The sequence below is a fragment of the Carassius carassius genome, chromosome 20 (genome assembly GCF_963082965.1).
Source record: "Carassius carassius chromosome 20, fCarCar2.1, whole genome shotgun sequence".
Classification (NCBI taxonomy): Eukaryota; Metazoa; Chordata; class Actinopteri; order Cypriniformes; family Cyprinidae; genus Carassius; species Carassius carassius.
Window position 1 is genome coordinate 5,767,058 of NC_081774.1, and position 144,179 is coordinate 5,911,236.

At 36.7% G+C, this 144,179-nt stretch overlaps 5 protein-coding genes and 1 pseudogene across 5 annotated transcripts; 3 read left to right on the forward strand and 3 right to left on the reverse strand.

Annotated features, from left to right (window-relative positions):
• Nucleotides 1-257: 257 nt before the first annotated feature.
• On the reverse strand, nucleotides 258-17,039 carry LOC132096137 (WD repeat-containing protein 47-like). The gene is made up of 15 exons (XM_059501338.1): nucleotides 16,845-17,039; nucleotides 15,408-15,574; nucleotides 14,305-14,388; nucleotides 13,960-14,044; nucleotides 12,168-12,958; nucleotides 10,922-11,039; nucleotides 9,889-10,070; nucleotides 6,550-6,792; nucleotides 6,282-6,342; nucleotides 5,373-5,530; nucleotides 4,763-4,932; nucleotides 4,237-4,407; nucleotides 4,007-4,138; nucleotides 2,657-2,875; nucleotides 258-1,572 (listed from the first exon to the last, which is right to left on the reverse strand). Exons 2-15 carry the CDS (start codon nucleotides 15,563-15,565, stop codon nucleotides 1,430-1,432), a joined length of 2,715 nt encoding a protein of 904 aa, XP_059357321.1. The 5' UTR covers nucleotides 15,566-15,574; nucleotides 16,845-17,039; the 3' UTR covers nucleotides 258-1,429.
• Nucleotides 17,040-17,900: 861 nt separating this feature from the next.
• Nucleotides 17,901-68,836, reverse strand: LOC132096155 (calmodulin-regulated spectrin-associated protein 2-like). The gene is made up of 19 exons (XM_059501368.1): nucleotides 68,687-68,836; nucleotides 63,704-63,963; nucleotides 52,955-53,116; nucleotides 37,019-37,096; nucleotides 32,883-33,024; nucleotides 31,197-31,336; nucleotides 28,940-29,030; nucleotides 28,766-28,850; nucleotides 28,634-28,659; nucleotides 28,330-28,399; nucleotides 27,994-28,242; nucleotides 25,371-27,189; nucleotides 23,500-23,636; nucleotides 22,659-22,876; nucleotides 22,236-22,332; nucleotides 21,968-22,033; nucleotides 20,699-20,796; nucleotides 19,730-19,848; nucleotides 17,901-19,444 (listed from the first exon to the last, which is right to left on the reverse strand). The coding sequence occupies exons 1-19, from the start codon at nucleotides 68,823-68,825 to the stop codon at nucleotides 19,148-19,150; spliced, it is 4,293 nt and encodes a 1,430-aa protein (XP_059357351.1). The 5' UTR covers nucleotides 68,826-68,836; the 3' UTR covers nucleotides 17,901-19,147.
• LOC132096132 (sterile alpha motif domain-containing protein 9) lies at nucleotides 42,722-48,658 on the forward strand. The gene is made up of 2 exons (XM_059501326.1): nucleotides 42,722-42,799; nucleotides 43,727-48,658. Exon 2 carries the CDS (start codon nucleotides 43,728-43,730, stop codon nucleotides 48,651-48,653), a length of 4,926 nt encoding a protein of 1,641 aa, XP_059357309.1. The 5' UTR covers nucleotides 42,722-42,799; nucleotide 43,727; the 3' UTR covers nucleotides 48,654-48,658.
• Nucleotides 68,837-115,730: 46,894 nt separating the features above from the next.
• ccl20a.3 (chemokine (C-C motif) ligand 20a, duplicate 3) lies at nucleotides 115,731-117,056 on the reverse strand. The gene is made up of 4 exons (XM_059501366.1): nucleotides 116,595-117,056; nucleotides 116,300-116,399; nucleotides 116,112-116,189; nucleotides 115,731-115,982 (listed from the first exon to the last, which is right to left on the reverse strand). The coding sequence occupies exons 1-4, from the start codon at nucleotides 116,674-116,676 to the stop codon at nucleotides 115,940-115,942; spliced, it is 303 nt and encodes a 100-aa protein (XP_059357349.1). The 5' UTR covers nucleotides 116,677-117,056; the 3' UTR covers nucleotides 115,731-115,939.
• A 2,890-nt stretch (nucleotides 117,057-119,946) lies between these two features.
• On the forward strand, nucleotides 119,947-121,333 carry ccl20a.4 (chemokine (C-C motif) ligand 20a, duplicate 4). The gene is made up of 4 exons (XM_059501365.1): nucleotides 119,947-120,244; nucleotides 120,714-120,822; nucleotides 120,905-120,982; nucleotides 121,240-121,333. Exons 1-4 carry the CDS (start codon nucleotides 120,169-120,171, stop codon nucleotides 121,280-121,282), a joined length of 306 nt encoding a protein of 101 aa, XP_059357348.1. The 5' UTR covers nucleotides 119,947-120,168; the 3' UTR covers nucleotides 121,283-121,333.
• An 18,425-nt stretch (nucleotides 121,334-139,758) lies between these two features.
• Nucleotides 139,759-144,179, forward strand: part of LOC132096966 (eukaryotic translation initiation factor 4E type 2-like) — a 6,936-nt pseudogene continuing 2,515 nt past the window's right edge.

Consider the following 144,179-nt stretch of genomic DNA (forward strand, 5'->3'; position numbering starts at 1 on the left):
GTCTGCATTTACAAATATAGAAATAACTTTGAATGTTACTTATTTAGAAACGTTGTATTTCGACCGTGTATTTTAGAAAACAGAGGCATTTTAGATAAACTTTTGTCAGCAGACCGTTTGAAAATGAAAACATCTGTTCAAAATTAAGCCAAAACGTTATTTGGACACATATTGTCCATAGTTAATGTGATGACCTATTAAGGTAAATCAGCAAGAAATTAGCAACTAGTGCTTAATACAAATTAATGGAGGCATAGCAGAGAATAGGGTTATTTATTCAGAAATAACAGCAGCAGACTTGTCCCATGAGCCTTTACTGTAGTCATTGATGTCCAAATATGATTTAGAAAAGATTACAGGAATGACACAATATTTCACTACATGAGTTCAAATGAGAGCTGCTTCAGCATATAAATGTGTCCACATGTTAGTTTGGCTTTGTTTTAAAATTAATTGTAAAAACTTAAGATTAAATAATAAAATCTACATCATTGGAAAATATACAACATAAACTATACAAAAACCAAAAGTGCTATCGAAACAAAAACAGGAAGTGGATGTTAAAAAACACAAAAAGTGCAAGATCATAGTATCAAACTATTTCACCCGTTTAACAAACCTGTGTGCCAACATCCAAAACATTTCATTTGAAGTTTTTAGTGCTATATACTGACATTTACAGGACACAGATTCCCTTCATCTACATTTTAAAAAAATCAATACTTTAACCATGCCATCAATTCAGAGGCACTCACAAGGGCTGCAGACTGTTTCAAGCAAAAAAAAAGAGTAAAATTCAAACATTAACCACTATAAATGAGACTAACTTGACAGCATTTTTAAAGGCAGTTTACATTAAGGTTGCTTTTGATATTTACACGAGCAGCTGAATTTCGAAACAGTATTTGCAGCAGGTCATAATAATGTTCACTTTTTTAGACAAGCATTGGACTGCATGTACATCTTTCACTCAGTCAGGTTGCATTCATACAGTTTGCAGTGATACATCAAAAATTACTCAGATAATGAATACTGCATCTGTTTCAAGAGGCTAGATTCAAACAGGCAAGTACAGATGTGTGGAGATTAGACACACAGAGAGGAAGGCCACAGTCTAGATCAGATGACACCACTGAGTCTGTGTGGAGCGACGGTTCTGTGAATGGGGAACACATACATAAGCTAGCACACTACAACAAAGCATCGCATCCCAATATGGCTCAGGGCCATTAGACACACTGGCAATCAATCAGATAATATGTACATAAAAAAGGTTTGCACTTATCTCAGCCGTTCACTGATAAAGAACTCAACTTCCAGGAACACAAAATAAATACACACTTATAACAAACGGACTCAAAACAGAAGCACAGCGCACACACATACTGTATATACATGTGCTGTTTGCCTCTAGTGGCCAGAGCTGGCTCTACGTGGCCTGTGTCCAGAGTGTGACCGTGCGGTCAGCAGAGGAGGACAGGAAAGAGAGGTGATGTGTGTGCCACCTGCACTGAATCACTTTATCAGCATGCTCTCCCACAACGGTCAACGGCAGCTGCTTCGTCAGGTCACCTGTGAACACATACAATTGTCCAAAACTGCTTTTGCTTTTAAACAAACTTTAAATGCTTAAAATGTTTACATATTTACATTTACAAAATGTATTATTATAAAAAAAAAAAAAAAAAAAAAAAATTCGTCTTGACTGTGGAAGGCCTGATAAAATGTTTTATGCTGCCCCTTTGGCACACATTGAATACATGGGAGAAAAAGAAATGATGCCCCTCCAAAAAATAAAAAAACTGTCTAAATAAATATTAATAAATAAATACTAAATATTTGTATTATTTTTCAATTCCTTTTTTATCACAAGCTTTTTATAACCTTCATGCAACCATGCAAAAATGTAAGTAATTCTAAAATAATGTATAAGTCATTTTTAGGGCTGCATTATTTTAATAAATAAAAAGTGAAACAAGTAAAAAAACATTTTTCATTTTCATTTAGTGTAACTTAATGCACTGAAATAAAATCAATTAAATTTATATAAACTTAAAAACAACAAAAACTACTAAAAATAGCTAAACAACCTTTAACTAAAATATAAATGAAAAAAAAAATATATAAAAATAAAAAAAAGATTCAAAATAATTAAAATAAAAACTTAATAAATAAAAACTATAATGACACTAGTTTCATTTGATGTGTAAACATTTTGTAAAATAAAATAAAGTAAATAAAATAAAATAAATAGATGTCATGCAAGGTTATTACAGTTACCGAAAAACATCATTAATTGAAATAAAATAAACTGAAAGAAATAAAACTGAAATAAAAATCTATATTTAAAATGTGTATGTTTGTTTGTGTTTACTGCCATTCCAGCTTCTTTGGTTATTTTCATGGCAGAGTTAAAACCAGCATCTAATAAAAAATGCTTAATGGATAAATGGATACGGCAGAGAGAACATGTTCAAAAATGAATATATTTAAGAAAAAGATATATAGATAAATATATATATATATATATCTATATATATATAGATATATATATTTAATAAAATATTTTTAAAACTAATAAACATGACAAATACACAAAAATTCTACAATGAAACATTTAATGAACTTTAACACTGAGGGTCATCTGAAATCTCACCTTGCAGGTCGGTGAGGATGACCTTGTTGTCGTAGGATCCTGTGAGCAGGTAATGAGCGCCGGGGGAGAAACGCACCGACCGGACATCGCTGGAGTGTGGCCGGTACGTCTGAACCATGCGCCCGCCTCTGATGTCATACAGCATACAGGAGCTGTCCTCCTGCCCTGATGCCAACAGACGCCCGCTCGGGTCCACTGCCACCGATGCCACAGGACTGCCTGTGAATTCACACACACCACATAAACCACATGAACAATCACACACGTACTATTACAGTTCAGCAGCAACACTGACCAAATCTGGTTACCCAGGAGATAAGATTTATATTCATTTTATATTGTTATTTCTCACAATACTTCTGAATGTGGTATAAAGACGTAAAGATGGTTTCATAGACAAGGCTTAGCCTAAACCAGTTATTTATATAAATATGCCTTAGAAAAAAGCATTACTGGTGTGCATCTTAAGACAAAACAAAGGCACTGACATGTTTTAAGACCAGTCAGTGCAAGTTTCTTTCAGTTGAAACAGCTCAGATTCATATTTTAGTCTAGGACTAGGCCTAAGCCTTGTCTGTGAAACCAGGGGATAGTGTCATAATTAACTGAACAATTAGAATGTATTACTGTATGAAAAAAAACAACAACAACAACAACAAAACTTTAATTACTTGGAAAAAAACCTGAAAAACTAAAAAATAAAATAAAATAAAATGTTTAAAAACATTGAACAATTGGTCGTTAGGGCAACATTTTAATTATATTATAAAATAAAATATTTATAAATATGAAATGTGTTATTTAATAAATGAGAAAAACAAAGAACATTATTAAATGTTCAACTAAAATTAAAATGAAAACAACATGTAAAAATAAAGTCTGATTCAAAATACTTCTAAAACCTACATTTTCTCAATGATACTAAAATAAGACTGGTCTGAAAGGGACTTAAATCTTGTAATATAAAACCAAATTGGCAGATTGAGCACATTAGTATGCAAGATGGAGGCCATGTAATGTTTCCAGTGAATCGACTCAGATATACTGATATATATTATATCTGATGTATATATATCAGATATATATTTACCAGGTCATACCAGCTCAAGGTGTTCAAGCTGGTTTTTGAAACATGATAGCTGTAACCATTTCTGATCAGCTTGACCTAAATGCTTTACCATGACTATTTCAGCCTTACCAGCACTTGGTCAACCGTCTAGACCAGTCTGAACCAACCAATAAGCATAAATGACCTGCGTGGACCAGCTAGAGACCATGTAAAACCAGCTAACACCATGTTCTAGCAGACAAAGTGCTAAAGTGTAAAAAAATAAAGCAGGTGAAGCCCACCTGCTCCTTGGAAGGCTGTCCCCACCACTCTCACACAGCTGGGCACTCGCAGGTCCCAGAAGCGCACCGTCTTATCCTGAGAGCCGGACGCTATCATCCACCCCCCCCACGTGTACAGAGACAGGATATGACCTGAGGAGAGAAGACACATACAAATCACATTAGGAATGAACATATTTACGAGAATCTGTGTGCATATAATATAAAGTCATATATTTTCGTGTGTGTACCTGTGTGTCCGCTCAGCGCGTGCAGGCCCTGTCCTCTCTGGCAGTCAGTTGTATAGATGTTACAGTCTCCGGCTCCTGCACTGATTAAAATCGCCCCTCCGCTCTCAGGACCCTCCATAAACGCCAGATCTCTGATAGTCCCATCATGCATACTGAACTCCAGATCAGGACCTAAAGCAGAGAGAGGCATTGTGGATGTGTGTGGATTAAACTACTTAAAGTAAAAGTCAAAATGTAACGAATAGATATCACCATACTTTACCAGTTGACTGATTACATTAAGAATTGGAAAAAAATTTTGTATTACAAGTTTACATTTATTCATTTAGTAGATGCTTTTAATCCAAAGCGATTTCAGCCTCTGTGCAGGAGAATTTTTTTTTGGGGGGGGAGATGTTAAATGTAATTCAAATCTACAGATGCAAACAGATAAGCCAAATAGCCTTAAATCTTAAAATTGGCCAGTGCATGACAAAAAGCCTGTAGTGTCTTTCTTAAAGATTAATGAATATTTGTTTGCAATCACCTGTAGCATTGCAGGTTTCAGGGTTGAAGGGCAGCACTTTGACGAATTTATCATTGGAGCCGGTGGCCAGTAGCTGTCCACATGGGCTCCAGGCTACACAATATATAGAGCCTTTGTGATGCTTGTTCCTCTTGAAGCAGATTACAGGAGGTTTACTTGTGCCCGAACCACTAAAAAAGAACAAAACAACTACAGTATATCAACAGATATATTCTGATTCTCTATGAATTAACAGAGGAGTTTACCCAAAAAGGAAAATTCTGTCATCACTTACTCCTGATCATGTTAACTATATAACTGACTTAAAAAAAAAAATAATAATAATAATTTTTTTTTGAAGAATGTTGGTAACCAAATAATTTTGGTTTCAAAATTTTTTTTTAAATACAGTATCTTCTTTGTGTTCCACAGAAGAAAGAAATTCATACAGGTTTAGATTTAACAAGTAAAATTTTAACGAAACATTACAATGACAAATAACAAGCACTGATTAATCATTCACAGTAAGAACAGGAATATGTATTGATGTTTTCTAATAGCAAAGAATTCAAACACTTCATAAAGTTTTTCATTTTCTAGTGTTTATAATAACAGCGTGTGGGCAGCTGACCTCGTGTCCAGTGTGTCAGGATAGGCACACACACGCAGCATCTTAGAGTTGGAGCCGACAGCGTACATTGTCCCTGTGGGGTGGAAGGCCACGGCCCGGACCGCCTGCGTATCCTCCAGGGTGTTGACCATCACAAACCTGGCTTTTGATTTATCTTTCTGCAACACACACATATAAAAACATTCTGTATGTGAGAAGGTTTTTTTAAAGATTAGGCGATATATTAATCCCTAATCGGTGTTTGATCTGAGAAGTTTTAAGAGCTGTAATTAAACCAACACTAAAGCGTTTAGAGAGACACAGAAGGAGAATGTGTTATTCAGTGAATGTTAACCATGTATACAGGAGTTTAGTATAAAAGAAACAGAATGAACAATTTGCAAAAACACAATTTGATGCAGTTTCAGCTAAAGTTTTGACAGCTTGTAAACCAGTGAGATTTTTACTTGAACATATATTTAAAAAGGCAGATAAATATCAGTTATAACTAAATATCTCAAAATAATATGTTTAGAAAATATATTTTTTAAATATTTAAATGCTTTATAATCACAGTTCACTAGTTTTTAATTGAGAGGTAAAACATACAGCGATGATGTACAAATAAACATTCCTAAGCCCGATTGATCATATTTGATACTCTTAAATTACACATACACAAAAAATATGGGAGGGAGTGTTTTTAGAATGATATTATACTTTAGATTTATACCTAAAAGACCTTTTACTTGCTAAAAAAGTATAAACTATCAATCAGATTGACAGAAAGCATGTAGTAGATTGTCTGTAACAGATTTTTCAGCATCACTGATCATGTTGTTAACTTAAAGGCCTTATAAATTTGCATATCAAATATGATACAGTCTGCTTCATTGGATTTTTTATGTTGAGCTGTAGGACGAACTGTACCTCTGGGCCTTTAGAGCAGGTCAAACTACTGTCATTGTGTCCAGTTTTGTCTCTCTGGGCACTGCAGGAAATAACAAACTATTTTTAAAACCCCATTAAGAACCCAAACAGTAATTACAAAAACATTAAAAGCAAATTTTACTTTTAAAAACATACTGGAATTAGATATGACAAAAAGCTCCCAAAACAATCTTACATTATGGATGCACTGATATAGAAATATTCAAACTCTTTCAATGAAAGTAAAAGGATTGAGTGTGAATCTCACCTCTGGGACAGTACAGGAGACTGGCTGGGCGGAGGGCAGGCTGCTTGACCTAATGACCTCTGAGGAGTGCTGGTGACCACATCGCTGGCTCCTCCACACCCTTCCTGTGTCTGTGGTGTGGCTGAAGCGTCTCTCACTACACTGGTGTTATTACTGCCTCCATTACACTGCTGAGAGAGAGCCTGCACCTCTTCTCCCAAATCATCCATTCCCACATTTAGTTCCTCCAGTCTCTGAATAGACCTGCATACATACACACACACAAAAACATGAAGCTTTAGAGTCATCTTGGAGCTAGTCGTGGTCTCAGGCGGCATGGCCATGGGCTGAGCATGTGATGCATACCACACACAACACAAGCCAGGAGCTTTCTCAAAACATACAAATACAAATTTTAATTAAATATAATTTTGAATTTAAATTAAAATTCACGTCTTCCGGTTCACCACGGTTAGCAAAAGTGAAAAAAAAGTGTTTATTATGTTTGTAATATGGATATTTATCTTACAAAAACGCATGGATTCACTACAGGGGGCCTTTATTCGGCCCCCGGAGCTGTGTGAGGGATGTTTTATTACAGATGCGTGCACTTTATTTCACGTCTTCTGAACTGTTGACAACAAATACCTGCTTACCCCTGTTGAAAGGGTTGAAAGGGCAAGGACAAATTTTTAATACAACTTCGACTGGATTATTCTGAAAGAAGAAAGTCACATAAACCTAGGATGCTTCGAGGGTGAGTAGAAGATGGATGAATTTTCATTCTCAGGTGAACTAACCCTTTAAGTAAAAAAAAATCAGTTTGCTTTTACGGAGATTCTGCAAGTCAGTAATCTTTTTATTTAAGGGTTTAATCTAAAACACCTGTAACAAGAATGTGCTCATACAGTTGCTTTCTGTCAGAGTGACCACAATAAAAACTGCAACATGAACATAAATACTAAAACTGCGAACATGAATACTAAAAGTTACATTTCTGGTTAAATGGGACTTTTTTTTAACTTTGAGCTAGATTATAAGATTCATTTTTATTCTATTAATAATTCTATAATTTTATCACATGTTCACTCACACACTAGGATAAGATATTTTGTAAGACAGAAAATAGGGATGTCAATTTTTATTCCCATGAAGATGCGAGAAAAGAGATGGGCTCTGTCCTGCTCATGTCCCATACACAGCCCTGTCAGAGCCCAATATGAAATAATTATCTGGGAAAATAATAATTAAACATAACTTAGTTACTAAATTTCTATTGCTTTCCATGGTAAAGGCCTTTGAATTGTTCCTATTTTAATGTACTTTTTTGAAGTTTGTGTCACATTAAAAGTGTAATTTGTACATTAGTGAATTGTTTTCGCAAAAGATCCAGCCCTGTTACTCACAGCTGATTTTGCACGTGTTTTGCACATGAGCCACACCCACCCCCAAATTAAACTTCTTAATTGACCATCAATACCTTTAATCGATCACATCTCTTATCGACAATTAATCGTTGACATCCCTATTAGAAAACAAAAAGGGCACTGGATTAAGTGGATATTTGGCAACAATCCAATACAAATACAAATAATAAATAGCATCAAAATATGGGTTTTTAGTTGGTGGGGCTCTGTGCCCCTGGACTGATGAAAGACTTTTTCCATTACAGACACACACATCAAAGTGCATTCAGCTTATAATATGTATTTGTGTTTGTGTTTTTTCACCCACTTTAAGGTGCAAAGCTACTCGCAGCACCATCTGTAGAGGCCTGAGATTCATCTCATTAGCCCTTCATTTGAAATTCATCTTAATCTCTGCCAAACACCACCCACCATTTCCACAACTGGTCATTTCCCAGTTGTCAATGGGGTTTTCCCCTGAAAATCCCCTGAAGAAGGTGGCATAAGGCCAGAACACACAGGCCACACATTTTTATTAGTTTTTAATCTGTTTTAAATTTCATTTCTGTGGCATTATAGTAAACACCTAAACTTGTCTTCACTGCCAGCAAGGCTTCTGTTGACAGAACAATAAGTGTTTCTTCTGCCCTCCCTTCCCCTTTGACAGGCTGCATTATTTATGGCTGTGGTCTTTAATGATGACATCACCAGTGGAACGGCACGGCATGGTTCCAAAACCTCCCTTTGTTATGATTCTGTTTTACAAGTGCGCTGTAACCACAGCAACAGAAGAACTAGAGAAGTATCTAAGCCGGACAAGAGAAGAGGGTCCTAAAATGAGTTCAGTGATTCTCAGATTTCAGTGTTTGCACCATTAAATAAACATTTTTGTAAGGGGTGGGAAAAAATTATTTGAGTCACATACAACATCAATAAATATACTCCAATAAAAATCCTTGCTATTTGCAGACATTTGGAGTGTGTTTTGTAAAGAGCAACGGATTTATTAAACTTTTTTTTTTTTATAATCTAAAATCTTTATGTTTAGGCTTAACCATCTCCTTAATCTTGATGAATCTCTCATCTCTTTCCATTATTTATTGACAGACAGAAAGAAACACACATGTCTGTAATTCAAGGGCCATCGAGTGGGATGACAACTGGAGGCTTACAGTCTACCAATAACTCACAAAATATTATAAGGACAGTAGGTTTAAAGAAATCCACATTAAAAACACAAAATGTAAAATATAACTAGAAAGTAACAGGATTTTGTAAAGCTTTAACATCATATCGAGTGCTGTCACTAAAAGCAAAAGAAAACAAACCAAATGAAACATAAAAAAACAACATTAATTCTATTTTTTTTTTATATTTATTATACTGTTGTTTTCTGTAAAAACTAAATTGTGTGAAAAATCCTAAATAATAAACTACTCCACAGATTATCCATACACTACTCCACTGTATATTACATATATGTGATAAAAATATAAATTTCAGGTATTACAAAAAAAAAAACAGTACAGCCTGCTTGTCAGGCTGGAGGAGACAATTTGTCTTGGGAAGAACAAATGCAAGCTACTACCCTGCCTGGTAATAAATAAAACACTATGTAAATGGGAGTTGAAAGTAGGTGTTAAGAGCATGTGTGTGTATTTGTGTTTGTATTCCTTAGGGAATTCTCCACCCACTTTGAGTTCCCTGGCAGCTCGCTGTACCATCTGTAAGACCCTGAGGTCATTCTCATCTATATCTCATTAGCCTTTCATTTGATATTCAACCTGCCTTGCCTTTTTCTCTGCTTCCTTTCCTTTTGATTTTAGCAGCATCAGATTTCACTTTGTGTCTTTGTGTTTGTAAACTTCAGCGGGTGTGATGCACATCATTGCAGCTCTAGAACAAATGCTGACCTTTGGATGTGATGTTAGAGGTGACGTGGAGCTCTGCTAACCTGGTAAGGAAGGTTTCTGTGAGGTTGTGCTTGGCGGTGGGCGGGGCCTCATGCTGCTGGACTCCGCCCTCTTGCAGCATCTGCTGGTAAAGTTCCCTCTGCTGCTGCTTCTGTTCCAGATGTTGCTGCACACGCAAACGCTGCCTGTAATATTCCTGAAACTGTTCTGTGGAGTCCCGCAACTATGAAAAAACAGAAGAGACAAATGTGCTGAGATATAAATGAAAAAGAGGTATGCTAAACGCTGTGCCTCCAAAGCATTCTATAATGCCCACAGATAAGCGTTCAGAAAAAAAAAAAACGCCTAGCATTTTCAGCTGGCTAAAAACTCTTTGGTAGACACACCGCCTTACTCTCATTTCTCTAACTGTTCCAAAGATGAACGGAGGTCTTACGGGTTTGGAACAACATGAGGGTGAGTTATTAATGACATAATTTTAATATTTGGGTGAACTAACCCTTTAACTTCTTACAACAGACTAAATGCCAGCATTCTAGAACTCAACAGTCACTAATGGTGAACATTCTAGAACTCTTCACCACAACCTCTGAGTCAACTTTCTAGAGCCCTTCAAACAAGAGAAATCTGTAAAGGTCAGCATACTAAAACTCATCACACAAAAATAATGTGAATTTATCAATGAACATTCTAGAATATTTCTAGTGACATTCCCCCACAAACACATGCCTAGCAACAGTAGCTTGGTGACAGCCAATCTAAGCCCTCCACAACGATGCAGTAATGCAGTGTAGCTCAGGGCTACAGACAGTTTCTGAGGGAAAACTTCTACTGCTCAGACATACAATTACAAAGCATGCAGTAAAACAGCAGTCCTAAATTAATCAGAGTGTCACAACAAATGATCCAACTTGAATGCTAAATTATTATTTGTTTGGCATGTTACTTTTCCAATTATTTTGTTTTTTTTAATTATTTTCAATTAAAATTAAGCACATTATTAACAGTAACGTTTTGAGTGCTTGATCTAATGTTCAGAAAATATCAATGGATTCATTGAGCAGCAAAAAGTACCTCATTCTTTTCCTCAGACCCAGGGGCTGGGGCATCCTGACCCGGGGCAGAGACCGGGCGAGAGTTTTGAGGTCCGGGTGAGCTCATCATTTTATCAGATGGAGTTTCAGTTCTGGAGCTGCAAGACCAGAGAGTCCACATTACTTTAGACACACACCTCACCGTTGTAATTATTTTGTTCTGAAAAGATTGTGCTTTCAAGTCATTCTGTTCTGCCAAACCAATCTCAGAAGTGAATATGCCTTGATTATGAAATGCACATTGGCATAGTGTAACAGGGTGTTTTAAACAAATAATACATATGAACTACCTTCAAAAGTTTGGAATACTTAAAATGTAAAAAAAAAAGGGTTTTGAAATAAGTCTCCTATGCTCACTCATAGACTCATTATTTTATCAAAAATCCAGTAAATGTTGTGAAATATTTTTACTATTTAAAATAACTGTTTAGATATATTTTAAAAAGCCCTTTGTTCCAAGAAGGCAAAGCCATTTCTCTAGTCTAGTTATTAGTGTCACATTATCCTTCAGATATCATTCTAATATGCTGATTTGCTGCTCAAGAAAATTTTTACTGAAAACATTTCTGTTGCCTAATATTTTAGTCGAAACTGTGATACACTAGCATTCAAAATTTTGGGGTAAGCTAAAAAAATAAATACTTTCTATTCGGCAAGAACGCATTGAATTTATCAAAAATGACAGCAAAGACTTAATAATAATGTAATAATGTTACAAAATAAATTCTGTTTTATTACTTTCTATTCATCAAATTAAATATCATGGTGTTCACAGAAAATATTAAGCAGTAAAAAAAAAGATTTATGACAACAATAATAACCATTATTAACATTTCAGCACCAGTAACAACTGCATATTAGAATAATTTGTTAAGAATCATCTTACACTGAAGAATGAAATAATGGCTAAAGAAAATTTGTAAAATTACTCAGCTTTGGTGAGCATAAGAAACTAGTTTAAAAAATATAAATTATTCTTAACTTTTGACAAGTAGTGTAAACTAAAATAAATAACTAAAATAATAATAATAACAATGACACTTTTTTTATTTAAAGCCATTGTGGTTTTATTAATCACAGCTAATTGTCTAAAAATCAGCTAATCCAAATGGTCCCATGGGTCGTATTAAGTATGTACAGGTTATAGTATTCAGGAGTTATCTTTAAAACTGTCCTCTATCTTAAACCCAAACGCAGATATTTCAGGTGTATCAGGTGATGTTTACCTTTCTGGTGACTCCTCAAAGATGCTGTGACATCCTGAATTCTCCATCATCACACTGCGGTTCAGGTGTTGAAAATTAGCGAATGAGTGTGACATGGGTGAAGTTTTACCTCCGTCCGTACCAGCTGCTCTCTTCTCTTGGCCAGAGAGTCCGTAGGACAGGCCGTCCAGCGCTGGGTTCAGAGAGCGTGTCATGTAAGTGTCCGCAGACTGTGGACGCCGAAGAGGAGACGCAGGGTACGGCGAGAGCTTGCTGATGAGTGGAGTGAGGAGGTCTGCGTAAGTGGCCTTGGTGGGTTTAACAAGCCGATCCACATGGATATCGAGCATCTTCTGCTCAAAGGCGCAAGAAAAGGCACTGGGCGACAGGTTCTGGAGCCAAGAAAGCAAGCTCAGGTCAAGATCATCACAGCCGTTCCCGCACAGCATGTCTATTCCCAGAAGAATCTCACTCTCTGTGATCTCCTCTCCAGTAGCTTTGCTCTGGCAAAACTCGACACAGCATTCATAAAGAAGGCCTTTAATGAGAAGCTGGAATAGACGGTTGGAGCTAGCGCGGAACCCAGCCTCACCCAGCTTCCGGTCAGCGGGAATAAACTCCGCCACCATGCCACAGGCCTCCTCAAAACACTGCACGCGTGCTGTACTCGGGTTCCAGTCCTTGAACTCGGCATGGTTGGTGAGGCGGGGCAGCGTCAGGAGAAGGCAAAGCTTGCTGTAGTCGTCTTTAGATGGACAAAATTCTTCCAGAGCATGCAAACATTTCACAGCCTCCTGCATGGTCAGCTCCAACTGAACACAGAGAGACAGAATGAAAAAGAAGTCAGAGCCATTTGCAAACAAGCTCTAATCAGTTTCTCACATGGAGTTACCATGGTTTTTTGGACACAATACTCTCAAGATCAAAATGCCAGTAAATTAAGCGTAACAGAAGCTATATAAAATAGTGCTGTGAAACAATTAATCGCGATTAATCGCATCCAAAATAAACGTTTTTGTTTACATAATATATGAATGTGTACCGTATATATTTATTATGTATAAATAAATACAAACACATGCAAGCATATATTTAAGAAAAAAAAATTATGTTTATAAATTAAATATATTTATATAAAATCTAAAAATATAAATATATAAATGTATATACATGTAAATATTTTCAAAATATACACCGTATATGTGTGTATTTATATATACAAAGTAAATAAACAGTATGCATACATATGTTATGTAAAAAAAACTTACATTTTGGATGCGATTAATCGCAATTAATCGTTTGACAGCATTGAAACTAAAGTGAGTTTGCATGTATGTTTTTTTATCTTCTGCTATATTTCAAGAAATAATATATTTCATATCTTGTTTGGTTTGCATTACTATTAATTATTATCAAGATAATAATTATACATCACTGTTTAAAAGTTTGGGGTTGGTAAGAGCTTTTTTGAAAGAAGTCTCAACATGGCTGCATTTATTTGATCAAAATACAACAAAACATGAATACTGTGAGTTATTATTGCATTTCAAACAACTGTTTTCTATTTTGATATATTTATATTATGTAACATATAAAATGTAATATATTTCTGTCATGCGAAAATAAATTTTCAGCTGACATTACTCTATTGTTTAGTGTCACATGATCTTTCAGAAACCATTCTAAAATACTGATTTGGTGCTCGTACAAATAAAAGTAATGCCACATAATGATAAACAGAATGAATCAACATGACATGACAACATAGCACTATTTCTGTGTAGGTTGTCATGGTGACACTGATGATACTCACATGTTGTGGCTCATCTTCGGCAGACATAGCGTTGTTCACACACAAAGCTTCCAGAAACTTCTGTTTCGAAACAATGTAGCGGAACCTAAGAGGACATGGAAAAATGCAGCACTATACGTTAAGTTTTTATTGAAATATTGATATAAATAAACTGCTCTTAATTTGGGTAATATTGCTACTTTTATATTGCTACATTCAGTGACTGCTTAAAAACTTAATGTTAATGCACAAAATAATTATTCAAAATTCTTAAGTGTAGAAGACTCAATTTATTTTCTTCCCATTCAAATGCAAGTACACTCCTACGAGATTTGATTCTAGAGAGATTCTGAGCTGATCTCTCACCTTTTTCTGTCAAATTTATCCTGACCCTCAAGAGGCTTGATAAACTGTAACACCTCATCCCACTGTCCATCCAGAATGAGCTGCCTGCAGCAGAGAGGAATCAAAGACCATTTGACTTCTAATAGTTGAATAATAATACCACTTTCCACAACTAACAATTTAGACAAGTTTAGACTATATTCAAAGAAACATTTTCCATGAAAACATGAGGTCGAAATAAACATTTCATTATCAGACTGGTATTAACATCGTATTACACTCAAAAAGTACATTAGAGAACATGTTCAGGAAGTTTAACATGGTGATGAAACTCTGGGTAACACTTTAGAATAGGTAACACCTATTAGTTGCTTATTAGCATGCATATTACTAGAATATTAGCCATGTATTAGTGCTAATTAAGAACATATTAATGCCTTATTCTACTTGACCTTATTCTACATCCCTAATCTTACCCAATACCTAAACCTAACAACTACCTTACTAACTATTAATAAGCAGCAAATTAAGAATTTATTGAGAGAAATGTCGTAGTTAATAGTTAAAATATGTTACCTATTCTAAAGTGTTACCGAACTCTGTATTTGCCTTATTATCAGTCTATTCCAAGCAGGGCAGTGGTGTGAAAGGCACCTTTGTTTATAATGGGGCCGGATTCTGAAAAGGGACCCAAACTCTTGTGCACTTATTCAGTGAGTAATGAATGAGTAATGAATGAGTAAAGTGGACATGGGCTGTGAAACTTAAATCAAAATTGTCTATACTCTTACTTGAGTTTAACAGTAATGGTGAAATACATGCAACTCAATTTTATCAAATCAATGCAGAGTAAAACTACTTTAAATAGGCAAACTCAACCATTACATAAGGTGCTGGCAACCTATATGGCACAAGAGCCAACACTGCACCACATTAGAAGTTAATTTTAACCTGAACCTTTAAAAATGGTTATGTGGAAGGGGGGATGGTACAGTAAAAAATTAAAAATGGTACTTCATAACATGCTGGCTCCTGCATTATATGATTGGCTCATAATGCCACCACATTAGGCTTTTAATATGGATTTAAACTCAGCCTGAGTCTAAGGTGTTTATGGATCAAACCTGAGGAAGAGCATGTCGTCTGAGTACAGGCCATTGATGACCCCGCTCTCCTTCTCCAGGGCCAGCATGCTAATGTGCAGCTTGCGCGAGTTCAGGAAGTCCAGCATCACCTTGATGATCTCCACTTCCTTTACATTTATGATCTCCTCAGCCGTCATGGTGGCAAGCTTTCGCAGAAACAACAAGAAAACTAATGCATCATTTAGCAGATGGTTTGAAATAATTCATTAACATGAATTCAGAAATCATTTTCCCTCCCCAGATCTGAGGCTAGGCTACAAAATACATGACTTTATGGCTCCTCTTATCACAGCGCTTATGACTATGTTTCCAACTGTCCACCCTGATGGCAGTCCTGGTTTAACATTTATTAACTATATTCCTTAACATTTCAACATTGACTAATACTTTATTAAAATCAAAAGCTGTGTCATGAACAGTTGTATTTTTATTACATAATGTTAACAAAGACAGACACTGTAACAAATGTACTGCTTATGGGACTTTATTATTTATTACTTCAGTTTATAAACCCCTTGATGTAGCTATAAAACACTCTAGCGCTGGAAGACTACAAGTGAAGAAGTAACAACCTTCTAATTAAAATACCAAAGCAATGTTAAGACAAAGAAAAGTCAACATACCAGAAAATGCAAATATAAACACACAAAAGCATGGGAGGTGACCTGACATTCTACCAAAACAAAAACAGCCGTTCCTCAATACCATCACATCACACATCCAACTTAACCCATTTAAAATAACTGTAAATGATTATAATGAAAATACCACTAAGAATTTTGTTTTAAAAACACATATTATTTCTGATAGCTAAATGAATAAGTACTATAAGGAGAAAACTATTAATTAATATGAGATATTATTCCAATAATAGTATTCCTTTAAAATAATATGATACACAACTAACGTTATATATGTTTAATTTACCAAAAAATTAAAAAAATGGCAGGTAGATTTGTAGTAGTCATTAAAGAGAGTCTGAAAAAAATATACACTATAAATTCCTAGTCACCCATGCATTTCTACAACAAGCACAATGTAGTATCTTCTGAATTGCTTTTGGGGATTTAAAACTTTAACCTTATAGTAATAGAAGCTCATTCTTTGAACCACTAAGCCACGCGACCCCCAAACATGCAATATGAGAAACGCAGATTTGCTTAATTCCAACACGTTGAACCTGCATGAGTTCATTACAATGCATCTAACGTTATCTAGCCGTTAACACTGATTATGTCCTAAATAAGCCACATAACATCCCATCAGGCACCAGTGAGAACGGACTGAAGACGTTCTGTTCTAGCTGCGGGGGGAGAGTGTCTGTGTCCTGCAGGCTCCGCAGCAGCAGCCTTCCCCGGCCTCGCCTATCCTCAAAACAACGGAGATAACCGTCACGAAGAGGGATTTTAATCTCACCTGATAATCTTTACATATAAAGGAAGTGCAGAAATCCTCTGTGGGTCCTCCGAGGGTGTGTTGACACGCAATGTCTGGTGATTTTTCCCAAGTGTTTCGAGGAAAGAGACTCTTGTTGTCCCTGGCGCTCGCTGGTTGTCAAGCGCAAGCTTCCTCTGTGCTCTCCACCAATCCGCGCTCACGCACACGAACCCCCGCTAAACCCGCCCAGGCCCGCACTGAACTGCGCATTATTAACAAACCGAGGCTTAATGTGGATTTGTGATTAGCAGTATTATGTGCTCATTATTCTATGCGTGTAAACTAATTCTAAGCCGAGAAAGTAGCGGTTTATTGAGATTTGTGGGGTTTAAGTGATGGAATTATCATGTTCTAATTGATTGTAAATTATTACAAACAGCACACAAATACAAATAGCACAATATTCAAATACAAATAGATAAAATATTACACATAAATATAAGAAAGTTACACAATTAATAACCGATATATGGTTCAAAATGTATTGCTCGTGGTTTAAATGTTTCCACTGGGGACGTCATTTTGTATTATTTGTATTTGTATGACTCTTTTGACCCGATTATTTTTTAGTGAGTCTAAAACACACAGCGGGACTAGTATAACCCGAGTCCCCAACAAGTGACACTTTAGGTCGTTTTTTAGAGAAACAAAATGCATACAGAGCGACTAGTGTACAGACTCTCTAATGAATCACTCCAAAACACCGGTTCTTTTTAGTGAATCAAACGCATTTACAAGCTTTCAAGCTTTAAGAATTAAATCACTCATTGACAGCACTTTCTCAATAGCGTTCTCAATAGTTTTTGTTTATACATTATAATAAATTAAATAAGTTTTGTTGTTGTTGTTGTTTGTTGCAATGCATTTAGTATTTATTTTTTAACAGTTCCATTAACAATCATATTACTTCTAAAGAACCAGAATGGTTAAATTTTTATGATTCCCATCCATAAACATAATTGCTCACTAAGTCATAAATAATGTTATTACAAGCAAATAGTACTACTGGAATAATAATATGTCAAACAGGTAAGGTTTTGGTTGTAAATCTGTATTTATGTTGAGGTTAACATTCAAATACAAACAGACAAAGCATATGATGAACAAACAGCAGACATGACCTGGAAAAAGATTAGACAGCGTGTGGAAATGAACATCTCTCAGAAGAGCTTACTTCTGCTCTTATCACATCCCGTCATACTTGCCCCTGTTAAACATAATCTTTTTCATATGAAAAATATCAGTAATATTCAATGGCTTAAAAAATATGCTTAGTATGTAAAACTATATCTGTACAGCATCAATAAATTCAAACAATGATTTACTTCCCTTAGTAAAAATAACAAATATCTCAAATCTTTTGCACCTGCAGACAAAATGTGTTACCGGACAACAGCCTGCCCTAATAATCGTAGCTCTTTAAAATGCACATCATAATTAAAAATGAGTTACCACATGATTTAGCAATAATATGCACCATCTTTTTGAAAGCTTCATTATCTAATATTCAATAACTCAGTGTTTCCTCTGTATTATTCATATGGAAATTTCCTCAAACAGTCAGCTAAACTGATCTGTCTCTCTAAAATGTATGTTTCAAACATACACGGCACCCAGATATTCTGGATCATGACACTAGCGATAGTTTTATAATTCTAGCTAATATGTTCAGTTTTGGTCCTCAACTTTCTCAGTTAAAGGCCCCATCATTACGTTTACATCACATACAGAGTAGCACGAGCATGTTCATTTTATAGAAAGTCTTGAGCGAACAACTCTCACTGTAGCTAATTTAACACGTTCCTCTGGAGTAGCAGTTGCGCAACAATTACGAATCCTACCCAAAATATAAAAATGCAGACATTAAATAAAGCAAAAATTTGAGGTTCCAGTACATTAAATGTGTTTTCAACTGCATGACCATCTTAAAGTTAGTCTTCAAGTGTAGTATGTCCCTAATATTCTTTTACACCTGCACAAACACAGAAGAAGCAGACCGTGTCTCTTCACACTATGCAATAACTTGCTCATAAACTCAGTAACTGTGTGCGTTAAGCGTTGCATAAAAGAGACAACAAGACAAGCATAAGGCCACAAAATCAAAATCACATAAAGGCGCATCCATCAGTGCTGCAAACGATGTGTATTGTAGAACAGAAGGTTTCGAAATTCGCCACAAATGAACATCCAAAGCCCACAAAAGTGTTTTCTTTACATTCAGGATGTGCATTGTAATGTCCGATAGGCAGGAACACTCAGGAATCTGCCAGTGAGCTGTCAACTTATTTGAAGAGTTTTTTGGGTGTGTTTTGTTTCTTGATCTGCCAGAGGTGGCTGTAGATGGTGATGGCATCCACACTCGCTGACATGGTCTTGGCGGGGATTTTGCTGAACTGTTTCTTATCCGAGCTGTACTTGTAGAGGTTTTCAATCATTTTGGGTGTGATGGTCTTTGGCCCGATGCCAGCCAGCTTGTTGATCTCCTCCGCCTCTGGATAATACGTGTACAGAGAGCGAAACTGGCAGCCAGTGTCTCTGAACAGAATCAGGAAGTTGTTGGCTTCGGTTTTCTCCATTTCCTGGGAAAAGTAAAACACAAATACTTACGAATATGAAATAATTATTATTCTCCTTCAGGTTTTAAATGACAATCTAGACCTCTAACGGCTACACCAAGTATATCAAGAATTGTTTATTTAAATAGGACTCATGTAACATCTTTATATTCCACAACCCCAAGATAGAAAAAAATAATAATACATAAATAAATATTTATTTGTTACATAGATTAAAACATTTAATTCTCCACATTAATCAAATAGAATGTTCTTCAGCAAGGATTTTGCAACTTTTTTCCCCCTCACATCCAGGATTTTGTTCTTCTGTCCCTCGTTGACACGGCCTGCGAGGCAGCAGTGAGCCAGTGCGTTCTGGATGATGTATTTATTTGATTTAGCACTGGGCTCCTTATACAACTTCGGCCCTTGAGAGGAAGACACATAAGAATTAGATGAAGAGATCAACAATTGTGTGCAGACTATTGTTGTGGGTCAATTCTACCCATTTGAAATGGCAAAGTTCATTGTATTCAGTTTTATTTTTGAGTAAATTGCATAAAGCTTGTTGGTAGCTGATATACAAATATATATAAATTTAAATTATGTTCTTCCACACCAAGATTTAAGGTTAAAATTAAAAAATGTTTCTTTTCTTTTTTTGCAGTTCATTAAAACAAATAAATGTTTCAAAGTACAAACATTCAATATACACTACCATTAAAAAGTTTAGGGTCAGTAAGATTATTACAAATAAATCAATACTTTTATTCAGAAAGGATCTAAAAAGTAACACACACACACACACACAAAAACACTTGCTACAGTGCTAAAAAAGATTTGTTAAAATGCTGTTCTTTTTACTTTCTATTCATCAAAATGTTTTGAAAACGTGTGACAGTTTACACAGAAATATAAAGCAGCACAAATGTTCTCAACATTGATGAGAAGTAATGCAATTCAGCATATTAGAATGATTTCTGAAGGATCGTGACACTGAAGACTGGAGTAACGGCTGCTGAAAATTCAGCTTTGCATCACAGGAATACATAACATTTTAAAAATATATTAAAATTAAAATTTTTTATTTTCAATTGTACTCTATTTCACAATCCTACTGTTTTATTGTATTTTTGATCAAATAAATGCAGCGTTAATGAGCATACTGTAAGTCGCTTCTTTTAAAATCATAAAAGTGCATGCATAATAGTGCATAATAAAAGTGAAAATATTTTTAGATGCAGTATTGCATGTCACACTGCAAGACTGTCATGTCACCTGTGTATTCTGCAGAGGATTCTGATTCGAGCTCCCAGTTCTCCCCATTTCCACTTACAGATGGACACGGTGACAGAAAGCCCTCTGTAGACTCTGGCCTGAAAACACACAATCAGACACACTTAAAATAGCTCTTTTATAAAGCCTGAAGTACTAATTTAACAGGTGGCCCTTACTGCGGCTGGATAAAGCAATGTTTCATATGAAATCAACTGCCCCAAAACCAGTAGTAAGCATAATTCCACACACCGATGTTGAGAAGCTGAAGGCAGTAAAAAAGGAAGCGGAGCGTAGATGAAACTGAAATAGATTACTCATTGCACTATGTTCTAACCAGGTGCAAGTTTCCAGCAACTATTTCAAGTCATTTAAAAAGCCCAAAGTGAAAGAAAAAATTCTGTATGACTTGTCATAGAAGTAATAGCCAATCAGAACGCATGTGATGCTTTTATTCAGTGATGCCAAGCATGATTCTGTTGCAACCAGATGGACTGACAAAATGTTTTGTTGCTTGTCATTTTTTGCTGGACAGAAACGAACATGGAAGAGGTATAATTGATCACTTACAACTGGTTAAAGGAATAGTCCAACCAAAAAAAAAAAAAAAAACACAACAGAAGATATTTTGAAGAATGTTGGTAGCCAAACAGTTTCTGGTCCTACTCACTTCCATAGGATTTTTGTCCATATTATAGAAGTCAATGCGACCCGAAACCATTTGGTTACCAACTTTCTATGTAGGGTTGAAAAAGTACTGACTTTGTAGGTACCGAAATTTTAAAAATGAAATGCTACCAGCATTTTCCACCATTTATTGAAAGTCTTTTTGACAATCCTAAAACTACAAAATATCTCTTTGTGTTTTATAGAAGAAAGAAAGTCTACAGGTTTGGAATAAAATGTTAATTTTTGGGTGTACTATCCCTTTAAGACATGATGCTAAATTGCATTTCATAAACAATTCCGAAAAGATGAGCAATTTTCTGGTGCTGCTATGATAAATTAGCCAACAAAAAAATCACTACAAAACCAAACAAAATATGACAAAATATGAACTGAAAGAAAACAAAGACTGCCACTGATTGTTTTATAACAAATGATTCAAATATGATAATTACATAAAAGCTTATAATGCTCCACTAATATGCTGATGAACCAGTGAACTGATCTGTCCAAGCGAATGAGTTTGTCCAGCGCCCAAGCTGAAATGACAAGCCATCAGAGCCCTGTGAGTTAATGACATGGGTGTGATGCTGTCTGCAAACTGACCTTCCCTTTCTCCCTTTAGAGGAGCTCAGAAAGAAACACAGACTGCCAGGAGACAGTCTGCTGCCTCTGAGCAACCACAGAAAAGACAAGAGACACCACAGACAGAGGAGGACAGAGGGTTATGAACAGGACAACAAAGATGTGTCACAGTACTGGTTAATACAAGACTGTGACATTTATAATCTCGACACAAACTATCATTATTTTCTCTGTTTTTGAATGATTTTTTTACAGGGAAGTTAACAGTGAACTACGGACGTGGTCTCACCTGGATGTCCTCTTCTCTGATTTGACACTCTCATTGTCTGCCAAATTAAGGGAGGCAAGTGATAAGCTGGACACGGAATATCCACGAGGTCGTGACCCTGAACACACAAATCCACATGCATATACATGCACATAATTGGCAAACATTTTCTTTAAGAAGCCAGTTTCAAATGCTCTTTTGATTTCACAAGAACAAATTAAGGGTATTATTTTTATATTGTATAAACATTTTAATAAAACAAAATGTAGATATATAATTATTAACATTGTTAAGATACTGTATTTATATGACTAAAGTATATAATAAAGGATATAATAATTGTTGTTTTTAATAAAAGAAATACAATTAATAAAAAGTTATATTTTTATGATTTTAATATTGTTATAAAACTCAAAGGCTGATGACCTGGATTCCTCATCGTACCTGTTGCTGTCCTTGGAGGCTTTGGAGACTCTATGGTGTCTCTGTGCATAGATTTGGGGCGTGGCTTCTTCTGTTTGATGCTAGGGGGGCGTGGCTTAATAACACTGTCCATGTCCTCCATCAGTTTGAGCTGCTTCTTCCTCATATATTCATTTTTTATAAAATCCCGTCTTGCCTTCTCTTCCTCCTTCTTCTGTCGTTCCTCTTCCCCTTTCAATCTGATTAAGGAAGCAGAGAATCCAATTACGATGAACACATTTCCTTGAAATCCTGTTTTTACAAGTTTAATGGCTTTTACAAACCATTTTGGATTCATTTAAATAGAGAACTAAAACGTAAGAATGTTGGATGGAGCATATTTCAGTGACTAGTAATTTCACCTTTTAATTTGTGTCATCACTCAGAAATATTCTGGAAAGATCTAAACATCAAATACTTTAAAATATTTTAGTTAATATAGCATTTTATTACTACATATTGTTATACTGTTGAGTATAAATGAAAATAATTAGTTCCCCCTATATTTATTTAGTGATAAACAGTGTGAAAAACATACTTTGAATATGCTTTGTATATTTTTTGTAGATAAACTTTTTATTTTTTTCTTCACACATTTTAATTATACCCTGCAACTGTGACTGATTAGTCAAAATGCAAGTTTGCTCACCTGCTTTAAAAACACTTCTTCCTAAAAACACCTATATCTCTAGTGCAAGTTGATTTCTGTAAGTATGAAGTGTTGAATTAGCTACAGTATCTGTGGTTGTGTGGCTTAGTTTACTGTGATCGTGCAGTTCTCTGCTATTTTGTGATATTTTTAGAGTTGTGGTGTTTTTCATACCGTGCTGCTTCTTTCTTTTGTTCCATTTCGGCCTCCTGTTGCTGTTTCTTGATCTGTATCTCTTTCTCCCGCCGAAGCCTTTTTTCCATCAGAGCTGCTTTCTTCTGTGCAATATCCTCCTCTGCCTTCAGGTCATCCTGAGTCACAGCAACACAAACAGACAATCATTCAGTATGACACAGAACCTCATGTGCAGCTGGGTGTATGAGACAATAGCTGTGTTTCCACTGTCGGGCCAGTGCGAGCCAGGGCTTGAAACGGGCCGGGCGGGGCTAATAGCCTCGGGCCAGTAGCACCGAGGCCAGAATAGCGCAGCGTTTCCACAGTCGAGCCTTTACACGCCTCTCAGGAACAACATCACGCAACACCATTATTTCACCAACAAAGATAAGTTATCATAAAACTAAGAAATAAGTCACTCGAACTAGCGCGATCACAAAACGAACACGATAAAAGCAGCCGTTTGTTTGCATGCTTTGTTAAATATTTAAATTCAAAAGCATCAATGTTTTACTATAGAATAAGTGATACATTGATCATATTAATTAATTTATCAGGACTCAAAATTAGTCACACAGAAATAAATTTATTTCTATTTTTTTTAGTTATTTTAAACAGTCGAGTCTGTTTCTGTTTATTTGTAGCCTATAAGTCACATTTAGAATGAATGATAATATATCTATTTTTATGATAGGCTACGTGGAGCTAAACTCTCAAGACGAGACTTATGACAGATAATATAAGTTACTAAATACACGATTGTGATAGAGAATAAGAAGCTGACGTCTGATTTCTCCAAGTGGTCATATTTACCATGTTTACTATGGTAATGTTAATGCTTAGAGTGCACAGACTTTTGCATCGTTTATAAATATTTCTGCCTTGTATGGTGATTATAATCCACATCGGATCAAGTTATTTCAAACACATGCTGCTGACTGAAAGTGAGTTTTGAGCTCAACTTATTTAAAAAAGTTTTTCATTTAAATTTTTAATGCTGGTGTTATAGCTGTTAGCTTTCTGAAATGATCCACGGCGCTGACGCTCTATATTTTTATAAAAGCGCCCGAAAAAAAACATTATTATATTTTTATGACAGGCTACTCGGAGCTAAACTCTCGACATGAGACTTATGACAGATAATATAAGTTACTAAATAAATTCACGATTGTGATAGAGAATAAGAAGCTGACGTCTGATTTCTCCAAGTGGTTGCATTTATCATGTTTACTTTGGTAACGTTAATGTTTAGCGTGCATAGTCTTTTGCATCACTTATAAATATTTCTGCCTTATTTAGTGATTATAATCCACATAGGATCAAGTTATTTCAAACATTCGCTGATGACTAAAAGTGAGTTTTGAGCTCAGCTTATTTTAAAAAGTCTTTAATGCTGGTGTTACAGCTTAACTTTCTGAAATGATCCACGGTGCTGACGCTCTCCAGATGCGGAGAAACTCCGACTTTGTTCATAACCACTCCTCTAGCCCCAGCTGGCCCGGTCTGGCCCAAGGTTTTCGTTAAGCCCCGGAAGTGACAGTAGAAACGCGACTGGCCCTGGCACGCACTAGCACGCCCGGTTTAAGCTCGACAGTGGAAACGCGGCTAATGTCTCCTCCAAAACATTGTGTTGTGCTTCATGGTAAATGACAGAAAACTCAAACACATATTCGTTTGAAAAAAAACAACAACTGGTTTTGTAGATTCTAGAGAAATATTGTCAAGCATGGCAGTAAAATCTGCTAATTATTGTAAATACCACAAATAAGTTAATTAATTATTTTTTTCACTTTTTATTCACTTTTCTTAATTTGTGAGTGTTTTCTGCTTGCTGAGTCTTTATGCTTCCTATGTAAGTATCTGACTCTCACCCTATAGAAGAAGCCACAACACATTTTCTGGTCTGGTCTAGATTCTGGTCCAGTCTCTGTTTCTCTACTGCTCTCTAGATCATGTCCATCCAGAGGCTTCAGAACAGAGAGATGAACCTCAATCAGATCCTTCTTCCTATGCGACTCTTCTTCAATTGAATGTCCACTGGTGGTTACCGCTGAATGGTTCATTGTTGGCTGAGACAGAACCTCAGATGTTGGCGTATTCATGATTTTTTCTCTAACTTCTCTAAGATCCTGTTTTTCTTCTCCCTGCTCTTCATTCACCTTTGTAGATTGTGAATTTGAAGCTGCTTTTATTGCATCTTTGGACTCTTGCTTACATGGCTTTTCTCTAGCTGATTGGTCCTCACTCGAAGGTCCTTCGTCATGGCCCAAATACGCGAATGAGCTGGAATGCGTCTGACTTGGCAAAAAGCGTCTAAGTCGAGGCAGGCTGTCTACTGACTGTGGCGAGTTGAGCAACCGGCTGAAGGGGGTAACTTTCAGGTCATTGGGCCTTGGCGTTTGTGGAGTCCTTGCGTGGAAAGATGCAGACTTCCTTTTGATCGTAGAGGGCGAACGGTGTGCTGTGCGTGGCGAACCAGTGGACAATAAAATGGGGGAGAGCGACCCCACCGAACCTCGGCCAACTACACTGCTGCTGCGCAGTTCACGCAGCTGTTTGCGTGGCGATGGATCTAGTGGTGAAATTACCCAACTTTGGTGCTCACGCATCTGCATTATGTGTTCCTGCTGCTGTGCCAAGCGCTGCATCTCTGACTGAAGGAAGCTCAGAGACGTGTTCAGGCGCTCGATGGATCGCGTATACTCCCCCAGATCCACCTCCGCAGCTGCTTCCTCCAGAGGTGATTTCGGCGGTGCACCGTCAGGTCGACATCTCTCAAGTCTAGAATCAGAGTCATTCGAATTCACAGGTGTTTTTGGCAGTTGCGGGTCACTGGATTGTTTTTCCCGACCATCTGGGCCGTCACTGTCGGCCCCAAGTGGAGACATAACTCCTTTTCGCCTGACCACATTGAGGAACGCAGTCCTGCCCATGCGCTGCCTGTGACGTGTAAAAGCCGCTTCGACTTTCTTCTTCTGCGCCTCAATGGCTTTGCGTTTCTCTTCCAGTTTCATCTTCAACTGCACCATCTCCGACGCCAGCAGGTGCGAGGCATCACGAGGGGAAGTGATGCGAGAGGGGCTATGCGTGTCAGGAGTAATCGAACGAACTGTCCCGGTCGCTCCTGGGGTTGTGACATTCAGGTCACCGCTCTCAGGCGTGTTACCGCCACTCCCACTGCTGCGGCCGTCGCCGTGGTTTAGTTTACGAAACTTCTGTTCAGCAAAGCTGGTCATGCGAACAGCAGAACCCAATGAGGAGGCCATGCTGGTGGCCATGGAGCGCGTTCCCAAAAGGTCTGGACATGGGCTGCCGGATGTCTCCGGAAGTGGACAGGAACGAGCTTCGTAGTCCTGGTCCATGTCCGAATAGTCCTTCAGGGATGAATCCTCATCCTGTCCATCCTGGATATCCTCAGTACGGACATGGATTCCGGTGTCCATGTCAGTAGAGGTGGAATTTAGGTCCACGTCATCTACTGCTCTGGCCTTGGAAAGCGAGTCCTCTGGATCGTTTGTATCAGAAGATGGGTTGTGGAGGAAAAAGGTGCTGTCCCCAGATGGGGGCTGGAAGCTGCTGTGGGGTCGCTCAGAGTCATGGATGATCTTCAGGGCTTCTTCTATACTGGGGGTGTTGGGCTGAGGGTCATAAGGAGGGCTTGAGCTGTCTTCTGATACACCATTTGTGTACCTGAAAGATAGGATATTCCTTCAGTTTTAGTGAACTCTCAACATTTGGATAACTATTACTTCAAAATAAAACAGCTTGCCACTGAATACAGTAAAGCATTCATCTATATTTCTACCACCTAAAAAAAGAATATATAAAGCAGCCTGTCACAGAAGCTAATCTACAGAGAAAATTAGAGTCATGGTTTATGGGACATTTAAATGTATACGCTACATTTACCTACTTGGTTGAGTGGAAAAGCGTGGGCATTTTTAATGCATTTCTACGAATGCCAAGCTTCATGCTCGTGTGCTGGATTGTGGGATTGATAGCAGACTGGATAAAGTGTTAAAAGGATTTAAAAGTTCAGAAATTCGGTTTTATGCAAACAGCAGAAAGTGTCTGCGAGGTTGAGATAATGGCATTTGTTTTAAACATTTCTATGCAAACTGTGCTAGAGTTTCAATTGGATTTAGAGCATAAGTCACACTGTTGACACATTGGAAGCATTGCTAATGTTACATGTATGTGAAATACTGCAGTATGGGTGATATCATTGGATTTTCAGTGGGTACTGAATTGAGTGGGTACTTGATAATACAGCAGAAAGAATTGTATCATCACCTTTTTATGTCTTGCACTAGTATGGACTGTGTATGTTGATTTTATTGTGCTTTTTTTTTGACATTACCTTCTCCATTCACTCATAAAATAAAATAAAAACACAAGGGTTTAAAACAACATGAAAAAAGTGGGTAAATAATGATTTAAATTTTTTGGTTGAACTGTAGCTGTAAATGTGACAAAAAGGCAGAAATGATTTACCCAGCATAGTTTCCCAGACGATGTCTGCTGATCTGTCTGTTGGATTCCTCAACATCCTCCTCACGGATTTTGCTGTGGGCGTTCCCATTTACGGGCTGGAACGAGAGGTTTCTTCGCATGCCCCTGGCCGCGCGGTGAACTTTAGAACCCAATCCTTCAGTGCTTGCCGATCGACTCGGCCCACGTCCTGAAGATGAACTCATGCTGTCATCAAGTGGAATCTCAAATGATATCCCATGAGCTGAAGACCTGAGGTGATGACAAACAGTTAATCTGCAGCATGTAAAGACAGAGTAAGAGAGTCAAAGGGATAGAGAGTTTGTAGAGGGCACAAACCGTTTCTCTTTAGGCCATGTCCCCACACATCCCTCCACATACGACAAGGAGGATGACCGCCTGATAACTGCTGTGAGAGAAAGAAATATATATAATATATAGTTATATATAAATATATAAATAACCATTTACTTACATAAAACAGCAAGTTTGTTGTTTATTCAGTGCATTAAAAATGTTCAGGTGTGTTTGCTAAAGCCATATTTTTCCAGTTGAGCTACAGGAGACACAATATGAAAAGGTGCAAAATCTCTCACAAGTTCTACAAAAGTTTCTCTCATTTGTTAATTTTTTGAAGTCTTACCTGAGTTGTCATTTTTAGGTTGTGACCTAAAAGATGAAATCGTTTGGAATATAAATTCAGACTTGCATAAACTCATGATAAATGACTTAAATTATTTGTAAACCTCAAACTTGCATTGTATTAAAGACAAACCTAGACTGATCAGGACTGCCTGGCCTGTGAATCAGGTTTTGTTTGGTTATGGGAGCCATTTTATTGGATTGGGATGGGTCAGATACTAAAAAAGAAAAGATAAATACAACTCGTGTTAATAAAATGCATGACATGCACACCAAATAGAAGGACACCACATGAGACAGACCTTACCTTTGGAATTGAGTGTGCGGGGCTTAACAAAAGATGGTTTCACAACTTCACACCACCAGAATAGCTCTGCCATAAACACAAGGTAGTTACTCTGAAAACACACAAAAATGTATGAGAAGAAAATTATTAAAAACTTTTAAACAATCTCTCTTCCATCTTTAAAAACACTGAACAAAGAGCCTGCCTGCCATGTTTGTGATGTGCTAGTCTTCCAGTGTTCCTCAATAACCACACAATGTCAGCGTTCTCCTTTAGATTGTAATAAACTCTTACTAACCTCAAAAAGTAAGATAACGACTACTGTATATACATAGGAGTATAGTGTACTGACTAGTGCTTTTAAAAAAATGTGCGGCGCTCACTTTAGAAAATTATGAAACAGTAAAAAAAAAAAAAAATATATATATATATATTACTTGAGGTATTCTTTGCAATGCATACAGAAATTTTATTATTAAACATATTAAACACATTATACATACTATATAGTGCATGAGGAATATGAAGGTTTCTGACATGATCTGAACATGGTGGCATTGAAGCCAAGGTTTCTGATCATCCTACAGGTATCATAACATTCTGATGTGACAGAACACACAAACACAAATTTAAGCTATTTAAATAGCATAATAAATGTGCAAAATAACTGACTGTCCTTAGTGTATAAGATAATATAGAGCATTTATTGAAAGCAACAGTCCAGCAACCATAAAAAGAGTCTCTTTCAGTGCATTAAAGGGTGTTCTGACCCACCAGAGCAGCCGGGGCAGGCTGACACGAACAGAACAGACCCAGTACTCTTTAATGATTTATTCAGTCCTGACACCTTTATTTCCCCACAGTCAGCGGCTGTTAGTCTCATGAAAAAGCCTCATTTAGTGAAAAACACACCACTTAAAGCTGAAGTAGGTAACTTTTGTAAAAATGTATTTGTGAAACCTGTCATTATGTCCTGACAGTAGAATATGAGACAGATAATCTGTGAAAAAGTCAAGCTCCTCTGGCTCCTCCCAGTGGCCCTGTTGCCATTTGCAGAAATTCACCGCTCCCGGTAAGAAACAACCAATCAGAGCTGCGGTCCGTAACTTTTTTTGTGTTCAAGATTTACAAATTGTTTTTAGCCTGTCCTGAATCACTAGGGTACATCTATAATAAGTGTTTATATTCTGACTATTTTAGATTGCTTCAGGGGTACCGCGGCAGAGTAACCCGGTACCTTTGTGATTCTTCATAGACATAAACAGCAAGCAGTTCTGTTTATTAACCGCTAGAGCGTCAAAAGTTACGGACTGCAGCTTTAAGCCTTAAATAACCAAAGAAATCAGATGTACCTTTGTTTTACTTTGTTTTAGCATGTGATTGGCTGAAGCAGCTGACTAAGCATTTTGACCTGGTTTACATTATCAACCACAAACTCATCGGACATAATGGCAAATCCACGACCAAAATGTAATACATTTGCTTAAAACATATGCTATGATGGTGGCTGTGTGAGGTAACGGTACACATGGACTGTGTTTATCTAGACAAACCACTTAGCATAACTGTCTGAGGCAATCCACTTGGCAGAGCTCTCACATACACACAAACGATGACTCAGTCATCCCAAACGGTCAGATTTAAAACATGCACTGGTCGGCTTTCCTTTCCTGCATCAAATTCCCTGTAATACTCCAGTGATCACTCATTCATTTCGGCCTCAAACTAAAAAAGGATATTCAGTGGAAAATCCCCACAGAGAGCACTGAGAATCTGTATCCTAGAAACCATGTAAAGTTTGCAACACTGAACCAAATGGCAAACACACATTCTATTCATTGTGAATCATACCAGGAAAAAAAATTAAATAAAAAAAAATTGCACAAAAGAAATAAAATAACAATAAAATCAGCACATCGATTGAAATTTCTGAAGAAAATCTGAGCAGTGATTGTTATGCAACAATCCTCATCAAAACATATCAAGATGATCTATCAAAATAAAATACATCAATAAAATGGTAAAATGGTATCAGCAAAGACATTGACATGTATTAATTTACAAAAAAAAAACAACTCTTCTCTGCATTTCTCGTCTTCTCGATCTTGCTTCTTAATCTAGTTGGAAAATAAACCTGGCATTGTATATCACAAATATTGTCAGCTCCTCACCGAATTGCTTTTGTCCCTCTTTTCTAAATCGTTTTGGATTAAAGCATATTAACTGCATAAATATAAATGTAGTAAAGAGAAGTAAACTGTACTGACGTCAGGTTTACCTTGATGGTGCTGGAGGCGTACAGCATGTCCTCCAGGGTGAAGTGACAGCAGTTGTTGAGGTTTTCTCTGCAGAACTCCTGGATCAGCTGGATATTGTACAGACTGTCAGCCAATGACATTGTTTCTTTGACACAGATATCTGGATGGGTAACAAGCCACATAACAGCCAATGACATTATGAGTAGATCCGAGTGGGTGGAGACACCAATGTAGAAGCCAATGGAGATTCATAAAGCTTGAGGGGCGGGACCAGAATGTGTGATGTAACGAACAGTATCCTCAGAATCACGGGGTGGAGATGTGTTTATGTTTGAATAACTGCTCCTCTGTTCTCTCACAATCTTCCATTCACACACTCCTACTCGCTCTGTCTGTTCCTTTCGCTCATGTCTTCCTCCACCCTCTAATACCCTAATTCTTATGAAGAAATAATGACATATAGTAAGGATGTAGTAAATTAATTAAACGTGACAGAAATTTGTAGTGTCAAGAGGCTTTAGAAGCACAAATAATTGTCTTTCAAACCAAGTTAAAAGTCAAAGAAGCCCTGCCATTATATCAGTAAGTCAAGTTTAATTTGAGGCAGAGAGTTGTGTCTTTTAGATGACTCTAAATATCTGAATGTTATTTATTTTGTGACACAAAGGACTTCAGAGAGAGTTTAGTGGATATGTAGTTTTCCTGATGCTGTGTGTGTGTGTGTGTGTGTGTGTGTGTATACCTGTTAACTATGGGGCCAGATTAGGGGCAGAGTATCTGTATATGCCTCTCTTGGAGGGTTGTGCTACAGTATCTCAACTACACCTCTTAATTGAACAAAAGTAAGACAGTATAAAGTAATACGTATTTTCAGACAAAAGTATATTGCAAATTTGTAGGTCACTTCCCCAGACAATGTTTAAGTCTCATCTAAATATAAAGAATTATATTTTATCAGATTTAGTACAAGATTAGAAAATCGACTAACTAGTCCCATCCGAATAGGGCTTATGCCACAACAAGCCTTAGTGATCATGTGGTTGAGACAATTTTTACGGCCATTCACCGTAATATATTTTTCCCCTCAGTAAATAAAATAAAATTGTGTGATTTAATAATAAATAAAAAAAATACATCAAAAGATATGTTAAATTAATAGATAAAAAACTGAAAAAGCTAAATTATATTTAACACCACTTAAACTTATGTCTGTTTCTCATACAAATCTATTTATTGTATGGATTTAGAAAGCCTGGAATTCAGAGAATGAATCATGTGGACTACATTTTTGTCCTTTTTGAAAACTGACAGCTCCTGGTCACTGTATGCTTTTATTTTATGTAAAAAAGAAAAAGAAAAAAAAACTTCAAAATATCATATTTAGTGATCCTCAGCAGAAAGTCATATGTTTAACATAAGGGTGGATAAATAATGACAACAGAAATCTTTTGGGGGTAAATTGTACCTTTAAATTAGAGTGAAAGTCTACAATAAAACTAACCGCTTATGGTCAAAGAACCGTTCAGTGTGCCAAGGCCCTTTCCTAAAATGTCATCATTTTATAATCAAGGTCTAATGTCACTCTCTAAATCAAAATCTATTGATGCTCTCTAAATATAAATAAAGATTTCAAAATATAGTGTGAGAAGGTAAAAACAATTATATAGAAGAAACAGATCCATATCTCTCAGTGTTTCTTGAAGTACCTTCCAGTAGTACAGAATCAGGACAGTAGAAGTGCAGCAGTGCAGCCAGAGCACAGCCGTCTGTGTTGTCCTTCAGGAGATTGTCCACCAGGGGGAGACACAGAACCGGACGTGCTTTAGAGTCCTCTCTCCTGTACCGCCCCTGTGGATTACACACACAGCACCGTTACGCAATTGTAGAGAACAAAATGACTTGCATATATAGCGATAGGGCTTATGTAAATTTACCTGATGTGCTACAGTTACAACTGCATGAAAAGGGATACAGGGAATGTGAGATCATATTTGATCTGTATAAGCAAACTTAACATCTCTAGTGTCTCTCAAATTTCATCTCTAGTTTACAAAATCTCGACTTCCTGATATTTGTGTTTGGATTCGTGTGTGTTCAAGTTTGCTGTGGTGTAGGTGGGGCAAAGTTACAAAGGAATGTACACAAAACTGGCCTGTGAACTTGATACGGAAATAAAAACTGCACAACACAGAAGTACAGAACGAGCTGCAAAACAGCACCCAGCATCACATGAAGAGCAGAAGACTTGTAGTGTGAGTACTGCTGAATATTTAATTGTTTCTTATGATATAGAATGACATACAGTACAAATTGCTTAGCTTAGCCTGTAGCTATGTTTCCAAAACAACCTCCTATTCTGTAATTTCTTCCGATTATAATTTCCATAAATATGATTTTTATAAATATTTTTAAATGTCTTTATTAAAGCTTAATCTGTGGACTGATTTGGTAGATTTTCCCAAACATCTGTAGGGCAATTTATGATTCAGCACTACAATGAGGATATGTTTAACTTCAAAGGAGTTGGAGCTGTAACCATGATATACATAGAAATTGTAAGACAGTGTTTGGAAAAGCCATGATTTTCATGTACTGATCAAATGTTTGTAAAATAAATGAAGACTCTTTTAGATATAGATGACATATATTTTTCATGACAATTTTCACTTATTTAATGTTAACTTATACTGCCTGTTTCACACATAGGCCTACTCCGTTCGCAATGCGAATGTGGTGTGTATTGTTTCTGCACCCATAATAACGGATTAGAGTATCGTTTCTTAACATGAATGTTCAGAGAGCATGGGGGGATGGGGGTGAAAACAATATTTGCTTCCAAATATTGCTGGAAGCAAAGTTTTTTAAATGGGGGGTAGTTTAATGATGTTATGAAATGACATGGCATATATAGCAATTTATGTAAGCCGATATTTTAAAAAAAGAGCTTTAAAAGTAGTAATGGTAGTAAAAGTAGTAATTTTCTGAAAAAAATCCTGTCATATGCGCACAAACTGATACCACTTATAAGCTACTACTAAATATTGTAGAAACGTAATTTTCTGTAAAGTTGCTTTGTAATGGTTTGTATCGTGAAAAGCACTACAAATAAACTTGAATTGAATTGAATAGATATCCATTAACTATGGTGATGAAAAAATTATTCACCATCTCCTTATTGGACGTGCCTTTAAAGAGAAATGGACAGATTACATAATGAAAGAGTTTCTATTTTCAATTTTAATTATTTCATTTTAAAGTAGGCTAGTAATTTAAAGCTTTCTATAATTTTTTTTTATAATATATATATATTTTTTTTAATCAGATCTGTGAGGCAATTCGCTTAGTTTAGGTTCATCATTGTGAAGCACTCCTGTTCAAACCCCAGACGGCAGAAAGCGTTTGTTTTCTTTATTTTATAAAAGCACAATGCTTTGTTGATATTGTGAGTGCATATAAATAAAAATATCCCCTTTACAGTTTGGAATGAGGTATTACTCTTTCCTTTATAAGCAAAAATGACTGCGTATTAAGTTGTTTCCACTGTTAGAAAAAAATGTCAGTGATCGCGCTGACACCTCCATGTTCTGCAGAGCGCGCTTCAGCTTCAACTCTCTGTACAAACGTCTAGGTTAAACACTGTGATATGCTTGAACTGTTTTAAATCTATAGATTTTATTTTAGGCAAGTCATGATGATTTGAGATAGCTAAATTTATCAAACATATAGGGTATGATCAATACACTGTCTGCCGCTAGGCGTAAAAAAAAATACAAAATAAAAATAAAATACATTGAACAAACAAACAATGCTCCAAACATGTTTCAATATTTACTTTATAAAAAATGAAAAAAGATATAATCACTTTTCCATTACATACAAAACCGAACTATTTTAATAGCTCAAACAATAGTAAAAGCCTTTTTTGAGGAAAATGGGAAACGATGGGGTTGTCCTATATTTTAGGCCTCTGCAGGGCTCTAATCCACTAAATCCATCACTATTTTGGTCTCATCTGTGAGCATGCTCTTTATATATGTATTGAAAGCCATTTAACATGTACATGAAAAATGTAGAAACATTGAAAACAACTATGGGGCACCATTGTGCAGCAACAAGCATTAAAACAAAAAAAGGAACCTCAAGGTTTATCTAAGAAAATGTGTGAAAATGTATAGGGCCCCATTCCTATATTTTGCCTGGGACCCCCAATTCACTAAATCCACCCCTGATCAACATCCCACCCCTCCTGTGACCCATGATTTATCTGTATGTGTATTCAGAGCCAGTTAGCAGTTGGAGGTTTGGTGCCTTGCTCAATGGCACCTCAGTCATGGTATTGAAGGTGGGAGAGAACGCTATAAATTCACATCCCCCACCCACAATCCCTGCCGGTACGAGACTCAAACCCGCAACCTTTGGGTTACAAATCAGACTTTCTAACCATTAGGCCACAACTTTACCATTATGCAGAAATATTTATTTCGAAATCGCGATGTACAATACATGGCATATTAAGACATAGGTTGATGTATTCTCCTGTGTTGTCAAAGGTTTATAAATGATTTACGTTACAAATCTAATGAGATAATGTATACTGTTTTCCCAGATGAACATTAAGCAAATTAAATACACAGAATATGCAGAGGAAAAGTTGAGCCCCTTTCTCACATAAGTTACCATTAATAGATCATGTATGAACAGGACCTTTTCCAAAATCCCAGTAAATATGTTCCTTTCTCTTCATTCTTTTGGAGATGACATGATTACTCTGAGCTGTTTACAGCCTCCGCTGCTTTATAATTAGCTTTTCTATGTAAATATGCGCTAGATGGACATCTTTGACCATTGCGCCTTGCAGCTTTTTGTAGCGCTTCAGCATTCATCAGGCCTGCGACATGGATACTATTATGCGCACATGGATACTATTATGCGCATCTTGTGTTTATGAGAGCAAAAAATTCTGATTGGTTAGTAATGTTAGTTTGGTTGAGAGTGAAAGCTGCTCCTCTCATACCACTGGTTACTCATACTCATGGACTCAAAAGTGATATTAACCAACAAGATTTTTTTTTAAATGTAGGATTATTTTTTACAGCAGCTAAAAGCTTTGAATTGAGATCCAGCACAGTGCTGGAGAAGTTTAAGTCCTGCACTACACTTTTCGTTCCATTGACTTCCTTTCATACGTATGCTAATGCATCAGACCGGAAACGCAAGCCCATGTGAAAAGTTTTCGCATTTCGAATTTCAAAGTTCAAGCTTGGTTAAAGCCACATTCACACTAGACTTTGAGCATGCAAAATAGTTTCGCAAACAGATATGATGTCGCGCTGTGCAGCGTCTTTTAAAAAATTTAAACACTTCTAATACTTCTACAATGTAAAAACATACAATCAACTCCACTTTCCTTCAGCACTGCATTTTTAAATTTATGTTATTTTAATTCAGATACGAAGTCATGCTGTAATGTATTGATCTGCCGTTGGTAACACGTATCACGTGATGCAAATTAATGTTGTTTATATTTATTGAGTTTAAACAAATTTGTCTATGAAAGATTGTACTATACTGTGATAAAAGTGGATCACAATGCTGAAAAAACATTTTCAGTTACAACGTTTGGATTTGAAATAAAAATAATTGATACATTTTCTGTTTGTAGTAAACAGCCAAAGTTTGGAAGCAGACTGTGAATGCGTCCTATATGAAAGAAAGATTATCAAGCTGCATATGCACTGCAAACGGAGTATGTGTGAAAATGGTGTAGGAGTTCAACAGTATACAAACATTAGGAAAGAATGGCTGTTTCAGAGTCGTAATGTTGTAATGAAGATCTCCTTACCTTTTGAACCATGCAGGGTTCACTTATATCTCGAACTCTTTGTTCTTTAGCCAAAAGTTCTCTAAGATGTTCATTTACCTGCATTGAAAAATGATGAAAAACGTGTTAATAATCATATAGCCTACATAGGACAAACAAGCACAAATAAACAGAGATTCATTCACAAGATTAGGGTTGGGAACCGATAACCAGTTCTTATTCAGAACCGGTTCTGTATTTTGAAAAGAACTGGAACCGTGAGCAATTTCTAAGTTTCAGTTCCACAAACGGTTCTGGTGTGACATGTAATCAATTGCTGTGAGCAGCCTTACGCCAGTGTTCTGATGATTTGGCATTTCCCGCAAAGGATGTCACAAACCAGAAACGGCGCCTTGCCCCTACTGAGCACTTTGTTTCCAATGATGTGCACTCCAGAGATGCGCCGCATCGTGTCTTTAACTGCCGAACATCGTTTCCCACAAATGTACACACACTCGCGCCTTTGATAACTGTGCACGTTTTGTCTGACTTTACATGTACCGGCAGCGCGCAGCACCTTCTCCCACTAAATTATATTTGTCCCAAATTGTAATTGATATACTGTACATTCTGACTTCAACTTCGACCATTAAATAAATAGACTGCTATTGTTATACTGTATAAGTATGAGGGTTAGATTATTTAGTGTACAGGTGGAAAAATGTCATTGCATCACACCATCTCCTGACTGCATTACTAGTTGTAAAATGCGGGATTTATGGAATGTGTATACATGGTTATAAGTATAACAGTTTATATTTCATTAATTTAGGAGAATGAACAAGTGTCTTAGGGACTATTTGGCCAACCAGCTTATTCCTGCTTGAAAAGAATAAATGTTATTGATAGTGTAAAAAATATAAACTTTAAAGCATATGCTATATGCAAACTTTAAATATGCTTGTCAGGATCCTGCCTTGACAGTCCTGTCCATATTGGCTGCATTTACACTTCAGGTCTTGATGCCCAAATCCGATTTTCTGACTATATCCGATTTTTTTGAAGACCCCCTTACATCATCTTTTAAAAGTGTCCCATATCCGATTTTTGCATTTACACTATACACTGCTGAAACTACCAAACGTAGACGTTCTGAACCCGGAAAAGGAAGTAAAACAGCACGAAATACAATGGATGCAGATGCAAATAAAATTATACAGTGTTTTGCTTTCCACAATATTTTGAAAAGTCAACAAAAAAATCAGCAAAACATTGGTCTCGTACGGCGGAGAAAAAAGAGGAGCCCTTGTTGCAGCCTGGGCGAATTCCACGCCTATAATAAGTCATGTGATCTCAGTTTGAGGTGTCCACCTGAGTTGACGTCACTTTTTTAATGACGTACGACTCGCATTTACTGGGGAATATCCGATTTGTCTGCTTACATGGCACACGCAAATGCATGTATCCGATTCATATCCGATTTATTACCACATATGAATGAGGCCTGAATTCGATCTGAGAACATCGGAATCCATGCGTTTTTTTCCTGCTAACACGTTTACCGGTCATATCCGATCTGTGCCACATGAGAGAAAAAAAATCGGAATTGGGTCACTTGAACCATGCAGTGTAAATGGGGCCATTGTCTCTGTTCCATGTTTCTTTGTTTGTTTTGTGTCTAAGCACATGGTTCTGTCTTTGTTCGTGTCTGCCACGTGCTCTTGTCCCACCTCCTATTTACCCCTGGTCACGCCCCCTTGTTTAGGCCTTGTCTTCTTGATTTGTTTTCACCTGATCCTCATGTGTACTGCTCTATATATATTGGGTTCCCTTTCCTTGTGTATCTGCTGGTTAGTTTTTGGTGTTTACTTGTCTCTTGGCCCAGACAAGTTTTATCTCTTATCTAGTTGTTTTATATCCTTTTTGGTCTTTAGTTTTGTCTAGTTTAAAAGAAAGGGAAAAAAATATTTATTTTTTTTGTGCATTTCTAATCTATTTTTGTTTCTCATTTGTTTTAGATTTCCATGCATTCTTGTTTAAGTGATTCCAGTTTTGGATCTTGGTTTTTTTGTTTGTATTTTTGTTTTTACTATTGGATTGTATATTTGGGTAGCTTTGGTTTTCTTTTTGCTTCGTTCTCATTTTGTTTTCAATTGACTTATTGTTGTGGCTTTTTGAGTCTTGTCTTGCTTGTTTTTGTGTTTGTCCTGTCTTGCCCAAACTCAGATTTCCCGGCCACTGAACCCCACTGCCTGGAAGTGAAGTGAAGTGAAGTGACATTCAGCCAAGTATGGTGACCCATACTCAGAATTTGTGCTCTGCATTTAACCCATCCGAAATGCACACACACAGAGCAGTGAACACACACACACACTGTGAGCACACACCCGGAGCAGTGGGCAGCCATTTATGCTGCGGCGCCCGGGGAGCAGTTGGGGGTTCGATGCCTTGCTCAAGGGCACCTAAGTCGTGGTATTGAGGGTGGAGAGAGAACTGTACATGCACTCCCCCCACCCACAATTCCTGCCAGCCTGGGACTCGAACTCACAACCTTTCGATTGGGAGTCCGACTCTCTAACCATTAGGCCACGACTTCCCCGGAAGCAGCTGGATCACGTCTCTGGTCTCGTGAGTCTCTACCTGGCGACTAGACTGGTGACATTTGAGTTTCACTTGAAGCTTCAGGTTTCCTGCGTCTGCCTGGTGCTTCCTCGGGAGCTGCTGTCTCTGTGCTTGAGCCCGTGGTCATCTTGGACTGTCTCGGTGGTCATCCCTCCTGCCCGTATTGTGGTCTGCCCTGCCCCTCTGCTTGAACTGTTACACTGCAAATTCTCCCAGCTGTTCCAGTCTACGTTTTGTTACTAAAATACCCTTGTCTGCTCATTCTGTATTTGGGTCCCATTACTTGCAGATCCCTGACAGAACGAACCAGCCAACTCGGAACCCAGCAATGAGCATCCGTACTGTTCCTCCCAGTACCGCTAAGGGGAGACTGGCACTCCAACAGGCAGTGGCATCACTCTGCCAGCAGGGCCAGGAGGTTTGTTCATTTGCCCAGTTTTTCTGGACCATGGCAAGGGGCTTTTAATCTCTGCTTGGATGATCCCCTACCACAATGGGAGATGGAGCAACTAAGAGGCATAGATTATTGGACATTTTCTAAATATTTGCACCATCGCAAGGACTGGCAGATTTTTACACCCCCAGAGTCAGCCTGCAGGGACCATGCCACATTCCCTACCATGCCGAGTCAAATTCAAGACCCTCTTCAGTCTCCAACATAAAAGCGTAGACTGAGGAGGAAGAGAGCGGTCAAGACTGCTGTACCTGTTTCCGAGTCCACAGAGTTAACTGCTGTCAGTGTAGGAGCGATTACTACAGAGGATCCTAGGGCTATTCCAGTTATCCCCAAGTCTGTCCATTTTTCTCCAGTCATTCCTGAGTCCATCTGCAGTGACCAACCTGTTCCTCTACCTATCCTGAGTCAAGTCCCAGATCATCTTCGGACTCCAAAGAAGTGTAGGTCGAGAAGGAAGCAAGCTGCCCAGAACACTGCATCAGTAGCAGAGCCAGTTGAATTGGCTCTTGCCAGTCGGGCCCACGCCAGAGCCGGTTGGGCCCATGCCAGTCATTCCAGAGATGATTTAAAGGGTTGAAGTCACCCCACAAGCAGCCAATCATGCACCTTTGAGCCCTCAAAGATGTAAGAAGGAGGGCACACATTGTGCAGCCAAACGCTCCTCTTTCAGAGGTCCCAAGCCCACTGCTCAAGGAGGGCCTGAATCCAGAGTTTGCCAGTCCATTGACCCAGGAGGGTCCTAGTCCAGTGCCCCTGAGTTCAGTGGTTGCAAAGGGCCTGATTCTGGTGGTCCCTCCTCCAGTGGTCCAGGAGGAACAGTGTCAGGAGAGCTCTAACCCATTGGTCCAGGAGGGCCTGTATCAAGAGGTCCCCAATGCTGTGGTCCAGGATGACCTGACTCAGTTGGTCCTGTATTCCGTGGTTCCAGAGATATACAGTCTGGAACCAATCCCTAAGCTGCCTACTTCACCAGCTAAGGCTGTGTTGAAGGAACCTGAAACCGCACAGACTGAATTATTTCCAAGACCCGTTTTGTCCAAGGTGGACCGTTTAATCCGCACTGCTGCCTCAACAGAAACCGTTCTTGACCTGGCCATGGAGGTCATTCCAGAGCATCTCACCCTGCCCGTTATGGCCAAAGAGGCTACCTCAGAACAGCGAGCCAGTCATGTTGTGCCCAATGAACCTAGGCTACCCCTGAGCTGCTCATTAGCCATGATTCGCCCAAAGAGGGAATTCCTGTCCGTCAGAACTCCATGAAGAGATCTGTATCAGCTCCAGCATTGTGTTCATCTTCTGGATCAGATGGTGCCTCTCAAACTGTGCATGATGTCACATTGATGCATGAGTCTTTAAAGTTTTCCTCATTACCCACAAGTGCAGTTATGGATCCTGAATTTGTTCCCAAGCATTTCCCTAATCAAGAGACAGCATTTATTAGAGACTCCAAACTCAGTTGGCAGTTCCCATCAGTGAAGAGGGCCCCTTTCTCTAGAGGTGTCACTAATCAGGTTCCTACCCCCCCCCCCCCCTCAGTATTGCCTGGCTGTCAAGTTCCTCCAAGGTTACTACTTTTTTTGGAAGTCCCAAAATGTTCCCCTGGACCATTTTCTGACCCCCTGCCCCCTGGGTTCCCTGGCTGTCCTGTTAATCCAAGTTTTGTTCCCAGCCTGCCCTCCCAGTTGGCACCCACTTTGACTCCTTTGCCCAGTGCGGACGCCTGGTGGCGTCTGTTGAGGGGAGGGTACTGTCAGGATCCTGCCTCTGTTCCATGTTTCTTTGTTTGTTTTGTGTCTAAGCACATGGTTCTGTCTTTGTTCGTGTCTGCCACATGCTCTTGTCCCACCTCCTTGTTACCCCTGGTCACTCCCCCTTGTTTAGCCCTTGTCTGCTTGATTATTTTTTATTTTTTTTCACCTGATTCTCTCTCTCTCTCTCTCTCTCTCTCTCTCTCTCTCTCTCTCTCTCTCTCTCTCTCTCTCTCTCTCTCTCTCTCTCTCTCTCTCTCTCTCTCTCTCTCTCTCTCTCTCTCTCTCTCTCTCTCTCTCTCTCTCTCTCTCTCTCTCTCTCTCTCATTTGATTTAGATTTTCATATTACTCAACATTACTTTCTACCTTCCAGCAACACTACATTCAATGAACGTAAAAAAAAACACAGTTCATTTAAATGGAACTGGAATCAGAACCGAAAAATTTGTATATGTTAAATTGACATTGCCAACCTTTAAATTAAGTTGACAGTAAGTAATAAACAGTATTGAGCATTGAGTATTGTGCATTTTTTCATACCACTATTTTTTTTAAATAGTTGTTTAATGATTTTAATGGAACTGGAACCATTAGGCAGAGCCGGAAAATTTACGATTCCCAACCCTACACAAGACTCAAGATTTTTATTTTGCCAACAGTCTCACTTATTTACACGTTAGAAATAAACTGTCAGCACACATTTTTATTTGCATCAAGTAATGATCTTAATTAACAGACTTTTTTAAATGGTTAAAATACAGCTTTCAAGAAACTTTTGAGAAACCTGGGTGGGCTATATTGTTTCATGGAAACAAAGCACAAGTGTCTGCAACTGTGATTTAGTTTAGTGTCATGGACCTTTGAAACAGTGAAGTATTGTGTGTGGATTTAACTAATATGTCTTTACTTGTCTTGTTAGCTGGTTTTTTGGTAAAACATGATGAGAAAAGGGACAGAGGACAGAGCTTAGAGAGTGTTTTCATACTCCTTAAAAGGTAAGATAAACAACAGAACATAGGCTACTTTGATCTCCACAAAAGGAAACTTTTAAGATTTTAGTTTACAGCATGATGACAATGTGTGTATATATGTTGATGAATGGTTATATACAGTATGAATAAAAGCCTAAATTAAATATGTTCATATTATGTGATCTTGACTCTTCAGAAGACTTGGAATATACCACTCAAATTTTATGGATTGCTCTGTGCCTTTGGCTGTTGTACAGGTGCATCTCAATAAATTAGAATGTCGTGGAAAAGTTCATTTATTTCAGTAATTCAACTAAAATTGTGAAACTCATGTATTAAATAAATTCAATGCACACAGACTGAAGTAGTTTAAGTGTTTGGTTATTTTAATTGTGATGATTTTGGTTCACATTTAACAAAAATCCACCAATTCACAACTCGACAAATTAGAATATGGTGACATGCCAATCAGCTAATCTACTCAAAACACCTGCAAAGGTTTCCTGAGCCTTCAAAATAGTCTTTCAGTTTGGTCATTAGGCTACACAATCACGGGTAAGACTGCTGATCTGACAGTTGTCCAGAATATTAATTAAAGCAAAAAGAGCCCCTACCAAGTATTGAGTACATGTACAGTAAGTGAATATACTTGCCAGAAGACCAGCAATTCACTAAAAATTATTATTTATTTTTTTTGATTGGTCTTATGAAGTATTCTAATTTGTAGAGAGGGGTCGGTTTTTGTTAAATGTTAGCTAAATCATCACATTTAAAAAAATCTAAAGACTTAAACTACTTCAGTCTGTGTGTATTGAATTTAATACATGAGTTTCACAATTTGAGTTGAATTACTGAAATAAATAAACTTTTTCACGACATTCTAATTTATCAAGATGCACCTGTATATTGTGTATAAATCGGATGCTTTTTTTGTTGTTGTTTTTTTTTTAGTATGGCTACAGCAAGTCAACAGACAGAACTTCCTCTTCGAATAGAGAAGTGGACGAGAGAGCAAGTTTATCACTGGCTGACTGAGGTGATTAAAGTGGATAAAAAACATGCAGAAAAGCTGTACGAAGAAGAAGTATCCGGGGAAGAACTCGTCTGTTACCAGTCCAAACATCTCCAGGAACTTGGTATTAAGCATGGTCCAGCTGTTAAGATTATCACCCGGTTAGAGAAGTTAAAGAAAGAACAACAAGAATCATATTCTTCTGACAATTCCTATACACAGCACACAGAGGCCAGGCTAAACACAACAGTGGGAAACGAAGACAGCATTTCAACAGATCGAACACAAATATCTAAAAATGCCAAAAAATCAAAGAGAAAATCACATAAAAATGAAGATACAGAACTTAAAAGTGCTAATTCTGCAGACAAATTAATTCAATCGGGAAAAGATTCAATGGATAACATCTCCAAAAGCACTCCAAAAGAAGACCCACAACTGAATGCACCTGTAAGCAAACTCCCTTCACAAAACAAAAATATTCCACACACATATTCACAAGAAACTGAACCAAAAGAGTCAGCTGACCCTAAAACATCAAGCATTAATGCTGATAAAGTAGTCGAAAAAGAAAAGCACATGAGGAGGTCTAGATCCATACAGCAGTCATGTAGTCTGTATCCATTTGATCAGAACTCTGCTTCTCATCGATATATACAAAACTACACTTTACCACCAGAGACAGGACCAGGTAATCTGACTGATCCAGTTCATGAGTACAAGTTAGTGGGCAGAACAGATGACATTGATGTGATTAAGAAGAAGTTCAATAAAGAGGTGTTTCGGTTTGCTGCTGGGTGTATGAACAGCCGCACAAATGGAACCATCCACTTAGGTGTAGCAGACTCCAAAGATTCTCAATATGCTCATGGTGAGATTACTGGGGTCAGTGTTGACAAGAAGAACACTATCATTGATCACTTTAACCAGGGCATTAAACCACACTTTGAAGAGCACACACATGAAGCAAGGGCATGCATCAGACAACCACGCTTTGTAGACGTGCTCTGCCCTGACAGCACACTCTCTGGGAAATATGTCATAGAAGTGGATGTTGTTCCCTCCTACAGCATAGTTCAGGGTAAACTGTTTTATGTCCAGATGCTCGATGAGGATAATCAATGGAAAAAGAGCAAAGGAAATTCACTCTTCTTCAGAGTGGGAGCTGCAACCCAGGATATCTGTAAAATTGGTAATCCAAGAGAATTTCATTCTGAAATAGTCCGAATAGGTACAAACGTAAATGATCTGGACAACATGAGGAAAGAGGCAGAAAAGAGGCCTCTAAGCAAAGGAACATCCAACCAGGGGGAAAACCTGAAGAATCTGTTGACATGTGGAGGAAACAGACTTGATCATTATGATTACTATATCATTATAACAAATAAAAGTCACCCTGAACAACTCCAGCATCTTCAGTTCATGACAACATTGAAACTGTTTTGTGTATTGGACTTTGATCCAAACTCTGTAGTAAATGGGTCCTGCAACAACTACAGAGATGTTCGGATTGCAAATCTTCACAAACCAAGTCAGTTCCATGGAGATCCAGGAACAATAGTTAAAAACCTTAACTTATACAAACAAACAAGCTGGGTATTTTGTAATGGCAGAGAAGACCTCAACACTGAATCTGACAAACCACTTCAATCAAATGAATGGTTAAAACACAAAGCTGGAGAGGTACAAGACATGATTTCATTTCTCTGCAACAAAGACACTCTTCCAAGAGGACGATTTTTAGTCATATTCCTCCTACTCTCCACTGTTGAGGCCTCAGGCGATCCAATTTTTGACACATTAATGTCATTTTATAAAAACCTTGGGGGTACAGAAAACATATTAAATATTTGCACTTCAGATACATCTTTTCAAAAATGGAGGGATTTCATTCAAGCACGATGTGATGATGACATCAGTCAGCGGAGCATATATGACCTGGAGCTCAGTGAAATCAATGGGACAATACTGAAACTGGGCCAGAACAAGCAAAATGCTCAGAGACTTCTTCCATCTGCTGAGGGAAGTTCAGTGATTCTCCAAAAGAAAGATGAGGATCTTATGACATCCCTTGATATCCTATGTGAAAATGAATGTGAAAACGAATATGATGAGAGCTCTTCAGAATTTGAAGAGTTTAAAATTAAAACCGAGTCTGAGTTCTATAGAGGAGGCAAAGTGAAATGGTGGAACTTCTATTTCTCAGAGCAACCTGCTGCAAAGCCATTCATAAAACGAGACAAACACTCAAAACTAGAGAACAGTATCAGATCTCAGACCAAAAATAGCAAAAGTACTTGTGTCACAGTGAATCTCTTTCATCTCCCAGGGTGTGGCGGCACCACCATGGCCATGCATGTGATGTGGAATCTGCGAAAAGAATTCAGATGTGCAGTGCTGAAAGACAACACCATCTCAAAGGAAGAAGTAGCCCAACATGTTGCTCATCTGATAAAGTGTGGAAAAAGTGAGAACTCATTAAAAACACCAGTCCTGCTATTAGTGGATGACTCAGAGGAAACAGAAAACACTCAAGTACTAAAGCATTCATTGAGGAAAATCACAGGAGAAACAGGGGCAACTGTCATCATCTTAAACTGCATACGTACAAAAACCCCACAAGACAGACACAACAAAAGTGTTGACCAGAGTGAGTTCATTACAGCAAAGCTATCTGACCAAGAAAAATTTGCTTTTGAAATGAAGCTTAAAGAACTTCAAGAAATAAAGTCTTTTACAACTGAGAACTTCTACAGTTTTATGATCATGAAAACTAATTTCGACCCAGAGTATGTTGCAAATGTTGCAACTAACATTCTGAAAGATTTCAGAGTTTCAGAGAGTAAACAAACACGTCTCTTCTGCATTCTGGCTTTGCTGAATTCATATGTGGCTGAACCAGCTGTCTCGAGATCTATATGTGAAGATTTTCTGGGCATCAAAAGTGCGTTTTGGGGAAGAGAGTCTGTGCTGGAGAAGATGGAGCCCTACTCCTGTTTATTGATTGAATTCGGGGCAGAAGAATATGGGGGATTCAAAGCAATTCGCTTTGTTCATCAACATCTTGCAACAGAATGTGTCAAACAACTAGAGAAGACACATCACTGCTCCAGGGCAGACATAGTTCTTGACATGTTGCATTGTGATGCCTTTTTCAAAACATTTGCAGTGAAGGACATTCTTGTTCAGTCAATAAAAATCATGCTGATCACTCGTCAACGCAAGACAGAAGGTGATGAGAAAGACACCCTGTTTTCACCACTGATAGAAGACATAAACTCAGGAGAAGATGGTCTGAATAAAATACAAAAGATTTTTACTGCAGCATCAGAAAGGTTTGATAAAGACTTCACAATTCCTCAGGCTCTAGCAAGACATTTGTACCTGAAAGAGAAGAACTTTGCTGAAGCTAAAAGGTGGGCAGACATTGCAAAAGCCATCAAAGAAAATTCCTACACTGTAGATACAGTTGGACAAGTTGCAAAAAGTGAATTAAAACACAAACTGGACTGTAAAAAACAAGAGAATAAACCATGCACAGCTGAAAACTTGAGTGAGTATCTTGAGTTAGCGAGCACAGCCACCAAAGCTTTCAGAAAAGCTCAAACCTTGGCAAAGACAGATGATACCCTAGAAACGGAACAGGAACTTCACAGAAAGTTAAGCCCATATAACATATCTGGGTACATGGGTGAAATCGACACAGCCATGACTGTTTTTGACATCATCAAAAAACTGCCATTGTTTAAGAATGATGATCCAATGAAGGATCATTACATCCAGAGCTTTCTCAAAGGAAATCTGCCCTGCGCAAATATCCCAGTTTGTGAAAATAAATCCAATCATGAATTTGTTGCTGTTCTTCAGAACTATGAATCTTTCCTTACATCTTTAAAATCACAGGTGAAAGAGGCATTTGACTTCCTTGAAATTTACTTCACTTACATGAAAGAAAAGGCATCTAACAATATGAGAGATGCAAAGACTCGCAAGAGGATCTCAGAACACTATCAATACTATATCTCATTATTCTGCACCTCTCCAGAGGACAAACAAAAAGAGAAAAAGCAGAAACCAACACTGAGTTTGAATATGGAGATTGAAGAGTGCAGAATGTTCCTCGAGAAAAACAGGGCAGATACATTCCCAGGCCTTCTCCAGGTATTGGAGCCCAAAAAAGTGTCCGTAGAACAGATTGCTGAAAAATACTCATTCATATATAAGAATTCTGCCATCAAAACTACAAAGGACAAAACAAATCATCTGCTTGCACACTTAATCCTTCAGCTGATTTGCTCAAAATCAAAGTTAGCCAAATCCACAGAAGAGCTCAATGTGCTTTTAAAAGAAATTCTGCAAGATGTAGGTACACAGCACCTATACCCAGAGCCTTTCTACCTAGCTATACTCTTGCTCTGGCCAGGAAAAAATGTCAGCAGCACTGGCATTAAGACATATGTTGATAAAATCAGAAGCTCAGCAAGAAAGAATCTCTCCCATATGTACCGTACAAGGTCAACCATTGCACATTTCTTCCTGGGGACATCTGATGGAATACAGAGGCTGGTGACTAAAGTTTCCCTTGACAGATCCGAGAGTGTCAGTAATGTTAAGAATCGCAACATTCTCTGGCAAACAGGAGAAATCTTTAAGGAAACCCCAATAAATAGCAAGCTCCTCAGAGTGAGAGGTACAATTGAACAAGGTGAGGTCTTCACAGAGTATGGAAATCTCAAGATCCCATTGCGTCCTGCATTTCTTGGTGGAGTGAGAAGTGGCTACAGCACAGAGAATGTGTCTTTCTACATCGGCTTTGCCATGGATGGACCACTTGCTTACGACATTCAGTACAAAGATGACAGATAGATCACTATTTTCACTATTTAACCACACTTACTGTGACTAGAAACAGAAGAACACATTTTGGATGAAATTATTATAAAAATAAAGAGGTGGTTGTCTGTTTTCTTTTAGGCTTTATTATGTTTATGGGGTCCAGTCCAATATGTGTTAATGCTTAGTTTGTTAAAAAAACGCATTATTAAACGCTCTTTCTCTTCTCGTCTAAACAGGCTGAACATTTTCGGCTTTTATGAAGCCCCTCCCTCAGAAACACACGATGGGCTCTAATTGGTTAACTGGGCCTGTGTGTTGTTACTGGCGTAACCCCTCACCCCTCATGTGTTGCGGTTGTATTATAAACAACGGCGTCGTTAATATCGCTTATCAGTAGTGCTGGGCGGTAAACCGGTTCATACCAAAAACCGGTGTATATTTTCGTTATGATGTTAATTTTGAATATACCGCAATACCAGTGTATTTAATTACTCAGCGTTCGGAACGAACGTTATGCTGCGCCGCGACCGCGAGACACTGTTTCAGACGGACCATTTACAATGTTGCACTTCTAAGCAGCGACTGCGAGGCATGGTGAGGGTACACCATAGACAATGGTACACACAGCAGTGCTCTGGTGTTACGTTATAACGCCTGTTTCACACAGTCGTATTAACGGATTCCAGCTGCACGAGGTGTCAAGGAGTGGTGCTCTGCAGCAGTGCAGCGATTGTTAACGTACTGAGTCTATTTTTGCTGTGCTGCAGGCGCTGAGTTAAAGTGAAAGCACATTGTTCGCGGGAAAAATGGAAACGCAGTCACATGGGTTTTTGGCTAGGTTTAAAACAAGAAAAAGAGCACTTTTAGATAAACAAGGAAAACAATATATATGTTTACTTTTATGGAAGAAGAAAAACAATGTTCATTAAGACCCGTGGGATTGCTTGTGATAAAGATTTAAATGCAAAATGCAGAGACTGTTTCTGTCTGTGGTGTTTTCATTTTAAATATTTTAACAAGATAAGTAGGCTAATTATTGTGTTTAAATGTTTTGCCGCTTGCTTGAGCAGCTTATTATACAAACCTAGAAGTAAAATCCATGAATAATGCGTTGTTTATATTTATTAAGTTCATAAAATGTCTATATGAAAGATTGTCACTGTTCTGTGATAAAAGACTTACGATGCTGAAAAAAAAATCTATATCTATATATATATATAGATATATATATATATATTTTTTTTTTTTTACATGATATGAAATCAAAACAATGAACAAATCGGGATCAGTAGCGGACTGCAAACACGTCCTGTGTGAAAGCACAATGAGTCCGTGCTGCGGACTGCATATGCACTGCAGGCAGATTATGCTATATAATATCCATTTTATGCAAGTGCTGTCGGTATAAAATTGTCACCAAAAGCGGCAACACGAGCAATTTGCTCCAGCACCTTAGCCGCAAGCACGTCTTGGAATATCAACCAGCAGAAAATGCATTGTACACCTGATTATGCATAAAAAATTTTTTTTTTTTAAAAATGTCATAAACCGGAAAAACTGTATAATTTTGAAAAAAAAATTAAAACTGTGTATAGTAAGAGAATGTTCTGTATGCATGGAATGCCTGGATTGCCTGCTACATTTGTTGAAATTTGATGTATGCTGTGACGTGCCTCTGGGCCCGTATTATCATAATGATTGTTGGGGGTGGGGTTTGGAGTTAGTCATGATGTGAAACACCTGCAGAGAGTGATAAAAGGTGATGGATGTCTGACTTCAGTTTTTTTCAGTTTTTGTTATTCTGGGTTGCTGCTTTATTCATTTATTATTCGTTTGCTCCATGTATTAGTTTAAGTTTGGGTAGTTTGCAGGCCTGTATTTTTTGGAGTGTATATTTTGTGGTAATTATGTAGCTTATTCTTTATTTGTGGATTTTCTAAACGGAATGTTTTCCGTAGTGGTTATTTCGATTAAATAAATATTTTTAATTCGCTTTTGTTCTCGTTGCCTCCCTCATTTGTCGCGGCATAGAGCAGGCCGTGACAATGCATCTGAAGCAGAGCGCAGAGTGGAGAGGTGTAATTTTGACTGGATTGAGGAGCAGATTTTTTTAAAGTCTCAATGTCATGGTTTTCACTCACTCCAAGAGCGCTCCACCACCGCTCCATTCATTCAAGTACAAGTACAATTCATGCCAACAGCCCGTAATATAAGTGCATATTTAGCAAGAATTAACGTTAAACATATTTAGCTAGCTTGATAGAGAGGGACCATTCAAATCAGAAAGAATGTGAAGCTATGATGACGGCAATGGACATGAGCGGGAAGTTATAGTTCAAGGAATTTGTTTGTTCCTTCTAGATAGACATACTTTCAGCTGAAAGCATGATTTAAACATGTACTACAACACTTATTTACACACAATCACTCTCTCAATAATGTATTTAAACAAATATAATATAGTGCTACTTCATTTGTAGGCTATCCGATTTCGAATTAGCATAAATCTGTAAGAAAAGCATTGATCTATATTTAAAGTAACTGATGAAAATGTACTGTTATTTTCATCTCAAACAAAATTTTACCTTTTAATGCTCACAACCATTTTATTAGCTTGTCATGTGGTAGGAAATATTTTGCACACTATAGTGTTCCAATAAGCCACTTGTTATTTTATTTATTACATTTTTTACTATACGTTATGAACAGAACTGTGCTACTTCAAACATACTGAAATACATTAGACATGACGCAAAGGCGGAGTAGTGTTTCTGATAACAGTGAGTAAGGAGTGGTATGGGAGCGGGAAATGGTGAACCCGAAGCGGAGCTGGAGCGAAGTGATTATTAAATGCTCGGAGTGCAGAGGGGAAATTGTTGACGCTCCACTCCGCTCACATACTCTGATCTGAAGACACTGCATGGGAAACTGTTTCCCAGAACGCAACGCGCTCCATGTAATGTTTCATCTTCAAACATGTGAGTGAACTGGAGGCGGGGAATAGTAATTATAAAACACTTTTATACATACATGTTACTGTAAACTACAACTAAATGTGAGCTTAAATCATCACAATTAAAAGAACCAAAGACTTAAACTACTTCAGTCTGTGTGCATTGAATTTATTTAATACATCAGTTTCACTTTTTTAGTTGAATTACTGAAATAAATAATCTTTTCCACGACATTCTAATTTATTGAGATACCTGTATTCTTTTATGTTCCACCAAAGAGAAAAAGTTTGAAATGTTTTGACTGAGTAAATGATGACAGAATTTTGTGCATGCATTAAGATTTTTGTTTTCAAATATGTTTTTAAATGTATGCAGAACACCAACTGTTGTTTCCCAATTAGCAACCAGCCAAAAATACTTCAAGGGTTAGTTCACCCAAAAATAAAAAAAATTAAAACACTAATAAAAATTTGTGTTTTACTCACCCTCGAAGCATCCTATGTGTATGTGAGTTTCTTCTTTCAGAATAATCCAGTCGGAGTTCTATTATAAACTGACCTGGCCCATCCAAGCCTTTCATTGGAGTTAAGCGGTGTTTGCTGTCAACAGTTCAGAAGATGTGAAATAAAGTGCACACATCCATAATAAAACATCCCTCACATGGCTTCATTTCTGTAGTGAATGTATGTGTTTTTGGAAAATAAATATCCATATTTCAAACATAATAAACACTTTTTTTCTCACTTCCATATCTGTCATAAGCAGAGGCTGTTCCAGTGGATGATGTACTGTAGGACGTAAGCGTTGCATGATTAATGACGAATGTAAACAAAACATTCATTGTTTTTGTTCAAACAAACACCGGTCGCAAATTAGAAGCAACAAAACGAGGATTTGTAAAGTAAAATGTCAGAGGATTTCTATATAAGCCCCCCCCCCCCCGAAGATGTGTGACGAATGTTTTATTACGAATGCGCGCACTTTATTTCACGTCTTCTAAACTGTTGACAACAAACAAACGCTTACCCCCATTGAAAGGCTTGGAGGGGACAGGATAATGTTAGGAGAAAATTGTTAGCCTGAATTCAATGTAAGTCGCTTTGGATAAAAACGTCTGCTAAATGCATAAATTTTATTAATTTATTTACATTTAACTCTGATTGGATTCGTCTGAATGAAGAAAGTCACATACACCTAGGATGCACATACACTCTTTCAAAATGCAATGCACAGTTGAATATATAATATTGTACAAGTTGTAAGACATTCCTGGTAATATGAAATCAGTTGAGAAAAAAGTACACATTCTGATATTCACTAAAGGTTACAAGCAGGCAATATGTTTACATATTGTAATATGAGTTGTGAGGATCTCACCTTGTTGATCCATGTTGTAATGGCCTCTTCAGCATCATAAGGGAAGTCTTCCTTTGGAAGGAAATGAGTAAATTTCTGTATGCAGGTCATCACTCTCTCCACGCTGACCATTTCAGCTGTGTACGCCATCATTAAAGTGTCAATCATCGGCAGATGAGAACTCTAAAATGACAAGAGAAAGACCACAAAAAACATAAACACTGTTTCTTAGAAATTCTCAACACAAATGAACTGTTTGTAAAAGAGACATAGTTTACAAGGAGCACAAAGAACATATTACAAACATATTGTGCAATTTTATGTAAAGTTAGACTGAGAAAAGAGGTATTTCTGATTTTCCATATATTACATATCTTAGCAGAAGTTTAAAGAATTTGTGTCTGTCTGTGCATGCAACACACTTGGAACTGATGGTCTGCTACCATTTCTTCAACTACTGCACAGTTACTCATTGCGCGGCTCGCGAGCCGCATGCGGCTCGTCAAGCTATAACTGGCGGCTCGCATAGTAGAGCATGTGAGGCGGGAGCAAGCGGGGAGCGCGAGCGGGCGGATCTTGGACAGAGCGCAGAGCGGCAATTTCAAAAGGACGGTGGACGGAGCGTCGCATTTCCCGCTCCAATTTCGCTCTGCTCACACCACGAGTGTGAAGCATGCTCATTCAAGCCTGACCCTGAATCCATTAGTCTTGCACAGTCATCAACAGTAGACTATTTTCAAGCAAAACTCGGCTCAATAATGGAGTTCAAAAAGTAAAATGCCTATAAGGTGCATCAGTCAAAAAAATGCGCCATGAAGAAGAAAAAACATATAGGCCTAGCCTCGCACTGGACTATAAGTCGCATTTATTTAGAAATGTATTAAAAAAAAAAAAAAAAAACAATGTTATGGATAGGACAGTTCTCCGTTACGGACGTGAGCGCTCTGATAGCGGCACTAAGACTGCTTTAAAACTTTAACTGAGACCTCAAACAGAAAGCACAAAGCCTGTCTTTACATTTAATTTCGTTTTGTATTAATTGTATCTTAATTTAAATCAAGGTTTCATCAACCAATTGTCTGGATTTAATAAGAAGTAAATAGAAAATAGATAACCACGATACGAAGGAGCCGGTGTGAACCTGGAGTTTGTCTCATGAATGAACCGAAACTCAGCGTATAGACTACTTGCCTCACAGACCCGACACATGGGCTATATATAAAGCTTGAAATGTCTACTTTTAAACAAAACAATTCAAAACGAAAGAAAACAGACTGCTCTCCCTCCCGTATGAAATGTGCATTTCTCTCAGGCGCGTTCACTACTGCGAAGACTATCAAGAGGAAACAGAGAAACCGACTGACCCATGCTCATCTTGAATGTCTCACTGTGATTGCAACAACAAACTACAAATACAACATGAAGAAAGTCAAGGACATGCATGCCAGCTTTCGCTCATCCCACTATTAAAGTAAATCTGGTCTTAAACGAAAATGTATTGGCCGTGTTATTTCTTTTTTGTGAGATGTCCAATTTATATGTAGAAATGCACATTTGCAAAGGTGACTTAGTATGTTTTTGTAAAAGTGGCTCGCCTTTTGATTTTGCTCTGCCAATGTGGCTCTTGTGAAAAAAATAGTGAGGATCACTGAACTACTGCTTTGAGAAATATGACCTCTTACTGTCTGCTAATTCAGTATTTCACCTCTAGAGGGTGCTATTGAAATTGTGTGGATCAGAGACTGATGAGTGGTACAACCTCTGGCAAAAAGTATGGAATCACCCCTCTCAGAAGATGTTCATTCAAATGTTTAATTGTGTACAGCAAAAACCAAGCACATATATGCCACAAAACAATTTTCACTCAACAAAACAATATTCTGGCTGTATAAAACACTTAAAAAAAACAACAACAAAGAAAGATAACTATAGTCAATTACAACTGTTTTTACAGATCAAACAGAGGAAAAAAATGTGGAATCACACAAATCTGAGGAAAATTATATGGAATCACCATGCACTTTGCATTTCTAAAACAAACACCTGTATCTGATTACAACTGCTAATTAGTCTGCAGGTAAACGAGTGCTTGCACACATTAGTGATGTGTTGAACCAAGATAACTGACATAACTCATGGCTCCAACACGAGAGATGTCAGTTGAAACAAAGGAGAGGATTATCAAACTTCTCAAAGAAGGTAAATCTTCACGGAATTTTGCAAAAGATGTTGGTTGTTCCCAGTCAGCTGTGTCTAAAATCTGGATCAAGTCCAAATCAAATGGAAAGGTTGTAAAAGGGAAGCGTACTGGTAGACCAAGAAAGACATCAAAGCGCCAAGACAGAAAACTTAAAGCAATATGCATTGAAAACAGAAAATGCACAACAAAACAAATGAGGAACAAATGGGCAGAAAGTGGAGTTCATGTCTGTGACCGGACTGTAAGAAATCGCCTAAAAGAAATGGGATTTACATACAGAAAAGCCAAATGAAAACCGTCATTAACATCTAAACAGAAAAAAACAAGGTTTCAGTGGGCTAAAGAAAGACAATCTTGGATTGTGGATGACTGGATGAGAGTTATATTCAGTGATGAATCACGAATCTGCATTGGGCAGGGTGATGATGCTGGAACTTTTGTTTGATGCCATTCCAATGAAATTTATAAACCCAACTGCCTGAAGAAAACATGCAAATTTCCACAATCATTAATGATATGGGGTTGTATGTCAGGTAAAGGTATCGGAGAGATGACAGTCATTACATCTTCTATAAATGCACAAGTTTATGTTGAAATTTTGGACACTTTTCTTATTCCATCAATTGAAAGGATGTTTGGTGATGGTAGCATCATTTTTCAGGATGATAATGCATCGTGCCATAGGGCAAAATCTGTGAAAACATTTCTACAGGAAAGACATATAATGTCAATGGCATGGCCTGCAAATAGTCCGGACCTCAATCCAATTGAAAATCTGTGGTGGAAATTAAAGAAAATGGTCTACGACAAGGCTCCAACCTGCAAAGCTGATCTGGCAACTGCAATAAGACAAAGCTGGAGACAGATTGATGAAGTATACTGTTTGTCATTAGTTAAATCCATGCCTCAGAGAATTCAAGCTGTTATAAAAGCCAGAGGTGGTGCAACAAAGTACTAGTAGTGTTTTTATTTGGTGATTCCATATAATTTTCCTCAGATTTGTGTGATTCCATATTTTTTTCCTCTGTTTGATCTGTAAAAACAGTTCTAATTGACTATAGTTATCTTTCTTTGTTGTTTTTTTTAAGTGTTTTATACAGCCAGAATATTGTTTTGTTGAGTGAAAATTGTTTTGTGGCATATATGTGCTTGGTTTTTGCTGTACACAATTAAACATTTGAATGAACATCTTCTGAGTGGGGTGATTCCATACTTTTTACCAGGGGTTGTAGTACATTAAAGGAACCAATGAAATGACTTGACTGTAAGAAAACTGCAGTTTTTGTGTGCAAAAAAAAAAAACGAAAATAACTTTATTCAACCATCCTTCTTCTCCGTGTCACCCTAGCTCCATTTTGGAGAGTATCACAAAGCATGTGCGATCTTTGATCTTTATGTAAACAAGGCATGTCCATGCTGCTCCAGTAGAACATGCATCATGGCACTCTCAAAAATGGTGCAAAATGACACGGAGGAAAATAATTGTTGAATAAAGTTGTTATTTTAGTTTTTGTACAGAAAATATATTCTAGTAGCTTCATAAAATTATGTTTGAACCACTGCCCACATAGCAAACAGACTTGGCCCAAATGTGGCCTCAAGCTGGCACTGCTGGCCTAATGTCAGCAATGGCATGAGCCCTTTCAGCCAGAGCTGGGCCATGTGTGGCAATGACAGCACGGCGGGGATCCGGCAAACAATTTCCGGGCAGATTTTTGGTGGGAGGAGTGTGGCCCAGATCAATCAGGTGATATGTGGCCCAAATCAGGCTAAGATCTGGCAGCATATTATGTGACCAATGATATAAACAAAATAAATACAATATTGCATGATAATGGTTAAATGATCACAGACATTTTAATGAAGTGTAGTAAGGTTAAATTGTAATCTTTGAAATGGCAAGTCAAAACAGAAGAAAAATTATCATTTCAAAATTAAGCAAATCAGTCAAGTGCATTAAACTGCATTTAATTATAATTTTATTAAATTTTATATTAGTATTCTTGGTACAAATAATCTTAGAATCCTTACATGGAGAGAGAGAGAGAGAGAGAGAGAGAGAGAGAGAGAGAGCGAGCGAGATCATTTAACCTTTATCATGTAATATTTATTTGGTTTACCCTGCTCATTACTTTTATTCGTATGCTGTCATGCACAAGCATTAAATAAAATGATCATGAAAGTATTTTATTTTTATTTAAATCCTCTGTATCAATGCGATGCTTGGTTTGAGGAACATATCCAAATTCAAACCGCATTCATCAGCGATATGTATCTCCTTCCTCTGTAGCTATAGTAACAATTTAAAAATGTGCCATTAAGAAGTTTTACAACAAGTTTTATGGCAGCGATATCAAATGCTCATTGGCTCTTGATGGTTTCATCATAGATTGCGATATGCCGTGTTTCCGGTGATGTGTGTTTTGAATGAGAAACACACGCCTTGACGGAGTGGATCGGGATAGTATTTTCAGCGTTTAACAATTTAAATTATTCCCTGCTCCTCACGATTCTATTATATTCTGCCTGAGAGGATTGCAACTGAAATGCATCGTCATTTGGATTACTGTACTGTTGCTGTCTGGTTTACCAAAGCATGTCACAAATGTCACAGTCAATCTTTCGTTCATTATCTGGCTCAGCTCGGTGTTCATCTTCAGTTCTCTCTTCACAGCAGTTCAGTCAGTGTACTGTTTGAGTAAATGAATTACTCCGGGATACTGGTTTGTTTTAACTCAGAGGTAGTGTCAGCCACGTTAAAAAAGTTCACAGCTTAAGTCATTTGTGGATTAATGCGTATTGGATACGCGAACCGTTTAAAACGATTCAGTTCGATTTGGTGAACTGGTTCAAAAAGATCCGGTTACATCGAGTGATTCGTTCACGAACCGGACATCACTAAACTGCAGTGTTTTGAACTCTCTCACAACAGACCCGGAAGAGAAGACAATGCTGAATAAAGTCATAGTTTTTGGTAGTTTTGGACCAAAATGTATTTTCGATGCTTCAACAAATTCTAACCGACCCTCTGATGTCACATGGACTACTTTGATGATGTTTTTCTTACCTTTCTGGACATGGACAGTATACCGTACACACAGCTTCAATGGAGGGACTGAGAGCTCTCGGACTAGATCTAAAATATCTTAAACTGTGTTCTGAAGATGAATGGAGGTCTTACAGGTTTGGAACGACATAAGGGTGAGTCATTAATTACATAATTTTAATATTTAGGTAAACTAACCCTTTAAGGGCTATGAATGAAAAAGCTATAACAACCAAATCTTTGGCTGGTAAAGCAGTGGAAAAACATTACTTGTGTATTGTACACTTGCTTAGTCCCATGTAATTGTGCCTTCCCAAGTGTAATTATGTTATTTCTATTATGTGTTGCAAATTTAACTTTGAGGCAACATCAAGCAAATGCCTAAACCTGTAAATCCATAGGCTGTGACTGGCCTAAAATCTCTTTAACCAGCTTTAACATTCTGAGTACATTTTTAAAAAGGACATGTTACTTAATCAAACAATCCTTAAGCCACTAAAATGGACAAATAACAGTTTAATCCATGGAGATCAGCAAGTCTTGGCTTCTCAGCTTTCCTAAATAACGAAGAAAAGATTTAGATAACATTCAAATCCAAACATTCATATAAATCAATTTCAGAAGAAACACAGATGTGCCTATAATGTATATGCTCATATGTAGCCTATAAGACAACATATTAACTAATTCAGTATGCAAAAGTAAAGCTCTTTTTATGAACACTAACAGATGATGAGTGCTTTAAGTTTTTACTCTTTAATCTGTCGTGGTGATATCTTAGATCCAAGAAGCTTACCAAGCATTTATTGTAAGAATCCAAAAAGTCTTTCTCTGGATTGCACCCAAGCATTCAGAATTCAAATGAGTGCTGCCACGAGCAACACAGTTATTCGCCCATGCAGCTTGTATTGGGCTCCACAACAAAATGATCTCAAATGCTATAAAAATACTCATTTGCAAACTCTGTGCACAGTACATCCACATGCAGATTTGTTAGGTATGATTTTGTGGGCTGTTACTGGGCTCATAATTGACTACATCACTGAACCATCAATTTTTATTACTGTCTGAATCCAAATGTTTCCCAAATGTTAGTGTTTCAGTAGCACTACTACGTTAACAATGTTTCACTATGCAATATGCCATTGTTTCTTATTGTAAGATTTATTAAAATTTATACTGGTTAAGATCCATCCCCTTACAGAATATAATCAACTAGTGGATGAACAATATGGATTTTTTGATGACTGATGTGGATACCTAATCTTACGTTATATATACGATATTACACTATTAAACTTAAAGATTGTAAACAGCACATGCATAACAATTGCTGCAATAAAAAGCAAATCATATTATAAATATATCAAAGTTACTGATCTTATTAAATCTGTAAAATACTGTAAAAAAAATTCTTGATTTTGTAATCGTATGTTGTTGTTTTTTTTTTTTTTTTTTTACTAATAAAGAAATCATCAAAAAATATGAATATAAAGGGGACGACGACACTGTAACCAGCAGTGCACTCAGCATAAATATGACAAGAATATGACATAATGGCCGACTGGATAAAGCACAGCATAGTTTAAGTCTCTTTGATCAGCTTTGCTGTGTTTGTGATTTCGTGTGGTTTGTGAAATGTACTTACTAAAATTTCTGCACCCCGACGCATGGACAGTGCATCACACTGAGCACATGTTTTTATGCAAGCTACAAATGCAGTTCAGAAGATCTAAAAACAGGATTCACCAAAGTTTATGCAGTTTGTGGAATTAAATATTTATTAAATGTTCAAAGATTTGTTTAAATGATATTGATGTGTATTTGCTGAATGCTGAAAATCTATAAGAAAATTTGACTAATAATAGAAAGGCAAACGCGATAATACTTTTTCCATATACCATTAACTTTTTATGTTTAATAGTGCTATCCATTAATTTGATAGAAGTAAGTAAACTGAAATGCTTCGTTACATTAGTGCATTTACGTCTTGTTCATATCATACTATGAAAACAAGCAAATGAATAGAAATTCATATTCGGGATAAAAGCCATATTTACACACATTTCTTTCATTGTAGATACAAGTACAAACATCCAGAGTCTGGAGTTCACCTCAAACAGTGCTGTTTAGAGATAGCAGAGGATTGTAAGGCCCTGTCGGGTTCAATCTATCTGATGAGTTTGTATCTGCATTGCAGGCTGTTTATCAAACCACAGAGAATTTCAAATCACTAAAAATTTCTAGAAAGAAGCACCAGATATGGCTTCAATGAATCAAACGCTGAATTTACACATTAGTACATTGTCAAAGAGATTTTCACATTTATCATACTGTACATACACTTTCATACTGTACATACTTTCAGCTGTTTAAAAAAAACTATATTCTTCAGTTATGCTCTTGACAATCTGTATTTTGCACACAAAAAATCTGAGCATTGCACACAGAGAAATAATTGGTGTAGGATTTTCACTAATTTTACAAATTGTTTTACAATGAATTATGCAGAAATACCAAGTTTATTTTTTTATTGTAAAACATACTGTAATCTTGGGGGGAAAAAACAAACAATTTTTTTTTATTTTAGAAATGGGCTCTGAAAACTGGCCCAGTACAGCGTGCATCAACAGGAAGTGCTTTTACCCCATAAAGGCTGAGAGTGGCAGGTCTGGAACTGTTTCTGAGGGCTCAGGTATCTTTTACAACACAATGTGTTGATGTATGCAATGCCATTTTCAGAGGGTTCATGCTTCGCTATGCAAACATGCTTTTCTCTCTTTCTCTCTTTGCATAAAGACCCGTTGTGTTTGTCCTCCATCCTTCTAACAGAGTGACTGAAGGGTGGAGCACTGCCGGCCAAAGAAGACGAAAAGCATGAGAGAAAATGAAAAACAGAGTACTTCTAGGAACTACTGTATAAGGAGTTTTCATCCTGTTCACTTGCTCTTGACTTAAAGTCTCACTTACAGTACAGTAAAATCACAACAACTGTATTACATGCTCACATATGTAAACTAAACACACATTCTGACATGTTCAGCAGTTTCCATGAGATATTATTTAGAACAGATAGGTTTATAGCATTTATAGAGGGAAATCATTACAAATTCAATTTGTAACCCATTTCAAGGCTGGATGGTGCGATTGGTGAATAAACTGAAATTAGGGCGAACAGTCGTGTGAGGTATTCTGATCAAACTGCATGGGGAAAGAAGATAAAACAGAATATCAAAATTACTAATTAGATAAATGTTTATTAGATATACCTTATACAGTGGCCTCAAAATTATTTGGTCATTTTGGACAATTAAGTCAGTTACAAAATAATAAATTGGCAATGGCAAGCATATGATGCTAGAGCTTTTCTTAGAATGAACTTTCCTGAACAACTTTTTTCAGTTATTGTTAACCAGCTTGTCTGGTGTTTTTAATGTCAGTTCTCCTCAAAATCACACAGATGTCCTAGCAGAGTAACCACTGTATACTATAGTTTATTATATTAACAATAAAAAATAAATATTCCAAGTAGAATTTAAATTGCACAATGTTGAATTAAATTAGAAAAGAATGCAAAATAGAAGCATTTTCATTACTTCAGTTCAGACCCTCACTGTATACATACAGTTTAAACCATTACCTTCTGAGTTTCACCTGCTGAGTGAGAGCGTATGAGCAGTCTACACATTTCTCCAAAAAATATGCTAATTAAAATGATTTTCATCAATGCAGTTTCACAGCAGTGCAGACCCCTCATCTCCAACTGAGTCACACACACACCTGGCCATGCCGACAGACACACCCACCCATGTGCACATATAAATGTGCACTCGTACAGAGACAGCAGACTAAACTGTGTTTTTGAACACAGTGGGTGCACTGGTTGAGTTTTGCAGACTGTGAGACCAAAGAAGTTCACATTGTTTTTTCTAATCCTCAAGGTATGTGCTCATCTTTTCCGAATAACGCACACACTGTGGTTGATGCAAAGACAAATCAGAAAGCATGTGGTGATGTGTTTTTATTTTGGAGCTTACTGTACAGAGGGTGAGTCTGCAACAATGAGAGCTGTGGATGTGTGTGTTCGTGTCTTGATCTGTGTGTTGTGTTTGTGTTAAATCAGATGGTCTGAATGAGCTCTGTGGTCTCAGAGAGGTAAAAGCACCTAAATTCAACACTGAAAGGATACTGAGTGTTACTGCAGAGACAGAGAGAAGGAGAGAGAGAGAGAGAGAGAGAGAGAGAGAGAAAAAGAGAGAGAGAGAGAAAGAGAAAGAAAGGGAGTACTGCAATGCAGACATCAGCAGTCCCTAATATGGCTCAGTCATCCATCATACACTTTACACCCCACAACACCCGGTTCACCCAAAAATGAAAAGTCTGTCTCTAATTACTCACCCTCATTTTATTCTAAACCCATAAGACCTTCATTCATCTCCGGAACACAAATTAAGATATTTTTTAATGAAATCCGAGAGCTTTCTGACTCGGCATAGACAGCAATGCAACTGACATGTTCAAGGCCCAGAAAGGTAGTAAGGACATCGTTAAAACAGTGCATGTGACATCAGTGGTTCAACCTTATTTTACGAATCTACATAATTACTTTTTGTGCATAAAGAAAACAAAAATAATGACTTTATTTAACAATTTCTTCACTTCCGTGTCAGTCTTTGAGACACAATCACAGGAGTACCACGACGCACTGAAAAAAAATTCCCATATTTTTCTTGTTGAGCTTTTCTAGAAAAGCTCATGAAAGCTTCAGTCAGTAGTAAGCATATACTGATATTAAAATTCTGGTCAATAACAATAAGACGATTATTATGGCCAATTACAAATATTTTGTCGAAATAATTAATATTATATTATATATAATTAACATAAAAATAAAAAGCAAAACATTGAAATCGATCATTTTAAAAACTACAAGTAAATTTAGGCATCATAACAACAATGATGGTTAAAAACAATAAAAATAAGTGAATTTAGAAATCACAGCATTATAATGCACAGTGTGAAAAATGTTATATTCATTTTGAGATTTGCTAAATATTACTATTAACAATGTTATTAAATGAGTGGTGTTTTTAAAAATTAACTTTAAGTGAGCAACCTGGAGTAATACATTTTTTCATAAAAGTTTGATGGTTAAATGTCCATATTTGACCCAAAGTTGTTTTGAAACAACCCAGCATTTTTTAGAGTGTATTATTATAATTATTGATATATAACTTAACATTTTTGTCCAGATTGTGCAACCCTACAAACAAGAATTGCAAACCTTTTTTTTATTACATTTTTAAAATCACAGTTTTTATCAGAAAAAATTACAATTACATTTTAACCCCAAATTACATATTATGCACATACTATATTACTATGAAGCAATATTACTATTACTATGAAGGCATTGCAAAGGTCTTTTGAAAACCTTTGCAGGGTCATGTCACTCTTAAAATAAATCCATGTATGTTAGTTTTGCAACAGAAAAAAAATGAAGTTGTAATGTCAAATAACTTGCCATCTGTATGGGGGTCTTGCAGAGGTCCCTCTCAGTCACGAGTCTCTCCTGGTCAGTGACGTAGAGACCTTTCTGAGCGAGGGCCTGGATGACAGCGTTGTGCCCCAGCAGAGGTTTAGCTGCGTCGCTCCTGAGGATCAGACTCCCAGCACGGCAATACAACTCCGCAGAAAGCAGTAGAGACACAACAGGTGGCTTCACATGCTCCTGATCATACTGGTCTCTGTAGAATGGATCCGCCAACTCCGCCGGTACACAGTCTAAACAGAGAATGACAGGGATTGTGATTGAATGCACAGTTTTGGAAGCTAATGAGAAAAAGTTATTATTCAGGTGGTCATGTGAGGTGGGTAAAACATAAAAAAAAACAGTTCTATATTCATTTCTTAATAACTCAATGTGCCTTTAAAGTTGATTCAGTATCAGTGCTTGGTCAAACAGACTGACGTGAGGTCAAAGAGTGGAAACTGAAGAGAGAGGCACACTGTTTTCAGACTAATCCCATTATAACTCCAGCTTAATCTGATTCAGTGAAGATCTTCAGAATATCACCATAGCCTCAAACACACACAAACAGACAGGTACAGGCATGCATGAATTGAGTCACACACATATACAGACTACAATCACTGGGGAGCAAGCCAGCACAATTACACACACACACACACACACGAGTAAACACCCAGGTACAGGCCTGAAAAAAAAAATTAGTCACGAGTACTTTCCTACAAAAACAAAGCAGTCGTGATGCACACAAACAGAAATTAACAGCATCAGGATGACAACATCTGCAGACTGACAATTCAGCTCTGTTTCTGACGCTGAAGTGCGACTGCAGATGTCTAAGATTAGAAGGCCAAGGAAATTCCTGGCATCCCATAATGCTTCAGTGTGAGTCAAACTACAGGCGATGTAGATTCCTGCTCTTCCCGGCTCATTTCCTTTCAATATGTCTTGGTGAGTGTGTGTTCATTTTCAGCAGGAAATATGTGTCTTAAAGGTGCAGTACAGTTCCTGTTCTTGCTTAAAAATAAAACATTACAAATAAAAATCATAATAATTAAATATTTACTAATTAATTAACTAGTTAATCATAAATTAAATAACAATAAATGACATCATACAAATACATAAAGAAAGAAGAAATGTTTATCATTTAAAAAATAATTAACAACTAATTAATAATTAAACATTGAAAAAACATTTGACATTTTTTATTAATATAATTAAATAAATGAATAAGAAAAAAACAGCCACTTTGTTGTTGCATGACTACTTGACCATCATTATCCATTCCTATTAAACACTTATTTCCAGAATTAACTTAACTACTGGCGACAGTCTTTATGTGTACAGAGGATTCAGAAAACTCTTAAAACCATTCCCCTTAACCTTTATGAAAAGCTGCTGCGTCAATGGAAACCCTTTCTCTGCCAGTCTCCACCAGTCCAGAGCCAGAAGCAAAAAAACACAAACACACACACATTTTTGTTAAGCTCACGGTTTTTCCTGAACATGCTCATAAAGAGCTGCCTGGTTATGGAAAGGTTTTGCCCCCACGTTTCATCCCAGCTAGATGGAGGACAGAGGCAGGAAGCAGCTCTTGAGGCACGACAAACACAGGGAGGAAGTGAGGGGTCAGAAAGAGAAAAGCCTGAGGCAGCAAGTCACCACGACTCACAAAAGCCTTTCAAAAGTTCAACTCTGCCCTTTGTGAGTTTAAATGTTACTGTAAGGAAACATAACTCTGTTCTTTTATGAAATTGTTATCTTAAGGTTTCAATTATCTCAATTATCAAGGTTTTCACAGCAGATAATATATTACATTCTATAGAATTTTCAAGATATTCTTGGCATATGCTTATAATAGTCAAGTATAATGTCAATGAACAAATTGTATGTTAAGGCCAGCATGAAATGTCAATTGCAATCAACTTTTCTTCCTTACTGTGAAATGTATCCTCAAGCAGTTAAAAAAAGAAGCAGAATAGGACTTGATTTGTCCATCATTAACTAACTGGATAGTTGTTGTTTGCTAATTGCAAACTGGTTGGGTCTGTTATGATTTAGTCAAGGCTGTTCCAAACCCTTCCAGGCTTTTTTCTTCAAAAAGATGCCAAAAGCATTATAAAAGAATCATAAAGTGGCCCTTAATACTTGTGTGCTAAATTCCAACTAATCTGAAGCCATATGATCACTTATAAAAACAGGCCAAAATTTAAGTCAGAATTCCCAGATAACCTTCCCCTCCAGTGTGTTGTACACTCACTTCTTCTGGATGTGGAGCTGGATCACAAATTATTCATGCATACATAGACCCATTTATGTAGATCGGGGGCACATTCTCTTTAAAAAAAAATGTAATCCACTGCATCTTCAGCGGCTTATATGTCGGGAGTAAATGATGACTGCTATGTTCATTATTACATCCAACAATAGGACACCTCAATCGCTTAGGGGTCATTCTTGTCTACATCTGCTCCGGTGGTGGAACAATGGCGGACTGATGATTCACTCAGGGCGGGTCTAAGGTAAGACACCAGTCCAGTCTGTGCTGAAATGCCACCGTCAATCAAACTATCGTGGGAGGTGCCTGTTTTTCACACAGACAGGCATCTGAGATCGACTCGATTTGAGAAAGGGGTAAAGATTTCAGCAGATAAAAAAAAAACATTGGGGATTTTTATAATTTTAGGGTGGTTGTGTACACACACAGCCATTTCAGTTCAAACAACTTGTAAAAGTGTTATCATATGACCCCTTTAAGAAACAAATAAAGTGCGTTTTCACATTCCACATTATGAGTCCCTTATATGTAACATAACATGAATGTTTGACATTTTTGGTCCCTAGTTTACAGCAAGAATAACAGTGCACAGAGTCACATGTGAACGTCACACACTCGCGGCACTCCTCAGGCTTCAGTGATGTAATAGAAACGAATGCTCTCTGTTGTGGTATGTGCAGTATGCCACAGATGTTAGGCTGGAGGGAAAGACAGGACATGGACACTTACAGTAAGTACTTTATGGATAATTGTATAATTGTCTTAGAAATACACTTACTGCCAAATACTGACAAGCATTAATAGCAACTAAATTATACTTTATTGTGATTTCTGAAACTTGCATGTCAAATTTAAATGGACTTTTAATGTAATGTTGAATGACAAAACAGTTAGTAATTAAATTTACTATTTATAAGCAAAATGAAAGAATATTAAATCATGTTCTTTAAATTAAAACCTTTGATCTGAAATTAAACTGCAGACTTAAAGTGTGCTTAAGTGTGTTTAGAAACAGTCATGCAAATATACTTTTTTAAAGTACACTAAAATGTAACTTAAAATTATCTGCAAGTACAGTTTTTTAATACATTCAATACGATTAAGCACACTTCTCTTTTTTCACAAGAGGTGTAATGTCCAAAAATGATGGTATTAAGTCCAATAGTAGTTTTTGTTAATGTCACTAACAGAACAGACTCAAATTAAGGTGATTCAGAAACATCTGCAATAAAGATCAGAGTAAATCCATGCCCCATCAACCATATTGGAGTTCATGAACACCAGCAACTCCAATGAGAAAAGCAGACTTTTTACAGACACACACACAATTCTGCCAGCAGTCGTCTTCATCTTGGCCCTGTTGTTTTGCACTCCACAGGCGTTTCTGTTGTGGGCTGGGCCGCTCTAGCAATAAAAGCCACACTGCTTAGGCCATGGAAGTTTGATAGTCTGTGTTTATGTTTATTCCAGCATCCTCCATGAGGAGCTGTTCTGGAAAATTCAACCTTATTACTGTGTGCAGGAGTGGGGAATCTGCTTTGAGCATTCATTACGGACTGTGGGGATGAACTTAAAGCCATAAGCCAGATTGTGGCCTTTCATGAGTCTATGTAGGGAAATAGGCTAATGGTTTCGGCAGACATGACAACAATTGCCAACATGTAGACTTTTTGTGAAATTCACTGTTTGTAACATCTGTATACTGCTTCTCATGAGACACATATGCACTTAAAATACCTTAGAAACTGCAGAACTTATGAAAATTTAGTTCATGTCTCCTAAGAGAACAATAATTAAACAAATAGGTGATTTTTCCATCAACAAAATCCCTCCACTAAACATTCATGATGCAAAATATGTTCAGTGCATTTTTAAATACTGTCAGGGGAAAACAGGCATGGTGACACACTTTTACTCCAGCCCATATTTCTCTAAGTAGGTCTGTTTTCAATATGAATGCATGCTTATGGTGGCTTATGTGGTGAGCAAGAGCAAGGTGTCACACTATATGGGGTAAGTTGTCACAGTGGTAACTGACATTAAATAAGTGTTTCAGCAAAATTTAAAGACTAACACAGTTATGAAAGACAAAACAATTCATGAAAATGTACATTAAACCAGGGGTTTCAATCTCTTAAATGCCACGGACCCCCAAATTTGATCATCCTCATGCAAAGGACCCCATCCTAGAATTTAAAAGGCATCTACAGAGTTTGTATAGAAACTCAATTTATACTGTGAAATATTAATGTTATAAATGTCTAAAATATTAATTTGACAATATTAGCTTTCTCTAAAGTTTCATTATTCCATTATAATTATTTTGTTTCAAAAACTATGATAATAATAAAATAAAATAAAAAAAACTCATTATAGTGCTGTTATTGTACTGTACTTATTTGCTCATTTGCTTATTTAAACCTAATTATTTATTTTTATTTTGTTTTCATCTGTTTGGTCATTCATTTTGCTCATTTAATTTATTACTTATTTTGAATTCATGTATATTTATTATTATTACTATTATTTCCACTCTCATTTCCTCATTTCTAATATCATTTCCAGGCACCCTCCTTGATCCCCGGACCCCAGTTTGATAAAGCCTATATTAAACCACTGAAATACAGTGTACCCCATGTGACAACTTCCCCCAGGACTAAAAATCCAGATTTTTCAAACCGTTAAGCGCCACCTACCAGATCCAAAGGCTTTGGCGATGAGCCACGTCAGGCTGCACGATATCTTGGCCCTGGTGAAATCATAGTGATCGACAGATTTGATCGAGGGCACGATGAACGTCCTCTTGCTCTCCTTGATCTCTGCGGCATCACCCATCTTGACATCTAATCAACTCAGTTTTATTTTAAAAGCACTTTCAACACCACAAAGTGGAACCAAAGTGCTGTGCATAAAAGCATAAATAAGCATAAAACTAACACAGAGAACTCGTCGCTGCATCACGTCCCGCGTTGCTATGAGATAAGAGCGGTGATGTGAAAAATAACGGATCGGCGCGAGCTCTCGTGTAGTCCAATAATTCTGCTCTCATATATTGATTAGCAAGGCCTATATAGAGGACAAACAATCCCAACTGCATCTCCGAGCGCCAGATTCAATATCCAACAAGAAAATCCAGGCGACTGCTGTAGTTCTCATCCGTTTCACCGGCATTATATCCTCAAGTTGCTGTAGATGACATAAATCAATATTTCATATGTGACACGAGCGCCATGAAGAGGGATGTCAAGTTCAGTGGCGAGGAGAGGCGATCTACGAGTTCACTGTTTTGTGTCATGATTTCTCGTCTTCTTTAACTTTTGTAACTGTCCTTCCTAAATTCTCCCTCTCCCTGCGGTCCGCCTGCCGCACTGGCCTGGAAAAAAAGAGCGAGATGATTGCGCATGCGCGAAACGCCCAGACGCAGACGAGCACTGCTGAGGCGGATTCACAGAGCCGTCAAATAAAACGAAATGTAACACACGCCTCATCTGTTTTACTTATCTACACTACATTATACGTTACACATCTGTCCTTTCAGTTCTCTTAATATGATAACGTGTTTGTAGGCTACGCTGTGTTATATATATATATATATATATATATATATATATATATATATATATATATATATATATATATATATATATATATATATATCTTTTTCTTTTTTACTGTGTAGCCTATATTGCCAGTTGTTGATAAAATGGTTTAGGTTTATCTTGCTGTAAATGTTTTAAACAATGATAAATAATGGCTTAATTTACCTGAATCCACTCCTGTACGTTTATCTGACAATTAAACCCTCATTCTTACCATATACAAAAACAAAAATTTTTACAACTTAAAAAAAAGTTTTTCTTGATATAAAATAGCATCATTTCCCCTTGAAAAAAAATTGAGATTAAATGTACAATTTCATATGATTATTTTTTAAAATAGATAACGAATTTCCTTCCTTTACCCTGAGATCAGATCACAACTTAGATATTAAAATGTATTGTAAACATACAGATGAAAAATTTTAATGTGTGTATATATAGATATAAAATCATATAATTATATACTCACTATAATTACATAAAAATATATGTAATTATAGTGTGTATATAATGATATTCTTTATAATTATATTATTATATATTAATATTTACATTATATTTTAATTTAAAATATAATGTAAAATATGAATAAATTTTAATAAAATCTATTATAATGAGTAAACGTAGAAGTGATTCATTTATTTTGCCACTAACAACAGATATTGGTCAATCAAATTAATCTGTTAATAAAATATATTTTCCCTATATGTTGGCATCTCTCCAAACAACTGTTCACACCACTCACAACTCCTGCAATCCACCCTGAACACCTCTCCAATCAAGCGCTCTCACCATTCACACCTCCTGCATCCCCCCTCTCCCCCACACCTGCAATACAGATCAGCGAGGATGCGGTGCGCCAGGTCTTCAGGAAGCAGAAAAGGAAAAAAGCACCAGGCCCAGATTGTGTTACACCAGCCTGTCTGAAATCCTGTGCTGACCAGCTGGCCCCCATCTTCACAAAGATCTTCAACAGATCGCTGGAGCTGTGCGAAGTCCCTTCATGCTTCAAACGCTCCACCATCATCCCCATCCCAAAGAAATCCAAAATTACAGGACTAAATGACTACAGGCCTGTGGCTCTAACGTCTGTAGTCATGAAGTCATTTGAAAAACTGGTGCTGGCCCACCTGAAGGACATCACTGGACCCTTGCTGGATCCTCTTCAGTTTGCCTACAGAGCAAACAGGTCTGTGGACGATGCAGTAAACATCGGACTGCATTATGTTCTGCAACACCTAGACAGACCGGGGACCTATGTGAGGATCCTGTTTGTGGACTTCAGCTCTGCCTTCAACACGATCATCCCAAACCTCCTCCTGCCCAAACTAACTCAGCTCTCCGTGCCCACCTCCGTCTGTCAGTGGATCAACAGCTTCCTGACAGACAGGCAGCAGCTAGTGAGGCTGGGAAAATACACATCCAGCACCCGTACAATCAGCACCGGAGCTCCCCAGGGCTGCGTTCTCTCCCCACTGCTCTTCTCCCTGTACACTAATGACTGCACATCTAAGGACCCCTCTGTCAAGCTCCTGAAGTTTGCAGATGACACCACACTCATCGGCCTCATTCAGGACGGTGACGAGTCTGCTTACAGACAGGAGGTTAAAGAGCTGGCTGTCTGGTGCACTCTCAACAACCTGGAGCTTAACACGCTCAAAACAGTGGAGATGATCGTGGACTTCAGGAGAAACCCCCCTGCACTCCCCCCACTCACCATCATGAACAGCACTGTGACTGCAGTGGAGTCATTCAGGTTCCTGGGCACCACTATCTCTCAGGACCTGAAGTGGGACATTCACATTGACTCCATTGTGAAAAAGGCCCAGCAGAGGTTGTACTTCCTTCGCCAGCTGAGGAAGTTTAACCTGCCACAGGATCTGCTGAAACAGTTCTACTCCACCATCATCGAATCCATCCTCTGCACTTCAGTAACTGTCTGGTTCAGCTCAGCTTCTAAATCGGACCTCAGAAGACTACAGAGGGTAGTCCGGACTGCTGAGCGAATTATCGGTACAACCCTCCCATCTATTCAAGAACTGTACTTATCCAGAGTGAGCAAAAGGGCTGTTAAAATCACTCTGGACCCCTCACATCCAGCACACTCCCTCTTTGAACTGTTGCCATCTGGTCGACGCTACAGAGCACTGAGCACCAGAACGACCAGACACAGGAACAGTTTCTTCCCTCAGGCAATCCATCTTATGAACAGCTGATAATAACTGTGGGACACACTACACTATTTATATTTATATACACTACACTTTTTATCCAACACACATACTTAGCGTACACGTAAATCTTTTGCACATAATATACATGTACATACATGGAACACACTATACTACTTATATTTATATTTATATACACATACACTTATTTATCCAAACACACATACTTAGCGTACAGTTACAATTTTTCCACATAATATACATGTACATACATAAATGCTCTTTTTAATATACCTGCCATACATTGTCAATTTGTATATTGTCAATCCTTACCCACCTATTTGTATTTTTTTGTATTTTTTATTCCTTATTGTGTTTTTTGTTCTGTCGCTGTTATGTTGCACTGCGGAGCTCTGTCACGAAAACAAATTCCTCGTATGTGTGAACATACCTGGCAATAAAGCTCATTCTGATTCTGATTCTGATTCTGATTCTGATTCTGATGTTCAATCAATAGAATAAATACATGATATTCACATCCTTTGAAACTAATCAGGTGGGGTTAACTCCTTAGGGTCTTTACTGTGAGGTATGGAGGCAGATGTGAGTCCTCAGGTTGTGTTACTCAGAAGCAGGAGTCATGGATCAGATCTCTCAGACAGGAAGGGGTGTGACCACTGCTGTGGCCAAGGCCTCTGACTATCAGCTCTGCATGGAGAATAGCTGTAATTACTGCCCTCTACCCACACACACAACCCTTTCATCAAACACACACACATACACACTCACACAACCCTTTCATGTGAGAGAGAGCGAGGCTTTTAGTTCTCAAGCACAAATGGAAGTCATTTACTGAACTCCAACAAATATGTGTGTGTGTGTGTGTGTGTGTGTGAGAGAGAGAGAGAGAGTTCCACCAGATGTGACTGAAATCTCTCCTGCTAAATTTAGCAGCTAATTTTAAACTCACTGCTAAAGCTTCTGACCCTGTTTGAATTACATCACACTGTGAAGTCATTCTGTGTTTTAAATCAGATGTTAAGTTAAACAATAATTTAACTTAAAATAAAAATAAAAAGTTAAATGATATTTAATATATTCAATCTCCCTATGTCCACCTGTTTGTGCTTTTACATTAAATGTCCATTTAATTATTTCACTGCAGAATTAAATGGCAACTGTACACACGGAGTAATGTCCCTGTAGCAGACACTGCACATCATTATTACAGCCTGTAAAACTTCAAAACTTGAAGACACCATTATGTACCATTTAGGGGTAAACAAAAACTGTAGATGCGCCTTTAGATTTTGTACCTGAAATTTAGTGTACGTACAGCCCGAATTACACTGTGTGTGTGTGTGTATATATATATATATATTATATATTATATTATATATATATATGTATATATATAATTAATAAAAACCTGATTAAATAACTAATGCTGAACATTTCTTGAACTTGGAATATCTGAAATAAATTAGGCTAATAAATAAATAAATAAATTTAAAGCGGCATTTATAATGATGGTGGTGATAAAAAAAGAAGAATAAATAGGTCCTTAAAGTAGCTTAACACAAGCAAAGACAAAAACAAGATAAATGAAAAATATAAAAATTACATAAAGAATAAAATGCATGGCAATAAATACATGCGTAGTAAATAAATAAATAATAAATCCTTTAGATTTAAAATCGGTTTTCTATTGCTTTACATGATAGCTTATAGTTAAGCTGCGTTGTTGTATTTGTACCACAAGATAGCAGCATTCGTTCTTCATTTATTTTCTTTTTCTTTACTTTCATTATTCTTTTTAGACTAAAACATAGAATTTATCTTACGCCGTGGAGAGAGAGAGAGAGAGATTACAAATTTGAAAATATAAACTTTGTTCAAATTTAAATTGATTATCTAATTATAATTAGTGATCAAGGAATATTAATGTTTTTGTGCGAATTATCTGAATAATATAAAATAATCCAGCCATCTGATATTATAAAATTATAGGAATTTTTTTTTAACTAAGAATCATGAAGACTCGTTTGCATTAATTTCTTTCAGGATAACATATCTCTATCAAGTCTATTCTTTTTTGCCTTATTTAAGGCTATATAAACAATTGTGGAGAACATGAGTTAAAAAAAGGACTTCTAACACTAACTTGCACTATTCTTTTTCTAGTCTATCTGTTTTCTTTTTATTTATAATACTATTTAAAAGCCCTTGCTACGTGTAATGTATTTAAGCTAACTGAGACTTGTTATAACACTTATATATCATTGCTCTTTTGTTATTTTTGATTGCTTCCACTGTCCTCATTTGTAAGTCGCTTTGGATAAAAGCGTCTGCTAAATGACTAAATGTAAATGTCAATGTTAAAAGAGCCAGTACCTCCTAAACATTCAGGAATGTGTTATGATTGCGAACATCAGAACTTTTGATTATTCACATGACATTCAATTCAAAGTGTGTGCCATTTTCATGCTAAACACTACCAGCCTCACCCAACCCCCCAAAACCACACACACACACACACACACACACACACACACATAATGTGCTGCATATTTCATACAAAGATGCCTTCACACAAACATAACACGCACTGTATGTTTTCCACTCCATCTCTTCACTGACCCCCACCCAACAGGCCCTACACCCTCCCATACACAGATGAGCCCCATCCTCATGAAGCAGCACACAAAAGGACAGTTCAGGCCGTTGATGGTGTTTGTATGTCCATGTATGCAGTGCAGTGTGTGCTCTTTGCTCTGAGCTGTCAAACTGCTTCCAGATACGACCCAGCTGACGTCAGTGTTATCGCAGATACTGCATAGTATGTAGCTGTGTATTTCTATAAACCCTGTTAACATTCACAACAGAGAGCCGATACATTTGTAACATTTGAGAAAGGCTTTTATTGAAGTGCATGTCATAATCTTCTCTTTCGCTTGTTTTTTGGAATTAGAGTACATTTACATATTGATACAAACACTTGATTTTCACAGACTCATATTTTCCATAAAACCATTCAAGTATGAAATGAGAAGTTTTCATTGTGATTATTTCTCAGTTTTTATTAATACAAAAACAAAGATACATTGCCATTAAGAAGTTTGTGATTGGTAAGATATTTGTTTATGTTTTTGTATTTATCAAAAAAACAGTAAAAACAGTAATCTTATGAAATGTTATTATAATTTAAAATAACTGTTTTCATATATATTAATATATTTTAAATGAAAGCAAAGCAAAATATCTCTCATTATTTACAACGGTAAAAACAGATGTGCTGCTAAATATTGTTGTTGGAATTTTTGTTCAATTTTTTTCAAGATTCTATAAAGGCAACATTCATATAACAACATCTACTGTATTTTTTTTTTTTTTGGCAACATTATGAATGTCTTTACTGTCACTTTTCAATTTAATCCTTGCTGAGTAAAAGTATTTTATAATTTAAGCGTATTACAGTAATGAGAGTTTAGAGAGAAAGACGGTCAATTGTCAAGAAAAATAAAGTCAATGAATAGATACTGTAGATAGATAGATAGATAGATAGATAGATAGATAGATAGATAGATAGATAGATAGATAGATAGATAGATAGATAGATTCTATTATTCAAATCAAATTTAAAATATACAATTCTTGTTGTTTCTTATAGGTTTTGTTTTGTTTTTTCTAAATGTTTTAATATATTTATCTGCATTTTATAATAGGTGCTTTAAAATGTATTTAATATTACACCATTTATTAATAATAAAAGGTAGATATAATGGTAGACAAACTGACCCCAGATTGCAGTTATGTGCAGAAAGTACAGGGAGGAGACGGAGAGAGACGGGATCACTCTTGTGCTTGGGTCACTGTGGGGTATTTTTAACACACAGAGCTCAAGGCTGTAGTTAGAGGGTGGGGTCACGCTGGCCTGTGCTTCCCCCACTGCCAGCGCAAACCTGTATTTATCTGAATAAAATCCAGAGGGGAGTCTGGACCATATGCCCTACGTTTATCTTCTCTTTAACATTGTGAATGTGCAGCAGTGACACAGAAACCGCACTGGATCTGGCTTGTATTGTGAATTTGTTATGAAACAATGGGAGATTCCACCATACTTCAACATCTTCTCTGAAACCCACCATCTTGAAGTTGTAACTTAAAATGTCCAGGACCCCGATTCAGCTTTTTTATTACAATATACTTTCGACTGAAGTAATCAAATGGACTTTTATGGTTCCAGCTCATTTTCACTCTTCCTGGCATGCACTGAGGTATGAATAATAAATATGGTTAAAATTAAGATAAGCACTTTGCTCCCCATTACTTGCATGTTTCTCAGAGAAAACATGATATGAAGTATGTAGAATAATCTAAAACCATCTAAATAAACAGAAAATGTTTGAATATAAATTTTTTTAAGATGACAACTTAAATGGATAGCACACTCAAAATGAAAATTCTGTCTTAATTTTATATTGTTCCAAGGTTCTATGCATTTCTTTCTTCTGCAGGACACAAAAGATGATATTTGAAGAATGTTGGGAACCAAAAAACTTTGGAGCCAGTTGACTGGGAATTTCCTTTCTTTTATGTTCCACCGAAGAACAACACGTTTTGGAACAACATGAGAGTAAATGACTACAGCACTTTTCATTTTTGGGTGGACTGTCCCTTTAAGAATCTTGTAATGACAACTCCTAAGAATGTAATGGGTATAATGATAGCAGATTTTAAGTCCAGTCAAGACATTTACAGTATTCAACAACAATAACAACAAAGCAATGCAAAGTGTTGCATTTTGTTAAACACTTCCTTTTTTTTTTTTTTTTTACTGAGGACTGTTTGTTTAACACAATTCTTAGCAATTTAAATAATAAATGAGTTAAAGAAAGACAAATTACATTATGAAGAGAGATGCAGAATGAAAGAGAAAAAGAATTAAAGACACAGATTGCAAGAGAAAGAGAGAGCATCCCTTAGGAGTTCTGTCGAAGTCTTTTTCTGCATGCATGAACAGTAAATGTATTTTCACTTGCTAATTAAAAGTTCTGTTGTGTTTATTTTCATTTGTGCTGCTCCAGTTCTGCTTGCACATTTTCATGTGGCCTACATTTTCCCTGAATATCTCTATGGTCTTTTCATAAACTCTGTGAAATGACAGCTACTGTATAGTGTAACACAAGAACAGACTATTTTCTGAAACAAACGATGATGGTGACAGGTCCTCAAAATTCCATTGTTCTTCTAAAATAAAGCAGTTTGATATACTTTTAAACAATTCCATCCCTAGTAAAAAAAAAAAAAAAAAAGCAAAAATGATTCATTTATTATCAAACCCCTTTGGATCAACTGAAATCCAAATTTCTCTCAGTTACTGTAGAAGTCAGTTTATTGGCATTGTGCTCAAAGTCATTAATTTGGTAACTGATATTTACTACAATGACTAAACAACCAGTAGTGCGTCATTCCTAAATATCTGAAAAACTAATCAGAAATTTGTGGAGTGTGAATCAACACTGAGAAATCTGTGACACACAAAGATGAATACATTACCACATGATGATTCACATTTACTCAGCTACAACACATATGTGGTATTGAGCAACTTGGCCGACTTATTCACTTTGAAGTAATAAAGAGGAAGTAGATACAATTATTCCTAAAGACAATAACACAAAATAATTTTCCCAGCTGTATTTAAGGATAAGAGTAAGAGGCAAAGCCCACCAAAGCTGTTCTGGACTATTTAAAAACAAGCAGCCTTGACCTTAAAGGAATAGTTCACCCAATAATGAAAATTAGCTGTACTCACCCTCAGGCCATTCAAGATGTAGAGTGTTTCTTCATTGGAACAGAACTAGAGAAATTTTGCATTGCATAATTCGCTCAACAGTGGGTCCTCTGCAGCGAATGGGTGCCATCAGAATGACAGCTGCTAAATAAATCACAATAATCCAGAAGTAATCCGAATGACTAGCGAACATCTCTGTGTTTGTAAGAAACTTGTTTTAACTTTAAACTGTAATAACGCTTGCTCCAGTTAATTCAAACGCACATTCTATTTGTCCTTTCACATCAAAATCTATCAACATTTGCTTGTAAATAGTGCTTGATCTGTGCAGATTTCTCTATTGATTTAGAGTTTATACTGGAGAAAGAAATATTAGGCTTAATTTTAGTATTTCAGCTTGAAGAAAAAAAAACATTTTGACAGATTTGTTTTTTACAAACACAGCTTTTCACTTCACAAGATGGACTGGTAAGTTGTGAATTGCTTGTGGATTATTGTGATGATTTTATCAGTAGTTTGGACATTCATTCTGATGGCACCCATTCACTGTGGAGGATCCTACATTTCTCCAAATCTGTCCAGATGAAGAAACGAAATCATCTATATCTTGGATGGTCTGAGGTAGAGTACATTTCATAAAATTTTAATTTAGGGTGAACTATTCCTTTGAGACCACTAACTAAATGGGCCATACAGACAACCGACAACCTATAACTAATCATTGTTACTCACTTCCAAAAAAAAAAAGGCGTATGGATTAAAAAAAAAAAGAAAAAAAAAGATTAAAAAACACACACATGATATGGCCCCTGTATGCATTGTAAATCATCAGTGGAAGTGTTTTCATGTTACATATGCTTCCCATTTAAACTGCATACAGGAAGTGGGTATGGCCTCAGTTTTTTTGTAATTGTTTAGGACGTGTTTAAGAAACATTCATTATCATTCCTAACGACTGAATCTACTGTGCATTTAAGTGCCACTTGAGTTTAATGAAACTGTTTACTCACACATAAACAGTCATTGATTTTGTTGTTAGATGGGTTGAGTCAGGACACAGGGTTTGGTCTCCTGCCTGCAAGGCAGAAAGCTTGTTAAAGAAGAAGGATGAGCAGCTTTTGCAAATTCTCAGCGTCGCTCTGGAACTGCATCATATTGCGACAAAATCTAAGAAAGCCACAATGATCATACAATGAGCCACAACCATGATGACAAACTGAACTGCTGTATCTGACATCTAATATCAGCTCTTTCCATCACCCTTGACACTGACTAGAGATTTGTCCAACATCAGTTCTGTCCCATTTTCCCTTCACTCATATATTTTACTCAAACTAAATAATAATCTATGAAACGTGCAGTTTTTTTTATAACTCCTGAGTGAAGTGGCAGAGGAAAATCGTTCTGCTCAAAGGTTGCTCCATTTCATGAAGTTCTCAGTTATGATTAAGTGAAATTTGAACTTTATCTTCATAGAAGATAAAATAATTGAAGCCAGTGTATACTTATAAGCATATCAGTTCACCAATGAGTAATGTACTGTAAGAGTATAGACTAGAGCTATTAAATGAATTGGCCACAGGAGTCATCATATTTAAGATTATATAAAGAAAAAAAAATGGGAAAATTGAGGTATAAGCAAGTTTTACATCATCATTCAAATGTTTGGGGTCTGTATGATTTTTAAATGTTAATGACAAAAAAAAATCACCAAATCCTTACTCTAAATACACATTATTGAACACATCAAAGTCAATACATTATATAACTATATTACTGATCTACAAAAAAACATTTCAACGAAACATTTGAACACTTGCTCTCTTTGTTTTACCTTTGACCTTGAAAGTATTTTCAATTATAAAAGCTCCATTTATTTAAGAAAAATTAAATAATAATAATTGTGGATAAAAATACAACACTGTGAAATATAAAAAACTGTATGTATTTTAAAATGTTTAAAATTTATTCTTGTAATGCAAATCTGAATTTTCAGCATTACTCCAATCTTCAGTGTCCCATGATCCTTCAGAAATCATTCTAATATGCTGATTTATTGGCCAAGAAAAATTTCTTATTATTATCATTGTTGAAAACAGTCATGCTGCTTAATATTTTTGTGAAAACTGACACATTTATTTTTATTTTTTTAAGGAATTTTTTTAACAAAAGTTCTTAACAACATCTCAGTTACTGCTGCAAATAATTATAGTCCAATTATATATTTCTTTAGCTTCATTTATGCATGAGATCATTAACAACACTCCTATGCCGTTTATGAGATTGTATTGTTTATTCTTCACGCCGGCTTCAGGTGTTGTGACTTTAATTTATCTGCTATGAAATGATTTGTTTAAAATGCTGAAGCCAGTCTCAATGCAAAGCCACCATCAGCAGCAAACACCAACACATACAGTACTCTCACTTATACCCCAATGAAAAGAGTTAACTCAAGTATTCAGTAAATACCACAGCAAATCCTCATCCTCCTGTTTGCGTATGTGCGTTTTCACCACTGATAAAGCCTCTCATCCTCAGAATTATTCTTCATACGTTTTTGCCTTGGAATAGTCGTATATGTAGGAGAGCTGAGCCAGAATCTGTTTATATGACTGAGATTGTGCCAGGAAAGGGGAACAATCTGATTTGAGATCAGCACTTTAACTGCGAGATGCTTTGTGAGGTGCAGAGATGTGGAAAAATTAATAATGTGTTCATCAAAACAGTATGAAGTGTTGCTTGCATCAGCAGGGCGAGAGACACTTGTGTGCGCATACATTGAAGAAAGTGGACATAGATGCATACGTGCACACAAACGCACATACAGTATACTTACATACAAAGACGCATATGTTGCTCCAGGATGGTCTTCAGGCCTGCTGGCTGTTTTGAGCCGCTTATATAAGAGCAAACTGTCCGCTGTGATTAGGGTCAGTCCACACAGGCACAGCTCACGCACACAAGTATGTCACTTCCTGTTTGCCCACCTCTCAGTCTCCCCCATGGGCTTCACAGTTCCAGGAGTAAACAAAACACACAAACGCAGCATTACTGCAGAGGTTGTCTCATTACCAGAGAAATTATATTGATTTTCTAGCATCTGAGCATCTGATAAACTACGTGTTCAATAATCAGTTAAGTTCAGGTTATATCAGACTTTAGTGTAAGGTTGAATTAATAACAAAAATGTGAATTCACATTCGAGTTTTGAAATAAGTTGGGTCAGTATTTATTATCATCTTTATTACTATATATATATAATTTTTTTTTCAATTCAATTCAATTTCAATTCAAGTTTATTTGTATAACGCTTTTTACAATACAAATCGTTACAAAGCAACTTTACAGAAAATTATGTTTCTACAATATTTAGTAGTAGCTAGTAGTTTGTGCACGTTTGACAGGATTTTAGGAAAAATAAAAAAATAATAATAATAATACAAGACGTAGTCAGCTAGACGATGAACTATCAATATTATTAATTAATAGTAATTATATGATGCAGTCACACATGTAGCAATAATTGTTAGTTCTGTTTGTTGATTCAAGGTTAGGATCATCTGGGGTCCTCTGAGGGTCAGCATCATCTCTTCTCAGGTGTTCTGGATCCAGACTGGAGCTTATGTAAATCCTAGTTACCACGGGATGTAAATCCCGTGGCAAAACATAGAAACAAAATAGAGACATCATTAGCATAGCTGCTGATCCAACAAAGTAAAATTAGTTTAACCCAAGCTAAAGAATAAAAATGCAGATGCAACTACACTCACAATTTAAGAGATACATTATTCGAATGCTTGGCGAAAGAGATGCGTTTTTAATCTAGATTTAAACAGAGAGAGTGTGTCTGAACCCCGAACATTATCAGGAAGGCTATTCCAGAGTTTGGGAGCCAAATGTGAGAAAGCTCTACCTCCTTTAGTGGACTTTGCTATCCTAGGAACTACCAAAAGTCCAGCGTTTTGTGACCTTAGGGTGCGTGATGGGTTGTAGCGTGGTAGAAGGCTAGTTAGGTACGCAGGAGCTAAACCATTTTGGGCCTTATAGGTAAGTAATGATAATTTGTAACTGATACAGAACTTAATACGTAGCCAGTGCAGAGACTGTAAAATTGGTGTAATATGATCATATTTTCTTGACCTCGTAAGGACTCTAGCTGCTGCATTTTGGACTACCTGTAGCTTGTTTATTGACGAAGCAGGACAACCACCTAGAAGTGCATTACAATAGTCCAGTCCAGAGGTCATAAATGCATGAACTAGCTTTTCTGCATCAGAAACAGATAACATGTTTCGTAGCTTGGCAATGTTTCTAAGATGGAAGAATGCAGTTTTTGTAACATTTGAAATATGATTTTCAAAAGACAAATTGCTGTCCAATATAACACCCAGATTTCTGACTGTAGAGGAAGTAACAGTACATCCGTCTAGCTGCAGATTGTAATCTACAAGATTCTGTGTGGTGTTTTTTGGTCCAATAATTAATATCTCTGTCTTATCCGAATTTAATTGGAGAAAATTATTTGTCATCCAATCTTTTACATTTTTAACACACTCTGTTAGCTTAGATAATTGGGAAGTTTCATCTGGTCTCGTTGAGATATATAGCTGAGTATCATCAGCATAACAGTGGAAGCTAATTCCGTATTTTCTAATAATATTACCAAGGGGCAACATGTATATTGAAAATAGAAGGGGACCTAGGACGGATCCTTGTGGCACTCCATATTTTACTGATGATAAATGAGATGACACCCCATTTAAGTAAACAAAATGGTAGCGATCGGACAGGTAGGATCTAAACCATCTTAGAGCCTGCCCTTGAATACCTGTATAGTTTTGTAATCGATCTATGAGTATGTCATGATCTATGGTGTCGAACGCAGCACTAAGATCAAGTTAAACTAGAAATGAGATGCAGCCTTGATCTTACGCAAGAAGCAGGTCATTTGTAATTTTAACAAGTGCAGTTTCTGTGCTATGGTGGGGCCTAAAACCTGACTGAAATTCTTCATACAGATCATTTTTATGCAGGAAGGTGCTCAATTGAGCAGACACAACATTTTCTAAAATTTAGACATAAATGGAAGATTTGAAATAGGCCTATAATTTGCCAGTACACTAGGATCTAGTTTTGGTTTCTTAATAAGAGGCTTGATAACCGCCAGCTTGAATGGTTTTGGGACGTGACCTAAAGATAACGATGAGTTAATGATATTGAGAAGCGGTTCTTCGGCTACAGGTAACAGCTCTTTTAGTAATTTAGTGGGTACAGGATCTAATAAACATGTTGTTGGTTTAGATACAGTGATAAGTTTATTTAGCTCTTCCTGTCCTATATTTGTAAAACACTGCAGTTTATCTTTGGGTGCGATGGATGAAACTGAAGTGTTAGACGCTGTAGAATCTACATTCGCTATTGTATTTCTAATGTTATCTATTTTATCAGTGAAGAAATTCATAAAGTCATTACTATTTAACGTTGGTGGAATATTTGAATCAGGTGGCGTCTGGTAATTTGTTAATTTAGCCACTGTGCTAAATAAAAACCTTGGATTGTTTTGGTTATTTTCAATGAGTTTGTGGATATGCTCTGCCCTAGCAGTTTTTAGAGCCTGTCTATAGCTGGACATACTGTTTTTCCATGCAATTCTAAAAACTTCCAAGTTAGTTTTTCTCCATTTGCGTTCAAGACTACGAGTTACTTTCTTGAGAGAGTGAGTATTATTACTGTTATACCATGGCACAGTACGTTTTTCTCTAACCTTTTTCAATTTGATGGGGGCAACAGCTTCTAATGTATTAGAGAAAATAGTGCCCATGTTGTCAGTAATTTCGTCTAATTCATGTGTATTTTTGGGTACAAATAGCAGTTGAGATAGATCAGGCAAGTTATTTGTGAATCTGTCTTTGGTGGCTGGAACAATAGTTCTGCCCAGACGGTAACGCTGAGACATATAGTTAATATCAGTTATACGCAGCATGCACGATACAAGGAAATGGTCTGTAATATCATCACTTTGGGGTACAATATCTATAGCAGTAAGATCGATTCCATGCGATATAATTAGATCTAGTGTATGATTAAAACGATGAGTGGGCCCGGTGACATTTTGCTTGACTCCAAAGGAGTTTATTAGGTCAGTAAACGCAAGTCCTAATGTATCATTTGCATTATCAACGTGAATATTAAAATCTCCCATGATTAGCGCCTTATCAACTGTAACTAGAAGGTCGGAGAGGAAATCTGCAAATTCTTTTAGGAATTCTGTATACGGCCCTGGTGGTCTATACACAGTAGCCAGAGCAAGAGATACATTAGATTTCTTTTGCATGTCTGACAGTGTACCATTTAGCAGAATTTCAAAAGAGTTAAACCTGTATCCTGTTTTCTGGGTAACATTGAGAATATCACTATATATTGTTGCAACACCTCCTCCACGACCAGTCTGACGGGGCTCATGCTTATAACAGTAGTTTGGTGGAGTCGACTCATTTAGACCAAAATAATCATTTGTGTTTAGCCAGGTTTCAGTCAAGCAGAGTACATCAAAACTATTTTCTGTGATCATTTCATTTACAATAACTGCTTTGGGTGTGAGTGATCTAATATTTATGAGCCCAAACTTTAAAAATTGTTTTTGTTCATTTACTTTACATTTTTCTGATTTAATTACGATAAGATTTTTTCTAGATCCTACATTATATTTTGACCTCACTATTCGAGGAACAGACACAGTCTTAATAGTTTTTACACTTACGTGTCGGACGATGGAGTCTCCGATGATCACAGCATCGCGTCCTGTCTCGCGGAGGGGAGCGAAGCGGTTCCAGATGGAGATGTCGAAGGCAGGAGGGGGAGAAGTCGTCGCCCGGGGCCCGGCTCGCGTCCTCCGCTGTGGATGCACCCAGGGTCCGTGGTGTCCCGGCGTCGCAGTGAAGGACATCTGGGAAGATCGCGTCCTGGGTGCACCGGGCCTGTGCAGAGAAACACACGGAGTAGACGTGGTGGGACTGTTAGCAGCACGCTGAATACTTACCCCGGACTTGTGAGCGTCAGCCCGGGATGATTCCAGCGCGGCTCTCCGCTCTCTCAGCTGGGCCTGCCTCACCTCCAGGTCGCGAATCTGCTTTCCCACGGCCTCGAGCTCGAGCTGCACAGAGTGGAGACATTCATCCGCCATTAAAGCAAGTAACAGTGAGTACAGCAGTGGTAATGTGTGTGAATAGAGTATTAGCAATGTAAGCGCAGTTAGCTGCAACCACGCTTGCTGATGCTAACGGGCTAAAAGCTAATAGCGGACCTGGGAGATCAAAATAAAACTAGTGATAGCGAGGCTCTCTGATTGTTTTTGTTGTAGAATACAATAGAGGATATATTCACACGTTATATAAACGGAAACGATGATGTATAAAATTGATTTTTGAGTTAAAAATAGTCAATGAAAAGAATATAGTGACAGAGCTCAAACGCAGTACAGCTGCCAACAACAAACAGGGATTTCAGGAATTAGGCAAGGGCTGTAACAAGTGACACATTTTAATAAACGATTCATTTTCCAGCATGACGTCAGTAGCATCTTTTGGTGCCTTCAGCTAATCAGTAGGCAGAGACCACAGATTAACTAGGCTAACTTTTCCCCATAAAAGTCAATAAATTAAATTACCATATTAAAGATCTCCAAAAAATCTTTAACATAAAGAATAAATAGTTAAATTAACTTACCTTAAAGGAGCTATGTGGAGGTTTTTACTTAAAAAAAATCTTTAAGATAGAGTTTTCATTTGTACATGTATGAGCCAACCATGATGTAAAAAAAAGAATGACACCTCGACTGTCCACCACGGTTGCCTCTATCAGCCTGTAGGCTCAATTGTGTGTGGAGGAGTCGGGCCCGAACTGGTGCGAAAATTCACAAAATGTGACGTCATGCGCGTTCTCGTCTACTTGGGCTTACAACCGTACGGCACGCCAGCCATTATAGTAAGCAGCGGCAATAGTGTTTTCAAATGGACTCTGCGGATGGAAAGAAGCGACCAGCCTCCAGCACAATTCAGACACCCACGGACACTCCTTGTAAGTTAAAAAAAAAAAAGAGTGTGCGCACTGAGAACGAGCATGAGACTGGCTGCAGTTCCTCTAACGGCCACTGGTGTCAGTAACGGTTAGAAATTTCAGAACCTACGCAATGCTCCTTTAACTTAACTTGAATACTTGCTCCCATTGTGTGAACTTTGACCTTGGAACTTTAATTCCTATTATTTTCAAAAATTGTTAATTTCAATCATGTGATATAATAACTCAAATTTGTGCACACATAAGGCCTAGCAAAAACAATTTAAATGTATGTGTGTGTGTGATATATCTATTAAACTTAAGACAACTTAATGCAAAACAATATATAAAATACCATTTCATATTATATTAGGCTATTTAATTAATCTTATTGGATAATGCATTTTGTAGTTGGTTTCTTGAATATGTATATTGTGTTTATGATTGTAAAGTCAAAAAAGTTCTGTTTCCATTGTCCCTATCAGAACCAATGTTAATGCTACTGTCCAAAAGACATGTGTGGCAAACATTACTTTGATACCACAGTACACTTTTTTTTATATAAAATGACCAAAAACACAAATTATGTACTGCACTACAACAGGAGTCAGAAAGAAAGGTTTCTGGCATCGCTGCACTGGCCACCTGGCATTTAGGATTGGATTTAAATTGCATTATGCTTTTTTTGTTAAAAAAAAAAAAAGTTCCCAGCAATCGAGAATATCTTAGGGCTCCTGATGAAAAATGTTTCAATCTGCGTCTTTATATCTTGTGTAAGTAACATCTGGAAGGCTGTTTCACTGGAAATCTGCCAGGGATGCTTGGATAATTTTTTTATTTATTTAAAACAATACTCTAAATCTCATTTAAATCTAATTAAATAATCAATTAAAGTCTTCACAAGGTATTTGTAAACCTAAACCTTAAAGCACAATAATGAATAGGATACATGCCAGTAATTATGGCGTATCGATACACTGATGTTGTATTTAAAAATATTGTTCTGAGAGAAAAAAATTCTTGATTCTAAGTCCTAGAGGTTTCCAGATTTATCCACGACTATTTGTTATGGACTTATGACTTTTTAAACTCTGACGCAAGACTTTGACTTGACAAGCTGCTGTCCTTTTTTAGTAGCGTTTGATTACAGGGATACTTGACATAAACTATTCTGTTTGGTGACATTGTGAACTTTGACATGTGAATCATATCCCATAAATCTGTGGAATAAATCACAGAGACCCATGCAAAGGCTATGTGATTTATAGACCCAAGCAAACTGATTCACATCCCTTGTTATTTATAGATGGTTGTACTGTCTAAACTCTCTCTATAATATATAACACCTATACCGTGTGAGTAGCTGACTTTTGTGAAGATATTTTCAACCAATCATGTGCAAATTTGAATAAATGTTGAAATACTGTAAATACAGATTTACAGTATAAAGCAATAGCATGTTTATTGACTTTACAGAGCCTTTTATACAAAGCTATTTGGTGTTTTCATTGGGATTCTAACCCACAACCTTTATGTTACCAGTGTCACAGACTTTGTTTCTTTTAATTCTGAGTTTATATATCATATTTCAGACTTTGTTTCTTGGGATTCTGACTTTTTTTCTCAGAATTCCACATTTATATCTCACAACTCAGATTTTGTTTCTTTCAATTCAGACTTTGCTTCACACATTTTAGACTTTTTTCTTAGAATTCCAGGTTTATATCTTACAATTCAGACTTTGCTTCACACATTTGAGACGTTTTTTCTTAGAATTCCAGGTTTATATCTTACAATTCATACTTTGTTGCACGCAATTCTGACTTTTTTCTCAGAATTCCGAGTTCATGTTTCAAAATTCAGACTGTTTCTTGCAATTCTGACCTTTTTTCAGAATTCTGAGTTTATATCTTGTAATTCAGGAATTTTTGAATATTTATGTCTTGAGGAACTAAGTCTAAAGTCCTTTAAGAAAGTAGAAAATCTATGCAAATGGCTATTCAAAAACAGATAATCAATGCAAATAGATGAAAAAAGACAAAGTTGATATAAGTGGGTTATTTCTGATTCTCAACATATGTATAATATCACAGAACAGAATGAAAACGGCAAACACTGTTACCATCTTTCTTGTTGTCAAGACTTATTAATCACAAGTTCACAACCAATCAACATCGCTCCACTCAATCCTGATTGGCTAAACCCCTGTCAATCAAACAAAACCTTTGTTTAAAGATGCTTTTGAGTTGTCTGTTTTTAAATACCTGCACTATGACCTTTTCAACTTTAAGATGAAATCAATTTCAGTGGCTCGTACATCTCGGCTCAGTACCAGGATAAACTAATGTTAAAAATACTTTTAATACTGTTATGACAGGTACACGTCCTAAAAATGAGAACCAAAGTTCTAAAACTGACAAATGTTTAAGTATATGCGCAACAAGAATATGCAAAGATGAGGATTTGTTCATGTGTTCATGCTAAACAATTCATAAAACCTGTGTGTCCATCTGGAGTTGTGAGGAATAGTGACAGACTAGAGTAAAATGCAGCCAAATAAGTGCTTGTCGTATTTTTGGCCACATTATGTTGCAGACGATGACTGTCCTGATATACATCCAATATTAATAAGATGCTAATGGTGAAAAAAGAAAAAAAACTTTTCAGATGGCTGAAGAAATGCACCAGTGATGATATTAAAAACATTTTTGCTGTACTTAATATGCGTGTTTGAGACTAGGGCAGAGCTATGAGCACAATACTGCCATTTATTTTTAAAATAGGCTTCAATTATGCAGCAACAACATGGCATTAGCCAGAGCGTGATCGTCATTATAATGCCTGCTGGCAGCATCCTTAATCATGAGACGTTGATTTGGACGAATGAAAAGAGATGGAGAAGAAGGGTGATGCATAGAGAGATGCATCAGTGATGTTAGATTTGTGTCTGCAGTAAGAGAATATGCTTGGCTGAGCATCTAGGCCAAGCCAACAACAATGCAGAGTAACCCCCAAAGCAGACCTCCAGCCGTCCAACTGCCTGCATCTTGTCCACACATCGCTCCGCGCTTTCACATCAGTGCGACAGGCCCGGCACCCCAGAGAATAACGTAATGCTCACTGCCTAATTCTGCTATCAGCACCTTTGTCAAGCTGCATGGGCTTTAAGAAAGGGCCTGTAAGGCTTGAATTGAAATTAATTAAAGGAAAACATTATTGAACATGCGATTTAGTAAAATGTGAATTTAAAATTGTTTTGAAATACGAACTACTGAATTTATGGAGGTAGTTGTCTTTTATGCTCTCCAAGGCTGCATTTTTTTTAAATAAAAAAATACAGTAAAAACATAAATATTATGAAATGTTATTAGAATTTAAATTTTTTACTGTTTTCTACTTTAAATATAATTTAAAATGTAATTTATTTCTAATGCCAAAGATGAGTTTACAGCAGCCATTACTCCGGTCTACAGTGTCACATGATCCTTTGGAAATCATTCTAATATGCTGCTTTGACACGCAAGAAACATTTTTGGTTATTGTCAATGTTGAAAGCTTGTGCTGTTTGATATCTTTATGGAAACTGCAGCTATTTTTACCATTTCAACAATTTTTCAATAGAAAGCATGTTCAAAAGCACATATTTGAACAAAATCTTTTGTACCACTATACTTGCCTTTGTCACTTTTGATCAATATTATGCGTCCTTGTTGAATAAAAGGATTAATTCTCATTGACCCCAAACAAATCGAATGATAGATAGATACCATTGAAATGATCAGTATAATATCAGCCAGACACAGCTTTTGTTGCTAACTGACCACAGTGGTTGAGCATGTGACAGTGTAATGAATGTTATAAATGAAAGTTGTGGTGGTTCCCAAATGTTAATTTGCTGTTCTGTGGCTAAATCTGGTTCTGTCTGGACAAACGTGTAATATCAAACCAAAGCACTGATTCTGGATCAGAGGAAGAGAGATTGTTTGTCAAAAAGGGCCCTGATATAGTTTCACAGTACTTCCTCTTGTTGGGTCAGAATGTCCTTCCTCCATTTATGCTCAAAGCGAACAGTTGCATAACTGCATCATAAGTAACCGTCAGTAACCCGAAACCCAGACATGTTACTCAGCATCTCCCTCTGTATCAGACACACCGTTCTTACAACAAGCCACTGCTCAGCCCAGGTCAGGATCACACCAGATCAGCTGACATTCAGAGGGTACAGGACCACAGAAACAACAGTAAGAGGCACATAATTACCATTAAATAAGAGATGTCTTCCAGGGAATTCTGGGAATGTCATATTTTTTTTATAATAATAATTATTAATAACATTATTTCAGGATGAATGGAAACCTCAGAAGAGCATCACTGATTTAAAATACGAATTCTTATTCTTTAATCTTCTTTTCTTTATATCTGATGGATTTTGGTAGAGCTCATTATCAGCAGCTGACTGCTGACCAACAGTGGGTGCCTAGTTAAGAACCACTCCCCTCGTTAAGATCTAATCACTCCAATTAGCAACCATCTGCCCTCACTAAAGGCACATCAGCAATCATCCAGCCATTCTGACAAGAGAGCACCTCCATCCCCTCAGTCACATAAAAAATCCTAAAGCAGTCAATAGTAATAGGCTGCATCCAAAATCACATTCTTTACTACTATATAGTAGTTAGTGAAAAAGAGTATGTGAAAAAATTAGTATAACACAACGGAAACAAGTCCAGAGGCGTCATGCCCATTCGAAGTGAGGGGGCACGTGCCAAGTGGATTTTAAATGCAGCTTCCACACAACAAAAAATAAAAATATTGCAGAATAATATTTTTTATATATTTGATACAATCACAGCGGTGTGATTAGATCGTTCAGCGCACAGCATCAACTGCTAAATTCAAATCTGCGTTCACTGGCTGGCGCTGAGCCAGAGACAGACGCGTTCGTACAACGCTTCATGATACAACGCTTCATGATACAACGCTTCATGATAACCAATCAGAAACTATTCTGTTGCGCTTATGAATGCAATGGCCAATCAGAGACGTCCAGAAGAGTCATCACTGAAACGCGGTGTTTTGTTCACTTGCTCGCTGACTGAATTATTTAGCGAATTCTCTCATCAGAAACAACAAAAAATGCAGATGTGCGTACGAATGTAAGTAAGATATTCGTTTCATAATGTAAAGTGCTTCAGTGATTTTAATGGGAGTTTTTGAGAGAGCCAGAACTCTGGCTAGACTGAATGAAAATGTTTTTTGATAATGTAAATGTTCTTTACTCTCTGTAAAATGAAAGTGTTAAAATAAGTAACTTACAATATTGTTATTAAAATTTACATTAAATGCAAATTCAGTCGTATTAAAAATATTTTATGGCATGATATGGCACTTAAGTAAAAAGTCGGGTTTTTGTGTGTAGTTAATAGATTACACTACATTTCCATATATTGATCAAATAACAATCTATAAAGGTGCAAAACGCGTTTACCTACACATATCTGAGAAACGAGATATTTCCTGATATATTAAGCATGTTTGGAATTGTTTTGAATAAAAAGGAGCAATAAATAAATAAAAAAAAATAAGCCTATATCAGTTATACAGTGCTTTCGTAGAATTACTTATACCCCCCCCCAATGTGCCCCCTCAAAAATCATTAATGCATGATGCCCCTGAACAAGTCACAACACAAAGAAATCTCCACAACACAATGGAAACAAGTTGTGACACAATGAAGTTAGTAAAACACAACAAAATTAGTCCGATGCATTGTGTTGCATTGATTTTGTTGTGTTGTGCACTACTGGGCCACCGTAAGTACCTACTACAGAATACAATTTCAGACAGTGCCACAATGTATGATCCATCCACATATATATATGGATTAGAAAAGGTCCGAAATATTTTTTTTTTTTTTCACTTATTAACACTATTTTTTTTATCATTTGCTGCACGTTGTTATTCTTCTAGTTATTTCCATATAGCAGCGAATAAATCAGAAGATTCGCACATTATACAAGACAAATAGCTCAAATAGTTTCATGTTGCAAAATAAAGTGGATACAGATTCTGCTCTCATGTTTTATAAACCACAAAGCAAGTTCTTGATCATTTAAGTTTTAATTTCTGATTACTGATATACTGATCATTATGATCACACACACGCAACAGTGTATTGGTCTCAAATCAGTTAAAAAATTATGCATCACGCCAGTTTAAACTGATTTACAAAGCAGCCTCCGAATTCATCCAACACCAACTTACAACTTAAAAAAATTCACCTGTAAGACTTTATTTAGCAAATATGCACTTGTAGTTATTTTATATATAGCTGTTTTGCACATTAACAAAAAATTTGCTCACTTCTGCATTGCAAAATAAAAGGTGGATGCAGAGTGTGTTCTCATTCTGTTTTAATTTTTCAATTCTTAATATGCGTTCTGGCTGTTTTTATTTTTTCACCACAGCTAAATGAAAGGGTTTTGTTAATGCACACACAGAAATTTGCACTCTCCCTAGTGTTTGGCACCGATACAACTGAATCCCTGGCTTTGGTAGGTTGTCATGGTAATCAAGTGTAGCAGATCAGATTTCCACACGTGATGACAGTGACAAAAGGTGGAACAATCATTCTGATCACACACAAATGGTGTTTTTGTATCAACACATTCATAAAATTAAATGTCGTCCCAATTTAAATTGATTTCTAAAGCAGCACCAGAATTTATCCAATAGTAATTAACAAAACCTGCTGGTAAGAATATATTTAGCACATTTACGTGATGTGAAACAAGACTTAAATAGATTCTTGATTCCAGATTTTTAAATGGCTTTTGGAATTTGTGCCAATAAGGAGTAGCTATGTGAGTTTCTCTCATAAAAAAATTCATGATGTGGTCTCTAGACTGCGGTGTCAGGCAGATAACTGTGAAAATGTCCTGCCTAAATTTAGCTATAAATTCCAGCACTGAATACCATCCCAGTGAAATGTTTTTACCCACATGTGAACGTCTATGTCAAATCACCATGGAGACGACAGAAACTAGCCTCTGGAGCACAAACCTGCAACACTTTCATTACGGATTATCCTTTAGCAGGAGCGAATTTATCAGCCCTGCAAATTACTACTGAGCACACGAATGTGAGTGTGCGAAGAGGAGAAAGATTAATTTTCCTTCACACTGTCTACCATATCCTTATAAACTGTGGTTTCAACAGACAACATAATAGACAGAAATGTGTGCAGTATTACACATAACTCTATGAAAATATGGGGACAGAATGTAAGGTGCAGTTACATTTTGAGAATTAATCTTTTTTTTCATACTGATTCAGATATATTCTTTTAAAGATTTTCAAAAATGAATATATAGCATGTGTTCAAAAGTCAACTACTGATTTATACATTCAAACACACACATGACTTTCTTATAAGGAACACAAAAGTATAAATTTTGAAAAATGACCACTCTTTTCCAGGCAGTTCGAGCCATAAATATGTTCGACGTGACTTCTCACTTCTTTATGTTTTCCATGGAAGAAAGAAATGATTTACAGATCTGTTTTACAAGCTGTTTGATCCTGATAGCTTTGAGTAGTGACTCTCATTGCTCACAAAAGGAGGACTGAATCCTATTTTGAGTTTTCTTCTGTAAATAATTCACCAAAATGTGTCACACAGCTCTGCGGTTCAGCAGAAACAGTGCAGAGGAGGAGCACTCTTAATGTTTTTCATTTCTTCATTTCTCTTTGTTGTTTTATAGATCTTGGGGAACCAATTATCAATTAAAATTTAATCTGTTCCAGATGATGGCCAAAAACATACCTCAATGGAACAGTTTAAAGGATGCTTTTATGCATCCTTCTGCCGTCCTGACCAGAAGGAAGACAAATGAGTCTGTATAAAAGTACTTGTTCTCCTCTAAGCCAAGCCAGTTCTTTCAGATTTGTGGTTAGTGGGGTAAACAGGACTTGTACAGGCTGAGAAAAAAAAAGGAAATCAAGTAACACATTTTATTGTAATATTGTAAACACATTTTTAAAAAAAAGCACTCAGAGATCAAATTAAATGTAAAATATGCTTGTTCTAGATTATTCACTATGTTGATCCAGACAATGGAATTTTAATCATTTTAATTTTAATAATAATATATAATAATTTATTATTTTATATGAATATTCTTTGAAAAAAATTATTTGGATTTTAATTTAAATCAGATCAAATCATTTTATTTTTGCTCACATTTTTCTTTGAAAACGCCTGAATGATTAACTACATTAGTTACTGGTCTTTTGCACTCAAAAAAAAAATCATTACATATAGCTGCACTTTCATGAATAATATACGTTTTTAAGCATCCTTAAGATTCAAAGCTCCACACAGACAGACTCGCAGAAAATATGGGCCTTGCCTAGTTTTTTTTTTCTAAAGGACCCCACCCACCCACACTATTCCCCCCTTCACAAAATTCTAACACACTGTGGACTCAACGTCAAATATTTTTACACTCAACCAATCACAATCAAGAGCACTTGGCAACCTACATCCCAGTGGCCAATCATATGTTCTACAGTCTGTCATGTGACACAAAGCCCCGCCCCATTTGTGGAATCACTGAGAGCGCGAGTGGAACTACAGTGATCGACTCGGCGGTGAGCGGCGCAGATCCGAGCTGCTGGAGGATCCGGAGAGATTTCTGAAGCGATGCGAATGCTCATTACGTGGACTGGCTTCCTCTATACCTTCTTAAGATTTTAAAGACGGTATGTAAGCCTTCACTTTGCTCTTGCAATGCACATGTATAGATTTTGTTCATAAAATCAAAAAGGTAAAAGCTGGTGGCAGCTGCGCATGAAATAGGAACTGTCACCAATAACTTATCAATAGAAGTGCTTTATCTGCAGGTTGATCGATACATTTCCGTCGGACGTTTTAAACATAAATTGCAGTATCTTTAGATGTTTCATGTAGCCTATTAAATGGATTTATCAGTAATGTAATGTATCTCTTTCAGAAATGACTACATAATTATATATAGCCTATAAAAGTTAAATAGCCTATATCAGTTCGCAACAGATACAAAGATACAAAGATCTTTAAAAGCCACTTGACATTGTAACATCAAAACTGGGGTTATCCTTGATCGTTACTTAATTATATATTACTGTGTCTTTTATATGTTTCTTAATTAGACTACACCAAAACATCTAGAATTGGCTATTTATGGAATACTTTTATTGCAATAAGGTCATCTCACTACATCACTAAAAAAAAAAAATATATATATATATATATATATATATATATAAATATATATATATATATATATATATAAATATATATATATATATATATATATATATATATATATATTTATTTATTTATATATATATATATATATATATATATATATATATATAAATATATAATATTCATGTTTTGAAATAAGAAATATTAAGATTTCTGAGTGAAAATTGTTTCTACACTGGGAATAGTTGCTACACATTTTGTTTCAATAAGTTTAACTCGCTGATATTTGTGCTATGTATCTCAAACTTTGATATAGTATTCCTAAATTTGTCTGCTACAAATTAAAGCAGTTTAGAAATGTACACCTAAACTATATAAATTAATGTTTAATACAAAGAATGCTGTTGTTGCAATTCTACCCTGAGTGAGCTTCATTTAAAAGTACAGACTATTTAAATTATTCCCACATTAATTTATTGTGGTAATCAAATTTCTTAATCGTGTGGTAAACCTGGTTAAGTGGTAAACATATTAGAACCATTTTGATAAATAAAAAAAAAGCAAATAAAATGGGACACAACTGTAGGTGTACACACTGTCCCATTTTCAGCTCTTTGTGGCTCCAGCAGATGTAAATCGCAAAGTATTACAACCCTCCCCGTCTGCTAAGAGATGATATTTCTAGATTTCTAAATGAAATGTTTGCTCCAGATCACCTGGATCTGACCTCTTGTGTTTGACTGCTTTCCATTGTCGGTCTGTTCACAGACGGTGGTGTGAGTCATCTCAGCGCCCAGACTCTCATCTTCTCCGCTGAATCATTAGATTAAATCAGTAAATTGATGCTTCTACATGGCCTGAAGATAAACTTAGCTTAGTGACAGGTTAAATGTGCATGATTACCTTTAATCTGGGTTTCAGTTTCGCTGTTCTCTGCAGTTTTTTCTAAACTAAATGTTAATTATTAACTACAACAGTTGATGTGTTTTGTGTAGACAAGTCACTGTTTAAAAGAAAAAGTAGATAGTGTTCAGAAAAAAAACTGAATCGAGTTGATCACTAAAATCCTTCTGGCGCTGTTGACGGGATCCAGATGTGTATAATTGCAATATATGAAATCTGTTTGTTGCCGTTCTGGTCCGCAGTGAGATAAAGTAAGGTCACGGAAAGCCGCAACAGACCGAGAGAGACGGCTGTTAAATATATTACAGGCTGTGTGATTATATCTGTACCGGAAAGTGAACCCTCTCCACACACACACTCTCTCCACCTTCTTTGTCTGTCTCTCGGGTTTATCTCCACCTTCTGCCACCCTCAGAGACACCTGAAAACAGACATAATGATCAACAGCAACGGCGTCTGGAGAGAACACCCTCTCCTCTATTCTCTGTCTCTCTCTCTCTCTCTCTCTCTTACACACAGCTAACAGGCCCAAACAGCGTCAGAAAGGGCTTCTATTCTTTTATGAATAGGGGACACACCGTGTGATAAGACACATAAATCCGATGTTTTAATGTCGGGTTTATCTGCAGGGTAAGATACACTGGCCTCAGAAAGTATTTGAACATTTCATTATGTCATTGTATGAATGCCATTGAAATGTCAAGCATGGTTATTTTAATTAATATTTTTTAAATAACACGGCTTAAGCACACATATGCAAGAAAGACTTTTCAAAAAAAGGTTTAGATTGGTAAAGAATAAATACGGTTTAAATTTAGGACAATTATTATATAGGACAATATTTGGAGTGAGATGTTAAAAGAAATTGAAATATTTCTGAAAAGTCTAAAGAAGTTCTAAAGAAAATCTAATGCCACTTGGTTAATAAAAAAGGGCTATTTTAGTTTTAAAAGAACAGTTTTTTGTTTTAAGAATTTGTGAGTTTGTTCATTTTTAACAAATCCTAATTAAATACACAGCTATAATGCTGCTATGAATTTCTTGTCTTCTTGATATTGCATCAATTACATTACATAAATACTTTTCGACCTAAACACGTTCTATTTTTCTGGCATTATAACTTTCTCAGACTGTTTGCTACGACTTCTTGCTCTCTCCAGATCAAGTGAAAATACAACGGAAGCATATTTTTATGTTTTTATGTTAAGTGGCCCCTACATACTTTGTGTTGAGCTACAAGTCTTAACATTTCTTCAAAAAGGGGTTCATATTTGTGGAATTGTAGGTTTGGAAGTTCAGAATGCTGCCTTTGCTGTCAGACATAAGATGAAAGTACATCTCAGACACAAACAATATCATTAAAAAGTTAGTTTTTTGAAAGAAATGAATACTTCCTTTCAGCAAGGATGCATTAAATTGATCAAAAGTATTCAATTTTAAATAAATGCTGTCTTTTTGAACTGCCTATTCATCAGAGAATCTTAAAAAATTTATCACTTTTATCACAGACATGTTAAGCTGCACAACTTGTTTCAGTATTAATAATAAGATATGTTACATGAGGACCAGTTCAGCATATTAGAATGTTTTTTAAGAATCATGTGATACTGAAAACTGATGGAAATGTGGCTTTGCAATCCAAGGAATAATAGATTGCAGTGATTTTACATTGCAATAATTATTTGAAATATTACTGGTTTTACTGTATTTTTGATCAAATAAATGCAGCCTTGGTAAGCGTCCTTCAAAAATTAAGTGTTTCAAACACTGAAAAAAAAGTCACTGACCAAAAACGATTGAACACAGATGTATTGTAGTTTGAAAAAAAATTTGGTGGAAAAGTATCTCTGTAGAGCAATAAGACACACAACAAATGACATCCAAATAATGAGCAATAGTTTGTGCTGTCCACAGGATAATGTATTGGGTGTGTGAACATTTTTACCTTTACCGATATTATAAAAACCAATAGTTTGAGCGCAGCTCTTTTAAAATTTCACAGAAATCCACAAACCCTTGCAGGAGGTAAGCACATTGACTGCTTTTAGAGTAAAAATTGAAAGAATTATTTTTTTTTTCAAAGGTGTGTGGTATTCAGCAGCGTAAATGTGGGCATTCATTGCGAACAGTGAAAAGCAGTCACCATTCAACAATAATTTTCAAACACACAGAAGGCAAGGCAGCTCTAAAATCTGGAAAAAGCTTGGGGTGTCTTGAGAGAAGCCACACCCATTCCAAGTCTTAACAAAATCCACACATAACAGATAACATACCTCAATGTGTGGTTGTGGTGTTTTAGGAAAAATATTCCAGAATGGACTTCGCTTCAAAGAGATGTTCATCCATTCTGTCTGAGGAACTAAAATTAACAGAAACACCTCAGGGGGAATATGACACCAGCTGCTTTTGTTCTAACGATTTTTCTAGGTGCGCTTGAGTGTGTGCGCTCACATTTGTAGAGGCTTCGCTATTTCCAGGGCTGGGGATGTGGCATCCACACTGTAATCTTTTGAGTGGAGAGGATGTTGAGATGGATTATTGAAGCCCCAGCGTGCTATGTGTGTCATTACCGTGGAGAGATCAGCACAGTGAGGTTAATGAGCCAATCTGCATAAACTTTGTCCCCATCTGGAGCGTTTGGATGGTGTGGGGCAATGCGTTACCAGCGTTCCTGCATCTACAGTACATCACCAACAACCCTTAACATAGCAAATGATTTATGCTAACGATCTTTCTATTCTTCACTGAGAACTTACAATCCCTGGAGCATGACTGCAGTTGGTTAGTAAAAATTGCTCTAAAATGACATTGTTTTGGCTACAGTGACACATTTATATACAGTTAAAATATGGGATATTATGCTCAATTTCCACTACCTGCTGCTCAGTCCTAGTGTGTGATTGTATACTTTATGTATTTTTTCAAATGAGTTTGGTGTTAAAATACCATCTCTTTTACCAGTTTAATGTTCAGAGACAACTAAGCTTTTCGTAAGTTGATTTCCTCGAAAAACTGTAAATAGCCTGTGTGCTTTCAAAAGTCTTTGTTTTTGAGTAACAACATTGGCTCAGTCAATGGCATGAGTTTAAGGTGGGACTATTTGTTGTTGCTTAAATTGGAATTAAAGTAGCCCTCTGAGTGGAACATATCCGAACCCAATTTGCTGCCTTTGAAAGACTTGTGAAAAAAAGAGCAGGCCTGTGTGTGTTTAAGACTGTGATTAAGAATTAAATATATCAGTTCTAGGTTGTAATCTGAGTATACTCTTAAAAATAAAGGTTCTATGTTTGCATCAGTGGTTCTGTGAAGAACCTTTAACATTCATAGATCCATTCCATTGCAAAAAAGCAACAAAAAAAAAAACTCCTTTATAGTAAAAAAATAAATAAAAATAAAATAAAAATGTTTTTTAGATTTTTAAAATGTTCTTCACACTTGGTTCTTTGTACAGGAACCACTTCTTTGGGGAGTCAAAAATGGTTCTTCAATGACATTCAAAGCAATGTTATATGGAAAAACACAGCAATTCCTCAAACTCAATTTCACTCCCCTACATGGGCAAAATAACTTCACATTTAATCAGAGTTATGTCTGAAGATTGACTGTGACAGATGGGTTTGGTTTGATTATGCTTAGAAAGAAAACCAAATGTGAAAATTGATATCAAATCAAAGCTAATCAAAAAACTTTTTTCTTTCTTTTTTTTTAATTCTTGGCAGTTTAAAAGTTGTCAGCTGTTAACGTCATCATTTTCAGCCTCCATTCACAGGTTTTTTGTAGTGTAGTGTTGAAAATTCAGTGACACTTCTACTGACAAGTGACGTTCTGCTTTCGCACATGGTGGCTGGAGATATACTGTGCAAGGCTTTTTAGTTTGGGAAATGTAGGCGGTAATTGTAAGTGTGCATTTTCACAAATGCATTTTCACACTTAAGATCTTGAATTGTCTAAAAAACATACACAATCAGTCTTTAAAGACATCCAATTGACTAGTGAATAGCTTCTTTGACAGTCAAATCATAATTGGGATGAAATAATGTGACATTTTTAAGGCATGTTTTTTTTAAGGCTTAATTATGCATAATTTATTTTTGATGGTTCTTTTCCACAAAACCCATGGGAAACATGTTTAATTAAAGACCATTTCTGATACAAACTCACATTTATACACCAAATGTCTCCTAAGAGCTTCATCAAAGAAACATGTGAAATTGATTTTAACTTGCGATTTTCATTGGAAACAAATTAAAGGCCATTGTAAACACTGTCTTGAGAATATTTTCTAAAGGTGCTGACTGTGGAATGTGCCGTGTGTTTATTACTGAGGATTTAACCACAGACATCTTACACAGCAGATTCCCAAAAGAACACCTCTGCTTTAGGAAATTATGAAAAAACATCAATTCCAGCAAAGAAATGCAATAGATAAAAAAAATAAAAACATCCAAATGGCCAAAAATTGTTGGGTGTAATCTGTGATCTGAAGACTCAATAAGTTGGAACCTTTTGAAGAGCAGCCACATACACACACAGTTAAAGAACACTGTTTTTTACTGAGTGTCTATGGCATAAACAGAAAGTGACGATTCCTCTTTTTTTTCTCACTTCCAAACGACAACCACCCAGCTAGTCTAAACCATTAGAACATTTCACCCCCCCCCCCCCCCCCCATTACCCATAATGCTGTAAACCCCACTGGGCACAGTGTGGGACCCTACTGCTGCAGGATGCACAAGCAATGAGCCGTTCATTTCTCTTATTTCGTTTTCCTCTTCTTTCTCTCTATTTCTTTTTTTACTTGTTACCCCTCTCTGTGTGAAAAATGAGTGAGGACTGTTAGAGAGTTTAATTCATTTTGATTATGTCAAGGAAAAAGAAAAAGAGGCTGTTTTGTTCATTTAATCAGCTTAGAGACTAAATGACGAAACTGAATATTTAGTTACATTCATTTTTTATGTAAATGACTGTGGTGTGGTTTGCTTATTTTTTCAACTTAATTTTTAAACATTTTTCCCCAAATGTAGTAAAGAGAAAAACATATTTTACAACCTTTCCACATAAAGAGAACCAGCTTGTTTAAATGGGAATGACATTCCACTTGTATTGTATATATAATGTAAGCACTCAAGTCTTTGTCACATGATCACATAAAACCTGCCAGGGCTGAGTCTCAGTTCAAACCAACGGTTTGGCATACAGTAAATTTTCTTATTCTTCCTCATTAAAGCATGCTCTTTTTATAGATTTCTCAATTTGTCTTCGGTAGAAGCCACCAATTTGTCTTGTTTCAGCAGACGCCAAAGCAGATGCTGCTTTAAGCACAAAAAAACTACATAATGACTCAAAGTTTGTGGCTCTTACTGTAGAGCACACCCATACTCAGATTCCCTTGTAGTTTTGAAAGGATGAAATAATGTGGTAGGATAAATTTAAAGGGATAGTTCACCCCAAAATGAAAATTATGTCATTAATAACTCACCCTCATGTCGTTTCAAACCCATAAGACGGGTTAAAACCTATGTACGGTATACTGTCCATGTCCAGAAAGGTAATAAAAACATAATCAAAGTAGTCCATGTGACATCAGAGGGTCAGTTAGAATTTTTTGAAGCATCGAAAATAATTTTGGTCCAAAAATAACAAAAACTACGACTTTATTCAGCATTGTCTTCTCTTCCGGGTCCGTTGTGAGCACGTTCAAAACACTGCAGTTTAGTGATATCCGGTTCGTGAACTAATAATTTGATTTAACCGGTTCTTCTTGAACCAGTTCACCAAATCGAACTGAATCGTTTAAAACGGTTCGCGTCTCCAATAAGAAGAACCGGTTAAATTGAATGAATTGTTTGCGAATGGGATATCACTACACTTGAACAAATAAAGTGAATAAAGAACTGAACTGAATAAAGTCATAGTTTTTGTTATTTTTGGACCAAAATGTATTTTCAATGCTTCAACAAATTCTAACTGCCCCTTTGATGTCACATGGACTACTTTGATGATGTTTTTCTTACCTTTCTGGACATAGACAGTAGACCATACACACAGTTTCAATGGAGGGACTGAAAGCTCGGACTAAATCTAAAATATCTTAAACTGTGTTCCGAAGATGAACGGAGGTCTTACGGGTTTGGAACGACATGAGAGTCATTAATGACATAATTTTCATTTTTGGATGAACTATCCCTTTAACTTTCTTAACATGACATTAATTGTTTTTTTTTTGTTTTTTTTTTATTAGCCTTAGCCTAAAGGGCCATTGACTAACTATATAATGATATAGTTGAACTATATTGTTGCAATCACAATTTTTTTCAAACGCTGCCTTGATGTGTACTGATGGTCTACATAGTGTACATGTTGGATTTTATGGTTTAGGGGAGCTCATGAGCACCCCATGTGGCCATGTTGACTACTAACCAGAATCACCAAAGTGAGGACTTCGCAATAATCAAAGAATATAGCATTAATTTTAACTATAGTACTTGGCTCTCAAATGTTTTTTTAAAGTTTGTTAAAAGAATACAATTAATTTTTTTATGTACCATTGTTCATGAGTACGTCATAGTCTGCATTTTTGCATCTCTGAAAATGCACATTTTGTGTGTTTTAATTTGTACTCTTCTATTGGATGCTTGATTCTCAGTGTTTTCCAGAGCGGACAAAAAAAACGTATTGTTTGATATTGAGAGTCTGATGAGATTTTAATGGCAGCCTCTTGAAAACTCTTCTATTAGACCTGTGCATTTCTTCATATGTCCATATGGAGACGGCATGAACAGGAAATGGCATGCATTCCTTTTGTCTGATTCAAAAATAAACTCCAGTGTGCACTTCCTGCAGAGGCGTTGAGAAGAGAGAAAAGAGGTGAAGAGGGAAAAGAACAGAAGCAGAAGAAATAAAGAGTGTAGTGTTAAACTTAAATAGGCTCCGTTACACTCAAGGGTCTCCACTGTGATTCGATGAATCCTTGTGTGGTGCTGTTGGCTTGTAAATCACACACTATGTTTCCTTCTTTTATAAGGAAGATTAAAGCTCTTTGTGTTACCACATACATCCCTGCAGTTCTGCACTTCCTGTCAGCAAGACATGTGATTGTTTGAACAGTGTGTGAAGTTGCCATTTGTCATAGGCATTGTGAAGTTTTGCGACAGCCCTGTTTCCACCTTCTGCTGCCTTCTGGAAAGTTCACCTGAGGCTGTGTGAGACATGTCCTGGCATGAGGTTGTTTATTGAATATTCATAGTTTACAGAGATTAATGGGGCGAAGATATGGTATCTTCAGATTTCATATATCTGTAATGATTATTCACTAGCTGGATAAGCTAACAAACCTTTTTGTTCAATTCTGTTGCCTGCTTTGTTTCACAAACTTTAAGACATGATTTTTTGCAATTTAATTTGTGTCCTATATGTAGAAAAATATGCATTGTTTAGCAATGTTATTGCTGATTACATAAAATTAGGCAACATCTAAACATAACTTCTCTGGTTTAAAGAAACTAAAATTCTGAATTAAAGTTGCAAAATTTAGCTGAAATAATTTTTAAAATTGAAACTAAAATTAAAAAAGAAAATTGTAACAAATTATTACAAAAATGTTAATAAATATGATTATAGAAAAAGTACCGTAATACAGAAACCTCACTTATATAAACACAAATATTTTCTTTCTTCAGTTTAGTTAACAGCTATGATGACAACCAACCTTTCAATATTTTACATTTATTTTTCTTTTAGGGTTAAAAAAGTTCATAAACAACAAATGTATAAATATATAGAGATATATTTTGTATATCATGAGATTTAGAAATATCAAGATACTTTTTGTTTTTTTGTTTTTGGACAGCCCAAATTATGAGTTTATGTTTTACGAGGTTCTTTCGGGACAGGCTGTCTTGTATCAGTCATATGGTTTTCTGCAGTGCTCTGTAATCCAGGGCTTCATCTTTTGTGGATGTGGCTCTGGTGCCCGACGGTCTGTCCCCATTCTTTTGTTTAGGCCAACCATAGCTGTGCACTTTCTCTTTTATGACCATATTGTCTGGCGGGGATGCCATGTGATTTTCCTTTTACTGTGTTTCAGGTGCTCAGGGGCCAAGAAGTTCGAGCATGAATATGTAAGTGTGTGACTTGCTTGTTTTTCAGAGGCTGTGCAGGACAGTAGAAGCCGTTGAAGTTTGACTGTGGGTTTGCGCTCTCCCTCTCACCCACACTCTGTCTCCAGAAGCTGCAGGGGTTTTGCTGAGTTGGCAAAAATGCGTCGCAACGTAGAAATAAACTGTCAGCCTTCAAGAACTCCAACACACGCACATCTTGTCCTCATTGGACCTCCAAGTAAGAGCTGTGAGGGTAAAATACTACAGTTTTGAATAAGAAAAAAAGTAAAATGATGACCTTTCCAAAAAGCTGACATTCTGTAGATATATTTTAAATAAATGATTGTTTGGGTTTTGGCTCCCGGCTCTTCATATAAGGAATTTATTGGAGTTTGCGTGTTCCAAGAAAAACGAAGCTATGTTGCATATAAGGGCTCCATACATCCTCCCGCTAACCCTGACTGTAACTTTATTTAAAAATGAATATATAATGGCTTTCCATGTATAGGTTACGTCAGTGGAACAGCCTCTAATAAGCTGTGAATCAAAAATGAGAGAAGAGGGAACGATGAAAACCATTTCTGTACCAAAAAAGCAAGGTAGAAGCTGTTCTCTCATCACACACGGAGACATCATCACATCTGCAGGGCTTTGGTTTCTCTGACTGACATCAGGTTTATTTTCTTTAATATGCTCATACACATTCTTGCAAGTCCATTCCCACAGATTTATGTCCTTTTAATGTAGTTGCCGCTATGTGAGGGAGGCAGAGTGAAAGCTTTATGTCTGTCTGCTGTGATCCGTGGCATAAACAGTCTCACTGTACTCTGGAATCCCGCTACTCCTACAGGATTTAAAAAAGGGGCATTCAGGGTGAAAGGAAGGGGCAGCGCTTTGAGTCTAACGGTTTTACGTTTGGGCTGTTTGATTGATTGATGTTTTTAGGTGGGGCTGTTTAATTGGTGCTTTCAGATTGGTAGTTGGTTTTAGAGTTGGGTTGCTTAACTGTTTTGTGGTTTTCATTGGTTAATGTTTGTTTTTTAAAATTGGTGGTTGTGTTCAAGGAGAGCTATAATGCATGATTTTTTAAGTTAATACTTTTATTCAGCAAGGATGCATTCAATTGATCATATGTGACAGTAAAGATATTTATGGTTACATAAGTTTCTGTTCTTTAAAAAAATTTGCTTTTTCCTGAGGAAAAAAAAAACATTATTTTAAGCAGAATATTAAGCAGAACAACTGTTTTTGACATTATTGATAATAAAAAATGTGTTTTCAGCAGAAAATCTGCATATTAGAATAATTTCTGAAGGATCATGTGACACTGAAGACAGTATTTTTTTTTGGGGGGGGGGGGGGATAAATTAATTACGGTTGTGCAGTTTTAAACTGCAATAGTATTCTACAGTAATACAATTTCTGCTGTATTTTTGGTCAAACAAATGCATCCTTGGTTAGATGTCTTAAAAAAAATGTTAAAATCTTACTAAGCACAAACTTTTGGTTGTTTTGTGTATGCTGTTTCAATTTGCAATCATTTATCAGTTTTCGGTACAGAAAGAGGAAAAAAGGTCCATGCTTTCCAATTACTTACATGTACTATATATGAAATATTTTTTACAAATATTTTTATTATTAATATAATTTTTTTCCATCTTTGCGACAACCTACAGTTAAGTGAGTGGAATTCACTGTCTCAGATATACAGTATTATATTGGATAGCTTTACACATGCATTGGTTGCTGCTGTAAAGCTATCCACAATTTTTTTATAATCCCAAAATAAAGGATTGAGGGTAGCTTAGGAAAGAAACAGAAGTCATTTACCTTAGTAGAAGTCAGTGTAGCACAAGAATGATTTTGAAACTGATGTTTCAACTTAAAAACCTAAATACAGTTGCTTTAAACTGAGAATGTTTGATTGATTGTAGAAATTAACTGTTTGCATTGTTATTTATTAAAAGTGGGCTAGGTGATTTGGTTCAAAAACATGTTTGTTATGTTGGTTGAAAATCTCTTCACTTTCCGATAGCAAGTGGTCTGAATGTATTTATATCATCTGTAGAAGGTGTAGGACCATAAAATGTTTGTGCAGTCATATCCCTTTGTATGAGGACAACGATAGGCTTTCTTGCCTTCCTGAAAATGTATGTATTTGCATACCTCCGCGTGTCTTGTTTGTGTAGACATGATACGTCATCAACATGTTCCATTACGCGTTTACAGACCAAACGATTAAAGGAAGGTGTTATTATTGTAATATTATGCCCTTTTTACTGTAATGTTTTCTCACCAGTGAATGAGACATGAGGTAATCTGACAGCATTACATTCAACCCTCCACCAACACCATCTCTCATTGTTTCACTTTGTTAGAAGCTGGTCTCTGTTTTAGAGGAGGCGTGGCTTTGGAGAGTGATTTGCAGGGAGGGTGGGCTCTTATGCTCTCAGAGGTAGCTTGCTCTTGCTAGCCTCTTTGAAATCATCTACCCTACCATTAAGTGAGCAGATGTTTTTTTATCCAGTGACTTACAAATAAGCCTTATAGTAGTCCTTGTAGTTTAGTTGGTAGTATGTAAATGTACTAGTCACTAGTCTGCCTCTCACTTCTCTCTCTGTGTTGCTGTGTGAGGGTTTTGAATGAACTCTGTGGTGATTAACAGGAAGCTGAGTGGTGATTTGCTAGAGATTGAATGGGTTGTGGGTTGTCCAGCCACTGATTTTTACAATAGGAAACATTGTGCACAGGCATGTCTGACAAACATCTTTTTGTCTGCAGTGTAGAAAACAGCTGTGTGCGTGCAAATCAGTGTTTGGGTGTATGTGTCTGCTGGGGGGAGAGAGTCAAAGTCCCAGATGGTCTCTGAGTTCAGGTCTGAAGCAGGTGACCCGTAGAAAGCCTTCGGGCTGATTGCAAAGCCAAACTCACTCAAAGTGCCTCTTGAAGACATGCACTAATGCATGCACACTCTCTCCTATGGCGGTTATTGGAACAATGCAATCAGCTACTTAGGGCTGAATTGCTAAAGTTTTAGGGGCCAAAGGTTAAACTGGGGTTTACCTTTTTGTGCTACAAACTATAACAAGCTTCAGAGGCAATGAACTCGTATAACCTGAGCACTTGAACTGTTTTCCTCAAAGTTAAATGCCTAGGATTTGACAATATGATACATTTTAATGTCTAGCTGGCACACCTGTGATTAGAAGCCCCATCCTGGTTTCCACAAACATTAAGCAACATAACTTTGTTTGAAGACCTTTAAACACCCAATCAGCATATTAGAATGATTTCTGTAGGATCACATGACACTGAACATAAGAATAATGGCTGATAAAAATTCAGCTTTCGTTATGTCAAAATAAACCCTGAAAAGTTTGTCATGATTCCAAAACAATACAAAATGTTTTCGTATTAGCCTGAAAGAGTTAATTTTGGGATAATGAATGCTAAACTGAGATATATAGACTAGCAGTCATTATACAAAAATATCTGACTGCTCAGTACCTTGATTGACCAATCAGCATTGTAATATTATTTAGGATATGATATAGATTTAATATTACTGAAATATTACTTATAGTATATAGAATTTTTAAAAAAATTCAAGAGGTACAGCAATTCATACAATCAATTCTCTTCATTTGAGCTGACTTCCTGCTCTTTTCATTGTTTGCTATCAAGCGCTGATTGGGTTAACTGGTTTTCCTTCCCCCTACCTCAGTTCCGGCTTAAAAGTTGAACCTCATGTCACCTGCGGCACTGTGAGATTGTATCGCTGTGGAAACTCGGGGAACCTTCTCTTTGATTTAATCAGACAGTCTGGCATTCCGTCATTGTCCAGCAGCGCATCTCGCAGAAACAGCCATGCAGCTTCAAAAGTGTGCTTTGTCCTTAATGATCTGTCACAAAGAGGCTGGAGCTCAGATGCAAGAATTGATAGACACGTTGAAGGGGAGAGATCCCATCACAATGGAATACTTGATTCTGATCAGTCAGTCGTGACATTCTATAGAAAAATATTTTTGTATAATTACTAGGGTTGCAAAGGGGTGGAAAATTTCCAAAAATTCCTGGAATAATCCCAAAATAATCCTGGAAAATTTCCCAGAATTCTGGAATATTTCTGAAATTTTCTAGAAATTTGACCATCTTTAGCAACCCTAATAATGACTGTTGAATTTTAACCTTGAAAAGATACATTTACACTAGACTAATTTGAACAAAACAGAACAAACAATTACTCATTTGAACAACTGAACACAAACCAATCCTTTCTTTGTTAAATACAACAAACCAATTGAGTTCTATCACAACATCTATCAGTGAATCATTTGCTTGAACTGAACAAACAGACCAATTCATTCAAAAGAATCAGACATCCCAGTACTACTTATCAATCAGTGAATCATGTTTTAATACAGATTGATCTACCACAGCACAGCATCTATCATGATGCAGTATCTCTCACACTAAAGACACGTCCACAGCAGTTGAAACCACCGGTGACTAGAGGACGGAAGCGTTGTGAGACACATCAGGGGTGAACGTGTTCCTGATTGCCTCCTGTCCGCAGCAGCAGCGATGTGTAATCAGCGCTGATAGACAAGCTGCCCGACCACAGCTTGATGCAGGGTATTTTAAGAGCTAAAACTGGGCCCCCTCCCAACCCCCCACTTCTTCCGAAATTCTGTGAAAGACCACAAGGAGATGCACTGAAAAAGGCCACATTTATAGTCCACGTTAAGATCAGACCACCACGTCTGAAAGCAATTATGAACTATATATTAGACAAATGTTTATATAGGAAGGCACATTCTTTCTCTTTCTGTCTTTACGAAATTGGACCACTTCATACCACCCTAAGTATTCTTATGACAAATAAGAAATGTTTTTGTAAAGGTGGTTACTAAATGGTCCACTAAAATGAATCAGGGATTCCAGCACTAAATATTAATCAGTGAATCATATTTTAAAACAGAAAAACTAACTAAAATGAGCTGAGCACCAAATGTGTATATATATATACACTTTTCACTAATTTCACTAATCATCTCAATTATATGAATCAGACAATCTTAGTACTATTTAGCAATCAGTAAATAATTTTTAAACAGAATAAGCAAACTGATTAACTAAAATGAATTGATCTAAACAAATTTTTTATACTGAGCAGGTGTATTCTGGATATAAAAAACTGAGAAAGGCAAGGATTTTCATGAACACCCTGAGTGATAAATGTTGTATGGAAAACTTTAATTGCATGCGTTGCATTATATGTGTTTGAATGCTACTGTATATTCTATATTACTGGGTACTCACCGATCACGCAAATGTATGAAATTCATGCAAATATCCTGCTAAATAACTGATAATATCCAAAAACTGCATGAGAACACCACTGGAGCACTGTTTGCTCTGTCCTTTCATTTGGGCCAGTATAAAGTCTGTATGTGTTCTGTCTCGTGATAATGTAATGCTGAGTATCTGGATTCACAGGGGACCCCCTGAACACAGACATCCACTCTACCCACAATCCCCCCGGATTATCACATCCCTCCCTCACAACACTGTTGCCATAGGAAACCCTTCCACCCCCCATGGTCGTCTGAAGAGGTGGTGCGGTGTGTGTGAATTCATCGTCCATTGTGTTCGAAATGGTAGAGCGATTTGGTTGAAGAGTTTGGTTTTAGTGCAAATCAGATCACCACCTTTTGTCTGAAAAGATAGTGTGTGTGTGAGAGGTAAACTAATATTTGAATGAAATAAAGAAAATAATGAAATTATAAAGGAATGCCATCTGCAATGATATTCTTTCTTTCTAGAACATCACTTTTTATTCTTTTATGATGAGATTTTATTTGACTTGCAGATTATTTTCTGTATGGATTCTGGTTTTGTGTAGGAAGGTCCACAGTTGTTCCTCTAGAGTTTTATTAGGATTTTAGAGCCATATGAATATGATCGCACATTTATATTCTATTTATTTCTGACAGGAGCTTAATCTTGTCCAGTTTTTAGTTATGGCTTTTATTAGGAAAAGGTGTGCAAGGTGCAACAAACAAATAATCAATCAGTAATTAGTCTGTATCATTGTGAAATATTAGTACAATTAATTAGTACAATAACTGCTTTATATTTCAGTATATTTCAAAGTGTAATTTATTCCTGAAATGGCAAACTGAATTTTAAGCAACCATTACTCTTGTTTTCAATTTCACATGATCCTTTAAAAATAATAATAAATAAATACAATTATTAAAATTATTAATTACCTGATTTGGCTCAAGTAATAATTCGTATTATCAATGTTAACAAGTTGTGCAGCGTTATATTTTGTGGAAACGGTCATGCTTTTCTTAGGATTCTTTGATGAATAAATTTAAAAGAACAGCTTTTATTTGATACAGAAGTCTTTTGCAACATTATAAATGTCTTTGTTGCTTTTAATCAATATCTGAGTGTTATTTTTTTATTTGATTTGATTTTATCCACATAAGTTATCCTGGAGCCACCAACATCTTTTTAATCAAATAATAATCATATTCTCATTTTATCTTCTAGCAGACACTCGGCTCAGCATGGTGACTGTTCTTCTTGAAGTTTCTGAGGACGCAGAAGCCCACGTGACAAGGTTTGAATGAAATATTTGGGTCTTTCCCACCCTCTTGCTGGTCTTGTTGAACATTCAACGCTGTCGGTGAGTTTTTGACATTGAAAAACCATCGACCGTTGACTGTGCCCTGAGGCCACGCCCTCTTTAACAGGACACGCCCACCTCTATAAATGAGTTAATTTCTACAAAGGTCATAATCAACATTCATTGCTGTCGGTGGGTTTAGTTTTGTAACAGCTCTCTGAACAATGAATGTAACTATGGCCCAGATTCCAGCCTGTCATGCCAGCGTACATCACACTCTACGCCAGTTCAGCGGAGATCAGCTTTTCTATTCCTTTCTTCTCCCGCTTTCATCCTCACGGATCTGGAGTTCTTCAAGGAAGACGCAAATAGAAGCAGCCGTGCTGACTGCTTCCTCCTGCATCTAATTGGTGGTTGTGTTGGTATATATGCGTGTGTGTGTGTGTATGGAGCGGATAGAAGGAAATGGAGGATGAATGTGTAATCATTTAGATGTTCTTCTCATTTGACTGTTTTGTCTCTCAAATTATATACTGTGTTCACTGCAGCCTGAAATGAGCCTAAAATGGCACTTGCTGCTGAATACTGTGTCCTCTCTGTCAGCTGTGTGTCTGTTTGGTGTTAGCTGGCGTTTGTGCAACCTTTTTAGTCTATGTTCATGAGATACATATGCGTCTCCGTTGCAGACATCAAAGAAAAAGCTTCAGTCTTAAAATCTCCAGATACCGAAACACAACAACACAGTCATTGTCTGTTCCTGTCTGCTTTTGTGTCTCTTTCTTTGACTACCTTTCATTCTTCCATGTTCTCGGTGGAACATTATCTGAATAAAATGACTGCATAATAAAATCTCAGTGGTGCATTGCGTCTCTGTCCTGATTTTGAGTGTTTGTTGTCTTGTCATCTTGTGGAGAAGAATCTCTTTTTAAAACCAGTGCTTGAACACGACTAACAGCAGGGAGCGGCATGCTAAATATGATTTTACCAAAGTACAACATTTCTATCAACACCAAGAATCATTTTAGCAATCGAACATACATCTAAACTCTGAAAAGTGGGTGAGGTTAATATAAATCTTATCAGCTTGGCTCATGAATATTAATCAGGTGACATAATGTCCGTCCAATTGAGAGCAGTGGGTGGGATCTGGAAGTGGAAATCCCATACATTTTCTCCATGGGGAACTGATTTTTAACAATAACTGAAACTTTCAAAAAACATATTAAGCACTGAAAATATTAATTGATGGTATATGATGTTGTTGAAGCATATATTAACATATATTATAATAGTGCTATAATATTGTATTTAAGTACCATGTAAATACCACAGTATGTAAACTTAATGTGTTATTCATCACTGTAAGTATGGTATTGGTTGAAAACAATGTTTGTTTTAGGCCCCAATCTGAACCTTACCCCTAAAAAAATGAGGGCAATGATTGACTTAACTTTTAGGATGAGCAGCAATATTCCCTTTGTGTAAATCTGAGAGTGGTCCATTCTTAAAATAAGTTGAGTGAACTCAAAGAATTCCCTGAGAATTATGCTCCGATTTGGTTTTGTAATTTTATTAGTTTATAACCCACAGAGCACAATGCACAGAAAAGATTTCTAAAATATTTTTTACAGAAATATTTCAAAATGCTGTGAAGATAAAGATGTATCGACAGCTATGTTGTAATAACTGTTGTCATCAGTCAGATCAATAAACTTAGCAATTAGGATTTTTCAGGTTCTAGCCCTAAATGAGTTAGTTTCTTGTGCAGCTCTGTGAGAACACAGGGCCACAGCGTTCGTCAGATCCTCTGCACCAGGATCAGACCTCCTAGCCTGGAGCTGCAGATGATGAAATAATCAAACATAGCTAATGCAGAATGACACTGTCTGTCTGAGTTATTCTCACTGCTAGTGTATTCTTTACGCACCATTTCATGTTTTGCAATAGGCTTTAGTCACAGTGCATGACCCAAGATTTCTTCACAGAAACTCTGAAATGGAGATCTTAGCTCTAAAAAGCTTTGGCTTATATGAACAGCAATTAAGACATTCATATGTGTGTGAGTTCATGTGCTGGGGGAAGTTTGCCGTTCAGATTGCAATTGCGTAAAAGGAAAGATTAGATCTGGGCAGTGGATCTTTTTTTTCCGCTGAGTTCCTGTTTGTGTGTGTGGGTGTTTAGGAATGTGTGTGTTTCTCCATTATTCAGCAGGAAGTCCTCTGTGTGTGCAGCAGTGCAGAGAGGAGCGAGGCAATGATGTCACTGCCTGTCATGGCTTGACTGGAGAGCGTCGCTGGTGATTAAACCACTCAGCTGCAGGAAGTGTGTGGTTGTAATTGAGAGGACAAAATAGCTTAAAAACTGTCCCTAGAAGCAGCCAAAAATTCATTTTGGGGAAGATGTAAAACAGAAAGTGGACCATAAAAGAATATATAATGTGTTCTTGAACTTAATTAACAAAAGTCAAAAGTTTAATTTTAGCCGTAAGCATAGTCATGCTAGTAGGCTAATACATGTAATTTTATTAATAAGATTCGGGAGGAGCGCGTCAGATACTTAGCCTAATCAACACAGGTGGACCATAATCAAGTAATCAATCAAATAGTATAAATATCGCTGACTTACCTCTATCCATTTACGGTTTATCAGCATCCCTCCTCCACCCCATCTCCTCACTTCAAGTTCACTTTATAAATAGACGGGGAAGGGGGGGGGGGGGGTACTCTAGGTTCGGGCCATTCCCGAGCTCGGAGCCCTTCCCCGGACAGCACGCCAAATACGCATTCCATACCTCAGCTAATTATATGTAAGCGTGAACTATTGAATTGTATTTGAGAACAAGTGGTTTTCATCCATCAGTGTTGCATGGAAATGTTCTCTTCAGTGTGTTCAGTCCTCTGAAACACCAAAGATATAGGCTACTCGTGAAAAGTGTGTATTTGGAAGATTATTCCATTAAAATAATTTGAAATGTTTTGGAAGGCAATGCAACTTCAAAATGTTTTTAATTCTACCCTAAATATGGGAATATCCTCTCATACAGAGTGAGTGTTGCATCATATCCTTCTGAAAGTTTGGGTTCCACTGAAGAAATAAAAATCATTAGGGTTTAGATCAACACGAGGACAAATACAAAAGATGACTACATTTTTATTTGTTGGTGAACTATCCCTTTAATTGCCTGCATCTGTTTAGTTATTAAAAACAAACGCTATGATTTACTCCGGTCATTTTGCAAGGAATTATGTCTTTCTTCCTCGTTCTTTCTCACTGGGAATTATTTTATTTATTTATTTATTATTTTTATTTTTTTAAGAAAAGATCCAGATGTGTTTATTTAGTATATAATTTTGAGCAACCTATTTATGCTCGTTGTACTGAGAAAGAAAGAAAGTTTGGAGTTCTGATTCTGGCCAAAGAGAGTATAAAGTAACAACTGTGTTGTTCTTGTTATTATTAATCTGAGGCTACAATTGCTGGTTTACATCAATGAAATCTAGAAGAGGGCGACACCATGTGGATCTCCTAAGTATTTCATATTTTTTCCTCAGTCCGGCCCTGTAAAACACAAACCCTAAATTAAAACTACAACTATAAACTCTGCCATAACGAATGCCTAACCAACTCCACAACTAGGCCTATGTTTAATAAGTGCACCCTCCCCTCCGGTCTGAGACCGCCGGCCTGCCGCTGTTGTGCTGTCTCAGACCGCGGTGACGGACAATGTGGCGCTGCGGAGGACGGGTTAATTATTAGATCAAGTTCCCTACACGAGAGAACAAAAATGCATGTGTAAGTGAGTATTCATTTGACAGATTATCTTTCAAGGTTTGTTTGACACGTTACCCTGCATTCCGACGCTTCCTCTTAGATGACGTCAGTAAGGTTATTTCCCAGAGCTGAAGCAGATGTATGGAGAACTTTTGTCCCAAAGCCTTTACGCTCTCGCTCTTTCTCTGCCCGATCAAAGCAAATTATTGAACACACCTCGTTTTGATCCAATCATATAATTTCTCTGCTATGTCAGTCTATACACTTTGTGTGAATCTAGTTAATAATTTAGCCAAAAAAAAGCTACATCTTCTAACTCGCATTTATTTTCTTAGATATTGTCCTAAAACTCATCGTACTGTATGTGTGTGTGTATTCTATAATAATTATTTGTAACATTCTATATATATATATATATATGTGTGTGTGTGTGTGTGTGTGTGTGTGTGTGTGTGTGTGTGTGTGTGTGTGCGCGCGCATGAATAGTAATACAAATGATGTTAAAATAATATATATATACATACATTTAATTTTTGACCCAAAAGTTGGGTTAGTCCAACCCAGTATTGTATATATATATATATATATATATATATATATATATATATATACATATATATATATAAATATATATTTCACAGAAGGTATACAACACAAAGACAAGTACCTTACAAGAACATACAAACTTGTCACAATACAGTCTCACACACACACACGCAAAATCATTTCCTACTAACGCGTTTAAAGCATGTTTTGCTGTAGGAACAACACTCTTACTAAAGTTAGTCCTCCTACACATAGGTAGTCTATACCTACGGCCAGATGAGAGAAAGATAAAATACAGATGGAGAAGGTGATCTGGGTCATTTAGGATTATATGTGCTTTCCAAATAGTTGAAGTAACACACTCCGATAACTTTGGAGTAGGAATACCAATAATCCAACTAGCTAAATTAGGTATCTTAAAAGTTTGTTCTTGTTATCAGCTGTAAGCATATGAAAAAAACACACACCCAAAAAGGCAAATGGCACCACACAAAAAGGGGCTAAATAATACTCCGCTACAGGAGAAGAAGAAGATGAGGCTGAACAGACAGCTGCTAATTTTATGGAAAACAGTCTCTGTTGACAGCCTTTATAGATACCTAAAATATGCTGATTAAAACTGAGATGATCATCCAATGTAATGCCAAGGTATCTAAAATACTCCACTCTTTCAACCATCTCCCTGTTAATTGTCATCATACCACGTGCTAAAATATGTTATGGAATGCTGATAGTCCAAAAAAGGATTGTTATCAAAGTTTTTGAGCAACGCAAGAATAGTTGTGTCATCTGCATATTTCAAATAATGAATAGTAGTACAAAGACTCTGACAATCGTTCGTATAGAAAATATAAAGATATATTTATTAATATTATTATTTTGTAAAATTTCATTTTATTAAGTTTGAGGTATAAGAACATCAATTAAATACAAAAGGCAGATTTTCTCTTTACATAGAAAATTAATTTTAATGCAGTTAATTAAATAGCAACACAGTATAAAATAACAGGCATATAAAAATATGCAGAGTAAATATGTAAATTTCATAAAGAAACAGATCCTCCTCCATAAAGAATTTTTCTTGTAGTAACATCTGTGTAACCACAGAAGTTGTAAAGTTAGTCCTTTGAATGTTTTCTGCTGATTACTTGCACTCTCTCCCTAAAAAAAAAAAAAAAAAAAAAAAAACAGAAAAAAGAAAACAGAAATCATTAGCTTTAATTTCAATACTGTTCAGTTAATGTTCATTTGTTTTATTTATTGACAGGAATCACACATCTGCAAGCTTACCTCAGTTTACGGATAATGTCCATCACCCAGGGTTTGGAGGGGTCTGTGCAAATGTTCCTGCCTCCTTTTGTGTGTAATCTGTGAGGTAAAGCAGCATCTTTTGGTTAGGGTTTTCTCTAGGAATCAGTTTTATGCATATAGTCAGTCAATACAAAATGCACCTTATGTAGAAAGCATCTTATACTTACATGACAGCATCAATGTGGCAGTTTCTCATCATGGTCTGAATGGAAAATCCTTTAATAATTGCCATTGGTATCTTTCCTTTCGTATACTTCCTACAACATGCTGTAAACACAACAATAATAGTTTATATTTTGTAACATTATTTAATCATTACAAAACTATCTTCACATCACGAACCTCAGATTTTAAAAACTAAGAAATAAAACCGTTTTCCCACTGAAGGAGTAAAACTTAAAAATTAATCTGCAACAGTGCAAATAGTTCCAGTTCTAGAAAGAATTAAAGAAATGTACTTACACAAAGCAGAAGCATCTGTACAGAGTACACTGAGAGCTGCAACCAACAGCACGATCACTGTAGCTGAAATGCGAGTCATCATCTCTGTCGGTGTGTGTGAGCGTCTCAGAGCAAGTCAGATGAGAAATGTGCCAGTTGTGAGACAGTGTCTCTATTTAAAGGGTTGGACATACAGGATACAGATACAGGATTTTCCACACATACGTATACAGAAGTACATATGTCCAAAAAAATGAGCCACTATGAGATCTTATCTGGCCTGTCAGTCAAACAGGTGCAACAAGGAAGAACACAAAGGAAAAATCAACCACAGGGAAAGCACAGAACGCAGACTTTTAATGTTTACTTCCCTGAAAGAGAGAGTGAACCAACAACATATTTGACATGTTTCCTACTGGCAATTAATAGAAACAATGTAGGAAACTCCAGGATGACAACTTGAAGGTCACTAGAACAAAACAAAAAAAAATTGAGGACTGAAGAATGTTTTAACATAGCTTTACATTATGCAATATAAAATTACATCATTGAAAATGCCAAAGGGTGTGTGACAGTTTACTACTTCTGATACTATGACTCTGCTTTCATTACGTTTGTCTATATTATATTATATTATATTATATTATGTTATGTTATGTTATGTTATGTTATATTATATTATATTATATTATATTAATTAATCTTTCAAATAAACTAACAATTATCTCCACGCTCAGAACACATTCAGATTTTATTCTTTACAAGTAAGCTTACTGCACACATGCAGTGTACTGTGACTAGCACATTAGGAATAATGTTATTTATGTTATATTATGTTATTTGCTTATTCCCTTTTAAAATATTTTCAACCCACACTAAAATTTACAACTTTGCTGAAATAAAATGTGGTGAACTTATAATAGCATATATATATATATATATATTAGAGGTTTCAAAAGGAATAATTCACCAAAAAAAATGTATCTGATGAGTGTTTAATTTTCAGGAAGGGCAGATGGCATTGACTGCTGAATGTGTGAAAGTGTTTGACTAGATGTTTACATTTATATTATTATTATTATTATTATTATTATTATTTTATTTTTTATTTTTTATTAAAGTAATTATCGGCTATCACAGACATTACTTTTATCTACAGATTCCATATCTTGGAAATAATTAATGAAAAAAATCAATAATTAAAATGAAATAAATAATGTCTCATTTTTAGCAAAAAATTTTAAGTTTAAAATAATAATAATTATAAACTAATTGTAGATGTTGTTAAATTAATATTTCACCCAAACTATTTGCTGAAGATGTTGATGAGTTTGTTTCTTTATCAGAGCAGATTTGGAGAAATTTTGCATTACATCAGTTGCTCGCCAATGGATCAGGTGATGGACTTTTTCACTGGAGAAAGCATTATTATGGATTATGAACTTGCATTTTGGCCAGAAGCAACAGTTTAAACTTATAATGTCTTAATGATGGATTAGTTTCTTACAAAAACATGTTTTTTTTTTACTTCACAAGACATTAGTTAATGGACTGGACTACTTTAGGAATACTAGGATCCATTGGTGAGCAAGTGATGTAATGCTAAATTAGCCCAAAACTGTTCTTATACAGATATAAACCCATTTTGATCTTGGATGGCCTGAAAATAAATTTCAGCATTTTTTGGTGATCTATTCCTTTAAAATTACTGTCGAATAAAAACCTTCACTATTTAAAGTGTCATTGACCAACATTTGAATTTGTTCTCAAAAGTCACTGCTACACATGGAATATTTTACATACTGTAAAACCACTTGGAATGCCCAGTTCAGATAATGATTGATAAAGAGCGACAGAGTGCATTTGACATGGAACTTTTGAAACCAGGAAGTGGGAATGTCCACCAAACCTTAACCTTTTGATAATAGAATGAATGCATTATTATGAAGTTAATGAATGCAATTGTTTGTTTGTTTTTTTTATGATTATATAACATCTTTGATAGATAAAACCGCACACGAATGGATAATTCCGAACTATACTCACATGCTCAGCAGCGTCCTCATTTCCACACGCTAACATGTGGTTTCTTGTGGGGGTGTAGAATTATGTATTTTTTTAGGTCATAATGTTTATGTAACTCATGTCCTAAAATCATGTCTTGAAATAGGTCATAAGAGAGAACAAAGCCTTACAGTGGCTCCTCTAGCAATGAATCACTTCCCTTCAAACCCACAGCCTTTGCTTTAGTCTTTCTGCGGGACTTTAGACATCTGATTTAATGTCGCTTAAAAGCAGAGCTCTCTGTGTTGGTTTTACTAAAACATTTTCACATTCTTTCATTTACACCTCCAGGTATAGAGAGGTGTTGTGACATTTCGAGTTTAATTTCTATCAAATACATTTATGATCTTTTAAAATGGGGGAAGTGTCTGGATTAGAATTAGAGTACGGTTTAAGTCATATCAGGTCAAATATAATATAGATTTTCCCATCAAAGGCTGTGATCTGGTCTGTAGCTGTGATAAGAGAATCTTGACGAGTGTTTGATTTCCAGGAAAAGGCAGATGGCTTTGACTGTTTGACTGTAGTCGAAATGTTTGGCTAGATGTTAATGTTATTTCAATTATTTTGTCTCGAAAATATATGCATATAAATTATATTTAACTCAAGTAACTCATCCTCTATCACAGGCATTACTATTATTCACAGATTCCATATCTTGGAAAAAATGCAAAAGGGCTCACTTCAAATCGAAAATAGTTGTTGAAAAACTGACAAACTGAAAAGTCTTAGCTGTGCACACTGTTAATGTTTAATGAACATTTGCATTACTTTGTCTAGAATAAAATAGAAAAGGAGTTCAGACACTGCAGATGTGATGAAGTGCATTCGTGTATAATATATTTTAAATCAGAATTTGTTTTAGGATCTTCTCAGTTTTAAATTTTTAATTTGTTTTTATTTTTTAACGAAGCAAATGACACTACTGTACTGCAAATGACAAGTCATACATTATTCATACTGTACATTTTAATGTAAAGTCTTTATGTTGAGGAAAAACGTTCATCTACATGTTTAGCTATAGGTACACTTTTTAACTTTATCTTTCTTTTTTATTATTATTTTTAAGATATAATCTATTCTTAAATTAGTAACTCCATTTTTCACTATTTTGTTTTCTTTTTGCATCTGCAGAGTTTGTTTTGCATTTGATTTTGAATGATATTTACCAGCACTAATAAAGTTTTGTGTCTAAACCAGTAATTTCAGTGATCACACACTTGTGATAGTATCACAAAATGTGACAGATTTAGCTGACCTACTAATATTTAACTTGAAACACCTTGATTTTCCCCCAGTCTTCCACCACTCAGTGACGCTGCTGCGTGGTCCACAAATTCCCCTCATGAACAGCTATATATGTAGCTTTTGGGGATGCCAGATAATGTGGACTAGGAGAGCTCTACTTCATCTTCATCATCACCACCATCAACACTTCTGCTGCTGTCCGCACAACTATCATCAACTTGTTGAATACTTTTGATCAATTTCATTTTTCTTTCATCGCCTGTAAGTGTCTTGTTTCCCTCCCATGATGAGCAGACTCGTCCTGACGTCATCTGTGCTGCTGCTGTTGCTGTGTGTCTGGGTCAGCTTGAGTCAAAGCAGTAAGTAAAACGAATTTTTTTCAGACAGTCTCTTTGGTTTCAAGTGATTCTCAGTGCTTTAAATTCCCAAGGCTGCTCTTGACATGTGACCACGTGCATTTTAATACATTTAGGATTGGGATGATCACATTCGTCATATAGCTGAGATGCTGCCATGCTTAATAATCAGACATTTTGCAGAGTGATATGATGGGTTTATGTCTTAATTCAGTGACAAATTGAATATAACTGATTAAAGCAATTTCTTTCAAAATCATTTGAACTAATTTAATATCTATAGTTTAATCATGTTCATACTTAATTTAATACATTTAACTGCTTTCACAATGAACAGACTCATACTGATCCTAAACTATTTCAATGAATTAATTTTTAAAATATGATTTATAAATAAAATGAAACAAATGCTGATAGTTAAAAATGTAAGTGTCATTGAAATATATGAACTGAGGATTTGTCATGTGTTAAGGTCCGGTGAGGTGCTGTACCAAGTATTCATCACAGCCTTTTCCTGTCCTCCGACTGAAAGACTTCACCCGGCAGGACGCCACCATGACCTGCAATTTAGAGGCTGTCATGTGAGGAACAACACTGGTTTCATCTTAGATTAGAATTAGTAATATCTGCAGTATTTAATCTAGAACATTCTCTCTCCTGTAGTTTCACTACGGTGAAGAACAGACAGGTCTGTGCCAACCCTGATGATCTATGGGTTAAGAACGCCATGTTGCATATCCAGTGAGTTCAGTGTTACATGCACTTAAATTTATGTGTTAAAACAGTGTAGCTAAATGTAACCTGCGTCCTGAATATTACTGATGTAATTGCAAATGTACAGTAGCGCTGACCAGTTTAAGGTTTTGCTATGTGCAAACATTTATTTATTTATTTTTTTATTTCTTTGTCTCCTTATAATGAATATACGGGTAAATATGGATGTTCTGAAGGTAAAACTTGAGAAGCCTCTCATAACAGTTCTATTTTGTATCTTACAGGGAAAAAAAAGGAAGATCATCAAATCGTTCTAAAACTGCCTAAATCAACATTAATATTAAAACATAAATTAATAAATGGTTTTGATAGAAACAATGTGTCATTTTGTTTTGTTGCTATTGTTTTAATAAGTTTTGTAATTCTTATAAGGTTTACTTAGTATTTTCCTAATGCTTGCAATAGGCTGCTCTACAACAGTTTAAAACAAATTTTCAGCAGTAAACCTGGGCAAGACAGAAATATTTAACTCCTTTGGCAGCAATGACAACAATTCCTTTAGTTGGCGTTATATAGCCTAAAAGTTTGAGAGGACACAGTAGGCAGTATGTGCCCACTTGCCAGTAGACTAAACAACAGCCCCAAAATACACATAACCTTAAATGTTTTATTTTCATTTTTTATGATTGACTATTTATTTGTTGCTTGCAAAAGCATCAGTGTGTTGTCATGAACTGAGCTTTTATATCTAATGAACTTTAGCATGTGCCATCCACCAGTCACCAAGCTGATCACAAGCTTTCAAAGCTAAAGACAAAAAAAAAAGCCTAAAACTGGATAGACTATGACAAAATTTGGGATTGAGCATGAGGATTGATGATGAACTTGTTTACCGTGAGCTTGGGGCATTCGTGATTCTTGAGAATTGCTAAAGTCATCATGTTTGCAAACAGCCATAACCCTTAATGTCATTTCCTTTGTTTTATCAGAATCAGAATCAGAATGAGCTTTATTGCCAGGTATGTTTACACATACGAGGAATTTGTTTTCGTGACAGAAGCTCCGCAGTACAACAGAATGACAGCGACAGAACATAAAACACATAATAAAAGAATATAAAAGTACAAAAAATACAAATAAGTAGATAAGGAATGACAATATACAAATTGACAATTGTAGGCAGGTATATTACAAAAATGCAGTTATGTATGTACATGTATATTATGTGCAAAATTTAAGTGTATACTAAGTATGTGTGTTAGATAAATTAAGTGTATGTGTATATAAATAGAAAGTGTAGTGTGTTCAGTGTGTATCAGCTGTTCATAAGATGGATTGCCTGAGGGAAGAAACTGTACATGTGTCTGGTCGTTCTGGTGCTCAGTGCTCTGTAGCGTCGACCAGATGGCAACAGTTCAAAGAGGGAGTGTGCTGTATGTGAGGGGTCCAGAGTGATTTTAACAGCCCTTTTGCTCACTCTGGATAAGTACAGTTCTTGAATAGATGGGAGAGTTGAATCAATGATTCGCTCAACAGTCCGGACTACCCTCTGTAGTCTTCTAAGGTCAGATTTAGAAGCTGAGCTGAACCAGACAATGGTTTCGATGATGGTGGAGTAGAACTGTTTCAGCAGCTCCTGTGGCAGGTTAAACTTCCTCAGCTGGTGAAGGAAGTACAACCTCTGCTGGGCCTTTTTCACAATGGAGTCAATGTGAATGTCCCACTTCAGGTCCTGAGAGATAGTGGTGCCCAGGAACCTGAATGACTCCACTGCAGTCACAGTGCTGTTCATGATGGTGAGTGGGGGGAGTGCAGGGGGGTTTCTCCTGAAGTCCACGATCATCTCCACTGTTTTGAGCGTGTTAAGCTCCAGGTTGTTGAGAGTGCACCAGACAGCCAGCTCTTTAACCTCCTGTCTGTAAGCAGACTCGTCACCGTCCTGAATGAGGCCGATGAGTGTGGTGTCATCTGCAAACTTCAGGAGCTTGACAGAGGGGTCCTTAGATGTGCAGTCATTAGTGTACAGGGAGAAGAGCAGTGGGGAGAGAACGCAGCCCTGGGGAGCTCCGGTGCTGATTGTACGGGCGCTGGATGTGTATTTTCCCAGCCTCACTAGCTGCTGCCTGTCTGTCAGGAAGCTGTTGATCCACTGACAGATGGAGATGGGCACGGAGAGCTGAGTTAGTTTGGGCAGGAGGAGGTTTGGCATGATCGTGTTAAAAGCCGAGCTGAAGTCCACAAACAGAATCCTCACATAGGTCCCCGGTCTGTCTAGGTGTTGCAGAACATAATGCAGTCCAATGTTTACTGCGTCGTCCACAGACCTGTTTGCTCTGTAGGCAAACTGAAGAGGATCCAGCAAGGGTCCAGTGATGTCCTTCAGGTGAGCCAGCACCAGTTTTTCAAATGACTTCATGACTACGGATGTTAAAGCCACAGGCCTGTAGTCATTTAGTCCTGTAATTTTGGGTTTCTTTGGGATGGGGATGATGGTGGAGAGTTTGAAGCATGAAGGGACTTCGCACAGCTCCAGCGATCTGTTGAAGATCTTTGTGAAGATGGGGGCCAGCTGGTCAGCACAGGATTTCAGACAGGCTGGTGTAACACAATCTGGGCCTGGAGCTTTTTTCCTTTTCTGCTTCCAGAAGACCTGGCGCACCGCATCCTCGCTGATCTGTATTGCAGGTGTGGGGGAGAGGGGGGATGCAGGAGGTGTGAATGGTGAGAGTGCTTGATTGTTGGGTGAGGCATTCAGGGTTGGTTGCAGGAGTTGTTATTGGTGTGAACGGTTGTGTGGAGAGGTGTTCAGGGCAGGTGATGGGTGTTCTTTCAAACCTGCAGTAAAACTCGTTCAGATCGTCTGCCAGTCGTTGATTCTCCACAGTGCTGGGGGGTGGTGTCTTGTAATTGGTGATCTTCTTTAGACTTTTCCACACTGATGCTGAGTCGTTCAAAGTGAACTGAGTCCTTATTTTTTTCAGAATAATTCCTCTTTGCCACTCTGATCTCCTTTTCCAGTGTGTATTTAGCCTGTTTATACAAGACATTGTCCCCCTTAATGTAAGCATCTTCTTTGGCCTGATGGGGCTGTCTGAGTTTTGCAGTGAACCACGGTTTGTCATTGTTGTAATTTAGTTGAGTCTTGGTAGGAATGCACATATCCTCACAGAAACTGATATATGATGTTACGGTCTCTGTGAGTTCATCCAGATCGGTGGCAGCAGCTTCAAAAACACTCCAATCAGTGAGGTCAAAACAAGATTGTAAATCCTGCTCTGCTTCATTAGTCCATCTTTTTACAGTCCGTAATGCAGCTTTAGCTGATTTTAGTTTCTGCCTGTAGGTCGGTATAAGATGAACCAGAAGGTGATCAGAACGTCCCAAAGCTGCTCGTGGAACAGAGTGATATGCATCCTTTATTGTGGTGTAACAGTGATCCAATATATTACTGTCTCTGGTGGGACAGGTAACATGCTGTCTGTATTTTGGCAGTACACGGAAGAGATTGGCTTTATTAAAGTCCCCGAGAATGATTAAAACAGAGTCCGGGTGTTGTTGTTCTGTGTCTGTGATCTGATCAGCGAGTTTCTGTAAAGCCAGACTTACTTGCGCTTGCGGAGGAATGTAAACACTAACCAGAATGAGCGAGTGAAACTCCCGCGGCGAATAGAACGGCTTGCAGTTAACAAACTGCATTTCTAGATCAGGACAGCACATCTTCTTTAACACAGTTACATCTGTACACCACCGTTCATTGATGTAAAAGCATGTCCCGCCGCCACGCAATTTCCCTGTTGATTCTGCGTCGCGATCCGCTCTAAACAACTGAAAGCCCGGCAGATGGAGCGCGCTGTCGGGTATGCCGTCATTCAACCAGGTTTCCGTGAAACACAGAGCAGCAGAGTGTGTGAAATCCTTATTTGTCCGAGAAAGCAGAAGGAGTTCGTCCGTTTTGTTGGGTAGAGAGCGTAGATTTGCCAGATGGATGCTAGGCAACGGCGTTCGAAACAATCAATTTATTGATTGTTCATTGTGAAACAGTGAATCTAGCAAAGGTTCTGCAACAGTAGTTATTTTTTTTAATGTCAAAAAGGGCACATGGGACATCAGCTCAAAGTTAAAATGGAATACAGGTCTTAAACAGATGTTAAACAGCTGTCATGGGTGAGACAACCTGCAGGATGACAGGTCCAGACTGGTGATCTGTTGTCAGCAGTTTCATAAAAAATTAAAAAAATAAATAAATAAATAATAATAAATAAAGGCTATCCAACATCTTTGCTTTTATGAAAAAGCAACCTGTGTTCTACACTTCTTTGAATAATTTGAAAGTCATTTGTCCTGTCATCAGCTCCTTATCCCTTACAGGGGTCATATGACACAGTTTAAAATTTTCCTTTCTCTTTGGAGTGTTACAAGCTCTTGGTGCGTAAAGAAGATCTGTAAAGTTGCAAGTACTAAAGTCTCAAATTCAAATAGATATTCTTTATTAAAATTAAGAGTCATGTGCGATTTTTGTTTTTCTGTAATACTGGCCGTTCTGCGGAGCTCCTTTGGGGGACGCGCCTGCTGCAGCTTCTCCGGTTGTGGGATGAACTGCCTTAGTGCAGTGTTTTTATTTCTTTGAAAGCACTGATTGCGTTTCAGCAACCCCGAGTCGTGGCTTGCAATTGCATGATGGGTTTTACTTTACTCTGATCCTTTTTCTTCTCCTCGATCTGGCCATGTCATTCAAATCCGCCGGCTGTAGGTTAGCAACCCAGCTGAGCTGACTGTAACTTACTATAATAATACTGATGTTGATGTTTGTATCTGAACCATAGACTGTATAAAAACAGGTTCTGAACATGTAGATTGTGTAGAGCTGAAATCACCAAATTGACAGTCGCAACTTATGTGCAGCTAAAAATGTATACTTAACAGCAGCAGGTCGTTTAGGACGAACCGGTTTCAGGTTAAAAGGATAGTTCACCCAAAAATCATAATTATGTTATTAATAACTAACTCACATGTCGTTCCAAACCAGTAAGACCTCTGTTAATCTTTGGAACACAGTTTAAGATATTTTAGATTTAGTCCGAGAGCCCTCAGTCCCTCCATTGAAGCTGTGTGTACGGTATTCACCTTATTTTGCAACCCGGAAGTAAATACGATGACGTACTTCCTCATAATGTGTCAGACTTCCGTTTCGCTAGCCGGTAGGTAAGGAGCGTTAGCAGCGATGTGGTGGGAGCACACACAGAACACTATTAAACGGCGTGATGGTAAATATTTACCACACCCGCGGTGTATAACTAAGTGGGAGGATGAAATGAAGAAGTGGCCTTGCATAACTTATGAGGACATTTTCAATTATTTCGTGTTGTCGCTCGGAGTAGACGGGTATTCCATGCGAAATTATAAAAGACCTGAGGCATATCAGTACCTACACAGCGGGAAAGTCGGTCGAGTGCTGGTACATGAAACAGACAGCGAATTCGTGTTTTTAAAAGCAGACGTGAAACCCAGTCAAAGTGCCGCAAATGTTCATTCAGCTTGGGTCCTTACTACAGCTAACGGGACAATTGAGACGGCTGGTTGCTCTTGTATTGCGGGACAGGGCAAATCCTGTAGCCACGCAGCTGCGATCCTTTGGAAGGTGAGTACACACTTAGTACTAAACCCACACAGGAAAATGTAAATTGTATTTTTTCATTACCAATGGCATTATAGTTAGGCTATATTATATATTATAGATATGCATGCACGGGTTAAGCATGCTAAGATTGTATTTATATTACATTGTATTAAATTTAACTGCTCCATAAATAAGTACGTTTTTGTATGATGATTAGTGGAGTTACTAGACTCCAGTAGTTGTATTTTCCAAACGAGTTGGCATTTATTTTGACATTAATTTGTATGATTAACTTGTTGTTTTGTTTTGTTTTTAATAATCAGAATGGTCATTCTATCCAGTCCAGGTAAGTACAACGTTTAATCACGTGTTACAAGGCATCTTGGACAAAGGTAAGAAGAGTAAGATACTGTAATACAGGTCCCTTAATGTGTATCTAGTTGTATACAAAAAAAAAAAGTCATGATCACTCACCTGCATGTTCCACTTATGTGACTGACTTTATTCTGTGATACACAAAGTAACACATTAAGCATTACATTAGCTTCAGTCACCACTCATTTTTATAGTATGGACAAACTATGCTATGAAAGTGAATAGTGATGAGGTTAATATTCTGCCTAATTTTTGTGATGGTGAGTGACCAATGACAGGGTTTTAATTGTAGTTGTAATACTTTAATAGAATTAATAACAGTGATCCATTAAAAGTTTGTTTGTGCAACGACTGGTGGCTATGTACTCGAGTAATCTAAGTGAATCAGTAAAAAAAAAACGGTGCAATGCTGTATCAAGATGGGTGCAGAATGAAGGTGAGTTCTACATAATATTCTTTAATAGAAAAAGAAACCTTTTAAGTTAATGTATTAAGTAACATTAAGTAAAATTCATTAAAATTGTAACATACATAACTGTTTCATTTACACTTTGTTGCATAGGTGCAGAATGCAGCATCAAAGGGACTGACTGGGATATCATGCACAGATGAACAGCGCCACTGTAACTCAGGGACACACCGGAATTTGGCACCAAAGTCAAGATTGTGTGCTTTTTGCAGAGTTGTTTCAGAACAGTCAATAATGCAGGTGGTGTTCGGGAAGTTTTCCTTAAAGCATTGAGGCATTGTGCTGCGGATTGTTTCCCTTGGAATGTAGACTCTTGTGTGCTCCTCCATTGTGTCAATCCAGTAGGAAAGAATTCGGCTTACTGCACTCTGGGACACATCAAAGCATTCAGCAAGATCTCCCTGAAGTAAATTCAACTTCAGCTTCATCATAGTTATCAGAATTTGATCCATTACGTGCATCTTAAACTTCAAAGTGTAGAACTGCTGGAGAAATGTAACATGTTCTTTAAAGACCCTAAGTGTGAAGCCAGTGTACAGTAAAGAGCTAGTATCATTCTTGAGAATGGAAAGGGCCAAGGGATCTTCACTGTGGAACTGTGTTGCCTTGTGTGACATTATTTTATCCCCTGAGGCATAAGTGTGGTCTGTCAATGCCTGGACCTCCCACTGAGTACAGGCATCACTCATCATCTGCAAAACACAACACCTAAGTCTAATGTACTGTACTATTTTTTGTTGTTATATAAAATAAGAATTGTACAATATAGTTTTTAATCAAAAACTGCTATAAAATTAAAGCCTCCTGTTATGATGTATATTTTGTTCAGAGGCACTCTTGTGAATTAATGTAATATTGGTCCTACATAATTTGTAACAAAAAAAATAAAATGGTAAATAATCTATTTAGGAGTCTTCAATTTTTGCAACAATATATAGTTTGTCATGATTAGATTTAAATGTAATATTGTGATGGTGGCAGCTAAGGGGTTATAGGATAGTTTATTATTATAGAAAATGTTCATCATTTACTCACCCTCAAATTGTTCCAAACCTGTATGATTTTTTTCTGTTGTACTGAACACAAATAAAGATATCTGGAATAATGTTAATATACAAACTGACTTTTGGGTCACATTCACCTCCATAGTAATGTTATTTTTTCTTCTTACTATAGAAGTGAATGGGAACCAAGGTCTGCTCGTTTACAAACCTCCTTTATTTATTCTCTAAAGAAATGCATACAGGTTTGGAACAACTGAAAAGTGAGTAAATGATGACGTAACGTTACCCCTTTAAGTGCTTTTATAAAAGTTTTTCCACTGTTGCCAACAACTTCAGCTTAACACTATATTAGTCTTGCACAATAGGAGTGTCATCAAAAAGAAATCGTTTAAACAATGTCTTCTGTTAGAGCACGTAACTTAACAAGAAGCTGTACCTGTTTGTGGATATATCCTGACGAGCCGTCGCCTCGAAGTCTTCACTGGAGCATCGTAGCCCAACCATTTCTCGGGGAATGGATGATCTTCCGTGGGTCTCCCGTCAGCGAAGTGGAAAGAGCAAACGTACGGAAATTTCGGTGGATTCTTTAAGTTTAAGGCTTTTAACCAAAGCCGACGAGCTTCTTCGCCCTTCGGAGGGGCGTGCAAATCATAAGGGTGCTCCACATCCACATTCAGCTCTGGTGCGTGGATTATGGTCAAAACAAGTGTCTTGCAGGTATTTTTTACGCTTGAACCAACTATTATGACACCCCCCTAACCGCGCACAGTACGCCAGTCTTTCTGTAATCCATATTTAAAAGTTAACTAGCCAGTAAAATCTACACAGTCGGAACTACAGAACCACAACCTACACACCTACTACTAGCGGAACTGCTTTACCGGAAATCTGACACATTATAGTTCGAAAATGGCGGCGCCCGCTCTTACGTGAAAAATAAGGTTTTTTTTTTTTTTTTTTTCTTTTTTTTTTTCTTTTTTTTTTATTGAAATACAATAATAACAAAACATATTACATACAAGAGTACACATAACCATACATGTCCATATATGTCAGGGGTAGAGAATAAAAAAAAATAAAAAATAACAATAAAAAAAAAAAAAAAAAAAAAAAAAATTAGAAAGGCTTTTTACAAAAAAAGCTTGTACTTGTCAAACAGCTGTGTAGTTTTCATAGCTTTCAGGTTTTTACTTTTGGATATAGTTTCTAAATATATCTTAACATCAATTTTAAAATGTTCAAAATTTGGTATCTTTCCACTCCATTTGACCTTATGAATATAGTAACGGGAAATTATAACAATTAAATCAAATATAAACAAAAGATTTTTATCACCCTCAAATGAAAAACATCTTAACATAACATCAATTTCTTCAAAGTTAACAAGAATCCTAACTTTACTTTGCAAGTAATTACTAAGTTCCTTCCAAAACATTTGGGTCTTGGGACACTCCCAAAATAAATGCTTAATAGTCTCAGGGGTAATTTTACAAAAAGCACAAATATCTTCAATGTTTACTTTAAAACGCTGTACCACAAGTGACTTAACTGGGTAAATTCGATGGAAAATTTTATATGAAACCTCTTTTACTTTGTTTGTAATGCAATACTTATGAGGTGTCATCCAAACTTTACTCCACTCAATATGTTTCTTAAATAAAAAATTCCAGTGAGTAGTAACAGCAAGTATACATTTAGATTGAAGAAGGGACCGCAAAAAAATATTATTACATCCAGAACTTGTGAAATCTTTACCCTGCAACTTAATACAAGAGGTGAATTCTTCTACTGTTGTTTGTAGAGAACAATTATTATGACCTTCTAATAATCTCAAAATTTCCTTGGGAATTGCATGTAAAACCAAAGAATATTGGACAGGATCAACTGAAAAGTTATAAATATGAACAAACTCATTATAATTGTATAAAACACCATCATTTTTTATCAACTGCTTAACCCAAATAATTCCCTTTTCAAACCAATTTTCAAAAAATATTGACTTGTTTCTAACTCTTATACATCTGTTGTTCCATATGGTACATTTATGGGGGGAAAAATTATGACTATACATAAGAGTCCATGAAAGTAATGCTTGTTTGTGGAAACTTGCAAGTTTAACAGGTATTTTGTTAACATCATACTCACATTTTAGTATAAATTCTATACCACCTACTTTTTGAAATATAAAATTAGGTACCGTATACCATATACTTTGCTTATATTTTAAATAATTTTGAAGCCATTTTATTTTAAATATCATATTAGAGGTCTTAAAATCCAAAACATTCAATCCTCCTTCAACTTTTGATCTACAAATATTTTCTTTTTTAATATAATGTGATTTGTTCTTCCAAATAAATTTAAAGAGTTTAGTGTCTATCATTTTAATTAGCATGGGGGGTACCTCTAACACTTGAGCATTATAAACCAACCTGGATAAACCTTCAGCTTTAACCAATAACACACGACCAGTTAAAGAGATATCTCTCATTAGCCAAGAGTTCAATTTCTTTTCAAATGATTGAATGATAGGAGTAAAGTTTAACTCATTCCTGACTTCCTTATTTTTTGATATCTTAATACCTAAATATTTGACAACTTCTTTCACAGGAATATTGCATATTGTGGTAAAGTCACATGAACCTAGAGCCATAAGCTCACACTTATTAATATTTAGGGAAAGACCAGATACAGATGAAAATAACTGCAAACATTTTATTGCTTTTCCAACTTCAGTATAATCTCTTAAAAAAAGAGTAGTGTCATCAGCTAATTGTGTGCATTTAATTTCTGTATCCTCTATTTTAATACCACGAAAATTGTCCTTCTTAACATGAATGGCCATAATTTGTGTAACCAACAAAAAAAGTAATGGACTAATAGGGCAGCCCTGTCGAATACCCCTTTTAATTTCGAATCTATGAGAAGTTCCATATGCCAATTTTACAGAGCTATTAATCTTATTATATAGGGTTCTAATTACTTTTTGAAATTTGTCCCCAAAACCGAAAAATTTAAGAGTTTTAAAAATAAAGTCATGTTCAATTGTATCGAAGGCCTTGTAAAAATCGACAAACAGAATAAAACTATTATCATTAATAATTTCATTATAATCTATAAGATCTAATACAAGTCTAATATTATTACAAATATGTCTACCTTTTATAAATCCTGACTGCCCCTCATCAATAATAAATTCTAATCCTAACTTTAACCTTTCAGCAAATATGGAAGCAATAATTTTACTATCATTATTAATTAATGTAATAGGTCGCCAATTATCTAGTGACAATAGGTCTTTATCAGGCTTTGGAATTAAGGATATTAGACCTTGTGTCATGGAGGGTGGCAAAGCTTCCTGATCAATAGATTCTTTAAAGACCATTAACAGAAATTCAACTAGATCATCTTGAAATGTTTTAAAAAATTCTGCAGTTAAGCCATCATTACCAGGGGACTTGTTAAATTTAAGTTTTTTTATAGCTGTTCTTATCTCTAAAATGGATACCTCCTTATCACAAAGAGCTTTAAAATCTTCCTCAATACAAGCTATATTTTGTTTAAGGGGTTTTAAAAAATCATCTATTTTGTCTACAGAACATGTATTGCTGGAATATAATTTACCATAAAAATCGGATACATACTTTGAAATAATAATAGGGTCCTGTGTTTCATGGCCATTAATATTAAGCTTTCTAATAGATGTATATTCTCCATTCCTTTTCTCCAAATTATAAAAGTATCTGGAATTAGTTTCTCCTTCCTCCAACCAACGTCTTCGTGATCTAACAAATGAACCTTTTGCCTTGATTATATATAATTTATCTAACTCAGCCTGCAAATTAATTAACAAATTAGAATTCTCATCACTGTCATTATTAGTAATATTACAAATAGCTTTAATAATTTCCTCTTCCTTTAATTTATTAGACTTCGCAACTTCTTTGCCTTTATCAATTGCACTAATTCTAATTTGAAACTTCATGAGCTCCCAATTTTGACAGTATAAATTTGTTCGCTTAGCTTTATTCCAATATGTTTGTATTATTTTCTTAATTTCATGTTGAAAACTATCAATTTCTAATAATCTATTATTAAACTTCCAATAAGTCTTAGAGCTTTTATATGATGTCTCGTTATTCATTTTAATGAGAAGATAAATCATTTTGTGATCAGACAATATTGATGGTTCAATTGATACTCTGTTTGTATTTTGTTCTAATGAACTAGAAATTAACCAAAAATCAATTCTTGACTGTTTAGATTTATCCCTATTACTCCACGTGTACTCTTTCAAATGTGGGTATTTATATCTCCATATATCAATTACCCCTACATTTTCACAAAATATTGATAGCTCTGAATCACTTGTAGGTGATTTAATTGGAATAGGAATTCTATCCATCTTAGCATTTAGGACAGTATTGAAGTCCCCACCTAGAATAATTTCAATATCATGAAATCTTTTCCTTATTTTGCTTATCTCATTTTCAATTTCAGAGAACAAATCAGCATTATATTTTTTTATATTTGAGGCATATACAGTACCTAACAAAAACATTTTACCATCAATGGATACCGTTAGGATTATCCATCTCCCTCCATTGTGGACTTTGCTATTAATAATTTTACCTTTAAATGAACCTTTTAAAATTGCAACTCCTGCTGAGTGATTACTTCCAAAAGAATGCCAAATTTCGCTGCCCCACTGAGATTTCCAAAAATTCACATCTGAAGAACAAGCATGAGTCTCTTGTAAGAAATAAAAATCTACATTAAATCTCTTGCAATACAAAAAAACAGCCTTTCGTTTTGTTAAATCTCGAATACCCCTCACATTAAAGGAACAAAAAGATAACGACATGAACTTTTAATGAACACAACTACAGAAGAAAGAAAGAAAGAAAAACTCTTAAAGAAAAACTCTTAAGAGCTAAGGTATATGTAACTCAACGGGTGCAAATTTCTTATCCGTTTATAATTTTACCTGGGGATTTACTTTGTATTTTACTTACATTTTTTTTTTCACTCCCCCTCGACTATTCTCATTCACTTCACAAATCCTCAATTGAATTATTAGGTCAGAGACCATCAGAACCAAACCTTTATTTGGGGAAAATTTCAACGCCATCATCAAAAGCTCTACTCCCCACAAAATAAGCTTTGCGACCTTTCTCTCTGGCATCCTTCACCATAGGCCACAGGAGCTTTCTTCTCTCCACGTCCAACGCCGTCAAGTCTTCTGTAAACCGTAACCGCTGTGCTTGAAGGAATTCACAGTTCTTCGCTCTTTTCCAGAGTATATCCCGAGTAGACCTGTTCGTGAACTGAATTATCGCCACTCTTGTGCTTCTTCCTTGTTCTTTCCGACCCAGTCTATGAACAATGTCCACATCAACCTGGCATCTCTCCTTTAACTCTGGAGCAACTGAGCCGCAAATTCCAATCACCTGATGCTTGAGATTTTCATCCGCTTTCTCGGGAACACCGTGGAGCCTCAAGTTCCATCTTCTCCGATATCTTTCTGCTTCATTAACTTTTCGTTCAAGCTCAGCAATTTTCTGCTCGTGCGATTTAGTGAATTCTTTCACCACTTTCATTTCGTCTTTCAAGTCTTTAACTTCATTCAGCGCGAAGTCAATTGACTTTTTCAAAGTTCCGATGCTGAGTGTATTTTCCCGAATCAGATTCTCCAGGTGGCCCGAACTCTCATTAATTTTCTTGGATAAAAGAGTTACAATATTCTCTTGCATCTCAAGAAGCGACGGTTCGTCTTTCTTTTTTTTGGAGCGAGGTTTTTCTGGCGTGTCAAACTCATCTGGCATATGCTGAATATCTTTGTCGATGGAGTACAAGTGATCTGCCATCTCAATGTCACTGCTTATCCTTTCTTCTTGACTTTTCTTTGTCTCCACCGGTATCGATGCTTTAGAAGCAGTCTTCTCTTTTCGTTTAATGGCACCACCAGAGCTGTTGATAGTACTCGGCTTCATTTCGTGAGAGGAAATCAATATCCAACAACTGAGGGGGAACGATTCCAAAATCTATCGTCTATAATAATCCAACGTAAAATACATGCAGCATAGTCTATAAAATTTTGTTAATATATTTCTCCCTTCACGACTATTTGGAAAAAATCACCCCAAGGCTTTCGCAGCTAAAAAATAACATCCACCATGGCCGCCATCTTGCCGCGCCCCCTTCTAGCCACGTGAAAAATAAGGTGAATACTGTCCATTAGGGCTGTGACGGTTGCCGTGACAACCGCTTCACCGCGGTGGTAGTGCACGTGACGTCACAAACTCTATAGCAAGCATAATACAAAGTTTTGTATATACGTGTAATAACTGTAATAGTTGCAAAGTATAAGTCTATGGTAATTAACAAATTACCTCAAACACAGCCTTTAGATTGGCAGATTTGAGTGCAGGAAAACACATGCATTCATCAAATTAGTTTAGTGTTGGGCGATGGATCTTGTTGGGAAAGCAAATACCACATCGCCGATCTGGAGTCATCTGCATTCATGTCACCCATCGGCGTTTGCACAAGTTCTCGTGATCGCAAACGCTGGCTGGTCAGGTTTGGTGAGGCTTTCTCTCCAAACTGGCCAAATACAAACGAGACATCGATAAATAAAAGATGGCAACAAAAAATATGGCAACGATTCCTATTTCAAAGAGAGCGCGTGCAGATGAGGAGTTAATGAGCTCGCTTGGTGGCGGAAAAGTAAACCGGACGCAACACAACCGCGTTGCGACAGGTTGAGTCTGTCTGTCTAGTGTCTATACATGACATTTGAACTCTGTGTCAGTACCTCACAGACCGGACGGGGATTTATCATGTCGTGTTGTGCTACATCCAGTGTAGCGCACTGATTATAATGAGTATTTTTTCGCACTGCGTCGCTCGCGTCCATTAGACAGGGGGTATTTAACTTTCTTATTTAGGCTACTTTCTTGTTTAACTGCATTATTTCTTTGATACTTATTTTAGTGTTTTGCAGGCGGCGTTCACTGCCAGAAGTGCTCAAATAAACATGAACTGACGAGTTAAATAGGATGTGTTAGATGAGTGAGACAGTGCTGGTCTGATTTCATAGACGTGCATACATACATATATATATATATATATATATTACATGCATAAACAGTTTAAGTCCGCTTTAATCGCCTTTTTTGGTAATTCCATGAATTAACTGACCACAACACTGCTTGCACAGTTTATTTCGCAGTTTGATATACGCACAAAGAAAGCCCGCACCGGCGTCTTTGAGCACAGGACCTTTTCCACGCTCGATCGACTTGCACTTGATAATAGAGTGAAGTCAGCGCGTGTCTGAAACGTCTCCTGTTCAGTCATTCTGGGACTCAATAAATTCACTTCTTGTCAAGTGTCAGAAGCAGCAGCTGTGAGTGGGCGGCCATCCCCGCCCCTAGGTTAAATATTTTGATACGTTAAACTGAAAAAAAAAAGATCGCCTTCGTTAACGAGCAAATTATCACACTTTTTACACATATATATATATATAATTTTTTATTTTATTTTTATCAACACCGCGCCACCGGCGGTTGTTAGTCCATGACTACCGCGGTGGTAAAAATCAGCCACCGTCACAGCCCTACTGTCCATGTCCAGAAAGGTAAGAAAAACATCATCAAAGTAGTCCATGTGACATCAGAGGGTCAGTTAGAATATTTTGAAGCATCGAAAATACATTTTGGTCCAAAAATAGCAAAAACTACAACTTTATTCAGCGTTGTCTTCTCTTCCGGGTCTGTTGTGAGAGAGTTCAAAACAAAGCAGTTTGTCATATCCGGTTCGTGAACGAATCATTCGATGTAACCAGATCTTTTTGAACCAGTTCACCAAATCAAACTGAAACGTTTTAAATGGTTCGCATCTCTAATACGCATTAATCCACAAATGACTTAAGCTGTTAACTTTTTTAACGTGGCTGACACTCCCTCTGAGTTCAAACAAACCAATATCCCGGAGTAATGCATGCACTCAAACAGTACACTGACTGAACTGCTGTGAAGAGAGAACTGAAGATGAACACCGAGCTGAGCCAGATAATGACTCGTTACTCGTTAAATGTAACATTTAAATACAATAAAGCAATACAGAAAAATATATAAAGACCTCATTAGTTAACCTTAGTTAATGTATTAACATTCACAATGGCCAATATCTACATTTGCTACAGAAATGATTAATCTTTGTTAAAAAATACAAGTCTTAGTTCATGTTAGCTCATTAAATAAAAAAAGTTGCAACTTTCGATTTTAACAACTTGTTATTAAATATTGGAATACCTAAGATTAATGAATGTTCAGAAGAATTTTTCATTGGCAGTTTATGTTAATTATAATGTTAATTAATGAAGCCCTAATGTTAAGTGTGAAGGAGCAATAAAGAATCAAAACACTTTGAAATCTCTCACTTTTGAAATTTCTAGGGCATGTTGTAGTCCAGATTAAAATGAAAAAAAAAATAGCCTATTAAATCTAAATATTTAAGTATTTGGCACTGTGATGAACACCATAGTGAATACACAAATCTGAATAGGTATCTGAAACAGGTAAAATGTAGCCTACTTTCATGTTAACATTTTTTATTTATTTTTTAGCCCTAAACGGACAAACTGCTCGTGTTTAGACACTTTGTTGTTCTTGCGAATAAAGCACTGACACAATGATAAACAAGTACATTAACATTCTCAATTACATCGATTTATTGTATAACTAAGTAAATACAATTCCTTAATTTACCTCTGTAAAGAGGTGTCTGCTGTCTTTACCGACGACATCTTTACCTGTGTCGGCCACCGTAGCATCGTAGCATCGCTGGTTGCAATTCCGTTGGTTGCAACTTAAAATTTACAGCTATCGGTGAAAAACACTCACCACAAACAGCTCCCAATCCCACCAGCAGTGGATTAATCATGGTATGTATATGCTGTTTAGGTATTTGTTACAATGGTTGAAAACAAGCATTCCCTAAGAAACATTTCTTATCATTACAGAAGCATGATTTTACATTGGCTTCAGATGTGGATAACTAATCAGAATGTTGAGTTGGAACTATACCTTTTATAATATTAGTTATAATATATTTTGTTTTTATTACAAGTGTTCCATAATGTACTATAAATGTGTGATGATTTCAGACTTAACAGTATTTATTTTGAATTACCTTATTTATTATGAATGTTCACATATTTATGATGATCTTCCGGTATTTGTCCAAATTGCAAAAAAAGGTGAAAATAATCAGCTAAGAAGCACCTTTCATTTTGAAGTGTTTCATTTATTAGAATATCAAAAACAAGCATGTGCTTATTCAGGATAAACAATTTGATATCTTTGATCATGATATTTAACTTTACAGTAAAAGACTGACCAAAAAGAGAGGACAGCAAATAATAATACAAAATTGTTAGAAAATATTGATAGAGAGAAATAAGTATGTGAAATATTATTGGCCAAAGGAAGGGTAGACTGGTTATATTGAATAAGTGGGCGGCTCGGCAGCTCTACTGAAGCTCTGGCTCTCTCTGAAGTGTGCCACAGAGTTGGAGTCCCTCACACAGTCGCTGCGTGTCGGCCCCTCTGAGAGCACTAATAGCCTGTGTGTGATTGTCCGCAGGCCTGTTAGTGCCGCACTAGTGACGAACTTGTAGCGTCACTACCCACCCTGATCCAGTGCCTGGTGTCGCCACACAAAGACTCATTATGTGAAGCAAATATGCTGCGGTGACCCTTTCCTCCCCATGTGTGTGTCTGTTATATGTGTGATAGTATTCATTCAGTTATTTTTAATTTAAATATCTGAATCCTACTTTGTTTGAATACTTTGCAAAACATTCTTAAAACAAGTAGTATTATTTTACACTCATATAATTGAGATGTATATTAAACTTTTTCTCTATGAACAACTCGTTATTTATATTCACTCTTATTTAAAAAGAAAAAAAATTGTGCTGTCAGCACTTCTATTCCACAGTGACATTATTTGACCCCATAATAATTAAAAAAAATTAAATTAAATCATTTCCCTATTAAATTATATCAGTGCCAGTGTATCATATATAGTATGGAGTATTATATATATATATATATATATATATATATATATATATATATATAAAATAAATCACTATATATATATATATATATATATATATATATATAGTGATTTATTTTAAGTAAAATGTCATTTGTTTGTTAGATATACTGTACTGTATGTATATAAAAAAACACAACTGGTAAAACTTGACATTACTTGACCCCATTAAATGTATTAATTTATTATTTCTTTATTAATTATTATTTAAATAGTTAAGCTGTAATTTGTATTATTAGACAATGTATTCTATTTCCAGAACCTTTGTATGTATGTATGTAGATATACACAGAAAGAGAGAGATTGAAAAACACATAGATAAAACTGTACTTTTTCTTCATTATGGATGAGTTTTAGCTAAAATATTTATACATTAGCTATTCACCAATATGTTTATTAGACTGATAAGGTTTGACAGTTTATCTCACCTTTGTTTGCTACAAAATACAAACATCCACCAAGTGATGCGCGCAAGGAGAATTTGTGGGAATAGAAAGGGAGGCAGCATAATATCTCGCCTTAGAATTGGACACACTGCACTTAACCAATCTTAATTTATAATAGGTAAACATGAGTCTGGACTTTGTGTAAAATGTGATCTTCCTGAAACAGTTGAACATATTTTTAATAAAATGTAAAGGATATGATAAGGAAAGATTACAACTTATAGAATCAATTAATATAGAAACAAATCAGATCTCACTTCAGAACATTTTAAATAAAGATGTGGATATAGAAATGTTTCACAGAATAATTAAGTATCTCAAAGACACAGAGGTCATTAATAGGATTTAAAGAATTACCACATAGGGTAGTTAGCTTTTTTTATTTATTTATTTTTTTCTAGTTAGTTTTCATTACCGTCAATGCTCCACACTCCATCCTAGAGGGTGGCGGTAAATGCACCTAAAGCTGGTTTGCCAACCGCCATAAAACATCAAAGAAGAAGAAGAAGAAGAAGAAGAAGAAGTGATGCGCGCGCCCGCTGCCACCACTAACGCGCGCCGCCGCTGCTGCGGAATTGAATGCAAATGCATTCAAACGTCTCTTTAACTCAGAAAGACAGAACAGAGAGAAAGAGAGCGCGGTAGAGGGGAGGAAAAGAGGTGTGTCTAGAAGCTTTGGCATGGGCTGGGAAGTCACCATGTTTAGTTGCATGATTGGACTTCCAAGATTTTGTGATGAATCTTGTTTTATTGCATGCGGTGAAATGCAGCATGCACATGACCGCTTCTGGACCCAGATCTGCATGCGCAGGGCCTCCAGGCCGAGGACGGATCACCGGTTACGCGTGTGTGTGAGCAGCGGGGGCAGGTGCTCTTCGACCCGGGCTCCTACTCTTCACTGCAGCCTGCTGAAGTGACATGTGGTGGTGTAGGCTAGATATAAACACGCTACACTGTACATGGCACGTGGAAACGAAACTACTCTATGATCTTGTGTTACGTAATTATGTTTGCAAACTTCTAGTGCGCAACCGCTGCCCATTATAAGCGCAGGGTCAAATAAGGTAGTGCAGTCTGTCTCTACAAACTCAGACAGGTGATGATGACATTAACATTAAACGTACTAAATATGACACACAATATACTTATATGTACAGTGGTAATTGGTTAGTAAATAATACACACCTGTCAAATAATTACGATTTTTCAGTGTTTTTGAAAAATGTCTCTGAAGCTCAACAAAGCTGCATTTTATTTGATAAAAAAAAAGTAGAAACAGCAATACTGTGAAATATTATAACAATTTAAAAGAATGGATTTCTATCTGAATATATTTTATTCCTTTGATGGCATATCTGATTTCTATATTTTTTTGAATGGTCATAAGTACTGTATTTTTGATCAAATGTATGCAGCCTTGATGAGCAGAAGATTTATGTCATATATACAGTACAGAACAAAAGTTTGGACATACCTTCTTATTCAAAGAGTTTTCTTTATTTTCATGACTATGAAAACTGTAGATTCTCACTGAAGGCATCAAAACTATGAATTAACACATGTGGAATTATATATGGAATTATATACATAACAAAAAAGTGTGAAAAAACTGAAAATATGTCATATTCTAGGTTCTTCAAAGTAGCCACCTTTTGCTTTGATTACTGCTTTGCACACTCTTGGCATTCTCTTGATGAGCTTCAATAGGTAGTCACCTGAAATGGTCTTCCAACAGTCTTGAAGGAGTTCCCCGAGAGATGCTTAGCACTTGTTGGCCCTTTTGCCTTCAGTCTGCGGTCCAGCTCACCCCTAAACCATCTCGATTGGGTTCAAGTCCGGTGACTGTGGAGGCCAGGTCATCTGGCGCAGTACCCCATCACTCTCCTTCTTGGTCAAATAGCCCTTGATGCCTTCAGTGTGACTCTACAATTTTCATAGTCAAGAAAATAAAGAAAACTCTTTGAATGAGAAGGTGTGTCCAAACTTTTGGTCTGTACTGTAAATGGTCACACAATCACATTTATATATATATATATATATATATATATATAAATGCCACTGCAAATATTATTTGATTGAAGCCACAGTGATAAAATATATATATATATATATATAGAATTGACTGTTTTGTCTTCTTTTAAGCCTGAAAGATGATAACAGTGGAGATCATGACCAGGGGCCTCATTTATAAAGCGTGCGTACGCACAAAACGGGGCTGGAAACGTACGTACGCCAGTTCCCACGCAAAGGTTGTGATCTATAAAAAACAAACTTGACGGGAGAATGTGCGCACCTTTAAGCAAACTTTGAGCCGTGCGTACGCACATTCTGGAGACAAAGGGAATTGGCGACACCGATGGTGAGGTCGTGAACTGAAGTTAGATTGTAGAAAATAAATGTGAGAAGAACGATTATAAGAATGAATGACATTTAATTTTCACTCCATTTCATACGTTATATCCACATTATCATGAAGATTAAATCCAACAGTGTTATTTGTGCCGATTGTTTTAGGCTATATACATCTAGTAAAATCTAAACGTAATTCAAAATGTATTAAAAGTAAAATAAAATAATAATCAGCGCTGCCTTACAGTCACATTGTCCACAACGGGAGCACAGGAGGACATGGCGCGATACATGTGATAGCCTACAGAATAGCATGAAATACCCTTTTATTAGAGAACTGCAGAACACAGTGTAAAAAGGAAATATTTTCCTTAATGTACATAGCCTATATCATAAAATGTCAAAGTCTGCAAATACAGTCATGAAGCACAATCGCTACTCATCATCGGTCCTAACTATTACGGTGTTCATTACAAAACCGTCAAGAAGCATGTGTTCACTATAACATTTTCGTCTTAAATTTTCGCCCACAAATTAATTAAGTGATTTTGTCAAGGTGTTAACGATCAGTCTATTTGCTAGAAACATATAAATTCTCCGGTGACCCGGGTATGTAATGCTTCATGATGGCACTCCTGGCACTGTTGGAGGATTACGCTAATGGCAGAATAAGGAGAGAACGAGTTTTCAGGGACCATGATGATTTCCTGGCCCATGATGATGACTGGCTAATAAGCCGATTTAGATTCCCTAGAGCTGTGCTCTTGGATCTATGTGCTGAATTGGGTCCAGTATTAGAGAGGGCAACACGCCGGAACCATGCCATCCCAGTCCAAATACAAGTCCTCACCACTCTGGGGTTCTTGGCAACCGGCTGTTTCCAGCGGGAATTGGCAGACAGGTAAATTAATAATATAAAAAAACTATAAGTAATCCTCAAATTTGTCTCTAAGACCTTTTTGTATATGAAATAATTCTATTGGAATCTATCATCTCACCCTATAGGTCTGGTATATCATAGCCGTCCCTGAGTGCCATAATATCTGTCGTTTTAAATGGTATACTTAATATGGTTAGTCGATACATCAGGTTCCCCTACACTGTGCGAGAACAGGCCGAAATTAAAACGCAATTTGCAGCAATGTCTGGTTTCCCAAATGTAATCGGCGCAATTGACTGCACTCATGTTGCTATAAGGGCACCATCTGAAAATGAATTTGCTTATGTTAATAGAAAGCATGTGCATTCTATTAATGTGCAAATCATATGTGACTCCAACATGACCCTCACAAACATTGTGGCACGCTGGCCTGGTTCAACACATGATTCCTTTATCTTGACACATAGCAGTGTAGGGAACAGACTAAATGCAGGCGCAGTACGTGATGGCTGGCTTCTTGGTGAGTTTAACAATATTAAAAAGTAGAAACTGTAACAATTTTGTTTTTAATATAATTATAACCTGCAGGCGACAGTGGCTACCCCCTGAGACGCTGGCTCCTCACCCCATTTTTAAACCCGCAGAGCGCAGAGGAAACTCATTATAACGAGGTCCACTCTCGTGCCCGCGCAGTTGTGGAGCGTGCCATCGGCATCCTGAAATGCAGATGGCGTGCTCTGGATGCCTCGGGTGGCAGACTTTTATACCATCCAGCAAAAGTGTGCAAGATTGTCAGGGCGTGTGGTGTTTTGCACAATATAGCCTAGCACTGAGAAACGGTATTCCTCTCCCTCCTGATCTCCCTCTACCCCAGCATTACGACCCCGAGCCACAGCCCCCTGGCCGACAAGAGGGATATCAACGAGGTGCAAGAATCCGTGAGGATGTCATGCGGCGTTTGTAAAGAAAGACAAAACTCAAGGTTCATGTTTTAACTGCATCTTTTAATGATTGTGCAATTTCTTGCATCACTTCTCTCATCTGCCGTAGCTCAACTGCAACCCTGTTGACAGCGTTTATTGTCTCTCGCTGTAACTGCAGGACTGCGTCAGTGAGTACCCGACCACTTTTGGACGTGCCAGACGCAGAAGGGGCACTGCTTTGAGCCGGACGCTGTGCATCTGCATCTGAGAACCCCTCACCCTGAACCTCCTGTTCATTTACAGCTTCAGACTCCGGAAGGACTGGAGGACAAACAATTGGCAACATTTATCCATTTATCACCCCACACACTCAAATGTACAGCGTTAATGATTAAAAATCGGTTTAACCTTGCTCCTCTGTGGTTTCAGTCACGTCAGTGTCTCCCTCCTTTTCCGACACAATACCACACACGCTGACCTCCCCAATTATAGCCGCGATTTTGCTGTCCACTGATGTGAGATCAGCTGTACATGGGCCCCCACCAGTTGCAGCCACGCTCTGGCGGTGGGAGGACAGTTTTCTCTTTGCCTCCACCTTGAATGAATGAGAATCTTTATTTCACATATTTTGCATACTGTAAGCACATGTAAATAAAACTTTTTGAAAATCAATATTGCTATTTATATAGGTATATAGCCTAATAAAACACAAATGTAATATGTTGGTAAAAAAAAAATTTGTATACCTTCAGGTCGGACCATTTTTTCTTTAATTCTGCAACTGTCCGTTCTGTCCCACTGACACAATTGACGGCAGAAGCAATACTTTGCCACTCGCACTGCTTCTTTTTATTAGTGACCCCACTGCTGTGGCCACCAAATAACACAGTTTTCCGAGCCTCCACCTCCCCTACAAGTGTTTCAATCTCAGTATCTGAGAAATTACGTTTTTTTCCTCTTTTCTCACCTGTCGCCATTATTAAAATTAGGCTAACAGAAATGCACGTTTTCACTTTCTTGGATTAATTAATTG

Bases quoted from the DNA above. Each gene is read 5' to 3' on its own strand.
- LOC132096155 (XM_059501368.1), bottom strand. From the start codon at position 68,825: ATGGGTGATGCCGCAGAGATCAAGGAGAGCAAGAGGACGTTCATCGTG. The intron at 31,337-32,882 runs GTACTTCAAGAA...TTACCCATCCAG, and splicing joins TGATTCTGTACTACTGGAAG to ATATCTGTGTCAAAGAAACA. The intron at 28,400-28,633 runs GTAAGACTTCAA...TTTCTCTCACAG, and splicing joins ACCTAAAAATGACAACTCAG to CAGTTATCAGGCGGTCATCC.
- ccl20a.4 (XM_059501365.1), top strand. From the start codon at position 120,169: ATGATGAGCAGACTCGTCCTGACGTCATCTGTGCTGCTGCTGTTGCTG. The intron at 120,245-120,713 runs GTAAGTAAAACG...TCATGTGTTAAG, and splicing joins GGTCAGCTTGAGTCAAAGCA to GTCCGGTGAGGTGCTGTACC. The intron at 120,823-120,904 runs GTGAGGAACAAC...TCTCTCCTGTAG, and splicing joins TGCAATTTAGAGGCTGTCAT to TTTCACTACGGTGAAGAACA.
- LOC132096137 (XM_059501338.1), bottom strand. From the start codon at position 15,565: ATGACGGCTGAGGAGATCATAAATGTAAAGGAAGTGGAGATCATCAAG. The intron at 5,531-6,281 runs GTACAGTTCGTC...TGTGTGTTGCAG, and splicing joins CCTGCTCTAAAGGCCCAGAG to AAAGATAAATCAAAAGCCAG. The intron at 2,876-4,006 runs GTGGGCTTCACC...GTGAATTCACAG, and splicing joins GACAGCCTTCCAAGGAGCAG to GCAGTCCTGTGGCATCGGTG.
- ccl20a.3 (XM_059501366.1), bottom strand. From the start codon at position 116,676: ATGATGACTCGCATTTCAGCTACAGTGATCGTGCTGTTGGTTGCAGCT. The intron at 116,400-116,594 runs GTAAGTACATTT...TTGTGTTTACAG, and splicing joins TACAGATGCTTCTGCTTTGT to CATGTTGTAGGAAGTATACG. The intron at 115,983-116,111 runs GTAAGCTTGCAG...TTTTTTTTTTAG, and splicing joins GACATTATCCGTAAACTGAG to GGAGAGAGTGCAAGTAATCA.
- LOC132096132 (XM_059501326.1), top strand. From the start codon at position 43,728: ATGGCTACAGCAAGTCAACAGACAGAACTTCCTCTTCGAATAGAGAAG.